This window comes from Eucyclogobius newberryi, unplaced genomic scaffold (genome assembly GCF_026437365.1).
Source record: "Eucyclogobius newberryi isolate DKJ021-1_F unplaced genomic scaffold, fEucNew1.0.hap1 SCAF_44, whole genome shotgun sequence".
Lineage (NCBI taxonomy): Eukaryota > Metazoa > Chordata > Actinopteri > Gobiiformes > Gobiidae > Eucyclogobius > Eucyclogobius newberryi.
In genome coordinates, this window is record NW_027316101.1 from 1 (window position 1) to 144179 (window position 144179).

A 144179-nucleotide genomic window follows, 5' to 3' on the forward strand; every position below is an offset into this window, starting at 1 on the left:
GGGCCGGCCCAAGCCTTCAGGGGGCCCTAAGCGAAAACATTTTTGGGGGCCCCTCACCACGTCATCAGAATCAGTTTTATTGCCATTGTCAGTAAACAATTCACATATGGGAACTTTCTTCAACGCAAACAAAGCGCACCCAAACTCCAGGGCATATGTTTGCCAGTTAATTTATTCTCAGCACCTCACAAGCTCAAACATTGATAACTTAAATCCCACAATGCAACATCACCCCTACTCCCTGTACAAATAACACACGTTCCAGATACGTTTTTGGGCATATTTGTGGGCGTTAAGGGTCTACAGCCACATTAGCAGTTTAAATTAATGAACAGGGGGGGTCTGGGGGAGATTTTCAGACCTCTTTGGGTCTTCTGGTGCATTTTAATGTGGTCCATAATGCTATAAAATGATGATGTGATGAAACTGTGCCAGGAGAAAAATGATTAAAGCCAGTTATTAATACATTAGTGTACTAAATTACTCAATACAATAATGGCTATGAAAAATAATTATGATCAAATTGATTCATTTTAACTGAAAATGTAAAATTAATAGTTATCCTTACAAATTTATCTTTTACTGCTCCCAACTGTTATTTCTTGCTAAAGTGACAAAACAAGTTATATTAAATTAAACAAATGGCATAAGCATTGCTTGATAACACTCATAAAGCTACACAGTGCAAACATGTTATTCCCAGAGAATGAACAGAACGAGAAGTGAAGGTCCAAACCTCGCTATTGTGAAGAGACTGCGTTTCTGCAACTTTGCCACTTATCTAAAAATATATAGTATTATTCTATAACAGACGTAATCATAATATGTCTGGTTATTTTTCACTATCAATTTATTATAATTTATAACAAATAGTCTAATGATGCTTTTTAAATCAATTTAAATGTTTTATTGCTCTATTAAAAGTTAATTACAATATAAATGTTTGTTCTGATCAGAACATCACACACTGGACTCCTGCGTGAAACAATGCTGCGATGTGATTGGCTGATGGACCTTACACGCATAAACCTTTACGTTCCTCTCATTCCACTTTAAGAAGTCAAAGTAAAACAGACATCACGAGTCACGATTGATCGCACACATGGTGATGTGAGAGAGAGGGACGCAAACTCAAACCCGCTCATCTCTGACTGAGGCTGCACAGGGGCCCTGCTCAGGGGCCCGGGACAGGGGCCGCACACTGTTCACTCCAAAGTCTCACGTCAGAGGTTCCGGACGAGACGGTGCTCGTCCGGACCGGATCTCCGTCCTATTAGTGACCGGGGCATAGACGCCCCTCACCGGCCTCACCTGCAGCTGACACTCCCGGGCTGGTGTAAATGTTAAGCTTATTATCTTTCATTCAGACACATATTATGCGCGGGGCAGAGCTCTCGTCGCCTCCAGCCTGAGCGAACTAACGTGACAGAATCGTGTTGTTTCAAACAGCAGCATTAACCGTCTCTTTGTAAGATAATTTCAATACCTGGAGAGTGTTGTTGAGTTTGCAGTTTCTTTACATTGTCAAGAAGTTTCTTCTTTCGTTTTTCGGCATCGGGGGGATATATTCCTCTGGACATGAGGACCACGTTATGTTGTGTTTATGTTTTGCTCTCGTTCTGCTCGCGCACAATGAAGTTGCCCAATCAGCGCAGGTTTGATGTCTTGGTTGCCAGATTGTCATTACAAATAAATGCGGTTTGTGCGTTATGTTACCGCTGTGTGCGCTGCCGCGCCAGCAGCACTACTACACTAGTGGCGCACGCTGCGCTTGCACTTCGTATAAGACGGGTTGCCAGATTGGGGGCCCTATTAACGCATCGGGGCCCTACGCGGCTGCTTAGTTCGCTTATAGGCTGGGCCGGCCCTGTGTCTATGTGTTGGCCCTGCGACGAGTTGGCCACTGTCCAGGGTGTACCTCTAAGGCCCAAAGTCACTGGGATAGGCTCCAGTCACCCGCAACCCCGAAAGGGAACAAGCAGTAGAAAATGGATGGATTGATGGATGTTTTTTCCACCATTAAATGCTAGTTTGGCCATTGGATGGTGTTTAGTAGTACCTACATTGGAAATTTGAAGACTGGGCGTCCACATCATCTGTTGCCCAAGAGACAATGTTCATGTCCTTTCAGAAATGCAGAAATCAACAGCATTTTTTTTCAAATATACATTTTTATTAATTTTCAGTTCTCTTCATATAGATATAGTGACATAACATTGATGAATATTTTTAGTTTATAAGTTTAAAATTAACAGTTAACATATTAACAATTTATGCACTATTTAAACAGTTTTGATAGATTTAGAATGTTTAAAGGAATTGGAAACATATCAAATTATTACATCTAAAATCACTTTTTGAAAAGTGACATACACAAAGTGCAACACGTTACAAGCAAGGTCTACAAAATTAACTTTTATTGTTCACTCGGTATGCTTCTATTTCTTACGATCCACCTTGCTCATCATGGCTTTGACGTCAATTGGAGCGTTGGCAGCAGCAGCCTTGGCCTTTTCAGCCTCCTCCTGTTGCCAGAGTAATATGGGATGGATTCCAGGGCTGCGGTTCTGAGCATTCTGTTCAAGCTGCGCTGAGCTGTAGGCACAAACAGACAACTTATTTTGACAACAGAGGCATGACCTACTGCAGGGATGCCCAATACGTCGATCGCCAAGACGTGCCGGTCGATCACACGGGTCTCAAAATAGTAAATCGCACGGCATCAAAAGAAGGTGATGAATGATGGGCTGTCATCCAATTACATCCACCTGTTTGTGTTTGACATACCAGCCAATTGGATGTCTCATCACCTATTAGCGCTCAGCCAATTTGACGCTTATCACCTTCGGGTGGTAACAAGCACAAAAAGAGCTGATGACACTGACCGAGGCATATAAATTAGCCAAAGACCATTCAGTCATAATTTACACTGACTCACGGTATGCTTTTGTAGTAGTTCATGATTTTGGCGCCCTTTGGAAACACAGATATTTTCTTAAATCTGATGGCAAACCTATTTTACACCACAGAAAAGTTGCTGCTTTGTTGGAAGCCATTCTTCTCCCCTCAAACATTGCCATTTGCAAATGTGCTGCACACACTTCCTCTTCTGTGTCATGAGATAATGCAAGAGCGGACACAGCAGCCAAAGCAGCACCCAGCCTACCCCTCTCTTTCTCTTCTCCCTGACTACCTCCCAGATCTCTCCCAGATCTCTGCTCTCTCTCCACTCCAGAGGAGCGTGCCTTGTGTTTTCGTGCCAGTTTTTTCAGGGCGTTTTGTATGGCCCTGATAGTAAGCCTTGCCTACCAAAACGCCTCTTCCATTGCTATGCTAAATTGACCCATGGGTTAGACCAGGGGTGCCCACACGTTTTCGGCTCACGAGCTACTTTAACAAAGCCCGAAGATTTACCTATAGATCTAAATGATTGTATAATTTTGTGAAACACAATGTAGGCTTTCATTAAATTCAACTGTTTTTGACTTTTTTCGGCTGGATTTGAGCGTTTTTCATTGTGTTGTTGTGATGTGAGCTAGCTCCGAGCGAGCCCACCAGCCCCCCCTCCGCTAAAGTACGGTACACGTTTATATACGAATGATCGGGACACGCACTGGAATCGATTTAAATTAACTTGTTTTGACTTTATTCGGCTGGATTGAGTGTTTTCGTCATGTCGTTGCGATGTGTCTTGGCTCTGAGTCCCCCGGGTCCGGCCCCGCCCCCAGGCGGCGCCGTACCGCGTTTACACAAAGGAGGAACTCATGAAACTGCGGAGAACAGTCGTCTTACCCGGAGATCGTCACATTATCCCGGCGGACATCCTAAGGAAAACGCAACGAGGCAGACGGGCTGGACGTAAACTCCGAGAGAAGAGAGGGACAAACAGGAAGTCGGTTCCCGCCGTAGTCATGGGTAACGTGAGGTCCCTTCAAAATAAAATGACGGAAATAGCGAGCCTCATGCGGTCCCAGAGGATGCATAGGGACAGCAGCGTCTTGATTTTCACAGAGACCTGGTTAACAGCAGAAATGCCAGACTCTATTGTAGGTTTGGACAATTTTCATCTGCTGCGGGCGGACAGAACGAGAGAATGCTTGAAGAAAAGAGGTGGAGCGATGGCGGTGTATGTGAACATGAGCTGGTCCAAACCCGAACACTGCACAGTGAGGGAGCAGCTATGTAACAAGGATATTGAACTATTGGCTATTGGCATGAGGCCATATTATCTGCCCCGGGAGTTCTCACATGTGATTTTGATCGCAGTCTATGTGGCCCCGTCTGCCAATGCTGAAAATGCTTGTGAAGCACTGCTCTCCTGCACTTGTAGGCTGCAAACACAGCATCCACAGGCTCTCTTCCTCATCTCTGGTGACTTTAACCACGCTTCTCCCTCTTCTGTTCTACCAACATACACCCAGTATGTTACCTGCCCCACCAGAGAGAATAGAACATTGGACTTGTTTTTTGCCAACACCAAGGAGGCTTATTCTTCTTCCCCCCTCCCTCCCCTGGGCAGCTCGGACCACAACCTTGTACATCTGAGGCCTGTGTATGAACCCATCGTGCGCAGGCAGCCTGTGGTGTCCCGTGAGGTGAGGATGTGGTCTGCTGAGAGCGAGGAGGCTCTGAGGGACTGCTTCAGCACCACTGTCTGGACTGAGCTTTATGACCCACATGGGGAGGACATCAACACCATCACAGAGTGCATCACGGACTACATCAACTTCTGTTTTGAGAACATTGTTCCCTCCCGGACGGTGCGGTGTTTTCCAAACAATAAGCCATGGATTAACCGTGAACTCAAGGCTCTGCTGCAGGAGAAGAAGAGAGCCTTCAGGTCAGGGAACAAGGAGGAGCTGAGGACTGTGCAGAAGGAGCTGAGGAGGAAGATCAGGCAGGCTGAGGCCGGCTACAAGAGGAGGATGGAGGAGCAGCTGCAGCAAAAGAACATTCAGGGAGTGTGGAGGAGCCTGAAAACCATCTCGGGCTTCAAAATCCCCCCTGCCCAGACAGAGGGGGATCTACAGTGGGTAAATGATTTAAATGCTCACTTCTTGAGGTTTGATCTTCCACGGCTGGACAATGCCCTGCATCTGTTCCTCTTCGCTTATCTGCCCCGGACCATCAGCTCCCCACTTCGCCTGGACTCACCCATCCCCCCAGCACACGGTCCCCCTGCCAACCACTGACTGTCACAGCAGCACAGGTGAGGAGTGAGCTGAAGAGGATTAAAGTGAGGAAGGCAGCAAGACCTGATGGCATCAGCCCCAGGCTCCTTAAGTCCTGCGCAGATGAACGGTGTGGAGTTATGGAGCATGTCTTCAACATGAGCCTGAAGCTGAGGGTGGTACCACAGGTCTGGAAGACCTCCTGTCTGGTACCTGTGCCTAAGACACCGCGCCCCAAAGACCTCAATAGCTTCAGGCCAGTGGCTCTCACGTCCCACCTGATGAAGACACTGGAGCGGCTAGTCCTGGACCACCTCCGCTCCACCGTGAGCTCAGCCATGGACCCGCTGCAGTTTGCATATCGGTCTGGCATCGGAGTGGAAGACGCCGTCATCTCCCTGCTGCACCGCTCTCTCTCTCACCTGGAAAAGCCTGGCAGCTCTGTGAGGATTCTGTTCTTCGATCTTTCCAGCGCCTTCAACACCATCCAGCCGCTGCTCCTGAGGGACAAGCTGGAGACGGCTGGTGTGGAGTATGACCTGGCAGATTGGATCCTGGACTACCTCACAGACCGACCCCAGTTTGTGAGAGCCCGGAACTGTGTGTCTGACACTCGGACCTGCAGTGTGGGGGCGCCCCAGGGCACTGTCCTCGCGCCCTTTCTCTTCACCCTTTACACTGCAGACTTCAGACATGACACGGACAGCTGTGTCCTGCAGAAGTTCTCTGACGACTCTGCCATCATCGGACTCATCACGGATGACGATGACGCGGAGTACAGGGGACTGGCGCAGGACTTTGTGGACTGGTGTCAGCGGAACCACCTCCTCATCAATGCGGGGAAGACCAAGGAGATGGTGGTGGATTTCCGCAGACGCCACCCCACTGCCTCCTCCCAGTGAACATCCAGGGACGGGACATTGAGAGAGTGGACTCATACAAGTACCTGGGTGTTCATCTGAACCACAAACTGGACTGGACTCATAACACAGACGCACTGTACAGGAAGAGCCAGAGTCGGCTCTACCTCCTGAGGAGACTCAGGTCTTTTGGAGTGACAGGGCCACTCCTGAAGACCTTCTACGACTCTGTGGTGGCATCAGCCCTCCTGTATGGTGTGGCCTGCTGGAGCAGCAGCATCACTGAGAGGGAGAGGAAGAGGCTGGACAGAGTCATCAAGAAGTCCAGCTCCGTCCTGGGTTGTGCTCTGGACTCGGTTCAGGAGGTGGGGGACAGGAGGGTCCTGGCTAGATTCACATCTATGCTGGACCATGAGTGTCACCCCCTGCAGGACACTCTCTCCGCTCTGGAGAGCAGCTTCAGTGAGAGACTGATCCACCCTCGCTGTGTGAAGGAAAGGTTCCGTAGGTCTTTCCTTCCTGCTGCTGTCAGACTTTATAACAAAAACTGTTAGTACTGAACACTCGCAATACTGACCTAACCTAATACTGACGTGCAATTCTGTCATATGTGCAATTGCTGTTGGAATTCATGTACAATTCATGTGCAATTACTGTGAAATTCATGTGCAATCTATGTGCTGTCGTGACACATATTCATGTGCAATTACTGTCGTGATCGCATGCAATGGTATTTATTTATTTGTCTAGAGTTTTTATTTATTTATAGGAGATCTTCTACTGAAAGTGTTTTTCAGACTTCCTATGGGTGATCTGTTCTTCTGTATCTACCTCTGTATCTACCTGTGTTGCACCAATGAAATTTCCCCATGTGGGACAATAAAGGAATATCTTATCTTATCTTTATCACATACAAATGCGCAATATAGAAGGAGAAAATCTGCTATTTAACCATACTATTTAATACAACAGTAATTTGAAAATAAAATATACTGGCCACAACTAAGCTAAATGATAGAAGGTTGAGCTTAACCAGCACTTCCTCTCCCCTCCTCCTGCTTCTTGCCTTGACTCTCTCTCCTCTCTCCTCCTCCTGCTTCTTGCCATGACTCTCTCTCCTCCTCGTGCTTCTTGCCTTGACTCTCTCTCCTCCTCCTGCTTCTTGCCTCGACTCTCTCTCCTTTGACAGCGTGCATTACACAGCTCGCACAGCGGCGCGGGCCCTGGAGCGCTTCAGGCTATAAACTAAAAACAGACAGGTCTTTGGGATCGACCCTCGCTACCTCCATCCTCTCATCATCCTAACATTGTTATCTTTGTTAAGCCTCCACAGTCTGTATTTTAGCTGCTCTGGGCATTAACCATGGCATTAGTGTCACAGTCTGTTCATCTCCTGTCTGCTGGTGTCACACCTGTGACAGCTCTAGCTGCATTTAAGCCTGCTCCTTGTCTGCACCAGTGCCAGATTGTTCTTGTGTCATGCCTGACTCTCCAGCGTTTTCACCCGGACTTATTCCCTGTTGCCGACCTCGCCTGTCCCTGACCTGCCTGCCTTGTCTCTGTCCTGGATATTACCTCAGCCTTCTGTCTTCGACCACGATTTTCGCCTGTTGCCTCTCGGTAAGACGCCTGCTTGGCTCTGTGGCTAAACCACCTTCCACTGGACCTGCCTGCCAGTTCAAATATCTCCGGACTTTGTAAAAACTGTTAAAATCTACTGTTGTAAATAGAAGTCATTACCAAGTTATATTCCATCTGCCTGTGCTGCTTTTGGACTCTCACCATACAGACAATTAGCCACATGGATACCTTTTTTTTTTAGGGAGTGTCTGCAGTGCCGCGGCGCGCGGCCGAAAAAGCCACGCCGCGGCTCCTGAAACTGCGCCGCTATTTGACCGCGGTTTAGCGCTGTTTTAGATCGCGCCGGGTTAAGGTTAGGGTTAAGGTTAGGATTAGGGTTAAGGTTAAGGTTAGGGTTAGCCATGAGGCTATAAGGGAAATGCCGCGGTCCCTGAAACTGCGCGGCAATTTGACCGCGCCGCAGCTCTCCAGCCACAACCTTTTTTTTTATCCTCTAAGGTGGACGCACAAGAAGAGAAGCACTGACCTTGACATAAGCTTATCATCATCTCCCTGTCCCTTCACCCCTTCATCCATCCCCATCATTCCAGTTCATCATCAAGCCCCATCACCCCAACATTTTGCCACGTCACCCCATCATTCTTTCCCATCAATCCAATCTATTATCCTACACCATCACCCGATCTTCTCACGCTATCATTTTGCCAAATCACCCCATCATCCTCCCCCATCACTCCAGGGTGCACAATGATGGGATGATGAGGTGATGGGAAGCCATCTCTCCATCACCCCAGCATGCTGCCCGATCACCCAATCATTCAGCCACATCACCCTACTCCATCATCCTGCTCCATCACCCTATCATCCTGCCCTATCATCCTACTCCATCCTCCCATCATCCAAACTTTGTTTGACTGGCAGAACTCACTTGAAGTTATGCGCATCTGGGCTCATTGCTTTCTTCTGGATGTCCTTGTAGGTCGGCGACTTGAGGTAACGGAAGAACGTGTCCTACAAACAAACAATATAAATACTTAGGTTAGTCTTTTAGAAAGCTGCACTAGCATTGGTCTCAATATTGATTCAGGTTTAGGCTCTATCTTAAAAACATCTACAATGAAAGTAAACTTAAATTTGCTGCTGTGGTGCTGCAGCAGTGGCACCTCTACATGGTGGGCATCACTGAGCATGGGAGATGATGAAAAATTCAATAATTTCAAGATCACAAGATCGTCTGATGCGACCCGACTCAACAAGGCCTTCTAGAAAAAACCCATAGGAAATTAGACATGAAAATTTTGGCCTACGCTCATGAAATTCGGAACTGCAATAGAAATCAATGACACAAGTAAAATATATTGTTGGAGCATTGTCCTATGACAGAGAGAATCACATTTTATTTTCAAAAAGAACTTGTCCTAGGTTTTGATTTCAAATTAACACTTTCCACATCCACAGACATTGGAAATTTAATAATCAGACAATTTTTGGGGGGATATTCTGTTCAGTTTTCGTGTAGTGCCCCATCAACAACGCTTTTTAAAATACTTTTTCAAACCCTCATGCATCAGGCTAAAAAGCAGAAAAAATGAATGAGCAAATGGCCACTCACAACTATAGGGCCCCCTACAGTTCACTTAAAAGTTCCAAAAATGTCCAATGATACAACATTTTGTGAGATTATTGTACACATAAAAAGAAGCAAAAACCACGATTGGACCAGAGATATTTCCTATACAAATCCTATCAGATATATCTGTCTGATAGGACAGGGGTGCCCAATACGTCGATCGCGATCTACCGGTCGATCTCAGAGGCAGTGAGGGTCGATCCCGCCGAAGCGCGAGACCCGAAGTGCAGGCCCCGAAGCGCCAGCGCTTCACGGCAAAGCGCAAGCCCTGAAGCGCCAGCTGTGTAACGCACGCTGTCAAATGAAGGAGGAGAGAGAGGAAGTGGGAGTGAGAGTCAAGGTAAGAAGCAGGAGGAGGAGAGAGGAAGTGCTGGTTAAACCTCTACCTTCTTTTCATTTAGCGTAGTTGTGGCCAGTATGTTTTATTTTCAAAATACTCAGCTGTATTAAATGGTCCAGTTAAATAGTAGATTTTCTCTCCTTTTTATATTGCACATTTGTATATGTAAACAATAGTAGGCTATTTATGAAAGCCTACATTGTGTTTCTATAGTTTAATTATGGTTAAACAAAAATAAGAAAAACTGTTTAATACTGACAATAAAAATAATGCTAAATTATACATCGGTGTAATCCCTCATTCGTCCAGGCGTGTTCCATAGTAGAAAAGCTTCAGTTGTAGTCATCTGGACTCAGTTAGAAAAAATAGACGTTTCGACTCTCATCCAAGAGTCATTGTCAATAAAATAATTTAGATCGAGAACTCCGATATTAAGGAAAGGTAGAGGACCAGGACCAGGACATTTAGATGCTAATCAGGTACTCAGGGTGGTTGAGCCAGGGTCTCACAAAGACAAAGAGGATTCTAATAGCCCATTAAAATTCTGAATAGGCTAGCTCGGTAGATACAAGGGGGGAGTTTCTGTTGAAACAAACAACTCTTTCTACTTCAGGAAGGCTCCGCCCAATGGGTGGGTCTTACCACAGAACAGTATTAATATCGGAGTTCTCGATCTAAATTCTTTTATTGACAATGACTCTTGGATGAGAGTCGAAACGTCTATTTTTTCTAACTGAGTACAGATGACTACAACTGAAGCTTTTTCTGCTAAATTATACAATAATTCAGATCTAAAGGTAGATCTTCGCGCTTTGTTGAATATAAAAGTAGCTCTTGAGCCGAAAATGTGTGGGCACCCCTGTGATAGGATATATCTATCTATATAGAAAGTCCAAAATTATTTTGTGCAAAGTCAGTGAAAATTGGCACACACATTGGTCATCTTATCTGTATACGGGTTGTCGGTTCAAAGCCATGGTTCTCAAGACCTGAAATTTCTCTGCTATTTGTGAAAAGGGCGCTAACAGCAACCAAAATCTTCTTGTGACACTTACAAAATTAAGGCTTCTGTGTTTTATAGATACAGGCTGAAATTCCTCTGCTATTTGTGAAAGTTCCGCAAACAGCAAATAAACACTTCCTGTGACACTTAAAAAAAAGGCCTCTGTATTTTACAAATATAGAAGCAGTTTTTTTTTGACATGGCCAGACAGTAATGGCTGATTTAACGCTGACAAACAGACCGACAAACATAGGTATAGTCACAAATATGTTTGGTTTTTCATCTGTTTGTTTACACACTTTGATATGTCTTATCTAAATTTGGCATTAAACAGATTTATAGCATAACTCCTTTGGATAATTTACACTATTAAACTAGAGAATCTATCCAATCCAACTTTATTTGAATAGCACATTTTACCAACACAAAATATTCAAAGTGCTGCACAGAGTACAGTACAGGTAAAAAAAAAAAAAAAAAAAATACATACATACATACAAACCAAATAAAATTAAAATTAAAAATATATCAAAAATTATAAAAGATGGTCAGAGGACCACACAATTCTCATGCTGGGTTAAATGTTGAATAAATGTGCATTTTTAAACAAGAATTAAAAGCATTAACTGAAGGCGCAGTGGGAGGAAGAGCGTTCCAAAGTTTAGGGCCGACTAATTCATTCCGAAATTCGGAACAGTGATAGAAATGAATCAGACAAGTAAAATATATTATTGGAGCGTTGCCCTATGGTCAGCACTAGATCTCATAACTCACGGAAGTCCGAATTCGGTCCTGCTGATACAGCTCTGGCAATAATTTTCTCTCTAAAAAGCTTTTTTTCATTGCATTACAGTCTGTTCCACTTCACACGTAGTATATTTTGTTTTGTGCTTGAATGTTGAGCGCTTTTTGTTTTTGACCAAACCACAATGAATAAAAAAAATAGGGTTAACCCCTAACCCTTAACCCCTAACCCTTAACCCTACGTTTTTGTAGTAGTTAGGAGACGAGGGGGGGAAATGTAACAAAAGTAAAAAAATGTAAACACGAAAAAAATTAATGGTCGGAGCCGGAGTGGAACCCAAAATCTACAGCATGGCATGCCGTGATTCAAATTAATGCCGTGATTCAAATTAATCTGAATACTTTCTGCTGCAAGACAGAAAATATACCTCGTATGTGATCTGCCCGCCACGAGGGCCGCCATAATATTGGATTCTGTCACTTCCAAATTCGTTGCTTCTGGGACCGAGTTCGTCACTTCCGTGAGTTATGAGTGTATGATCTAGTGCTGACCATTGCCCTATGACAGATAGGAAATCTGCCATTTTGAATCGCAAAGATTTTTTGTCCCATTGAGCTCAAAACAACACTTTCTGCATCTAGAGACATTGAAATTTAATAATCAGCCACTTTTCTCCTTGCGGTCTCTGCATGGCACGCCGTCAAACAACGCCTTAATTTCCTGTTTTTTCCATGACACGTCACGGCAAGATATTGACCTGAGTTTTCAAATGTACTCTATAGCGCCCCCTACCCATTATGTGAAAACTCAACATTTTCTGATTTGTTTGAAATTCAGGGGTTATATTCTCTAAAAAAAAGTGCGGGAAGGCAGTCGACTTTGTTGTCGTGTCGTCAGACCTCCGGCCGCGTGTCTTGGACACTCGGGTGAAGAGAGGGGCAGAGTTGTCAACCGATCACCACCTGGTGGTGAGTTGGATCCGCTGGCGGAGGAGGAAGCCGGACAGACTTGGCAGACCCAAGCGCATTGTGAGGGTCTGTTGAGAACGTCTAGTGGAGCCCTCTGTCAGTAGGGTATTCAACTCGCACCTCCGGGAGAGCTTCTCCCATGTCCCGGGGGAGGTTGGGGACATTAAGTCCGAGTGGACCATGTTCTCCGCCTCCATTGTTGATGCGGCTGCTCGGAGCTGTGGTCGCAAGGTCTCGCCTGTCGTGGCGGCAACCCCCGAACCCGGTTGTGGACACGGGAAGTAAGAGATGCCGTCAGACTGAAGAAGGAGGCCTATCAGACCACTCTGGCTTGTAGGTCTCCTGAGGTCATCGACAGGTATCGGCAGGCCAAGCGAGCCGCTGCTCGTGCTGTCGGAGAGGCAAAAACCCGGGCCTGGGAGAAGTTCGGGGAGGCCATGGAGGAGGACTATCAGTCGGCCCCAAAGAATTTCTGGCAAACCGTCCGGCGCCTCAGGAGGGGGAAGCAGTGCCTCACCAACACCGTTTACGGTGCGGGTGGAGGCCTGCTGACCTCGACTGGGGATGTCGTCGGACGGTGGAAGGAATACTTTGAGGATCTCCTTAATCCCTCAGTCACGTCTTCCGAAGAGGAAGTAGAGACCGGGGACTCGGAGGCTGGCTCATCCATCACCCAAGCTGAAATCACTCAGGTTGTTCGCAAACTCCTCGGTGGCAGGGCTCCGGGGGTGGATGAGATCCGCCCTGAGTACCTAAAGTATCTGGATGTTGTAGGACTGTCTTGGTTGACACGTCTCTGCAACATTGCGTGGCGTTCGGGGACCGTGCCTCTGGACTGGCAGACCGGGGTGGTGGTCCCTCTGTTCAAGAAGGGGGACCGGAGGGTGTGTTCCAACTACAGAGGGATCGCACTCCTTAGCCTCCCGGGTAAAGTCTATTCCAAGGTACTAGAGAGGAGAATCCGACCGATAGTCGAACCTCGGATTCAGGAGGAGCAGAGTGGTTTCCGTCCCGGCCGTGGAACACTGGACCAGCTCTATACCCTCCATCGGGTGCTCGAGGGTTCGTGGGAGTTTGCCCAACCAGTCCACATGTGCTTTGTGGATCTGGAGAAGGCTTTCGATCGTGTCCCTCGGGGTGTCCTTTGGGGGGTGCTCCGGGAGTACGGGGTCCGGAGCCCTTAGCTCAGGGCTGTCCTGTCACTGTATGACCGGAGCAGGAGCTGTGTTCGCATTGCTGGCAGTAAGTCAGACCTGTTCCCAGTGCATGTTGGACTCCGCCAGGGCTGCCCTTTGTCACCGGTTCTGTTCATAATTTTTATGGACAGAATTTCTAGGCGCAGTCAGGGGTCGGACAGTGTCCGGTTTGGAGACCACAGGATTCCATCTCTGCTGTTTGCAGACGATGTTGTCCTGATGGCTCCATCAAACCCGGACCTGCAACATGCACTGGGACGGTTTGCCCTCTTCAGGTGGGTGGGGAGTCCTTGCCCCAAGTGGAGGAGTTCAAGTATCTCGGGGTCTTGTTCACGAGTGAGGGAAGGATGGAGCGTGAGATCGACAGGCGGATTGGTGCAGCGGCTGCAGTGATGCAGTTGCTGCATCGGACCGTTGTGGTAAAGAGGGAGCTGAGTCGAAAGGCAAAGCTCTCGATTTACCGGTCGGTCTACGTTCCTACCCTCACCTATGGTCATGAGCTTTGGGTAATGACCGAAAGAACAAGATCGCGGATACAAGCGGTTGAAATGAGTTTCCTCCGCCGTGTGGCTGGGCGCTCCCTTAGAGATAAGGTGAGGAGCTCAGCCACACGGGGGGAGCTCGGAGTAGAGCCGCTGCTCCTCCACGTCGAGAGAAGCCAGCTGAAGTGGCTCGGGCATCTTTTCCGGATGCCTCCTGGGCGCCTCCCTCTGGAGGTGTTTCAGGCATGTCCCACCGGGAAGAGGCCCCGGGGAAGACCCAGGACACGCTGGAGAGACTATGTCTCTCGGCTGGCCTGGGAACGCCTCGGGATCCCCCCGGAGGAGTTGGAGAAAGTGTCTGGGGAAAAGGAAGTCTGGGAGTCCCTGCTCAGACTGCTGCCCCCGCGACCCGGCCCCTGATAAAGCGGAAGAAGATGGATAGATGGATGAATGGATGATTAAATAATTTGATTGATTTTTTTTAATATTAAGCTTTAAATGTTTCTTTAAATTATTTATTGACACATTTAATTAATTGATTTACCCTTAAATTAATTGATTTACCCTTAAATTAATTCATTGTACATACAATTAATTCACTGTACTGTTTCTATGAAACAACAGTAATGGATTTTGCTGTTCGAATGCATTATTAACAATTCAGCGTACTGAAACCATGACTATATTTTGGGGCAGATATGTAGTATGCTTTTTCAATTCAATTCAATTTAGTTTTGTATTTTGCTTGTCTGTGCAGCCTAATCCTTCCATACAAAAGTTACAGGCTACTTCTCTCCAACGTTCAAATGGGGCCATTGTTTATTATAAGAACAATTGTGTCACAAATGTGTGTGTAAGTGTTTCTCGGTGGAGCGTCAGCCTCTGCTGTCTCTCTGTTCTCCAGCGCTCCTCTGTGAGCTGCACTAGACTGTGTGTAGTAAAACTAATGCCCGAAACTTTTGTACATACATAAATATTTATATTGTGCATTAGAATACAGGGAATGGGAGTTTCTGAGTACAAGAGGATACGATTACAAATACAATTGGGTATGTGTGTTTGTTTTCCTTTCTCTGTTCTCACACAAGAACAGAGAAAGGAAAACAAATGCATGAGGAGGCGGAACATGCGGCAGATAAACTTGCGGTGCCAATGTGTGTGTCTGCAGTACAGTGGAGAGCAGTGTTGTGCCTGAACGTTCATAATTTTGGTGAACGTGAACTGAACGAACGATATTACTGCTGACGAACAATAATGTGAACGTGTTCATTCTGGTGTCTGTGAACGGCACCTTCGTTCTTTTTAATTTCGTTCAATAAGGTGTCAGATTTCTAGAGACTTCCAGGCGAAAAACACACCGTTATGTTGCCCAACCAGAGCCTATGCCTGGCAAGTGTGAGAGCTCCGAAGTTGTAGAGGCCGATAGATAGCGCAGACAGAGATTTTGCGTGTCGCTGGTACTTAGGGTTGCCAACTATCTCAACCCCAAATGAGGGACATTTTCTTCCAGGTGCGCGCCCAGGCTCGCGCCAACAGCTGACAACAACAACAACAATAATGGAAATTGCAAGGTTTCATTAGCCATACCATAAACCTACTAATTTCAGTGTAATTTTGGCAAACCACTACTGCACTTGCTTGGATGTATTGTTCATGGGAATAGTGAAGACAATTATTACAAGTTTCTCTCAAATTTCATGTTAGCATTAGAATACAACCATATGCTGCAGACACTGAAAAGCTTTAGACCTAAACCAACCAATGTCAAAATAATTTATCCCAGTTCTGGGAGGCCTACATGGGAGGCCATATCATATTGAAGGGGAAAAAAGACAGACATTTATGCAAGTTAGATATTACATTTTTATTATAACTCTGACATTTAAGCTTTTAAAACATGTCATTTAACAGGTGTAGAACTTTTTGTTATTATCCATCTGTCTTCAGTTTTTCTCTCCTACATAAATTGTATTGGTGTTGCTCTCCTGACCTGTTTCTGTTGTTTCTTACAACTGTATTGTCTTAATGTAAATGACAGAAACAAATCATTCTTAGTTTGAGAAATACTGCCCCTAATCTATGAGGTTATGTGTGGGGCATAAATAAGAATTTTAAATTAACAAAGTTAAAAGAAGACTCACCATCTAAGTTACATCTTCCATGGATATTTCTTGCTACTCCTACTCAACCCTACTCTCAGCACACATCAGCATCATCCACAACAATGATGCCTGTTCAACATCAGCTCACGTTCTCCTTACCTGTCAGTGCACCTGTCTGTGTATCTGTCCGTGCACCTGTCTGTGCGCAGCAGCAGCTGGGTTTTTCTCCTCACGCCAAACTCAAAAATCCGTGCGCCTCGGTTTAAACGCGCTTTACCTTCTGTTTCCCTCTCTGGATATGAATAATACTTAATCTTGAGCTGGTGGTGGCATCAGAGAGGGAGGACAGGCCAGGTATTTAAATTCAATCTAACCTCGGATCAGTGCACAGCAGCCGCTGTTCAGTTGCTGCGCGCTGATTGGCTGAGACGCGTGTCTGTCACAGTAATTCCAGGAAGTGGAGCTTTGAGAGGCGCGTGGTAAATGTATGCGTAGCACGTTTGCAGTAGCCAATTATTGGCCTGCAAGGCTGTGATTGGAATACGGGACTGTCACCCATAATCACCCATAATTCGGGACGTCCCGGGCAATCCGGGACGGTTGGCAACCCTACTGGTACCACACTGCGCATGCGCATCAAAACAAATAGCAGCATGGACACGCAACGTGTAGTCAACAGAGCAGCAACGATTCGTCCTGCTACAACCATTTATGTGAGTTTTATGATAAGGTCAGTGAGGATGGGAACAATCTAACATTTCTGTGCAAACTTTGCCCAGCAAGTTTTCCCTTATGTTTTTGAGAATATACTGTGGGGTTGAAAGCTGCAACTGCTACTGGTGTGGTCTGAATGGACAGCAACAAATGGGGGAAGGCTGTCCCTTCAATGTGAATGTAAATCCTGGTTGTGTAAGGATTCAAAATTGGTTATGAAGATGAAATCTGACATAGTTTCAGCATTAAACTAATAAAATAATTGCTGCCTGTGGTTGTATATGGGCTGTGGAAATAATTTAGAACAATTATTGCATAATATTCAGAGTTCAGAATAAGCGGTATCGCAAAATGCGACACAATTTCTCTCAAATGCGTGCATTCGTCAGAAAAAAGTATTTTTGTATTGCAGCTTTTGCGATACAAAAAATCGTGTTCAATCGTATAACCAAAGCACCTAAAAAAGCACTGATCACTCGTCAATTGATCGTCAACAACAGCATGACACACTTGACGGGTCCCGCGGCTGTCACAGATCGCGCGCATATGAAAACTGCTGAGCGGGAGGAGCCACCGGGAGGGCGCGGAGGCGACGAGGGATTTTGACGAGCGCCACGTCCCACTGATCTCACATAGTTATGTGTTATACATAGTTATTGTGTAACATGTAGTTATTGTCGTGAGATCAGCGAGACACGGCGCTCGTCAAAACCCCTTATCGCCTCCGTGCGCGCTCCCGTTTTCACCCCGAGAACCCCGAGGATGTGGAATTCAAAGGGGTCAAACTCACTCATGTCCAGGACAAAACCAAGACATGTTGTGTGCAGGGCCGGCCCAAGCCTTCAGGGGGCCCTAAGCGAAAACATTTTTGGGGGCCCCTCACCACGTCATCACAATCAGTTTTATTCCCATTGTCAGTAAACAATTCACATAAGGGAACTTTCTTCAACGCAAACAAAGCGCACCCAAACTCCAGGGCATATGTTTGCTTACTCTCAGCACCTCACAAACTCAAATATTGATAACTTAAATCCCACAATGCAACTTGGTATTCCGCTGACATCACCTCTACTCCCTGTACAAATAACACACGTCCCAGATACGTTTTTGGGCGTATTTGTGGGCGTTAAGGGTCGACAGCCACATTAGCAGTTTAAATTAATGAACAGGGGGGGTCTGGGGGCTCTCCCAGAGATTTTCAAACCTTTTTGGGTCTTCTGGTGCATTTTAATGTGGTCCAGCCGGCTAAAATAAGAGTAAAATGTTGAGGTTGTAATGCTATAAAATGATGATGTGATGAAACTGTGCCAGGAGAAAATGACTAAAGCCAGTTATTAATACATTAGTACTAAATTACTCAATACAATAATGGCTATGAAAAATAATTATGATCAAATTGATTAATTTTAACTGAAAATGTAAAATTAATAGTTATCCTTACAAATTTATCTTTTACTGCTCCCAACTGTTACTTCTTGCTAAAGTGACAAAACTAGTTATATTAAATTAAACAAATGGCATAAGCATTGCTTGATAACACTCATAAAGCTACACAGTGCAAACATGTTATTCCCAGAGAATGAACAGAACGAGAAGTGAAGGTCCAAACCTCGCTATTGTGAAGAGACTGCGTTTCTGCAACTTTGCCACTTTTATATAAAAATATATAGTATTATTCTATAACAGACGTAATCATAATATGTCTGGTTATTTTTCACTATCAATTTATTATAATTTATAACAAATAGTCTAATGATGCTTTTTAAATGAATTTAAATGTTTTATTGCTCTATTAAAAGTTAATTACAATATAAATGTTTGTTCTGATCAGAACATCACACACTGGACTCCTGCGTGAAACAATGCTGCGATGTGATTGGCTGATGGACCTGACGTGCATAAACCTTTACGTTCCTCTTATTGCACTTTAAGAAGTCAAAGTCAAACAGACATCACGAGTCACGATTGATCTCACACATGGTGATGTGAGAGAGAGGGACGCAAACTCAAACCCGCTCATCTCTGACTGAGGCTGCACAGGGGCCCTGCTCAGGGGCCCGGGACAGGGGCCGCACACTGTTCACTCCAAAGTCTCACGTCAGAGGTTCTGGACGAGACGGCGCTCGTCCGGACCGGATCTCCGTCCTATTAGTGACCCGGGGCATAGACGCCCCTCACCGGCCTCACCTGCAGCTGACACTCCCGGGCTGGTGTAAATGTTAAGCTTATTATCTTTCATTCACACATATTATGCGCGGGGCAGAGCTCTCCTCGCCTCCAGCCTGAGCGAACTAACGTGACAGAATCGTGTTGTTTCAAACAGCAGCATTAACCGTCTCTTTGTAAGATAAGTTCAATACCTGGAGAGTGTTGTTGAGTTTGCAGTTTCTTTACATTGTCAAGAAGTTTCTTCTTTCGTTTTCGGCATCGGGGGGATATATTCTTCTGGACATGAGGACCACGTTGTGTTGTGTTTATGATTTGCTCTCGTTCTGCTCGCGCACAATGAAGTTTCCCAATCAGCGCAGGTTTGGTGTCTTGGTTGCCAGATTGTCATTACAAATAAATGCGGTTTGTGCGTTATGTTACCGCTGTGTGCGCTGCCGCGCCAGCAGCGCTACTACACTAGTGGCGCACGCTGCGCTTGCACTTCGCATAAGACGGGTTGCCAGATTGGGGGCCCTATTAACGCATCGGGGCCCTACGCGGCTGCTTAGTTCGCTTATAGGCTGGGCCGGCCCCGGTTGTGTGTGTAAGTGAAGTTATACTGATACAAACAGCTCATCGTCATGACGACTCTGGTGGTGATATGTAACTTGTGAGTGTAAAGACAATTAATATGTAAATGAGACTCATGCAAATAGTCATCTGATGATGATTATGATGATGATGATGATGATGATATGGAAGAAAATTGTAAATAAGGCTCTGACTTGGTGTTAATTAATTTGTTCAACAACTAATTTTATTAGCAAGTTTTCTCTTTTTTTAATGTTTACAAATACATTTGAAATAAATAATCTTGTTATATCAATGGAAAATATTGATTGTTAGTCACTTTTGTGTTTTGCTATGCAATTATCAAATTGCTATGCAAATTTGAAAAAAATTACCGATTGTTTAGCAGCGCCGCTATACAAGTGAAAATCCTTAATCTGAGCCCTGATATTGAAAAAAATAACTGAACTAGTTCATTTTTTGGATCTATGAACTAAGTTCAAAATGTTGAATGATGAACTATGAACTGAACTAGTTCATGTAGAAAGTGAACTTTCCCAACACTGGTGGAGAGGCAGACGACAAAAAATTATATTTTTTTCAACAGGGGAGATGGTTTCCATTGCCTACTGGTTGTTCTTATCAAATACTATTCCAGAGCTGATCACCTTCTTCATGAGCAAGAAGACATGAGTCTGTGCAGCCTCCAGGACATAGCGGTGTGGGTGCTCCAGTCCCTTCACTGTCAGGCCCATGGTCCTGCCATCAATGTTGATCCAGCGGGGGGCGCCAGGTGCCAGGAAGGTCCTGTGCAAGACACAAGAGACACATGAGCCAATGCACTTTTGTAACTATTCACTTTTCTTTGTAGAGATGTTGATTATTATACAGGGCACTTTGTAACAAAAAATTTTCTGGTGATCCATTTTTAAAAAATAATATGGACCAGTGGATTCACTCTGTCACTGCATCCAACAGATCAGTGTGTGGATGCAAATCAACCTTCTCCAGCTGAACTCAACAGAAACAAAGAGTCTCGCTCTAAAACGGGTGTCAAACTCATTTGGGCCGTGGGCCGAATTTCGACGCTCAGGCTGGGTCGCGGGCCGAACATAACATAAAACTATTAAAAATATAAGAAATAAGATAAGATAAGATAATCCTTTATTGTCCCACAATAGCTTTATATAGCCTATGCTGTTTTGAAGCAATTACTGGATCAATAAAAAAAACTTTTGTTCTCAGAAACTGAAATGTATTTTGAAAAACAAGTGTAATTTCACCAATATTGTGCTTCAGTTTATGTGCATCACAACTTCAGAGTTGATCTACAGTTCTACACAGAGATAAACATTTGACTTCATAACAAAATAAACTTCTCAAGATCTAAAAAAACTTTGAAATGTACTAACTAACATTTCCACGTCTGTGTAGTTATCTGTACACCTGAACTGACACACCACTAAACTTCTGCTCAAAAGTGCTTAAAGTGCACTTCTCCCTCGGCAGCTCACACAGCAGTGCAGCAGAGCCCCGTGGGGGAGGGGCGGCCACCGGCGGCATTGTGGGACGCATAGTTTTAGCGATAAAAAGCATAGGTGTCAAACTCTGGCGGGCCAGAGTTTGACACCTATGCTCTAAAACCTACAAATCAAGTTAGAAATCTGGGGGCAATAATGGACTCAGACTGACTTGAATTTTAACAATCACAACAAATCAATAACATCAGCAGCTTTTTACCATCTAAAAACATTGCCAAAATCAAAAGCCAAAAGTACAGTGTCTAGACCAAATTTGTAGAGACTTATCCATGCATTGTTTTATCCATTATTGTATAGCAAAAGAGGGAATCTAACCCATGACGTTCTTGCCGCCCATATACATATTACACTTTTAATTTGTGAATATTACACATTTAATTCAGTGAACACCCAGGGAAGGGACATTGAGAGAATGGTCTTTTGGAGTGACCGGGCCACTCCTAAGGACCTTCTACAACTCTGTGGTAGCATCAGCCCTCCTGTAGGTGTGGTCTGCTGGAGCAGCAACAGCACAGAGAGGGAGAGGAAGAAGCTGGACAAAGTCATCAAGAAGTCCAGCTCCGTCCTGGGTTGTGCTCTGGACTCTGTGCCTTAGGTGGGGGATAGAGGGGCCCTGGCTAAACTAACGTCTATGCTGGACCATAAGTGTCGCCCCCTGCAGGACACTCTGACCACTCTGGAGAGCAGCTTCAGTGAGAGACTGATCCACCCTCGCTGTGTGAAGGAGAGGTTTCGAAGGTCTTTCCTTCCTGCAGCTGTCAGACTTTATAACAAACACTGTTAGCCCTGAACATGTGTGATTCATTTTCATAATCATGTGCAATACTGTGACATAATGTCAATCATCCTGGCGCAATATTCTCAACATTTAAATTTGTATTAAGAATAGAAGAGCTTTTTTAAAAGAGTTTTTCTACAAGAGTTATTTGTTTTTATTATTATACTTCTGTACCTACTCTGCATTGCAACACTGGAATTTCCCCATTGTGGGACTAATAAAGGTTATCTTATCTTAGGTAAAGCGCTGCGATTTCCATAGTGATAAGCAGAAATAACAGGAAGTTAAGGTTTTCTAATGATGGCAACAGTAGTTTCTACACTATCTGAAATAAAGATGAATGATAAAAGCAGAACAAAACCCTGAGTAGAAATATAAGAGGCCATGGGTGGGTACTGTGCATTGGTGTCTTGGGGCTCACTTGAAGATGGACTCTGCCTTGGTGGACATGGAGGATGCTGTACCCCACTTGAGCTCCTCAGCTGCCTCCCAGAAGGCCAGGTTCTCCCCTGAACATAAACAAACACATGCAGCTCATGAAATGCGCCTACACATATATGCTGCTGCTCATGTGAGTAACCAACCGCTGAACTCTTTCTTTAGGAAGATCTTGAAGTCATCACGTCCCCTAAGGTCCACCAGCAGCTCATATAGGCTGAAGGACCAGCGCTCCACACGCATTTTAGTGGGAACCTCCACACTGAAGAAAAATGGTGTGTTATATCTGGGACCTAACTTGATACCAGGTTTTTTTAATATGTTATCATTGTTGTTATTAAGATGTTTAGATCTGATTGTCACCCTCAGAGGCAGTTGTTGTTGGGAGTTTGGGCGGTTACGAAAATAAATTAAATTGAATCATGTTACTTGATATCTATAGCAAAATGTCAGTGATCTAACCTGGTACCATGAGCTTGTGATATGCTGTTGTATATAATGTCACATAATTGAAGGAGACAGTGGCGCTGAGGGCTGACCTGCGCATGTTTAGGGTCCAGTAGCTGTCGTTGTCCGTTTCCCAGGGGTTGCTAGGCTGACAAAGTGCCAGGAAGGGATCGTGGTTTTTGTAGGTGGTCACATATTTGACCAGTCTAAAGTGACACAAATCAGGTAAGGAACATGCAACAAGAAATGTCACCAACAGTTCTGTTGTACTTTTTTCCAAATAAAAAACAGCACTAACAAGTCTTTGCCTTTGGACCCAGAGCCAGGCCCTGAGTATGAAAACTCCATTCGCCATAGCCAACCAGTCTGCGAGATCAGGGCCAGTTGAAATGTCGTTTAAGGGTGTGTTTATGCTTGTCGTTATTTGATATTCAATCAAATGAATTTCAGTTTACGACTTGGTTTGGTCCTCTTTTAGGCCTTTAATCCTCCTGATCTTGTCTAGGTTTTGGATTTAGTCCTAGCTTGGTTGTAATTTTGATAAGGTGACTGAAAGTGTGAACGCAGCCAAAAAGTTAGTGAGCAGAGACTTACGCTCCCAGTGACACACTGGACTTGACTCTGGACCTCATGATGGTCTGCTGATAGAAGATGTTCTATAGAAGAGAACTCGGTCAGTGCTCATTCACTATTTGAGATATCAAAATATTCATGTGTCTTACCATGCGCCTGTACTGGTCAAAGGTGATTTTCTGTGGTGGGAGAAAAGTCCAAAGTCACTAACAACACCAAGATCATAATACTAATATTAAGGCTACAGTATGTATTCTAATTACTTTATATGGTATAATGTTAGTAGTTTACGATCCAGCTAGTTCATAAACAAGAATATTTAATCTGGACGAGTTACAAACAGGTCATGAGAAGACAGATGAGGAAAATTCTCTCAGACACCGCAGATGTGCTGCACCTTGAATATCAATTATTGAGGTCAGGTTCAAGGTAAGTACAGTGTATTCATTAATTCATGCTTGTAAAACTTTTAAACAATGACAAAGAAAACTTTTAAACAATGACAAAGTGTGAGAATGTTTAAATGGGGAAAGGAAGCAAATGTACTTTACTTGGCTTCTTCTGTCTTTATCCCTTTATATTTGACTTTTTAATTTGAGTGTATTGGTCCAACCAAAATTTTCCCTAGGGAGATGAATAAATAAACCTTGCCCTTGAACTAAAAATATTTTCAAAACTGAATATAAATTCAACGAGAGGTAATCAGTAAATTTCATTGAGAATTCAGATTGTTACATTAGAATTTAAATATTAATCCCCTTGAAAGATCTGATTTATAGGGCTATGATGGCATCATGCCTTTTAATTTCTTGATTATAACAACTCCTTATTTGTAAATCCCTATAAAAGTCCTGCTTGTCCAAGCCAAAGGATTCTTTCAACTCCTTAAAGCTCTTCAGATGATTCTCCTATAATATCTGCTAAAAGACCTTTATACCTGTTGTTATCCAGACTTTAAATCTTGAGTCTGTGCTGTTAGGTGTGAAGCTTTGATCATAAGCCAACCAATTTAAGATTTTAATCTGTAATTTAGTTTGTATGTCTTGATCAGCTCCCTCCATGTTGTAAGAACATATTTCACCCAAGGGTTCTCCACCTCCCCCAAATAACTCAACTGTTTGTCATCTGCCAGTAAGGCCTGTACAGGAACCCCGGCACAACAGCACTCTTAATATAGCTTCATATTCTGGATCACACCAGCACAGCAAGGTTCTGATCTGAGCTGTAAACCCCAGCATCCTTTTTCTTTTGTGTATAACAATTTGAATCGGATACAAGTTTTTTTTCCTTGCCATATTAATCTTGAGATTGCTTTATTCCACTCATCAAACACCCGGTTGGGGCTGGAGATCGGAAGAGACTGGAAAAGATAGAGAAACCCGGGCAAAACATTCATCTTTATAGTTTCAATCCTTTGACTTAGACTTAAGTATGGCGTAAGATCATGTCCATGACATCAGCATAGAAAGTGATATCACTCTCTGGTGGAGCATACACATTTAATAGAGTGAAAACCTTTCCATTAATATTTCCTTTAACCAATACATATCTGCCTTCTTTAACCTTCATTCAAAACTCTGTTCAAAAACTATTTGGTTTGAGATCAATCTAGCAACTCCTCTCTTATGTTTGCCTCTGTATGATGAATAATTTTATTTATACATTATTTTCTTTGACAGCATTTTTGTTAGTTCAGTGTCATTCAAGGGTCTCTCTTGTAAATATACAATGAAACAGAGCTCCTCCTCATTGGCACCAAATCCACTCTCAATAAAACTGGTCCCTTTTCACTCAGCATCGACACCTCGACCATCACCCCCTCTACCCTGGTACGCAATCTCGGTGTCATCATGGACCCCACCCTCTCCTTCACTCCCCATGTCAGCCACATCGTCAAGACCTCATACTTCCACCTCCGCCGCATCGCCAAAATCCGACACTGCCTCACCCTCCCCGCTGCTGAATCCCTCATCCATGCCTTCATCTCCTCCCGCCTTGACTACTGCAACTCCCTCCTCACTGGCATCTCCTCCCATTCCCTCCATAGACTCCAAATGGTCCAAAACTCTGCTGCCCGCCTCCTCACCCACACCCGGTCCAGTGATCACATCACTCCCGTTCTCCGCTCTCTCCATTGGCTCCCCATCAAGCAGCGCATGAACTTTAAAATACTCCTCCTCACCTTCAAAGCTCTTCACCACCTTGCCCCCCCCTACCTGTCTGACCTCCTCATCCCCCACCGCCCCTCCCGAGCTCTCCGATCCTCCTCCTCTCTCACCCTGACTGCACCAACATCCCGACTCAAAACTTTTGGCGACAGAGCATTCTCCCGAACAGCACCCCGACTCTGGAACTCCCTCCCCCAACCTGTCCGCCACTCTCCCTCACTCACAACATTCAAATCCCGCCTAAAAACATACCTCTTCACCCAAGCCTATGACCTCCCCTACCCCTAGCCTCCTCTACCCCATTGCCTACTCTTCTACCCCCTGTTACATCCCCATCTTTTTCTCTCTACTTCTTCTGTCTTGTTCATTTAATCTGTATATTAATGTGTATTGTACGTGTTGTCCCCCCCTGTCTGCAAATACCCCCCCTTTTTTATATATGTTCAGCGTCTTTGGGTCACTGAAAAGCGCTATATAAATAAAAGTTATTATTATTATTATTATAATGTATATTCTTTATATTTTCATTTTTGAAAAGTTTGATTGGGTTCAGTGCCATTCACATTGAAGGATGCTATTTATAACACTTCTGATGCCATTGGGTTGATTGTATTGATCCCACCGTTGACAACTTTCGGATATTTTTGATCTCTCTTAAAATGCATAAAGGTCTCCTGGTTCTATTATTAAACTGTTATACAATTGGCTCAGTGTGGTTATATGATTTTTTTATTAGTATGCAGTCTGTCGTGGGGTGTGTGGCGTGGAGCTGGAGAGGGTGCTCACCTCCTCTGCGCTGGGATCAAGGAGGCGTTCTGGCCCCATGTCCAGGGCGCTGTGAGTGCGCCTCTGCAGCAAAAACAAAGTACAACATGATGAGATGCTGACGATGTCTTTACTAGGGTCAATACTTCAAATCTGAAATAAACACTTTTATTTTACTTTCTATTGCTAAAAAACCTTAACATATTTATGAATTAAAACAAGCTAAGTAACATAATTTAATCAATTCAATTTGCAAATCGACAAATAAATGTAATCTAGTGCTATTCAGAACAAGATAAATACAATATTCTGCCCTCTTATCAGGCTAGTGTTTATTTGTTTGTTTGTTTGGACAACAAAGACAGAAAATCCAGAAACATGCCTATAGTACAATAAACCGAGAAGAGGGGGCTTTCTCATACTTGGAATACTATTCCAAACAGGTTGGACTGCAGAGTGAGCTGTCGTCCTTCTTCTTCCCAAGACTGTGTAAATCAGCCGCAAGACGCATGTTAAGGTCTGACAACTTACAAACAAACATTGGTCTAAGTTCGAAGAAGACCAAATTCATATTTTGGGATTCATGTGGGTTTTACGTTTGTGTTTCTCCTGTGACCATAAAATCGAAAACGCTTTGATCCACTGACCGGAGGCCTATTGATCACCCAGTAAGCACGCTCCTGACAGTCCAGCACCACGCGGTCAGCCTTCTGACGCTCCTTCCCAGCCCTGCACACACACACATAGTCAGGTTGGGAGACGGATGAGGGCACAGCCACGTGGCTCATCATACTTTTCTCTCATTGTTTCTTTTTAATTATTATTATTATTATTTCCCTTACAGTTTTACATGTATAAACATGGACATAAAACAAGAATGCAATGAAACAAAACAGGACCAGAGAGAGCGGAAGACAAAAATCCAAATAAGCAGACATCCATTAAGTGAGAAACGTAAACCCAAGCAAACGTCCCACATAGTCCATAGTCCTTCAAATTAGTCAATATTCAGTTCAAGGCCGAATTTGAGTTTTTCCATTTTACGAATTTTCAAAGTAAGGATTGTTGGTGTAATTTGTGTCATCCATTTTTTGTGATGACCTTTTTTGCTGTGAGTATGTTCCAGAGGTAACTGTTTATTGTGTCCATGGCAAGAGTCCTCAGGCCCAAGTGCATAGTTCCAAAATCAAGAGGAATGGCATCAGAAATGATCTGCAGTGCATCCTTAATTTCAATCCCAAATGTTGGAACAGCAGGACAGTAGTTTACCTCCTTGTAGCCACAATTTATCCAACAGATTGTATATCCCTGTGAATAACGGGCACTTTTACATGGTATTATGAAAAAAAATGATTCTTCTAACAAAATGTCTCCACAGTACAAACATCTTCCCACTCTTTGTCTGTCAAAACAAGACCAATCTCTCCTTCCCACTTGTTTTTAATATATGTAGTAGAGTAGCTGTCCAGTTTAAAAATGCATTTATATATTTTAGCTATAATTCCCATTGAAAGTTATGATTTATAAGCCTCTCAGTCAGAGGGCTACAATGGCCTGTGGTTCCTTAAAGGTGTTGTTTGAGGCAGTTGGGTAGCAGAGGAAGAACCAGCTTGACACTGTAATTTAAAGGATGTTTATTCAAAGAAACAGCATCAATACAACAGACAAGTCTGGGTGCTCCAGTGTGGTCAGATAGGGAGTGCTCCTCGATTTGAGGGTTACAGTAGACTTCATACTTCATCCTTCACAAAGGCAGAAACCCCCCTTAGATTGCACTTTGACCTCTCTACGCTTACCAGATGTTGGAAGAGTGCCACGTACATAGCCTTTCCTATGAGAGGCCCCATCATGCCTCTACATGGACATCTCCTTAGTGCCTTTTCAAAGTTTATCATAAATAGAGAGGCCCCTAAGTGGCAGAATACTAGTACAGAAAACACATTCCTTTGGGCCAGATACCTTAGGTCATTACTTTGTTTAATTTCTAGGTTATAGAACTCCTTATTTGTAAAAACCTATAAAGGTCCTGTTTCTCCAAGGCAATGGATTCCTTCAACATATCAAAACGTGATTATCTTTTATAGTCTGGTGAAAAACTGTTATAACTTTTGTAATCCAGACCTTGAATCTCAGGTCAGTTTGATTTTAACATCATGTTACATATTTAGTTTGTATGTTTTGATTAGTTCCTTAGCTCAACTTCCTCCAACAGACTCAACCGTCTGTCATCTGCCAGCAAGGCATGTACAGGAACCCCCCGGCATAACATTAATCTCAATATTTTTCAATTGAGCTTCATATTCTGGGTCACACCAGTACAGGAACGCTCTGATTTGAAACAAAGTAATTTTTCAAAAAAGGTAATCCCCAATCTCCTTTTGATAATTGTAGCGTTTAAATTGAATTCAGGATTTCCTGCCTTGCCATACAAATCTTGAGATTGTTTTATTCCACTCATCAAACAGCCGGTTGGGGATGGAAAATCGGAAGAGTCTGAAATTGATAGAGAAATCTGGGCAAAACATTGATTATTATAGTTCCATTCATACACATTCAGCAGTGTAAAAACCTTACTATTAATGGAAAGGTACATATCTGCCACCTTTGTCTTTACATTCAAAACTGTGTTCAAAAGCCATTGGGTTTGAAATCGGTATTACAACCCCCCTCTTATGTTGGCCTCAGTATGATGAAAAGTAAGATTTTTATAACAAAGTTTGGTTAGTTTTTGATGTTCAATGTCGTTTCACTAGCAAGAAACACAACCCCAGCTACGTTGCAACGTGTTTGTACAGAAATGGATGCAGTTTTGGCGCTTCTGGCGATGAGGGCTGTAGGCTCCCGGACCTCAATACCCCCATCTAGGAGATACATTTGAATAATTATATTATTATGATTATGATTGGGATTATTATTCACCCTCCGAGACAACTATTGTTGTGATTTTGGGCGTTACAAAAATAAATTGAATTGAATTGAGTTGAATTATTGGCAGACTGGAGATTGCGGAGGTTATGGTGAGTGTAGACCATTAAGGCCATGGAGAACCTGTGTTCCATGATATAATGAGGCGGTCAATGACTCCTTGACTGGAGGTAGATGTGGCAGTGTGTGTGGGGACCAGGTGAGAATCTAACTTAAGTAAGGGAAGAACCAGAACATGATGCGATCTGGCTTTGATCGGTAGTGAGGATCGAGTCCTGAGGGGAGGCGCAACTTGACAACAAGTACGAAAAATCCTGGAAGATTGCAAGAGAGAAAGAAGAGGAAGAGAAAGGAGAGGAGGGGGGAAGAGAAGGGAGAGGAGGGGGAAGAGAAAGGAGAGGAGGGGGGAGAGAAAGGAGCGGATGCGGGAGATAAAGTAGAGGAAGAAAAAGGGGAGGGTAAGAGGTGTTTTACATTTTTTTTTTTTTTATTTCTATATATTTTTGTAATTATTTTTATTATATATAAATATCCATTGCATGTATTTATTTATTTATTTATTACATTTGAGAGATGCCAGCTTCTACCTTGGAAGCCTGAGGGGCTAGCAAAAAAATGAATTAATTGCTTGAAAGGGGTGATCAAGTCTGGCAACTCTGCGCCTAAGAGAGAAGCTTACAAGACATCTGGTGCTCTGGAGACGTGCTTTGGGGAGAGCCCGGAGCCCGGTGCGGGATAAACAAGACAACGGTGGAGGAAAACTTTCTCTTCTGGAGAAGCACTCCGCTTCCTGGGAGCGAAGAAAGGCAGGAGGAACGACACTGAACGGGCAAATTTGGCTAGCCAAAGACAAGTTTGAACAAAGTGATTTTGCTGAAGGCACCGTGGAAACTAATGCCTTCTTATGCACGGTCTGGAAATCTGCCGCCGTTCACGCGGCTGGTCAATGTAGAGCGCAGAGGGCACTTAACAAGCGAGGCCGCGGCGAGCACGAGGGGTTCTCAATCCAAAACTAGCAGAGGGTGATCCAAAGCAGGACGCTGGTCTTCTGACGGGAGCCTGGCCTTGGAGCGTGGACGGAGCCAGGAGAGTGAGTTACCAGACTGGTGTGAGTGAGACAAATCGGAACGTAAGCGAGAGCTGCGCCTGTGAGAATAGCTGAAATGATGGGATTGGGAGCAGCAGGATTCCAGGGGAGGATGGCCCGGTATGGCTCCCCTGTGTTGGGCGAAGTGAGGCCTAGGTTGGGCCGATGCATCGGAAGGAACGAGGTCGAGCTGATCCATTGAAAGATAAGGAACGAGTATGTATTCGAGCGAGGGCTTCCGCCACCATGGAGCGTGTGCAAAATGTCATGAACACAAGTGTATGTGACCTGGATCCTTAAATAGTATAAGATAAGATAAGATATTCCTTTATTGTCCCACATGGGGAAATTTCATTGGTGCAACGCAGGTAGATACAGAGGTAGATACAGAAGAACAGATCACTTATAGGAAGTCTGAAAAACACTTTCAGTAGAAGATCTCCTATAAATAAATAAAAACTCCCATAGACAAATAAATAAATAAATACATAAATACCATTGCATGTGATCACGACAGTAATTGCACATGAATATGTGTCACGACAGCACATAGACTGCACATGAATTTCACAGTAATTGCACATGAATTGCACATGAATTCCAACAGCAATTGCACATATGACAGAATTGCACATCAGTATTAGGTTAGGTCAGTATTGCGAGTGTTCAGTACTAACAGTTTTTGTTATAAAGTCTGACAGCAGCAGGAAGGAAAGACCTACGGAACCTTTCCTTCACACAGCGAGGGTGGATCAGTCTCTCACTGAAGCTGCTCTCCAGAGCGGAGAGAGTGTCCTGCAGGGGGTGGCACTCATGGTCCAGCATAGATGTGAATCTAGCCAGGACCCTCCTGTCCCCCACCTCCTGCACCAAGTCCAGAGCACAGCCCAGGACGGAGCTGGACTTCTTGATGACTCTGTCCAGCCTCTTCCTCTCCCTCTCTGTGATGCTGCTGCTCCAGCAGGCCACACCGCACAGGAGGGCTGATGCCACCACAGAGTCGTAGAAGGTCTCCAGGAGTGGCCCTGTCACTCCAAAAGACCCGAGTCTCCTCAGGAGGTAGAGCAGACTCTGGCTCTTCCTGTACAGTGCGTCTGTGTTATGAGTCCAGTCCAGTTTGTGGTTCAGATGAACACCCAGGTACTTGTATGAGTTCACTCTCAATGTCCCGTCCCTGGATGGTCACTGGTGAGGGGGCAGTGGGGTGGCGTCTGCGGAAATCCACCACCATCTCCTTGGTCTTCCCCGCGTTGATGAGGAGGTGGTTCCGCTGACACCAGTCCACAAAGTCCTGCGCCAGTCCTCTGTACTCCCCGTCATCGTCGTCCGTGATGAGTCCGATGATGGCAGAGTCGTCAGAGAACTTCTGCAGGACACAGCTGTCCGTGTCATGTCTGAAGTCTGCAGTGTAAAGGGTGAAGAGAAAGGGCGCGAGGACAGTGCCCTGGGGCGCCCCCACACTGCAGGTCCGAATGTCAGACACACAGTTCCGGGCTCTCACAAACTGGGGTCGGTCTGTGAGGTAGTCCAGGATCCACTCTGCCAGGTCATACTCCACACCAGCCGTCTCCAGCTTGTCCCTCAGGAGCAGCGGCTGGATGGTGTTGAAGGCGCTGGAAAGATCGAAGAACAGAATCCTCACAGAGCTGCCAGGCTTTTCCAGGTGAGAGAGAGAGCGGTGCAGCAGGGAGATGACGGCGTCCTCCACTCCGATGCCAGACCGATATGCAAACTGCAGCGGGTCCATGGCTGAGCTCACGGTGGAGCGGAGGTGGTCCAGGACCAGCCGCTCCAGTGTCTTCATCAGGTGGGACGTGAGAGCCACTGGCCTGAAGCTGTTGAGGTCTTTGGCGCGCGGTGTCTTGGGCACAGGTACCAGACAGGAGGTCTTCCAGACCTGTGGTACCACCCTCAGCTTCAGGCTCATGTTGAAGACATGCTCCACAACTCCACACAGTTCATCTGCGCAGGACTTAAGGAGCCTGGGGCTGATGCCATCAGGTCCTGCTGCCTTCCTCACTTTAATCCTCTTCAGCTCACTCCTCACCTGTGCTGCTGTGACAGTCAGTGGTTGGCAGGGGGACCGTGTGCTGGGGGGATGGGTGAGTCCAGGCGAAGTGGGGAGCTGATGTTCCGGGGCAGATAAGCGAAGAGGAACAGATGCAGGGCATTGTCCAGCTGTGGAAGAGGGAGCATGCAGCTGTGCAGGGGGAGGGACGGGTGATCGATCAAACCTCAAGAAGTGAGCATTTAAATCATTCACCCACTGTAGATCCCCCTCTGTCTGGGCAGGGGGGATTTTGAAGCCCGAGATGGTTTTCCGGCTCCTCCACACTCCCTGAATGTTCTTTTGCTGCAGCTGCTCCTCCATCCTCCTCTTGTAGCCGGCCTCAGCCTGCCTGATCTTCCTCCTCAGCTCCTTCTGCACAGTCCTCAGCTCCTCCTTGTTCCCTGACCTGAAGGCTCTCTTCTTCTCCTTCAGCAGAGCCTTCAGTTCACGGTTAATCCATGGCTTATTGTTTGGAAAACACCGCACCGTCCGGGAGGGAACAATGTTCTCAAAACAGAAGTTGATGTAGTCCGTGATGCACTCTGTGATGGTGTTGATGTCCTCCCCATGTGGGTCATAAACCTCAGTCCAGACAGTGGTGCTGAAGCAGTCCCTCAGAGCCTCCTCGCTCTCAGCAGACCACATCCTCACCTCACGGGACACCACAGGCTGCCTGCGCACGATGGGTTCATACACAGGCCTCAGATGTACAAGGTTGTGGTCCGAGCTGCCCAGGGGAGGGAGGGGGGAAGAAGAATAAGCCTCCTTGGTGTTGGCAAAAAACAAGTCCAATGTTCTATTCTCTCTGGTGGGGCAGGTAACATACTGGGTGTATGTTGGTAGAACAGAAGAGGGAGAAGCGTGGTTAAAGTCACCAGAGATGAGGAAGAGAGCCTGTGGATGCTGTGTTTGCAGCCTACAAGTGCAGGAGAGCAGTGCTTCACAAGCATTTTCAGCATTGGCAGACGGGCCACATAGACTGCGATCAAAATCACATGTGAGAACTCCCGGGGCAGATAATATGGCCTCATGCCAATAGCCAATATTTCAATATCCTTGTTACATAGCTGCTCCCTCACTGTGCAGTGTGAGGAAGGTCCATGAAAGGGGTGTGGTCCTGCTCCCAAACTTAAGATAACAAACTTAACTTCATTCAATTTGGTCTCTTGTAATAATATGATCTATTTTCTTTTTTTTCTAATTTTTGTTAAAACATTTTATCGTTTGAATGTGTTCAATATGCCATTAATGTTAAAGAATGCTCCTTGTAAAAATTCTGTTGCCATTGGATTGATCATATTGATTTCACTATTAATAATGTTTGAACACAACAAATACACATAAGAACCACAGAAACAGGAATCAGATTAAAAGATGACAAAAAAGGGTTCATGAAAACATGCACCGAACACAAAACCTGAGTCCATACAAAGAACACCACCTCCCCAGTCCACCTCACTCCCCCAATGCCCACTACGTGTCAAATCTTCCACATTTGGCACTCTGATGAATGTATAAAACTGGGCACAGAGTCTATGTCCCAAAGCAGACAGCCAACATGGAACATAAAGTCTGATGTCAAAAACATTTACCGTATTTTCCGGACTATAAGTTGCACCAGCCAAAAAATGCATAATAGAGAAGAAAAAAACATATATAAGTTGCACTTGCAATTGCAAGTGTGAAAATAACAATTAACATCACATATAAGTCACACCAGAGTATAAGTATATAAGTATAAATATAAGTATAAGTTGCACCCCGGCCAAAACTATCAAAAAAGGTGCGACTTATGGTCCGGAAAATATGGTAAATCACATCACTATCATCAGTCCCTTCAAATCAATAGTAATAGTAACCCTAACCCATGTGACTACAATCTGAACTCTATACTCCACGCTGGTGGCTCCATCTCTTGACACCGTTCAGTTCTCTGTGTTTTGCATCTTCCTGAGGTGCACCTCTGTTTCTCCTGGTGTTCAGAGCCTGTATGTGTCACCAGAGGAGTCGCCGGGAATGAGAAACCATGTCTCCGTTTTCTCCTCCCTAGCTCCTGACAGATGTGGTGGAACTTTCGTCATTGTTGAGGAAAATCATATGGGCTATCTAGGGCAAAGAAGACGCACTTGCCTTTGTAGTGAAGGTCTCCTTTAACATTTGCAGCCTTCATCACATGTTCCTTCACACGATTGTTAAGAAACCTCATCATCAGACCTCCTCAGAAGCTGGTCTTGGTTTGCCCAGCTGGTCTTGGTTTTTCCCAGGCGATGTACTCTTTCTATTGTGATGGGAAAGACTTCAACTTCTGAGCTGGATGATCTCCAAAAATGTTCTGTATCTTCTCCCTCCTCTCCCTCCGAGACCCCCACGAGCCTGAGATTAGGTCTTCGCGCTCTGGACTCCAAATCCAGGATCTTCTTTTTCATATTATTGTTCTCCGCCATTACCTTGGCCTGCATAACTCTATCTTTGCCCTCATAGTCTACGGCTTGTCCGTATTGTCTGAATTATGTTGTTCAGCTTCATTCATATGTGCTCCAACCACTCCTGCCTCTTTTATCTCCTTTATCTCAGAGACAATTTTCTTCAAATTGGGCCATACCAAGCGCTGATCTCATTTCCGCCCTGAGTGCCGTCAGGTTATGCTACATTTAAGATAAGATGAGATAAGATAAGCCTTTATTTGTCCCACAAAGGGGATATTCTGGTGTTGCAACACAAAGAAAACACAGAAGTAAATAATAAAAAAACAGGTAACTTATAAAAAACACTCTTAAAAAGCTCTTATAAAACTCCTATTAAAGAAAACTCTTATTTACAGCTGTTACATGGACAGAGAATATTGCACCAGGATGATTGACATTATGTCACTTCCTGCTTCCGAAGAGTGCAGACGGTTTCTCGCTCGCTCCAGCTTGCTTTCGCTGCTTTCCTTATTTATTTTGCTTTTTATTCAGTTTTTGTCTTCCAAACATTTTTGCTTGTGACTTTTTTAAGTAAACCAAAGATTTTAAGATATTTTTTTACAGTTTTAACAACATATCTGACGAGGCGACTGAACGCTGTCGGAAAAATCTACAAGAAATTCAAGAGCTGAAAACACGATCATTGGTGTGAAAAAAAAAATCCCAAAAATTAAATGTCAAATAAAATCACTTTTCTGTCAAATATAGGCTATTGAATCTATTATTTAATTCATTTCACGTCATATTTATTAAGGATACAAGTGCAGACAGATGCCTGAGGACAAAATTATTATTATTATTATTTTTTTTTAATATTACTTGAACAAGCTTGGCGGGCCGGATTGAAAGGGCCGTAGTTTGCCCACCCCTGTGATAGGGGATGGCGCGATAAGATACGTGACACATGAAAAGATCAACACACATTCTTTTCCCAGCGCCACTATTTCTGAGATAATGTCACTCCTTCCAAATGTTTTGACTAAACATCGAGGAGTTAAACAGCTGATTGTGCACGTGGGTGCAGTGGACATGCGGGGAGGACAGACTGAAGTTTTGAAAAGAGACTTCTTGAAGTTATTCGACGTTCTTGATGAAATGGAAATAAAAAAATTCATAAGTGGACTTCTTCCAAACATCGACAGGAAGATAAACAAGTTTAGCCGGCTGCTTCAGCTGAACACATGGCTGTCCAAAGAGTGTGGACCTAGAGGACTACACAACATTGAGAACTTCTATCTATTCTGGAAACGAGAGGAACTGTTTAAGAGAAATGGCCCCCCACCTATGGTGGTGTGAGGGTGCTGACAGAGAACCTGCTCCATGCTCTGAGGCAGGACTGGGTAGGGTCCTGAGCAGATAGTTAGAGAGAGGAATGAGACCTTGGCCAAAGTCTTTCCTGACTCCACGAAAATGTGGCCTTTTTGGTGTCTCCTGTGAAGGGATGCAGAAGCAGGTCAATTTCCTGATTGATGAAGGCATGTCGTCAAGTAAGAGAAGCAATGAAGTCATAAACTACCTGCATAATTTCTTCAACAACTTCGGGGGTTGGAGAAAAATACGTGGATCTTCATTGTGACAACGGCAGTGTCCAAAACAAAAACAATTTCATGTTGTGGTATGCTGCCTGGTGTGTTGGACACAAGCTTCACCACACAATGGACATCCACTTCCTCATTGCTGGCCATACGAAATTCTCCCCTGATTGTGGCTTTGGACTTATCAAGCAAGCATACATGAAGACCAGGGTTGACACTTTGGAAGATATCGCTGAGGTTAGTTTATATTATTTGACTACTGTAATGTGTAAACATTAGCCTGGAAAAACTTCAGTGCAGATATTTTTCTTCTGTTCTAATTTTTTTTTACATTGTCGCCCTTGTCATCAGGTAGTGGAAAACAGCTCTCCTGAGAGTCACCTCAATGAAAAAAAAGTTACTGTGGAGCAGAACCAGTGGAATTTCAGCTACTACGCAATTCAGCTGTTCTGCCTCCGGTTGACAATCTCCATGTCCTGGTCCCACCTGGACTGAACATTGACAGGTAGACCTACCTGCAGCGTCGTGCCCAGCGCCGAGAGTCACAGTACAGAAGACGAATGCGCAAAAGAGGCTGCGGACGTAATTGGACTCTGATGGTGTACCTATTATGATCTATTATCTCATATCTCATATATTCAAAGCCATGGACCCGTTGCAGTTCGTATACCTGGCCCATGGCAGAGTTCCTCTATTAAGACTGTTTTTTAAACTTACTATAAGTTATCTGTCCTTTCCCCATGTGTGTTTGTGTTGCACTGAATCACCTGTGAATTCGGTTTATCGACAAATGGCAATAAACCCTATTCTGATTCTTTGATCCAAGTATTTTCCATTTCAATAACAAAACTCCTCTTGAGTCTTTAGTGACAGCTGTAGGGGGAAGGTGCTGTCAGTGTGACAGGGGGGAGGGCTTATCTCAATGAGATGCAAATGAGCCCCCCTGTGACTCTGGGCTCACTCAGGCGTGAAACTTCAGAGGCCGTTTTCTCAGTGAATGGGTTTGAGAGTTGTATACATTCAAATGACCACAACTTACTCAAATATGATCAGATGTGTATGGGCATCATTGGATAGCTTCCAGAATCTGTGAATAACTCAAAGTGTCTCCGAGGTGACTTGTTTCTGCTTTTCCCACGGTCGGTCAGAGAGAAGAATTCCTGTTCCACTAGCCAAAGACTGAGCCAATGTTTCAGAATCAACAGCACCACAACCACAGCCTCCACCAAAGGATTCATGAGCAGAAAAGGATTCAGCTCCAGCTGCTCCACAATCACCTCCACCGCCTCCAGCGAAGGCCTCATCAGCAACAGCACCACAACAATCTTCAAAGGCCTTGGACCCATGTGTGACAGGCCCAACAACATCTCTGTCATCGCCCCTGCCTTCAGAGCAGCCCTGGGTTCCCCCTGCATCTACTCCCACTAAAGATTCTTCACTCTCCTTCCCATCTCCACTCTCACCCAGGGGCTTTCCCAGTCATCTTGAATGTCTGATCAAATCAGGCCTTAAGATGGCTCCACTTACGCCCATCATAGCAAGATCAAGAGTTATGTCAATACTTATCAACTCTTCCCCGCACAAGCCGACTACACCAACAAAAGCCCCACCACCTATCCCCCCTCGCCTTTCACCTGGTTCCAAACTCTCCCCGGCTACAAAAGCCGCACCACCCATCCCCCCTCGCATTTCACCTGGTATCGCCCATAGATAGGATGCACTGGGTCTCAGCATTGACTTATTGTTATTAAAAATCAAACCAACCCGGGGCCCAGTGTAAGCATAGCCCCCCCTAGTGCTATTTCTGTAGGCCGTGGCTGCAGAGCCAGAGTCAAATGGCCCAGCAGTTTCAGGAACCGCGGCACTGCCATATAGCCTCATGGCTAACCCTAACCCTAACCCTAATCTTAACCCTAACCCTGACCCTAACCTTAACCCTAACCTTAACCCGGCGCGGTCTAAAATGGCGCGGTCAAATAGCGCAGCAGTTTCAGGAGCCGCGGCACAAAATAACATGGCAGTTTCGGCCGTGCGCCGCGGCTCTGTAGACACTCCAATTTCTGTAGTCACATCATACAGATGGGAAAACAAAATGCGAGTCAGGCTGCCCAATCTGAGAAATTTGATTCATATTCCCTGTGAAAAGATAAGGCCCAGTCCCACTGAAACTAGTCTGAAACTTGCTGTGCTAAATGCCAGATCCTTATGTAACAAATCACTCTTATTTGAATGTCTGCTTATGTCATAAAGCAGACACTATATGTTCTTGTATTTTAGGATTGTAGGATTTTTGACGCGTTTCAACTCCTTGACACTTTCACTGATTTCAACAAGCTATACCTCTTTATGATCGCTTTCACCGTCTTAGGGGTGCTATTGCTTTGACATTTTTACATACAGTACTTTTTTTCAGCATTTGGAAAAGTAAATTGCTAATGCTAATGCTAACACTAATGCTAACGCTAATGCTACTAAGCTCTACAGGGAGGAGGGGGTGCAGCCGGGTCACCGAGTCTCTCTCTCCCTTTCTCCCTGCTCAGGTCTGCGTTCAGCACGATCTTGCAATTTGAGTCACAAACTACGCAATCATCAACTGTGAATTACTGAGCGTCATTGGTATGCTGCAAAATGCAGCAGAAAACATTGACGGGCGGGAAGGTGGCCGCGCGGGAAGGCTGAATATTTTTCAACAAATATTGAACATTTTCAACACATGTAGTACTCTGAGACACATGTGTCACACACATGCAGTACTTTCACACAAATGCATTACCTTTTCCGCACATTTTGCACATCACACTTCTTTACACAACTAAACTAAATGTTGTTGTTGTTTTATGGCAGCTGGTATCCAAATGTTACATTGTTGTTGTTGTTGTTGTTTTATGGCGGTTGGCATCCGAGTGTTGCGCCGCCAGACTTTATTCTTGTTGTTGTTGTTGTTTTATGGCGGTTGGCATCCAATTGTTGCATTACCGCCAGACTTTATTCCTCAGACTTTTCGTAGTCCTCAGACTCTGTCGTAGTCCGTAAAAGTACTCCTTCCATTGCTTTGCGAGCCATCTCTAAGGACACTCGCACTCTTGATCACTCCCACAGCTACAGTTAGGCTCTTTGACAATGCCACTGAATTCCACTCCTTAAAGGATGCACTATCCTGTGGAAGCTTTATGATCACCTTACAGTCTCTGGTGTTGTTGTTGTTGTTGCTTTATGGCGGTTGGCATCCGAGTGTTGCATTACCGCCAGACTTTATTCCCCAGACTTTGTCGTAGTCCTAAAAGTTCTTCTTCCAGTGCTTTGACTTCCACACACATAGTTCTGCTCTGTGCTGACACTTCTTCCCCTTGTTTGGTGTTTTATAGTTGTTGTTTTTGTTGTTGTTGTTGTTGTTGTTTTATGGCGGTTGGCATCCAAGTTGTTGTTGTTGTTGTTGTTGTTTTATGGCGGTTGGCATCCAATTGTTGCATTACCGCCAGACTTTATTCCTCAGACTTTTCGTAGTCCTCAGACTGTCGTAGTCCGTAAAAGTACTCCTTCCATTGCTTTGGTGTTACAAAGCCCATGAGGTCATGATATGTCTTTGTGACTAGAATAGTTGTTGTTGTTTCAGAGACCAACCCAGCCAGGGCGAAATGAGAAAGGCCAGCGTGGCTCCCAAGAAGTGTGAAGGTTTCAAGAGTGGAGGTCCCAAGTGTGCAGGTTCCAGAATTAATGAGAATACCCTGGTTGTGGATAGAGAGGATTTTGTACTCTTTATGGTGGATGTTGTAAACTGTGCTGCTCAGACTCAAAGCAGAACTGAAAGGATCAGGATCATTGCTAAAGCTGCAGGGAGATTCCTTGGAACAAAGGAGCTTGATTGGGCAGATATAGAAAACAGGCTAAAGGCGCTAAATGGGAGTCGGAGTGATGGGGGTCTGCTTTGGGGGAGTCAGAGTGATCAGAGTGACGAGATGGGGGTGGGGGTGGTCTCCTGTCCTCGTCCAGTCTCGTAGACGCACGGCTACCAAGCAGCGACATCAGTGGAAATATTAAAGCCTGTAGAATGAAGCCTAAAGAATAAAGCTGTACGGTGGAAGCACCGAACGTCAAAGAAGGAGAGGAAGATGAAGAAGAGTCTCCCTGGAATAAAGCCGGTTGTTGTCTGAAACAACAACAACTATTCTAGTCACAAAGACATATCATGACCTCATGGGCTTTGTAACACCAAAGCAATGGAAGGAGTACTTTTACGGACTACGACAGAGTCTGAGGACTACGACAAAGTCTGAGGAATAAAGTCTGGCGGTAATGCAACACTTGGATGCCAACCGCCATAAAACAACAACAACAACAACAACAACAACAACAACCGGCTTTATTCCAGGGAGACGCGCTGGCCTTTCTCATTTCGCCCTGGCTGGGAGCAGCGCTGGCTCCTCTCTCTGTATTTACTCTAAACTCGTTACTTGAAACTTTCTTGACTGCATCTGCATAGGATATACCTTGAGATACCTTTATTTTATGCACCTCAGCAGCTCTTTTGCTAAACCTGCATCCCCCGTAGGCAGAGCTATGTTCTTCCCCACAGTTACTTCAGTTTTGCTCCCACGTCACACTTCCCATACTCGTGATCTCCTGCACATTTACCACATCTTTACCTCCCTCTACAGACCGCTGCAATATGCCCAAAGCGCTGGCACTTAAAGCAACGCAGGGGCGGTGGAACATATGGCCTACCGTCATGGCACATGAACCCAATGAACACCTTACTAGGCAGGCACCTCCCTTCAAGTGTTACCATTACCGACAAGCTGTCACATCTTACCCCAGACCGGGTCACCTTCAACCGCCTAGCGTCCACCACCGTAGCTCCAGTCAAATTCTCCTTAACTTCATCCACAGACGTCGCCGTAGGGACACCTACGATAACTCCTCTGACCGTGTTTCTTTCAGCATCAGACACAAGAATGTCCTTTCCACCCAGACGTTTAGTTCCAATCGCCTTCCGTTGCTGAGCCGCGTCCTTGCACACGACCAGCAGCGAGCCATCTCTAAGGACACTCGCACTCTTGATCACTCCCACAGCTACAGTTAGGCTCTTTGACAATGCCACTGAATTCCACTCCTTAAAGGATGCACTATCCTGTGCAAGCTTTATGATCACCTTACAGTATCTGCTCTCACTCTGGATATCAATAGCTTCAGCCTCATCCTGCTGCTCATTCCCAGAACCCTCGGACGAGCTAAGGGACTTTTTACGTTTCCGGGCACGTGCAGCCAGAAAAGGCTGCTCCTCCACGCCGTCCAGAACGTCTTCGACCACCGATCCACTCTCCTCCGCCATCTCCCGCATTCCCATAACTTTAAAAGTTATTATTCTATTACTTTGGCGTTTCAAAGCCCATGAGTTCAAAGCATGTTAGAACATCCTCTTCCTTCTCATCCTCGGCACATTTTTCAACACACCCCAACTCTATAACTAACTAACGTTACACAACTTCATCTTAAACAAACTAGTACTGGAGCTAAAGAGACTGTAAAGATTAAAGTCTAAAGAATAAAGAATATTCTTTAGACTTTATTCTAAAGAATAAAGTATTTTCAGCTGAAGCCATTGCGAGTGTCTGCATTCTTGCGTAAAAGTACTACATGTGTGTAGTAAAGACTTTATTTTTGTTAGGCTCGAGCAATGGAATGGAATGTTCATTCCATGGAATGCTCAAGTCTATTGTTTTCCCCCTGGTTTCTTATTCCTATTCTTCATGTTCATACTCGGGCATTTTTGACCCCCTGAACATCGATGAAAGTCACACATGGGGACATAGACGCGATCGGCTCGGCCCGAACTCGAATAAAATGGAGCTTGCCGTGTAGATCCACATGGCCCGGCGCCGCGCCCCCAGGGCAAGAACAATAGACTCGAGCATTCCATGGAATGAACATTCCATTCCATGGCTCGAGCCTAAAAAGGGAGAAAAGTCTTTACTACACACATGTAGTACTTTTACGCAAGAATGTAGACACTCGCAAGAATGCAGACGCTCGATAATGTGCCATTGCACATTATTTAGTTCAGTCCTGTTCTCTTCTGCACAACAGACACAACAAAAATGTTGGGTTCACACAGGGAAGTTGAGTTGAGTAACATTTTATTTGTAGTGTAAGACTCATAAAAACAAAAACAAAAAAGTGTGTGAATGTTAGTTTAGATTTGGCAGATGGAGATTCACTGACTTGTACTGCTGCGTGGCCTGCATCACGATGAAGTCCCACTTGTGGTTGAGCCATTTGTGCAAATGGTTGTAGTGAGCCTGGGAATAACACATTCACATCAGACCACGCATGAATTACACTGCATACTACAGAAAAAAAGGGGCATATGCTTGTGGGGCATACGTCTTTAGCTTTGATTACAGCACAGATTTGAGTTGGCATAGTTTCATTGATGTCCTCGCAATGTTGCAGAGACGTGTCAGCCAAGACAATCCTACAACGTCCAGAGACTTAAGGTACACAGGACGGATCTCATTCACCACTGGAGTTTGCCAACAACCCCAGTGACCTCGGCTTGGGTGATAGATGAGTCAGCCTACGAGACCTCAGTCACTGCTTCCTCTTCGGAAGACGTGACAGCTGGATTAAGAAGGTCCTCAAAGTATTCCTGCCAAGGTCCGACGACAACCGCAGTCGAGGTCAACAAGCCTCCACCTGCACCATAAATGGTGTTGGTAAAGCACTGCTTCTCCCCCCTGAGGCATTGGACGGTTTGCCAGTATTTCTCTGAGGCAAATTGATAGTCCTCCTCCATGGCCTCTCTGAACTCCTCCCAGCCCCGGGTTTTCCCTTCTGTGACAGCACAAGCTGTGCTGCGCTTAGCTTTCAGATACCTGTCAACTGCCTCAGGAGTCCTCCCAAAGAGGCCTGATAAGCCTTCACCTTGACAGCATCCCTTACTTCCGGTGTCCAAAACCGGTTTCAGGGGTTGCCACCGCAACAGGCACCTGCGAGCTTACGACCACAGCTCCGAGCAGCCGCATTGACAATGGAAGTCGAGAACATGGTCCACTCAGACTCAATTTCCCCAGCCCCGCTGGATCTGGGAGAAGCTCCCCCGGAGGTGTGAGTTGAAGATCCTGCTGACAAAGAGCTCGGCCAACAAACCCTCACAATGCGCTTGGGCCTGCCAAGTCTGTCCGGTTTCCTCCTCCACCACCAGCGGATCCAACTCACCTCAGGTGTTGATCGGTTGACAGCTTTGACCCGAGTGTCCAAAACACGCGGCCGAAGGTCGGACGACACAAAAACAAATTTGATCATTCCGGCCTAGGGTGCCCTGGTGCCACCTGCACTGATGGACAGCCTTCTGCTTGAATATGGTGTTCGTTATGGACAGTCCGTGGCTAGCACAGAAGTCCAATAACTGAACACTGCTCGCGGTAATATCAGGGAAGGCGTTCTTCCAGATTACCCCTCTCCAGGTGTCACTGTCATTGCCAATGTGGAAGTTGAAGTCCCTCAGTAGAACAATGGTGTCCCCCAGTGGGTGCACTGTCCAGTACCCCAGGGACTCCAAGAAGGCTGGGTACTCTGCACTGCTGTTCGGCCTGTAGGCCGACACAACAGTGAGATACATGCCCAAAACTCATAAGCATAAGGACATGACCCTCTCGTCCACCGGGAGAAGTCCAACTTGTGGCGGATGAGCTGTGGGGCTATAAGCAAGCCCACACCAGCCCTACGCCTCTCCCCGTGGGCAACACAGGAGAACTTGATGTCCAGCCCCTCTCGAGGAGATGGGTTCCAGAGCCCAAACTGTGCATGGAGGTGAGGCCTTTATCGCTTGTGTACTGTTGTCCTCCTGCAGATTTCTTTACACGTTTACCCCAGTAATCTGTTTTTACATGGACTCATAATATTTTATATTTTTCTACTAATCCTGATTGTACTGTACATAATTTAAATGTGAGTTTTGAATATTGCTTGCATTTTACCCCCTGTCTGGGAATACAGTTGGAAACTAACTAAACTACTGCTAATACTGGCACATTTACAGAAATGTTGATTAATGTGCATTGTCCCAGTTCCTATAAACTAATAATAAATAAATACATAGTTTTATTAATGTTGCAGTTTGGATTAAACATTTTTATTACACATCCAGCCACCTACATGTTTATAACAAGATCTAAAGTATTCTATGTTAACACTTTCACTCTGCTGTGAATGAATCATGGCGCTAGCCGTCGCTGCTAAATATTAGCTTAAAATTATGATTAATGTTGACTGTCATATATGTTTGGAATTTTCAATATAGCTATACATTATCAACCAAAACTGTATATATAGTGTATGTGAAAAGCACTGACACATACACAGACCTCAGAGCAAGTCAGATACAAATCTAACCAAGGTACACGGCATCACACACAAATCCGATGGAAACTATGCAGTTGAATTCAATCTCAAAGCGGTACCTGCTCGTGGGGCTCCAGCATGCCTTTCTTCCGGATGTTCCTCTTGGCCAGGTAAATGGCTGCAGAAAAACACTGAATGAACTACGTCTAAATCTTGGACAATCAGTGCCTCAATGTTTCTTTCTTTATGTTAACTACTGTCTTCATTATACATAAATACTGACATCAATTGAATCATGCAAGGTGTATGGAACGATGTACCAAAGAAAAGAAAAAGTTACATGCCACTATAAATATGTTTTATGTTTATATTGTGATTCCGTAGTTTGCTTTGTTGACAACACAGCATACCCTTAGCCTCCTGAAATGGTTTTCAATGCTAAGCCTCATCAGGTTCATTAAGTGATTAATTCAAGTGCATTGATCAGAGCACAGAATCTCAAGTACAAAACCTGTTTTATTTCACACTCGAAGGCGAGCGGGGGGAACATGCGGGGGACACGGGCGCCGCCATGTTTGTTGTGATGATGCTGCTGGGCGTGTTTCAATCCCAGAATGCATTGCGTTAAAGTCAAATTTCCTACCGTGATATAGCGTGAAATGTACTATAGAAACTTCAGTAGCGCCGACAGAGGCAAACCAACTTGTAAAAGGCAATATGTTTTGTCACAGACGCATGTGGAGGACTGGATGTGAAGACGCACATATGTTGCGCAAATGCGTCATCAAGTCCTTTGGGATGAAAGATAGGTTTACCAACGTGATAAAAATATTCGACACGGCGGTTTAGGAAAGACCGGTCGGTGAGTCGGCAAAATAATTGAAAAATAAAAGATTTTGACGTATTTTCAGTTTTTTCGTTTTTTTTCTGTCGGCTAGTTTCATACCGGGTCGGTCGAGTTACGGCAAACAGACATATTATTTTGCTCAGCCTTATTAGTAACTCAAGTTTATTTTGAGACCCCCCACAGTACCTAAATTTCCTTGCTCCGCCTTTGCCTCACCCAGTGCCCTTCTCCTGCTCTTCTGCAGAACAGATCAAGGCTCTAGAAAACACTACAGGCAGCAAACTAGTCATGCTTTCTGTTTTATTAATGAAAAACATGATTTAGACATTTGTAAGAATTTAACCACTTTGGGCTCCACGGAGCTGCAACGCATCACAAATCTTGTTTATTCTCACTTTTTTGTGGTTTTTAATTGAATATGAGGTCAATATATTTGGCTCCTTGTGTTCGGTAGAATGTGTGTTCCCAGCTTTGGCCCTGATATCTCTGTCTGTTGCTTGTAGCTGCCAGTGCATCTCAAGAGAGAGAGAGCGGTTACACTTGATCCCTAGTTAGTTTTAAACTGATAAAGAACTAAAGACAGAGTAGGCCTATTTTAGCCCCCCAGTTTCACTGCAAAAGGAATTGTGTAGCTGTTGCACATAAAACTCTATTCTGTCATTGAATCCAAACTGCTTGGTCAAGCTGGTGGTGCCCCTCGGCGCAATTGATATCCTATGCACTGTTATGTGCTTAATGAGAGTGTTGGCACTGGGTTGTTGGTGTTGTTTCGTCTTTTTTAACTGTATTTTAAAAATTACCAGGGCCATTTTATTTTATGGATTACCTGCACACTGTTAACCTGCTGTCACTTTGCCTCTGCACATGAAAATAAGCGTGTAACTATCTCTGGTATGTGCAATATCTACTGAAACTGACTACTTAACAAATGAAGGATTACACCAACTTGTTTCCGATGTACTGAATGTACTATACTTTCTCTTAGTCGGGTGTTCCTTCATCAGGGTTTGTATTAGGACCCCATCTACTTACAGCAGAGGGAATTGCCATTGGGAAATAAACAAATGCTAGCTTTCCTCGACATGGTAATGTATGCATGCAGTTTTAATTTTAATGCTCTGAACGAGCATGGTGATGATTCATAGCCTAAAAACATGAGAACACCAGAGCTCTACTTTTGACGTCACAAATGTGTGCAAGTCTGTTTTTGTGAGGCTCAGAGAAGGAACAGAGAAGAGGAGCTCATAAATACAATTAATGAAACAAGCATGAATTTAACTAAATACAACTCCAGGTATGTTTTGATCAGAGAACAAGGTTAGATGCTCAAAAAAGTCTATGTTGTCCAATATGTGTCCTTTAAAGATGTTTGGTTGAAAAATAAATTATCTTATAAGTTAAAAAATATTTGATTTATCATTGTGGTATCAAAATCATTTCTGGAGCTTTTTCCTTGGATTTATTTTTGTTTGTAAATCAGAACAGACAGACTTTTAAACACATCAATATTACAACCATAAATATGTGTTTATAAGATGAAACATATGATACAAACTCCACGTACCATAATCAGAGTCCTCTGCCACCCATTTCTGTGTGGGCCAGAAGTAGGGAGTCTGCAGGCAAAAGACAGGGCTTTGGTTAATAATGCAGATCTTTACAATATCTTTTATTCTGGAATAATGTGGCTAATCCAAATATAAATGCAGCATCACATGTAAAAATTAATGGTTGACATCAGAAGGCCTCCAGTGGAGACTATAATCATCCAAGGACAAGGAGTGCGAGCAATGCGCCTTGGAGTACACGAACAACAGACAGGGCTGGAGGAACAATAGTAATGCTGTGTACAAGAAGGGCATGGGTATAATTTACATCCTGAGAAGCCTCAGGTCTTTTAATTTGTGCAACAAGTTACTGGAAATCTTCTACCAGCCCTGTACTTTGTTGACCTTCTCAAACTGTATGACAAACGAGTCAGAGGTGTTTTTACAGGGCTGTGGACCAGTAGCATGCAGTGACTGTTATGGATGGGCAGGCAGACTTGGGGTGGTGATCAATATTTAATGGATAGCATTTCACTAGCAGGGACCATGCCACAATGGAGTATGAAAGAATATTTATTGATAATAACGACGATGGAGCTCGACGATGGAGCTCGACGATGGAGCTCGACGATGGAGCTCGGCGATGGAGCTCGGCGATGGAGCTCGGCGATGAAGGTCGGCGATGAAGTTCGGCGATGTAGGTCGACAATGGAGATCGAAGATGGAGATCGACAGTGAAGCGACGATCGAGCCACGATCGAGCTACGATATTGCGACGATGCAGTGACGATCAAGCACGAGAGTTGGCTGGGTAGAGACTCAGGATGGGGGCTCTAAAAGCGGTCTGTCCGTTACTGAAGACGAAAACAAGTACTGGTGCGAGTACGTGGGTGCGAAAAGGTGCGAGTGCGATAGATTTAACGATTGCACGTCCGAACTTCAAACTGGATTACATGGTGGAGTCGCCTTGCTCCAGAGCGGAGAAGGTTGGGGAGAGCGATTGCATGTATGTAGAGTTGACGAGCTTGGGATAGTAGTAAGGTCAATGTGAGTGATGACTGAAGGAACTTAATCCGAGCTGAATGAGATTGTTTGGAATGAGTGAAACAAGAGATGAAAGGGTAGTGCGATTTTAAAGTGTTTCCTGAAGATCGAAGAGGAATTGGCAATCATTGAAGTTTGGTGCGGACCGTCGAATTTTGAACGATGAATCGTGAGTAGGTGTTGTCGTTTATGGTTTTGAGTATAAGCAATGCAAGTGACGGATTGATAGAGGGGAGTAGACAGTTTAGAGACTTATTGAGGTGAGGCGTAATAGAATATCCCTTACAAAGACTTGTTGTCAAATGAGTGCCTTCTGACTGGTCGAACCCCCAAAAAATGTCCTGAACGATAGTGAGGTATAATCCGAACAGGCGTGGAGGAAACGAGCTGCATTCCTTTGGGTCTTGAGGAGAAGAGTCATCCTAGTGCGGAGTCCGATGGTCACCTGAACGGAACGGGAAGCGGGTCCTTGGTCTGGATTTAAGGGCTTGTCCTGTAGGATGATGGAGTGCACGGAGCGGTCTTCGATGCCTCGAGATGCACGATGGGTTGAGGTGCGTGCCGAGATATGCCTCTTCTGAGAAAGAGGGAATGTGAAATGATTGAGCATCCCAGTGCCCGGTGACTGCTCCGGGGAGAGACGGCGACCCTGTGTCCGCTGAGACCCTGGTGAGGACGTGGAAGAGGCGTCAAATGGATGAATGGGTGATTGAGGGAGGGATGGGAGGGATGAGAGGTTGAGGAGGGATGGGAGGGAGGGCTGGGAGGGAGGGATGGGAAGGGGGGGTGGGAGGGATGGGAGGGGGGGATGGGATTGGATGAGGGAGGGAGCGGGCGTGAGGCTGCTGCCGAGCGGCTGCTGCAAAGTGAGTGGCCGAGTGAGTGGCCGAGTAGCCGAGGCGAGCTTGTGGCCGGCTGCTGTGGTTCGGTGCGAGCGTGTGGCCGAGGTGATTGAGGGAGGGGATGATTGGGATGAGTGATAGAGGGAGGGATGAGTGGTTTAGAGAGGGAGCGGGCGTGTGGCTGTTGCCGTGTGGCCGAGGCGAGCGGCCGAGGCGAGCTTGCAGCCGGCTGCTGTGGTTCGGTGCGAGCGTGTGGCCTAGGTGATTGAGAGAGGGGATGATTGGGATGAGTGATAGAGGGAGGGATGAGTGGGATGAGTGTTTGAGGGAGGGAGCGGGCGTGTGGCTGTTGCCGTGTGGCCGCTGCCGTGGGTCAGGGCGAGCGTGTGCCCGGCTGCCGTGAGTCGGGATGAGCGTGTGGCCGGCTGCCGTGAGTCGGGACGAGCTTTAGGCCGGGGTGGTTGAGCGAGGGGATGAGTGATAGGAGGGATGAGTGGTTGAGAAAGGGACCCGGCGTGTGGCTGCTGCCGTGTTGAGCATGTGGCCGGCTGCCGTGGGTCGGGGCGAGCGAGGCTGCTGGCGAGGTTCGTGCTCAGAGCTAGCGTGGCTGGCGCCGTGGTTTGGAGTTTGTGTGGTTGCCGTGAGCGTAGCTGCCGGCGGGGCTCGGTGAGCGTGGCTGTAGTTGTAGCTGTAAGCTGTGAGTTGAACTGTGAGCTGTAAGCTGTGAGTTGAGCTGTCGCTGTGAGTTGAGCTGTGAGCTGTCGCTGTGAGTTGAGCTGTAGCTGAGCTGAGCTGTGAGCTGCAGCTGAGTAACTGAGTAGTAGTTGTGAGGCGGAGCCAGACATTCTAAACATCCGGGGCTTAGCCTAAAAAGAAAGGGAGGGGGTTCATTCTGGCCAATATGATGTGGTTTTAGTGCAGTTACATACAGTAACCCTCCAAAGGCAAAGACAGCCTTCGGAGAGAGCTCCTCCCTCCAAAAAACGTTGAACAGAACAAAAGAGGTGACATTTAGTCATTCAAGAAATTGTACATCTTGGTGTTCTTTAAAGGTCCCATAACATGCAAAATCGACTTTTCAGAGCTGTTAACCTTCTTACATTGCTATTTGTGCTTCATATATGTACCCGGAGTGTTTTTTTGATTGATTCCAGCAGTTTTTAGCTATATTACAGACTATCTCCTTTCCGCGAATCTCCAAACTGACGAGGGGTGGGTGCAAGACCGCCTCATGACCCCAGGTACGCGTCACCATCCCCCCTCCCCCCTCCCAATCCCCCTCCCGCCTCACGCCTGCGCCTCCCGCCCCCCGGCTCTGCGCTGGCTCCTCCAGGCTAACCCGTGTCTCCCCATACAAGGCCATTCTATACCAGTGTTTTTCTGCTTCGATTTACGACAAAACACGGCTCAAAGAGGCCCAAAACTTCATTAATGATATTGCACTCTTTACTATTATCACAATGGTGAAGGTTTATGTGGCAGTTGATGCAGCTTATAGATGCATCTATAGATATATCTGTTCTGTGCACGCTGTAGAATTAACACCAGTTTTATTTAGGCTCAAAGTAGTGTTGATCTCAAGTTCTATCGTTTGTCACTCACTCGCGCGGCGTGAGCGGCGCACGGCGGAGCTGACAGCTATGGGGGACACACGCGCTCTCTGAGACTACGTTACGGGTGGGCGGGGGACACACGCTCTTGCTGAGACTACGTCACGGGTTGGGCGGGGGAGCCAGATCGCTCTTCGCAAGGGTGGGGCCAATATCAAACCAAGCCGTTTGCATTTCCGGGTTGGTGAGCGGGGTCCAAGGTATGGATGATATTTCTTAACTATTATGTTAAGGGTGTTGCACAACCCTTATTATTATCAATTATACACTTAGGATAGACTACGAAACGTGAAAAAAGCATGTTATGGTACCTTTAAAACAATCAGTGACAAAACAAATATGAAAAACATGCCCCTGACAGTGCTCGAACTCACAACACTAATATCCACAGACTGATGCTCTGCTGTCTAGGCTAGTCGGCGTTGAAAAATAAGGCTAATCTTACCTTTACCAAACACCTTCCTCAGTGAGCTGTTTGTCCTGTAGTTTCTCTGCTTTAGCTTTGTAGATGAATAAAACCTCTGAGCCACTGCTTCACCGACAACCACAATGAATTCATGGTTTGAACGATCATGTGCTGTTGTTGTCTATAAACTTTGTTTTTCAGCACATGTTCTGAATGTCTCTTTTTTCCAGTCGATCTGCTCTTGTGTCCTTCACTTTTTGCAAAACCTCAGTTAAATGATGTAGAAAAGGCCAAACTGGTCAGATTGCATGACGTGCTGTAAACACCGCGCACTTTCTACGCTAGCGCCCACTTTCTACATGGAGACAATTATACATCAGTTCAACAAAAATAAACAAACGGGGTTATGAAATGGGTAAGGAGAATTGAAGCCACTGCTGGATATTAACCCTGGTCCCCTGCATCCCAACCCAAAGCTCTACCTGTTACGCTATCCACTTAGTGACATCATACTGCATTTTTAAAAAATTAAAAGATCCGGGGCTTTTGGACAAAGATCCGGGGCTCAAGCCCCAAAGCCAGGGCCTGGCTCCGCCCATGGTTGTGAGCTGAGCTGTGAGCTGTCGCTGTGAGTTGAGCTGTGGGCTGTCGCTGTGAGTTGAGCTGTGGGCTGTCGCTGTGAGTTGAGCTGTGAGCTGTCGCTGTGAGTTGAGCTGAGCTGTGAGCTGCAGCTGAGTAACTGAGTAGTAGTTGTGAGGTGAGCTGTGAGCTGTAACTGAGTAACTGTGAGTTGAGCGGTGAACTATAGCTGTGAGTTGAGCGGTGAGCTGTAGCTGTGAGTTGAGCGGTGAGCTGTAGCAGTGAGTTGAGCGGTGAGCTGTAAGCTGTGAGCTGACTGTTGTAACCGAGTAACTGAGTTGTAACCGAGTAGCTGAGTTGTAACCGAGTAGCTGAGTTGTAACCGAGTAACTGTGAATTGTAACCAAGTAACTGAGTTGTAACCGAGTAACTGTGAGTTGTAACCAAGTAACTGTGAGTTGTAACCGAGTAACTGAGTTGTAACCGAGTAACTGTGAGTTGTAACCGAGTAACTGTGAGTTGTAACCGAGTAACGGAGTTGAAGGTGTGAGTTATAGATGTAGTGATTGAATGGCAGTAGAATGTGGCAGTAGTAGTGGAGAGATAGAAAAATACGTGTGGAGGAAGTTGAGTGCAGCTGGCTCCCACCACCAGGGGGAGCTGAGAGGTTGAGCTGCGGCCATGGGCTGATGGTGACGTCGTCAGCTGCGTGCTGGATCCAGGAAGTGCGGACGCTGGCGAAAAGTTTAGCGCACGTGCACGGGAGCGCGCGCACGGTGCGACGCGCGCGAGGCGGCGCGCATGAGGCGGTGCACGGAACTTGTAGGGCGCTAGGCGCCGGAGCTTGCGGCATACGGGGGCGCACCTGATGAGAGCTGAGGCCAAGAAGTAAGAGGCGGATCCATTGGGTCCCGTTGGGTCGTTGGGTCCCGTTGCTGGAGTAGAGGTCGGTGTGCGTGTGGACGTCTCGGAGGTAGGGTCCGTGGGAGAGCGCGTGCAGAGGAAGTGGTGTTGGAGGCATGGATCACGCCTACCGAGAGTGTGCCCCGCGGAGAGTGGACCTGCGTTGGCGGGTCCTCTGGATAACGTACGACTGGAGACACAACCGACTGAAGTTCGATTGGGAACAGGTCAGAATCTGATGATTTGATCAAGCGAACGCACTGGCTGACTGTCTCTCTGTCGAGAGAGCTGAGACGACAAGATATGCGGTGAATAGGCCTTATAAATAGGGCTTCTGGGTAATTAGAGGTGTGGTTAGAGAGTGGGGGCGTGTTTTACTAATGGAGTGTAGGTTGAGGCGTGGTCCCGCTCCTGAACACCAGTTAGCAATTAACATCTCCAACTCCATTAACATGCAAAAGTGAAAATAAAAAAAACAAGAAAGAGATGTTCTCAAACCCAGGTCCCTCTTGTGAAAAATTAGTGAATACCTTACTAAACTAAACAACAATGGTCAAAATTAGTGAGTGAATGAATTAGTGTCACTTCACTGCTAGATCCACTGTGATAAATGACATTTTCTAACTAACATCTAAGCATTAGATATGTGACCAGAGCCTTAGCCATAAACAAAAACATATCTAAAAGCTGGTTTTAAGTCATTTGTTGATACTTGATGCTGTTATTGATTTGCGTCTCCTTTGCACATGCACACTTCAACTAAAATGGCTCACTCTGAATTGAATTCTACACATGAATCAATCTGGAAAGTCTCTTGCCAAAAGCCGTTGGGACGTTACAAATTATACTTAACATCGATTGGTTAAAGCGTCACATCAGGGGAAGAAGCATAAAAATATAAACTGTGTTAAATCAGTGGAGAGAAAAGCACAGTCATCTTTCCAATCCACAAATGCACAAAGCGCCATTATGTGCACATTTTTGAAAAACAAAATATTTAATATTTCACCTAAAAAGGAGGAAGGTGCCGCTGAGTTTGTTATTGTTTGGTTGTTTAGACTCCAGGTGCCACGTGAGTCACGGGCAACATGCACGTATATGTATGTGTATTGGATGGAGGCCAGCATGTCAAGCTAGAGAGCGGGGCCTGCTGAGTGGGAGGTAGTCTGTAGAGGCCACTAAAGGATACCGTGACATGCAGTCATGGTCATTAGGCTAAATATATATTTTGCTATATTTCGCAACAATTTAAATATAGACACACTGTATGTCCCTCTGTCTTCTCATACAGCACATTCAAACTCCCAAAACATCATAGATGGAAACGGTTATCAAACCTTAGCACTGCTTTCTTTTTAGTCCGAAAGTTTTGCCACAAATATTTTTGGGGTTTTATGAGTGCTGCGGTTTGTTCTGAAGATGTGTCGGACATGCTTCTTGTCCCAGTTCACAAGAAGCATGTGAACTGGAGCCAGCCAACTGGAATGGTGTTTACGGCTGTCTGCAGTTTGCATGTTTGAAATCACTGCAACCATACAAACAGCAGAATTATGGTAATCACAGCTAGTGTTCACCTGTACACTCCACCACACACAGTGTCTAAATTTTGTGTCAAAATTGGATAGTGAAAGCTCAGCTTTAATCATTTTGTGTTGTGTATCACTGTAGTATAAAAAAATATTTGGAGAATGAGAGTGACTGTGAGGGGAGAATACCTGAAGAATTTGAGTGTCTGTGTGATAATATAGGTATTTGTATGAAGTAGAGTACCTGGAAGCGATAGAGGCTAGTGTCATTGCACAGGATCAGCTTCTTGTGGTTCTGGATGGGGTAGATGTATCCATAGGCCACCAGCAGGGTCCCCACTACCTGGGCCTCTGCAGGGGGAGTAGCTTACTGTCAAACTCAAGTCACACAGGCACTGACAGGATTTAAACAGACAGGAGAAGGAAGACAGCGAGGAGTACCTCACAGTCACAGTACCCACCTTCTGTGCTGTTCTTCATCTTGTTGGTGATCCAAGCCACAATGTCTTTACCTGCACACACGCCCGCCATGTAACAGATTATTTCAATTAATACCTTTTTTACAGGATGTGTCTTGCTTTTGTAGCCAAAAATCAATATTTGCCTATATGGATGACACAATTTCAACAAGGTTCATTCCTTCTTTATGGGGAACAAAAATAAATCATTAAGTAATTAACACAAAGCAGAGAGCAAATTATAGATAGACTACAACAGGCAGCATGTTAAGACCTTTACGTACCATGTAAATACTTGGTACGTACTAGCTGGGAATTGTTTTTTTTTTCAAAGCTAAATGTTAACATTAACTTAAATAAAAACGGACAGACTTGCATAATATGCAAATCGTTGCGTTCAGCTTAGAAATCTTCACAAATGCTTCTGTAAAATAAAAAAATAATTAATGTAGATTTTTGACTTCCTGTAGGATTTAAGGCGGGGTTATCAAATCATTTTTTACATGATCTCACATGAACTTTATTTTTGGAGTGAGCGTCATATTTTTACTGCGACTTTTTTTTGCGTCGAACTCCCATTGAGCTTATGTTAATTGACTTTTGAGGTGGCGCTACTAAGCCGCCCCAGGCCGTCTTTCAATATTTTTTCATAATATTAATTTAAAATTGGAACAATATTTTTGATACCACTCACTAGTTTTCCGTCCTTGTTTACTCCCCGGATACAATTTTAATAAGTACCTTGCCAATTATGACAATGACAATTATCGGGCCCTAATAATTTCAAATGAGATGACATAGAAAAATAGCCAGCATAGGATCATGCTGTTTTTTTTTATACTAACATAGTTAGCCTTCATTGTTTTTGTTAAGGTGATAATATTTTGTCTTTCATACAGTCTATGATTGAACAGAACCTTGTGCAACACCTTGTCCGACTTGCGCAGTCCCGCTCTCTTCGAGAGAGCTTATGGAACCTCTGACTTTTGACCTTTGACGGACTTAAATGTGCTTAGCCTCTAATCCTATTGCTGCCTATGTGCCAAGCACATGTAGACTGGTTGGGAGAACTCCCATGAACCCTCGAGCACCTGATGGAGGCACACTGCTCTTCCTGAATCTGAGGATCAACTATTGGTTGATTCTCCTCTCCAGTACCCACAAATAGAACTTACTGGGGAGGCTGAGGAGTGTGATCCCTTTGTAGTTAGAACACACCCTCCAGTCTCCCTTCTTGAACAGAGGCACTTTCCCTGACTGCAATGTTGCAGAGATGTGTCAACCCAGACAATTTCACAACATCCAGAGAGAATATGAGTCATTGTTGTTCTTGAGTTTTCTCTGTGTCTGGTTCTGCTCCTGTGTGCAGGAGGAAATGAAGAACTTCCAAGTCCCTTTTAAAGGATTATTAGTCGAGATGATTAATTTGTTAAAATGCATAATTGCTCAGGTGCAGACACTACATGTTGTCACCAGTTAAGAGCGTTTAGTTACTTTTTCAGACTGAATGAATACTGTAGTCCATATTACACTGCATTTCAATACACAACCTTTTTAAAGGATGCAACTTGCTCAAACCCATTACCTTTCCTCTCTTTACTCAGCCTCGCACTCCTTCTCTTATTTTGCTGGTGATAAACAGTAAAAACACTTGTTCAATCCCCTGTCCGCTGATGTTAAAACAAATTAAAAAGCAGAGATGTGAAAATGACAGTCAGTCTATAGCCGAGAGTTGAAGTATTGGCGCTGTAGCTGGAGCAGAAAATGTACTGCACATTTGGACTGAACCCAAATAACAAAAGGTTATTGTTTAAATGTGGAAACATAAAACATCTACATTTTACAAAATACATTGCAAGGAAGAGATTTAATCTACTATTTCAATACATGAAAATTACTTAATTTTATGATCGAGTTAGTGAGAAAATCAGCGGGGGAAATTGTCAGAAAGACAGGGACACTATTAGATGAGGGGGGGTAATGTCTCTCCTTCCCCCCTGTAATGTATGCCTATAGTGGTGTTAAAATTTCTTGGATGGAACATAAACTTTCTTGTTATGCAGATGATTTGGTATAATTTTTGACCAGAATCCAAACCAGAATCTTCCATACCTAATGTGACGCATTTTCTTCATATTATTGGTCAAATATCTGGATACAAGCTTAATATAAAAACAATTGAAATTCTTTCTTACTGGTAATCTGAATATCTGTCAAATGTCCAACCGACATCACCACGGTAGAGGAGAGACAGTAATCCAGCGGTGGCAGAGCTGTCTGATGGGCTGATTCCACATTATACTGCTCCATGCACACTGTACTGTACTTACGCAGCAGTTGAAGTGAAGTGACTGAAGGCAGCTCCAGAAGGGGTGTTCGCGAATAATTTACTGACAATTATAACTCCAAAAATAAAAATATAAATCATAAGCCTCGATGCCTGGGCTCATCTTAGTTAAAGGAAACTTGAGCTTTTATTGAAAAGTAAGTTTTGATCAATTCTCAAATAATCTAACTTCTCTTAGTTTTTAATGTCACTCTGCAGGTTTTGGCAACTCTTTTAATCAGTCTTATTTGAATCGGTCTTGTGTGTCTTATGAGAAGGCTCAGATGTGGATCAATGTCTCCTCTGAGCTCTTTGGGACCTTAGCACTGTTAGCAGTATGCTGATCTTTCAAAGATGTTGACGAGTTGGTTCGAAGCAGCCTGGTCCTGAAGTGTTTTCAGCAGCACATTTTGAGATCGAGGTCCTTTGTCCCAGTGTAGGAGCTGCAGGCCGAAGCATGAGGCAAAGGGGGGGCTTGCACCCTTAAAGGTCTTTTGGGATGTCTATGTGCAGCGCATCTGCAAAATTGTTTACAAAATTTGGAAATTTTGTAAACATAAAAATTGCTCCAATTTGCGCAAAAATGTAGTTGCTGATTGTTAATCATTGACTGAGGTTCAGAAGCAGGACCACGCCTCAACCTCCTACTCCTCCAGCAACCACACCTCCACTCTTTAACCACACTTTGACCAGTCATAGGTGCGCCTGGTCTTAAATTGAGCTGGTGCACTTGGTCTTAACTCCAGTCTTTACGTCGGGCGTAGCTAAGCCCTTGTAGTACGTTCAGACCGCGCGGCGTCCAAATTTGCGTTGGACGCTGGTAAAATTGGAAAAAATTATCTTACCAGCAGAGGCGTCCAGCGCAAATGCGCGGTGAAGGAGTTGTTGTGTTCCTCGTTGTTGCTGTCCTCTCCATCCGATGGTAGACCAGTTTGAGAGAGTGACTTAACAACGTCCAAAAACGGCTCCGGGGCTTGTCTGGGTCCACCAGATGCTTCAGAGGTGAGCAGAGTTTGTGAATATCACCATTTGCTTCAAGAGCTGCGTCTGGATGATTATTTATCGGAGCTTGGTTTGTTTGGTCCTTCTTCCAGGTGGTGAAATCTCTGATTGGTTGCTTCGCCACGTCTGCCGCAAAAAAATTCTCTGGCCGCACGTCCAAGGCTCATCTAAGTTATCACATTTTTTATTTCTAAGTGCTATGTTCTCTGTTAATTTTGATAATTAATTAGTTAATTTGTTGTTATTGTTATTAGTTCATTTGCACTGGTTATGCACAGCATTGGCCATGTCCAATGTGTTGCCATCTGTTTAGTTTTTGGTGACAAAGCTCAAAAACACTACCAAGTCCAGATAACAGACACAATGTGGGCGCAACAGCGCAATCTTTATCAAGTCTGAAGTGAGGGCTGCTTGCGGCTTTATTTACTATTATTTTTTCTTCTGCTATTTGGGCTGCTAAACATGCTCAAAAATATACAACATTTGGCCTAAAATTCAGAATCTGCGAAAAAGTTAGTTTTTTAGGCAGAGCAAAATAATATGTCTGTTTGCCGTAACCCGACCGAGCCGTCAAAATTATAGCCGACTGAAAAAAAATATCAGCATTTTGTCAAAATTATGCCAAATTCGTTTATTTTTCTTATATTTCGCAGACTCACCGACCATTTTTTCAAAAAAGCGCTGTGTTGAATAATTTTGTATCACTGGAACTCGCTAAAAATATTACGAAGCCGAAAAATAAATGAAAATGAAACTTAACACGAGCGGAGAACGTTCAAGTCATTGTCTGTTGAAGCCTGACCCCTGGCGGTCACTGCGTGTCACTGGCAGAAAAGAAAAAACGGGATTTGACAGTGGGCTGAAATATGCAGAATTTGTCATATATGATGACCAAGACGTCGACGATTCTACGACATGAAAATGGCCAAAAAATAAAATAATTTGTCCTATACAAAAATAGTTTATTGGGTGGACTTATTAATTTTTTAGTTTTTTACATTTACGGTAGCATCTCTTTTGATAAATGATAATATTAACTTAATTTCATAGGCAAATTATCATTAAATTCTATATACAAATTTGGAATTTTTTATGCTTTAAAGTAAAAAAAAAAAAAAAGAATTTGCCTTCCTACCTACCCACTTGAAAAAATTTGGTAGGGTTACACCAAACTTACAATTCATTTTGGATATTCTTTTTCGCTTCAAAGTTAAAAAAAATAAATAAAAATTACCTACCTACCCACTTGAAAAATGGTGGGTCAGGTTACAGCAAACAGACAATTTATTTGGGGCAGCCTTATATGCAAATGTTTTGGTGAGAAAAAAAAAACGGCTTGATAGTGCCACCCACAAAAGTCAAAATATGTAGTTTGTCGTAGATCTACAAAATTCGAGACACACATTCCTGTCCTGAGGGCTAAAAATATATATTATTGTGGCCACACCCCCTGACTAACCATATGTCCCTCGTGTCCCTCGTACAAATAATGCCAAAAAGTCACATCTCAGAAAAACTATTTCAGGCGTCACCAAATAACTTAAGGAAAATAATGATCACAAATTACACAAATATACAAATGAATAAACACGTAAAATGTGGACTGCTAAACATTAGAGCAATTTCCTCCAAATCTCTTAGTTAATTAATTAAGTAAGTAAGTAAGTAAGTAAGTAAGTAAATTTTATTTGTATAGCACCTTTCACAGACAGAAGTCACAAAACACAGAATAAAACGATAAAAACACAAAAAATTTACAGTGAGCAACATATATACAACAATATACAGTAAAATCAGCCGCTAAAACAAATGCAAATAAAAGGCTTGACTAAATAAAAAGGTTTTAAGCTGACCCTTAAAAGCAATAACTGAGTCCTGTGACCGCAGGGATAACGGAAGATTGTTCCAGAGTCTGGCGGCCGAAAACGGGGGCGAGGAACCAACAACAGTTTCTGATCCAAGGACCTTAGTGAGCGAGAGGGAGTGTACGGTTTTATCAGATCGCTGATGTACGATGGGACCTGACCATTTAAAGCTCTAAAAGTCAGAATTAGAATTTTAAACTGTATCTGGTACGAGACCGGCAGCCAGTGAAGGGCTTTTAGAATGGGTGAAATGTGGGCCCTTCTGTTTGTGCGAGTTAAGATCCTCGCTGCAGAGTTCTGGACCAGCTGCAGACGAGAGAGCTCCTTGTTAATCCTGTTTTTTTCTTTCTCATTTCAGTCCATATTTACTCCTTATTTAAAGCTGATAAATATCTGGGTTTAAATAACAAGCTATTACAATAGTCTAAACGTGAAGACACAAATGCATGAATTATAAGTTCCAGATCATTTTGAGACACCATTTTCCTGAGCTTAGAGATTTTCCTCAACTGAAAGAAGCAGTTCCTCGTCAACAGCTTGGAGTGGTGCTCTAAAGCACGTTTCTAGGACTTGGTTTTACAGTCTGGCCTAAATCACCCAAGTACTGGTTTATCCCTGGAATGGCATCATCAGGGGCAATAATCAAGAGTTTCTGTTTTGTCAGCATTTAGGTGCAAGGAGTTTTTGCTCAGCCATTGTTTTATTTGCACTAAACAACTGACCAAGGATTTCAGCTTCTGGATCTCAGAAGGTTTAAAAAAGCAATAGAGCTGAATATCGTCAGCGAACAGGTGGTAGGACACATCACTAAACTCTTTAATGATCATTCCCAGAGGGATTATATAAAGCAGAAATAGGACGGGACCCAAAACGGAGCCCTGAGGAACTCCACACAACAGATCAGCTGAATCAGACATTATTTGGTTTGCAGCAACACTAAAGCTCCGACTGGTTAAATATGAGGAAAACGAATGAAGAACTGACCCCGATAGTTCAATCAGGTCCCTCAGTCTGTTTAACAGGATATGATGGTCGACAGTGTCAAAGGCAGCAGACAGATCCAACATAACTAAAACCGTGCATTTTCCAGAATCAGCAGACATCATAATGTCACTGGACACTTTTAGCAATGCGGTTTCCGTAGAATGATGTTTGCGGAAACCAGATTGAAAAGAGTCGTGAATGTTTGACTGATCAAGGAAATCTGACAATTGTTCAGAGCCCACCTTCTCTAGGATTTTGGACATGAAAGGGAGCTTTGAAATAGGTCTGAAACTTTTTGGGTCTGTCAGGTCCAAGTTTGTCTTTTTCAGTAATGGCTCTACTATGGCATGTTTAAATGGACCAGGAAACACACCGGTAGAAAGAGAGAGATTTACCATTTTGGTAACCCAGGGGCCAATTACATCAAACACTTTGAGCAAGGAAGGGCATCTGATGAACAAGAGGAGGGTTTCATCTTGGTCACCAGAGCTGAGATGTCTTCTAGAATGACAGGCTTAAAAGAAGACCAGTTTTGGGGAACAGGCTCCACAGAAACAGGTTTATCACACAAAAGGAGTGGGATTTGGTCTTTGATCATCTTGATCTTATCGATAAAGAACCTGAGGAATTCATTGCTGTCAGCTTTGCAGAAAACAGGAGTAACTGCAGCGGTAGGACAAACAATAGAATTTATAGTGTCAAACAACACTTTGGGGTTTTTCTTGCTGGCGGAAGTAATCAGATCTGGAACTTTTCATCATTTCATTGTAAGATGATACAAGATCTCTGAGGTGTGACCTATGGATCTCAAGACTGGAGGTTTTCCACAGACGCTCAGTTTTCCGACATAGTCCCTTTAGATTTAATTAGTGACTATAACAGATATTCTAGTTCTAACTGAAACGTGGCTTCAACAAGACGATTACGTCAGACTAAATGAGTCCATCCCACCCACCCATGTTAATTTTCAGACCGCCAGGAGCACAGGCCGAGGTGGTGGTGTGGCAGTGATCTCACACTCAAGCCTACTTATGAGCCCTAAAATTAACAATGCATTTCACTCATTTGAAAGCCTCATGCTGTCAATCACATGTCCAAATATGAAAAACCAAAAAGGAGTTTTGTTCATAGTTATCTACAGACCTCCTGGTCCCTACTCAGAGTTTTTAACAGAGTTTTCTGACTTTATATCAAACTTAGTGCTAGCCTGGGATAAAATAGTTATAGCTGGAGATTTTAATATCCACGTGAACATGAGTGATGACACTCTCAGTAATGCCTTCAGCGCCTTGTTAGACAGCATTGGTTTCACTCAAAATGTAAATAAACCGACTCACACCCATAAGCACACTCTGGAGCTTGTCCTAACGTATGGACTAGAGATTAGTGACCTCATTGTGTTCCCTCAAAACCCTATATTGTCAGATCATTTCCTAATTACCTTTCAATTTATTCTTAAAGATCATCCAGCCCCACAGAATAAAGTTACAATGAAAAGGACAATATCTGAAAAATCAATCTCAAAATTCAAAGAAATAATAGAGCCAATATTCAGTGACATGTCATGTGATCCTGCTGAGAACAGTTTTAGTCCCAGTATAAGTGATCAATTTGTCGACTTGACCATGAATTCTCTGAAGTCTGCTCTTGACGTTGTCGCGCCGTTAAAACAGAAGGTCATTAGGCCAAAGCGCGCCTCCCCATGGTACAACGAAGAACTGCGTTCACATAAACAAAGAGTTAGAAAGCTAGAGGGATTATTTCGCCGCACCTACACAGAAGAACCTCTAAAAGCATGGAAAAGTTGCCTGCTGTCCTATAAGCAGGCTCTGCGTAAGGCCCAAACCAGATACTACTCAAATCTAATAGAAGTCAACAAAAGTAACACTACATTTCTTTTCAGCACTATAGCTAGGCTAACAAACTGTCACAGCACAGTAGAGCCCTCAACCCCAGCTTCTCTCAGCACTGATGATTTCCTCCTATTTTTAACAATAAAATAAAAACAAGATAAAGAGATAAATTAGATGAAATTACCCCCGCTATTAGCCCTGAGCTAGCCCAAGCTGTAAATCTAACGTCCCATATAAATCCACCTGTAAATTTAGAAAGGTTCACAGCTGTTGATCAAGCAGAGATAACTTCAGCCATTGTGTCCTCTAAAAGCTCAACTTGTGTCCTAGACCCCATTCCAAGCAGACTCCTCAAAGACATTCTCCCCCTAATTATAGACCCTATCCTTACTATAATAAATACTTCACTCGAAAGTGGCTATGTTCCACAGTCCTTCAAACATGCAGTCATTAGACATCTTCTGAAAAAGCCTAACCTAGATCCCGACCTATTGGTAAACTACAGACCTATTACAAATCTTCCCTTCGTCTCTAACATCCTTGAAAAAGTTGTAGCAAAACAGCTTTGTCGCCACCTGCAGGACAATAACTTATTTGAAGTTTTCCAGTCAGGGTTCAGAGCCCACCACAGCACTGAAACTGCACTAGTTAAAGTCACAAACGATTTGTTATTAGCCGCTGACGATGGACTGGTCTCAATCCTGGTTCTGTTGGACCTCAGCGCAGCGTTTGACACCATCGACCACAACATTCTACTGCAGAGGTTAGAATGTGATGTAGGTGTTGGAGGAACAGCCCTCAGCTGGTTTAAATCCTATTTATCTGATAGGTACCAATTTGTTAATGTAAACCAGAGCTCCTCACCATGCTCTAAAGTAATTGACGGTGTGCCACAGGGTTCAGTACTCGGTCCAATTCTGTTTACTCTCTTTATATGCTGCCGTTAGGCAACATTATCAGAAAGCATGGCATTAACTTCCACTGCTATGCAGATGACACTCAGCTGTATTTATCAATGAAACCTGATCAGAGCGATCAAGTAGACAGACTTAGTACTTGTGTGAAGGATATAAAAACCTGGATGACACTTAACTACCTGCTTCTTAACCCTGAAAAAACCAAGGTCATTGTGCTTGGCCCTAAGCATCTACGAGACGCTATATCTGAGCTGATAGTCACACTGGACAATGTTAGTGTAGCCTCCAGTTCTACTGTAAGAAACCTTGGAGTCTTATTTGACCAGGAGCTCTCATTTAAAGCTCATATAAATCAAGCTTATAAAACAGCCTATTTCCATTTGCGGAACATAGCCAAATCAGAAGAATCCTGCCTAAAAGTGATGCTGAAAAACGTATCCATGCATTTGTAACGACTAGATTAGACTACTGTAACTCCTGCTCACAGCGTGTCCTAAAAGCTCCATAAAAAGCTTTCAACTGGTTCAAAATGCAGCAGCAAGATTACTAACAGGAACAAAAAGAAGAGAGCACGCCAGTGCTGAAGTCTCTTCACTGGCTCCCTGTCAAGTTTAGAAACAAATTTAAAATTCTACTCCTGACCTACAAAGCCATAAATATCATGGCCCCATCCTACCTCAAAGATGCTATAGAACCATATCATCCAAACAGAGCTCCTCGCTCTCAGAATGCTGGCCTTCTGGTGGTCCCAAGAGTCTCTAAAAGTACTGTAGGAGGTAGAGCGTTTAGCTACCAAGCGCCTGTGTTATGGAATCAGCTCCCGACCCATGTTAAATATGCTGACACAGTCTCTTCATTTAAGTCCAGGCTTAAAACGTTCCTCTTTGAAATCGCTTATGGTCAGACCAGTTAGGAACAGAAATATACACCCACAGCTTTAGCTACGTTGCCCTAGGAGCAACTGTGCTGGGGGAAGTATGACAGCTTGAGCATCATCCTCTTCTTCTGAGTACTTATTCTATCAAAAAATATATATGTTTTTTAATTCCACTTGCAAACTGTTCACCGCCTTCTTTTTCTTTTTCTCACTCCTGAGGACCTGTGGACCCAGATGCCCCTCTCCTGGTGAAGTGGTCCCTGCCCCGTGTGGACGGTCCCTCATCTGCCTGAAGAGTGGGTCCAGCTCGACTCAGACGGTTCCTCATCTGCCTGAAGAGTGGGTCCAGCTCCAGTCTCCCTTGCGTCTGTCTGTCCATCTGTGAGAGTCAGATCTCTCCTTCACTTTGGAACTCCTCCAGGTTTCTACTTTTTCCCAAGGAGGTTTTTTTGTAGTTTTTCCTGGCCGAGAAGGAGTGTCTAAGGACAGAGGACTCTGGGACGTCGTTCCTCGCCACCACAGACATTGTTTGACTCCATCGCCACCACAGACATTGTTGATTAATTTCTCACTGTGGCCCTCAGAGGCAACTGTTGTTGTGATTTTGGGCCTTACAAAAATACATTTTATTTAATTGAATTGAATAGCCGCCATTTTGAATTGAAAATTAAAACACGTCAGCTATTTTGCTCACGTCAAACTTTAACAAACTGTTCCTTGGTCGTTTCACCCACTGGCCTCAAAATCAGCCATATATATATATATGTATATATATATATATATATATATATATATATATATATATATATATATATATATATATATATATATATATATATATATATTTAAAGTTTGAAGTTTCCACATTTTTCCACTTCACACTTTTACAAACTCTTCCTTAGCCTGACCAATCACACATTTGGGGGATATCATCTTGAGGAGTGGGGCATAAAACGTTATCCACATTTTTAAAATATGTTTCATGGTGTATGTGCGGCAAAGCAACCCACCCGTGCCCTCTTGTGGACCTCGATTGTTGTTCATCCTGACTCTCTTTGGTCAAATCCCACAATCCCACTGTCTCTATGAACGTAGCCTAATCGCTGTTAGGGTACACAGAAAAATCAAGGCACACCTCATTGTCAATGGTGATTGTGACATCAGATTTGAAGACTAGCAAAGAATTCGCAAAGAGCAGCCAAACATCTCAGAGAGGAGATTGGCACAATTGGCACCCTCCTGAAGCCTGCAAATGCAGGTACTGCAGTCTTTGAAGCAGCCGTTTTTTGACCCAGCTTAATATCCAAATGAGAGCCTTTCACAAATGGCCCAAGTCTGCCCAGTTACCCTTATTCTCCAGACTGAGGAAGGCTTTTGCTCTTCATTAGGCCCGTAATTTGTCAAATGACGCTTCGAGTCAAAATGTCTTGTTTTCCTAAAAACTGTGTCCAGATGACCACAGCTGAATCTTTTTCTACTATAAAATAAAATGTTATTTTTTGTGGTACAACTTATGCTTTTAAGTTTTACATACTATAACCATCATTTTTTGTTGTTGTAAACATTCTACTAGTTGGATTTACAGTGTACGCACGTGTCGCACTGTCAGGAGTCCAGAAACGACCTTTTCCAATAGATACATTTGGGTGTTTTAATTGATGAATTAAGGTTGAACAGTTCTGATTCATTAATCAACAACTCCTAATGTATATCATACTGATGAAAGGACAGAGAGTGCTTGATGTTACAGTTTTGCAGGCTGACTTTTAAAGGTGTCCAGAGTTGGTCTTTAAACGAATTCAGTCACTTAAGAGAAAATCACAAAATCAGCATTTTCCCATTAAAAACCGGTATAGGCATTTAAAATAACACGGCATGACAACATTTAACTATAATTATTTTACCAGGTCCAGGTTCTGCTCATTGGGCAAATGTCTGATAAATGAACCACATACAGTGACCACAACGCCTTTAAGGCCCAGCAGAGTGTGCCCTGAGGCCACTGGTTTAGTTAAAGGATTCCGTCTCACCTGTGATAACAGAAGGGATGCTGGTGACATTCAGTTTCTGCACTGAACCTTTCAGTCCACTATTAGGGTTCTGCATCTCCACCACCAGGGCCTCCATCTGAAACACACACACATTTAACACAGGGCTTCAATCTTTTCATCTGAAACCTATACACATATAACAGAGGGCCTCAATCTGAAATACACACACACACATGCACATGTTTAACCTTGACACCAGCTGGAGACCAGTCCCTTAACTCCATGGGTATTCTTGACTTTGGCACTAGAGGCCGGTCCCTGAGGTCCTTAGAGTTCCAGATGGTTCATGGCTCTAACATGTCAGATATGTACTTTGGTGCTAGGCCATGGAAAAACAAAAACAGTGGCTTTAAAGTCTATTCTCTGAAGCCAGGATCACAGCCAGGATAAGATAAGATATTCCTTTATTGTCCCACATGGGGAAATTTCACTGGTGCAACGCAGGTAGATACAGAGGTAGATACAGAAGAACAGATCACTTATAGGAAGTCTGAAAAACACTTTCAGTAGAAGATCTCCTATAAATAAATAAAAACTCCCATAGACAAATAAATACATAAATACCATTGCATGTGATCACGACAGTAATTGCACATGAATATGTGTCACGACAGCACATAGATTGCACATGAATTTCACAGTAATTGCACATGAATTGCACATGAATTCCAACAGCAATTGCACATATGACAGAATTGCACATCAGTATTAGGTTAGGTCAGTATTGCGCCGGGATAACGTGACGATCTTCGGGTAAGACGACTGTTCTCCGCAGTTTCATGAGTTTCTCCTTTGTGGAAACGCGGTACGGCGCCGGCCGGGGGACGGGGCCGGAGCCGGGGGGCGGGGCCGGAGCCGGGGGACTCAGAGCCAAGACACATCGCAACGACACGACGAAAACACTCAATCCAGCCGAATAAAGTCAAAACAAGTTAATTTAAAGCGATTCCAGTGCGTGTCCCGATCGTTCGTGAAGTTCCTCTTTCATATAAACGTGTATATAAACGTGTACCGACGACACGCCGTACTTTAGCGCGGCCGGAGGGCGCGGGGGGGGGGGGGGCTGGTGGGCTCACGTCACAACAACACAACGACCGCAACGAAAAACGCTCAAATCCAGCCGAAAAAAGTCAAAAACAGTTGAATTAAAAAACTATTCCAGCGCGTGTCCCTATCGTACAGTAAAACAGAAAAAATATACTAACTATATTTACAAAATATAGGAGATAAAGCACAATAAGTGTGAGAAAGACGAGAGAGCGTTTACACCGGGCTGCCAGCTGTACCAGCGCCTTATGACGGATCACAACCAGACCAAGACGTCCAAGACAGATTCCAGCACAGAAGCCAATGGATCCTGAGGCATCATCCAGTTATAGACATTTATGGCAGATTTCAGTTTAAGTTTGAAGCTAGTGCAGAAACCTGAGCACTAATGTGAACGTACTTCCTGGTTCTAGTCAGGAGCAGAAGCACCGTTTTGGATGTACTGCAGCTTTCGCACAGTAAGCAGGCTGTTGCAATAATCTAACTCACAGCAGACAAATGCATGGACAAGTCTCTCCAAGATTAGATTAATTTTTTATTTGTTAAAAGGTGATTTTATTTACGCCGGGGTACACTGACTCTGGTCCCACCAGACTTAGAAAGTGCTTAAAATCAAGGCGCCTGTTACGCTGACCGCTGAGCACTGCGGTCACGGGTAAAGGAGCCGCATGGGTCTGTGGAAAGAATCCGCAAGAAATCTTTTTTTCCTTTCAGACTGCAGCGGTCTGGTGTGGCTTCCCAGACATTTGACGAATGTTGTCACGTAAAACTGCGTGGCGGTCATTAAAAGAGGACCGCAGTGGACCGAAGTTGGTGTGATAGGCAATCTGCAAGTGACCCACGCGGGTCCCAGACTGCACACAGTCAGTGTACACTCGGTATTTGGAAATACTTAAACTTTTTATAACATAATATAGTTAATAATTTTACTTTGAAAAGTTTGTGCAGTGGTTGGTAGTGTAGCTGAAACATGTTTGTTCTACGGTAAGAGTACTTTTACTTTGACATAAGTAAAAGTTACAGAGTAGTGACCCAATTAATTACTCAAGTAATCTTACGCACAAATTTGTACTTAAGGCTTTCTTCCCGAAGATTTATGTTTTGTTAATGGAAAATGTTCTATAAGTCTAATAAGAGCTGGGAAACTAAAGCTTGACCGTGCACATCACTCCCTGGCACCTAAGCTGGCTCCAAACCAGCATCCAAGCCCTATTATACAGAAGTTCCACAGCTGCAGTGATAAAAGTGGCATGGCTGACACGGCTAGATGCCTAAACGCGAGCCGACCTGGATCAAGAGAGCTCCACGTCTCTTTCTTCAACGACTGTGAGTTGTCAAGAAACGCAGAACTTTTGATCCAGTGAAATCTTGCCTGAGACAGAAGAAAGTGATTTACACTGCTGAGGATCAACATAACATGTATAACAAGGTATATCGTGCAAAATCGACTTTTCAGAGCTTTTAACTTTCTTACAGTGCTATTTGTGCCTCATATATGTTCCCAAAGTGTTTTTTTTGATTGATTCCCGCAGTTTTTAGCTACAGAACAGACTATATCCTTTCGTCGAATCTGCACATTGACAGGGGTAGCAAAAACCGCGCGTCATCGCCACAACCGCGCCTCACCATTCCCCCTTCTCCCTCCCTCCTCTCCCTTCCTTCACTCCCTTCCTCATCTCCCCTCCTCCTCTACCTGGCTGCGCCGAGGGGGAAAGGGGGAGGAAGGGTTTGTGCTGCCTCGAGTCTCTCTTGAATGAGGAAGAGAGCCACGCGGCTAGAATCACGTTGCTTTGCTGTGAATCTATAACTTACATCAAAGTTACATTTGAGTGTTGGCACAGACGATGGAGCGCGGGAGCTGTACATACACAATCTCCATGCTGAGACTAAGTCATGATGGGGTGAGCGGGGGTCACACGGGTTGGGCGGGGGAGCCAGATCACTCTTCGCAAGGGTGGGGGCGAATCCTGTTTGTGAGCGGTGTCCAAGGTATGGGTGATATTTCATAACTATTATGTTATGGGTGTTGCATAACCCTTATTATTATAATGATAATTATCATTATCAGCATGATATGGCACCTTTGATACTACTTGATAGCATATTTTAATGTTAATGGCATATTGGGTCAAATGACGGTGAGCGGTCAAAGATACAAACAAAGATGAGAAAAGAAAGATATTGATATTATTTACCTTTAAGAAACCAAATTAAACGACTTAAAACAGACTGGAATTGGCATACTCAGCTGAAATTAGATGTTTTAAATTCAGTACAAATTCAAGTACTGGTAAATATATAAATAATACATTTCTCAAATTAATACATAATATAGGCTTGATCGATATCTGGAGAGAGATGAATCCTAATGTCCGCAAATATGCAATCTTTTCCAACCCACATCAATAAAGATTACAGAGGTAAACATAGGTACCATAGATCTAAATGATCATGCCTCTATGTACATTGCTGTAGATCTGGAACAGAAACCAAAAGAAGACACTTTGGAGATTTAATGGTAGTCTACTAATGATCCTCAATTTATTAAAAAAAATATGTCCAAAGACATTGAGACGCAGGTAGAGGAAAACCAAATTTGTGAATTTTCTCCACCCATTCTCTCAAAGGCAGTTTTGAGGGCAGGGTAATTGTTTCCGCCTCGGCCAAAAAGAAACACAGGCAGGAAAAATGTAATGATTTACCAAAGTGTTTTTTTATTTCAAAAAAATAAAAAATGATAATCACCAAACATATATATAATGAAATTGGTTGAATCCTTCTATGAAAAAAAACTTTTCACCAAAATAACAATAATAAAACCAAGAAGAAGAAATACAATCTTTCCTGGACACAGGAAAGACTGTACAACCTGTCCCTGCTACAACCGAAGAGCAAAACAAAAAGGATTAGGAGATGAAATAACAACTACTGAAATTCAAAGTGCAATTAAAAGTTCTGTGGTATAAAGCTCTAAAAGACACAATTACTCCTCTGCTTTGATCAACTTTTAACTGGGCCCTTAAAAAAGCTCAGATCCCTTTGAGTCTGAAGGAAGCCGTCATATCCTTAATACCTAAAGAGGGGAAGGATCGACTAGACTGTGCCTCATACAGACCAATCTCAATTCTAAATGTGGACTATCGTATATACACCTCAATTATGTCCAAACGAATGGAACAAATAGTCCAAAATAGAATTCACAATGATCGGACTGGATTTATTAATAAATAACAAACACAAGATAATATAAGACAATCTTTACACATAATGAACACTATACAAAAACAAACTTTCAAGGGGAATAATATCTAAATATTTCTAAATTATATAAATTCATACGATACTAACTATATTAAAAACAAATGGGAAAGAGAAGGTAACCTTGTTTTGATGGACGAGGAGTGGAAAATATTTGCACATCTCAGCGGAGGACCATAAAATTATATGTCTGGAGGGATTTTTTCTTGAGAAATGTGTTATGTTTTTTCATAACACCATGTCAAAGTTCTCATCATTCACAGGGAAATGCTAACTGTGGGTGTAACTGTGGCAGCCAGGAGGCAAGATCACATGATTTGGGACTGTCCTGTTGCTCCGAAATATTGATCTGAAATTAACAATGATCTGCAAACTGTTTTTGACATTGCTATCCCACTCAGTTTTAGATCCATGCACTTGGGCCTTAAGACTCAATAAACGGATACCACTGGAACATATTATTGGCAGCAGGAAAAAAGCCCATCACATAGAATTGGCTGAAACAAACCTTACCTAAGGACTCGACTGACATTGTGATAGACATCAGACAAATGGAAAAAATGAAATTCAGACTTAATTTGGAAATGGACAAATTTGAACAACTTTAAACTAAATTTCGCTTTCATTTTGATTTGACTGTGTCATGATGTGTGTTTTTTAAATTGTCTAGTTGATATCTATTTTTATTGTCATTTAAAATTTCGCACTCTGGTCATGTTTAGAAAAAATAAAATATATATTCAAAACATTTATTTAAACTCCTCAAGTGCTAAAATATAAATAATGCATTTCAAAAACTTTCAAACGTTGTATTTGGAAAAAATGTAATGTTTGATGAAACAAAGGACTCTTTAAATTCTTCTTCTTCTTCTTCTTCTTCTTCTTCTTCTTCTTCTTCTTCTTCTTCTTCTTCTTCTTCTTCTTCTTCTTCTTCTTCTTCTTCTTCTTCTTCTTCTTCTTCTTCTTCTTCTTCTTCTTCTTCTTCTTCTTCTTCTTCTTCTTCTTCTTCTTCTTCTTCTTCTTCTTCTTCTTCTTCTTCTTCTTCTTCTTCTTCTTCTGAATAAATCTCATTCAAGAAGGAATTTGGCTTATTATTAGCACGTTGTGAAACTATCTGATGTAGAGTTCTCTCAGCATCTCATTTTCCAAGAAAAGATTCTTGATTGAGGCCCATTGTGCTAATACTGATAATATTTCCAAAATGATGCCCAAATAATGCCCACAGAAAATACCATAAAAAGTAAATACAAATCCCATCAGAAGGTCAGGTGAAAGAAACCAAATGTTCAAACTGTTAATATTACCAACATGAAGCTTATGTCATTTTTAGAAGTGTAATGCAGCTGAGTTACTGATTTATACATTTGTATAAAATACATTGTATAACACGTCCACCAACTAACAACTGTTCTCCATACTGTCTTGTGTTAGCAGGCTAAGTTTTCCCTATTCTTTCAATTTTAGTGTATTGAATATTACTAAGAATTCAAGTCAATAATTTGTCTTCCAGGTTTGACATGGGCATTCACCTAGCAGCCACAACGTACACATAGACCATGGCTTCTTACACAATAAGGGTGACCACTTGTATGGAGTATTTACCACACTCCAAGTGGCCTCAATGAAATGTCTGACTTTTTGGGTTGTTAAATGTTATGAACTACTGCTGTTCCAACCTTTCTTTGTGCGTTGTGGTTTATAAAAACTCAAATTTGTATGATGTAATAGAATGTATTACCTATAAACTTAAATTCATTATATTCACCCTATATGAAACAGCTACTCATTTCTCTCTCTTTTTTTTTTACGGTATAGCGTAAAATAAATACTTTGAATACATACAGTCACAGTAGGTGGCGGTAAATGCACATTTTCAGTTGGCTGCCAACCGCCATTAAAAGTAACACAATTTAATTACGATTTAATAGTCAGCATATTCAACTCAAAATAATATTTTTATATTCTAATTTATTCTTTTAAGTTTATAGTTAATTTATATATATATATATATATATATATATATATATATATATATATATATATATATATATATCTTATTTAATATGAAGCCCTTTCATGTACTATGAAGGTGAGGATGAGTGTGATTTCCCAGCGCAGTGGCAGAAGGTGAGCGTCTGAAGTGCATGGTGCAAATCGGCTTAAAGAGGGATTATGGTGATCTTTACGACACACAAGGGATCTGCCGAAACATACACTTACCCTAACTTCAAGGACGCAACTGTATTGTACATTCAAATAGGTTGGTTCAAATTGAAGCGGCTCAAAAAATAAACTTAATAAAATCTAGACTAGTTGTATTTACTCAAAGTTTATTGGATAGTTTAAAAGGACAATATGTCCCATTAGAACAATTAGGAGCATAGTTACAGCACGGAACTAAGGAAATTCCTTATCCTTGAAAAAAATATCCAAGCAATACATGTTGGACTGTATGATTTTTTTGAGAGGTATTAGATTCACAAATGTTCACCCTGTAGCTTCAAGTTCTAACAACTGACAACTCATTTCACTTTAATTAATTTGTGAAAACAGAGAAGAGAGCCAGTTTTTGCAGTGGAAAGGCTCTAATTACAGACATGAACCATTTACCCGAAAAAATATGTATGATATTGTATGATAATATGTATAATATTATATAATATGATAATATATATAATATAATATATGATATAATGATTATTTCACTATAGAATTCCCTTTAGAAAAGCACACTTCCAAAATAAAAATAATGCATTATGACTTCTTACAGAAGTGCACTAGGGCCTTGGACACCCACCTTTTTGAGGCAGTGGATACGGGACCTGAAGTGCTTCTCCCGGTTGGGTCGGACTGCGCGGATGGTCATGGCTGCTGGATTGTGCTCGTTCTGAGGAGTCAAAAGTAAAACCAAAATTCCACAGGGGAATATCCGTGTGGTGAGAGATGAGACAAGGATGCACAGCTCTGAGAGGATTGTGAAGGAACAAAGCTGACAATATCCCCTTATCACATGCTGCCTGAAGTACCAGTGGGTGGTCAGTAGAGCAACATTACATCAGTTCCAATCTTCTAATGAGAACCTTTGAAGAGCAGGCGTCAGATTTTGGGACCCTTACTTTGTGAGCACCATGTGGTAAATGTATTTTTAGATCATAAGATAGATAAGACAAGATAAGATAAGCTATGCCTTTATTTGTCCACATATGGGGACATTTTGGTGCTGCAACACAAGTAGATACAGAAGAAAGGAACAGATAACACTCTTAATAGAAAAAAACTCAAAAAACAAAACTCCTATGCACAGAACCTCTCATATTCTTAATAGGGAATATAATAATAAAATTGAAAAATAAAAATAAATCATAAAATAAAAATAAGCTAACACAGGAGAAAATAATACTAATCATAGTGTCATCTTATTTACAGCAGTTCTATGCACATGAATATGACATTATTGCGTCTGAGTATTGCACATGAGTGTGACATTATTGTGTAAAGTATGACAGTAATTGCACATGAATGTTACAGTATTGCACATGGTTAAAGTCAGTATTGCACATGGGTATGCCAGTTGAACATGTTCAGGGCTAGTGTTTGTTATAAAGTCTGACAGCAGCAGGAAGGAAAGACCTGCGAAACCTCTCCTTCACACAGCCAGGGTGGATCAGTCTCTCACTGAAGCTGCTATCCAGAGCGGACAGAGTGAGGGGGTGAGACCCATGGTCCAGCATAGATGTGAGTTTAGCCAGGACCCTTCTGTCCCCCACCTCCTGCACCGAGTCCAGAGCACAGCCCAGGACAGAGTTGGACTTCTTGATGACTCTGTCCAGCTTCTTCCTCTCCCTCTCTGTGACCACACCATACAGGAGGGCTGATGCCACCACAGAGTCGTAGAAGGTCTTCAGGAGTGGCCCTGTCACTCCAGAAGACCTGAGTCTCCTCAGGAGGTAGAGCCGACTCTGGCTCTTCATGTACAGTGCATCTGTGTTATGTGTCCAGTCCAGTTTGTGGTTCACATGAACACCCAAACACTTGTATGAACAGCACCATTTAAAGGTCAGATATGGGTAGAAATAGGTTAAGGCTTGGATTCAAGTTAGGCAAGAAGTGACTATGGTTAAGATCATTCCCCCAAAAGCATGTTGCTAAGGGGACTGTGGTGATGGTGCTGAGTGGTATTGCCCAGGGTGTTGATGGTGCTGGGTGGTACTGTCCACGGTGCTTGTGGTGCTGATTGGACAGTGTTGAGTGGTACTGTATGGCACAGTCCTTGGTGCTGAGTGGTACTGTCCATGTTACTGATGGTGCTGAGTGGTATTGTCCATGTTCCATCTGTCTGTAATGAAGGGCCCCTCAATAGCAAGAGCATCAAAACTTTTAAAACACTCGCAAAGCACAACTACAACTATCTTTTAGAAGATACACTGTCTGTCCGAAAAAAAATTGCCACAGAAAAATAGGGGCACATGCGCTAATATTTCATTGGACCGCCTTTAGCTTTGATCACAGCACACGTTCGCTGTGGCATAATTTGGAAAAGCTTCTTCAATATTAAAAGATTTGTATCCAACTTTTGTGTATGTCAAGCAGAGGTCGAACCCGTTTGATTTATCCGTCCATATTACGAGTTCACCTGGGGAGACTTGGTATTTCTACATGAGAACAACATATAATGAACTTGGACACTTATTTTGGGCTCCAAGAACCGAGCTAGCAATGCTACAACAAAGCCAGCTGCTCAGCCCCGAGCTGCTCAGCCCCCCTCTACAGCCTGCTGCAGCCTCGTTCTGGCTCGTCCCCAGGAGAGCAGCATGTTTCCCTGTGTCTAAGCGCATTGGTCTATTATTGGTCTATTATAATATAGTTCCCTCAGTGTACAAGAGAAAGAGACAGTTTGAGCTGGCTCAGAAGAGACGGAAATCTACGGAGACGCGATGCAATCCGTCGTGCTAATAAACAAACGCACATGCAGCTGCAAGGCTTATCTCTGCGTCCGCACGGGGGGAGTGCGCATGCTCACTTCCGCTTGAGTTCATTACGCCTTTAAATATTTCTTGTCCTTTTTCTGAACTCACTCAAAACTTTTCAAGGGCTGTAAAATGTTAATGACTCAATGCAATATGATAAATTCAAACTTTGAAATAGATATTTTGTAGATTTAGTAGTCCTACTTGCTCAGCAAATATGATTTAAGTATTTTTTGCACTTTTTTCAGAAGTCACAAAGACACCTTTCATGTGGTGTAAGTGCTAATCCTGCAGTAAAACCATAGCAAACGTGTATAACTCAACAATGCAATATGATATACTCAAATTATAAGAGGCATATTGTGTAGACTCACAAAAAATCCTACTCTCTCAGAAAATATGATTCAAATATCTGTTGTACTTTTTAGAGAACTCACAAACAACTTTTTGTTGTATGAAAAGGCTTTTCAAGCAATAAAACCAAAATAGTTATAACCTATATAAGCTAACTCTGGGGACATGGAATGTCACCTCGCTGGGAGGGGAAAGAGCCTGAGCTTGTGCAGGAGGTTGAGCGTTTTGACTAGATATAGTCGGCCTCACCTCCACACACAATATGGGCTCTGGAACCTATCTCCTCGAGAGGGGCTGAACGCTCCACTTCTCTGGTGTTGCCCGCGGGGAGAGACGGCGGGCTAGTGTGGGCTTGCTTATAGCCCCTCAGCTCAGCCGCCACATGTTGGAGATCACCCCGGTGGACGAGAGGGTCGCGTACCTATGCCTTCAGGTGGGGGACAGGTCTCTCACTGTTGTGTCGGCCTACGGACTGAACAGCAGTGCAGAGTACCCGGCCTTCTTTGAGTCCTTGGGAGGGGTACTGGACAATGCACCAACCGGGGAATCCGTTGTTCTACTGGGGGACTTCAACGCCCACGTGGGCAATGACAGTGACACCTGGAGAGGGGTGATTGGGAAGAATGGCTTCCCCGATGAACCTGAGCTGTGTTCAGTTATTGGACTTCTTTGCTAGCCACGGATTGTCCACAATGAACACCACGTTCAAGCACAAGGGTGTCCATCAGTGCATGTGGCACCAGGACACCCTAGGCCGGAGATCAATGATCGACTTTGTTGTTGTGTCATCTGACCTCCGGCCGCGTGTCTTGAAGACTTGGGCGAAGAGAGGGGCAGAGCTGTCAACTGATCACCACCTGGTGATGAGTTGGATCCGCTGGCGGAGGAGGAATCAAGACAGACTTGGCAGACCCAAGCGCATTGTGAGGGTGTTGGGATCGTCTTGCGGAGCCCTCTGTCAGTAGGGTATTCAACTCACACCTCTGGGAAAGCTTCTCCCATATCCCGGGGGAGGCTGGGGACATTGAGTCTCCCCCTGTTCAAGAAGGGGGACGTGAAGAGGGTGCGTTCCAACTACAGAGTGATCACACTGCCCTTTGTCACTGGTTCTGTTCATAGTTTTTTTGGACAGAATTCTAGGCGCAGTCAAGGGTCGGAAGGTGTCCGGTTTGGGGACCACAGGATCTCATCTCTGCTGTTTGCAGACAATGTTGTCCTGATGGCTCCATCAAACCTGGACCTGCAGCATGCACTGGGACGGTTTGCAGCCGAGTGTGAAGCGGCTGGGATGAGAATCAGCACCTCCAAATCCGAGCCCTTGGTTCTCAACCGGAAAAAGGTCTCTCCGGGTGGGTAGTCCTTGCCCCAAGTGGAGGAGTTCAAGTATCTCGGGGTCTTGTTCACAAGTAAGGGAAGGATGGAACGTGCGATTGACAGGCTGATTGGTGCAGCGGCTGCAGTGATGCGGACGCTGCATCGGACTGTTGTGGTGAAGGAGCTGAGTCGAAAGATAAAGCTCTCGATTTACCGTTCAATCTACGTTCCTGCCCTCACCTATGGTTATGAGCTTTGAGTAATGACTGAAAGGACAAGCTTGCGGATAGAAGCGGTCAAAATGAGTTTCCTCCCCCGGGTGGCTGGGCGCTCCCTTAGAGATAGGGTGAGGAGCTCAGTCACACGGGAGGAGCTCGGAGTAGAGCCGCTGCTCCTCCACGTCGAGAGGAGCCAACTGAGGTGGCTCGGGCATCTGTTACGGATGCCTTCTGGGCGCGTCCCTGGGGAGGTGTTTCGGGCATGTCCCACCCCGAGATTACCCGTGCAAGACCCAGGGCACGTTGGAGGGACTACGTCCCTGAACCGGGAACGCCTCGGGATCCCCCCGGAGGAGTTGGATGAAGTGTCTGGGGAGGAGGAAGTCTGGGAGTCCCTGGTTAGACTGTTGCCCCCGCGACCCGTCCCCGGTTAAGCAGAAGAAGATGCATGCATAGAGTTATAACCTAAAGAAACAATATGATCAATCACTCAAAAACTTTAAAACATATGTGTAGACTTTTTACAGAACTTACAAAGAACTTTTCACGGTCTGTAAAGGCTTTTAAGAAATACAAATCTAAAAAAACAACAATAAATCCAAAACTGAATAGGATAGAACGACACTATAACTCAACAATGCAATATGATTAGACTCAAACATTAAGATATGTATTGTTTTGTCTCACAAGTCCTACTCTCTCAGCAAATATGATTCAAATATCTCTTGTACTTTTTAGAGACTCACAAACAACTGTTCATCGCTTGAAAAGGAGTTTTTTTTTGTAGTTTTTCCTGGCCGAGAAGGAGAGTCTAAGGACAGAGGACCCTGGGACATCGTCCCTCGCCCCCACAGACATTGTCTGACTCCATCGCCACCACAGACATTGTCTGACTTCATCGCCACCACAGACATTGTTGATTCATTTCTCCCTGTGGCCCTTAGAGGCGACTGTTGTGATTTTGGGCCTTACAAAAATAAATTGATTTGATTTGATTTGATTTGAAAAGGCTTTTCCAGCAACAAAACCAAAAATGTTATATCCTAAAGAAACTATACTATAGACTCAAACTTTAAAACATATATTGTATTGGTTTACAAGTCCTACTTGCTCAGCAAATATGGTTCAAATATCTCATACACTTTTTACAGAACTGACACAGAGGAGGAAGTCTGGGAGTCCCTGCATGTGTAGATTTGACTTTTTACAGAACTGACAAAAAGTCAAATCTACACATGGTCTTAAAAGGCTTTTCCAGCGATAGAAAAAATAAAAACAGCTATAACTCAAAAAGGGAAAATGATAGATTAAAACTTTAAAGGATAAATTGTGTAGATTTATTAAGTCCTACTTTCTCAGCAAATATTGTTCATTCTATTCAGACAATGAACAGTTGTGTGTGAGTTTCATTAAAAGGTACACAAGATAATTGAACTAAATTTGCTGAGCAAGTAGGGATTGTAAATCTATACAATATATGTTTTAATGTTTGAGTCTATCATATTTTATTGTTGAGTTATAGACATTGTATCTGGGTTTTAATGCAGGAATAGAACCTACAGCCAGTGAAAGGTAATCTATGAGTTTTAATCTATCATATTGCTTTTTTAAATTACATCTGTTTTTAGTTTTTTTTTTGTTCAGAAAGCCTTTCCAGACCATGATACAGGCGGGGGACTTTTTGCCTGTTCTTTTTGGCCCTTTCGGAGCCAGGCAGGTCCCAAGACTTGGCCCAAAAAGGTAGGCTTTGATACAGGCTAGATTCTGGGGGCTCTGGCCTATTCCTTTTGGGCTTTTGGGGTCAAAAAATCCCAGAAAGAAGTTCTGACTCTGGGGGCTGTTCCCTCATCATTTTGGCCCTTTTGAGGCCAGGTTTGTGCCCAGTCTTAGCTCATAAAGGAGTGCTTTGATTCAGACTAGTCTCAAGGGCCTCTGGCCTTGTCCTTTTGGCTCTTTTGGGGAGTCCTTTGGTTCAGGCTGGACTCTGGGGACTCTGGCTTGGTCTTTCTGGCCATTTTGGGGCCAAGCTGTTGCCCAGTCTTAGCCCAAAAAGGAGGGCTTTGATTCAACCTAGACTCTGGGGCCGATTCTGGGGCCGGTTCCCTGGTCCTTTTGGCCCTATTGGAGTCAGGGTGGTTCCAACCCTTTGCCCCGAAAGGTTTAGATACAGGCTAGACTCTAGGGGCTCTAAATTGGTCCTTTTGGTACAAGGCTGGTGCCAAGACTTAGCCCATATGGAAGGGCGAGACCAAAAAGCCTCTGGCCCTTTTGGCCCTTTTGGACAGATGACAGGTGACAGGTAAGACAGGTCTTAGCCCAGAAAGGAGAGCTTCAATACAGGCAAAACCAAAAAGCCGCTGGCCTGGTCCTTTTGGCCCTTTTGGGGCCAGGCTGTTGCCAACCTGGCCCAGAACGGAGGACTGCAAGGGCTCTGGCTTAGTTCCTTGGTCCTTTTGGCCCTTTTCGGTCCAAGCTGGTTCCAAGACTTATCCCAGAAAGGAGGGATTTGATTCTGGGTAGACTCTGGGAGCTCTGGTCTTTTATGCCGTTTTGGGGAAAGGCATGTGCCAAGTCTTAGCCCAGAAAGAAGGGCTTTGATACAATCTAGAGCTGGCTCGACTCTGCTATGTCCTTTTGATCCTTTTAGGTTCAGGCTGTTGCCAACCTAGCCCAGAACGGAGGGCTTTGATTTTGGCTGGACTGCGGGGGAACTGGCCCGGTCCTTTTGACCCTTTTGGGGCCAGGCTGGGGCCAATTCTTAGTCCAGATAGGAGGGCTTTGATACAGACTGGAAAAGACTCAACCCTTTCTGGGCAAAGTCTTGGCACCAGCCTGACCCCGAAAGGGCCAAAAGGACCAAGGAACAGGCCCCAGAATCTAGCCTGTATCAAAGACCTCCTTTCTGTGCTAAGTCTTGGAGCCAGCCTGGAACCAAAAGGGCAAAAAGGACCAAGGAACAGGCCCAAGAATCTATCCTGCATCAAAGCCCTCCTTTTATGGCTAAGTCTTGGCACCAGCCAAAAAGACGGGGCCAGAGCTCCCAGTGTCTACCCTGAATTAAATCCCTCCTTTCTGGCTAAAGTCCTTGAATCATCGTTCCGTAAAAAGGGCAAAAAGGACCCGGCCTGAGCCCCCGCAGTCCAGCCTAAACCAAAGACCTCCGTTCTGGGCTAGGTATGCACCAGCCTGGCCCCAAAATGGCCAAAAGGACCAGGCCAGAGCCTTGATGGTTTAGCCTGTATTAAAAACCTCCTTTCTGGGCTAAGACTTGGCATCTGTCTATCCCCAAAGGGCCAAAAGGACCAAGCCCGAGCCAAAAGAGTCGAGCCAGTTCTAGCCTGTATCAAACGCCTCCTTTCTGGGCTAAGTCTTGGAACCAGCCTGGACCCAAAAGGGCCAAAAGGACCAAGGAAAAGGCCCAAGAATCTAGTCTGTATTAAAGCCCTCCTTTCTTGGCACAGCCTGGCCCCAAAAGGGCCAAAAAGACCATGTCGGAGCTCTCAGAGTCTACCCTGAATCGAATCCCTCCTTTCTGGGCTAAGTCCTGGAAAAAGCATTCCGCCAAAAAGGGCCAAAACGACCAAGGAACAGTCCCCAGAATCTAGCCTGTATCAAAGGCCTCATTTCTGGGCTAAGAATTGACACAAGACTTGCCCCAAAAGGAACAAAAGCAGAAGGCCACAGCCCCCGCAGTCAAGCCTAAATCAAAGCCATCCGTTCTGGGCTAAGTCCAAGAACCAGCATTCCGCCAAAAAGGGCCAAAAGAATAAAGGGACAGGCCCCTGAGTCTAGCCTGTATTAAAGCCACCCTTTCTGTGCTAAGCCTGGCCCCAAAAGGTCCAAAAGGACAAAGCCAGAGCTCCCAGAGTCTATTCTGAATATAATCCCTTCTTTCTCAACTAAGTCCTGGAACCAGCATTCCGCCAAAAAGAGCCAAAAGGACCCGGCCAGAGCCCCCTCAGTCCAGCCTAAATCACAGCCCTCCGTTCTGGGCTATGTTAGGAACTGCCTGGCCCCCAAAGGGTCAAAAGGACCAAGCCCTTGTCCCAAGGGTCGAGCCGTTTCAAGCCTGTATCAAAGGCTTCCTTTCTGGGCTAAGAATTGGCACCAGCCCGGCCCCAAAAAGGCCAAAAGGACGAAGGAACAGGCCTCCAAGACTAGCCTGTATTAAAGCCCCACTTTCTGGGGTAATCTTTACACCAGCCTTGCCCCAAAAGGGCCAAAATGACCAGGTCGGCGCTCCCTTATGTAACCCGCTCTTGTTAATTTGAGTTGTTGATTTAACCAAATAGACTTCAAAATGTTTCTTTGGACCAGAAGGTTCGGCTACTTACAGGAGCAGTGACGTGAATGAGACTTCAGACAAAAGTTTAAGTTTTAAATGCCAAAAAATAAATACTCTTTGGAAAAATTTACTCTTTGGTACCAACAGTTTTCTCAAAAATACTGTTAAATGAATATCACAGTTGTTCCAGTTCCTACCTGGGTGCACCCAATAAAATAATCACATATCAATGCAATTTCAACAATAAATCTCAATCAAATATATTACAACAAAGACTTCAATTGGAGTAATGACTCCCCAGCCCAAGTTCATTTCCTGTGTGAAGGTATGTATAGTCCGCAAAGTCCTTAAGAGTCAATAGTAAGTTCAAATGTTCCAGGGAAGTGTGTGTGTAAGGGGCAGTAAGTGGAAGGCGTAGAAGGAGTCCTTGTTGCAGTAGGCCTACCACACTGCACCGTGTAGCAGAGGATCCAATTGTTCAGTTCGTCCAGTGGGGTGGCTCGCCATCAACGACAGGTCCGCCCAACAAAAAAACCTGACCGATCTCACGTAAGGGGGGAAAAAGAAAAGAAAAGGCCGGAGCTCAAAATAGTGCCGCTTCGGTCTGGATTGTCTTATTTGAGGTTTTCTGCGTCCGTTTTCTCCAGTGCCTCGTGCGCTCAAGAGGAAGAATAGAGAGACTGACTGGGCGTGATGCTGTGCGCAGGTGCCATGAGGGGGCGGGACAATGCGCTGTTTAACAGAAGCTGATTGGCTGACAGCTAAATGTCAATCAACTTATGTTAACTCTCGAGTTGCTGGCGATTATTTTACAGACAATTGAAATAATTGGTTTTGGGGCTTATTTGAACATATTAATTGGGCCTCTTGTTAAATATGGGTTACACTTAGACTAGCCTAAATCAAAGCCCTCTGTTCTGGGTGAGGTATGCAACCACCTGGCCCCAAAAGGGCCAAAAGGAGTCAGAGCTCCCTGAGACTATTCTGAATCAAGCCCTCTTTTCTGATCTAAGTCTTGGAACCAGCCTGGACCCAAAATGGCCAAAAGGACCAAGGAACAGGCCCCAGAGTCTAGCCTGTATCAAAGGCCTCCTTTCTGGGCAAGACTTGGCACCTGCCTTTTCCCAAAAGAGCTAAAAAGACCGGGCCAGAGCTCTGAGTCTACCCTAAATCAAAACCCTCCTTTCTGGGCTAAGTCCAGGAACCAGCATTTTTGGCTTCTACTTGGCGTTTACTTGCCCAGCAAATATCTGACGGAGCACCGTTAAAACCTGTTGCCACCCACCTGCTCGCCGGCGAGCATTTTCTATATCTCAAATATATTCTCTTACATCATCACTTTTATTTCCGTGGTCAATACCAGCAAGCCATACATAATTTTAAAGCTTATTTTCTCAACAAAGCGAATACGTCATTGATTTACATTGAATAATATGCCCCAAGAAGCAATTGCCAATAGTTTGTGAGAAAGTCTCAACTTTTACAAACGCATGTCCTACCTGTTTGCTCTTTATGACGGACAAAACGGCTTTCAATCTGTACATCCTTGTGCTCAGTCTGTCCATAAGGAATCATTGAAAAACAATATCAACTTTTCCTGAAGTTATCCGATTTCGAGATATTGTCAAGTAAACAAAGTTTTCTTCATTGACGATGGTCAGGATTAAGACTCATTTCTCCGTCCATAACAAATGACCCGTTTGACCTATAAGATTATCCACGGGTTTGTTTGCTACAGCCTCCGCAAAAAAAAATGTGTGCCGCATGCGACGCACATGGTTCCTCTGTTTACATCTAAATAGTGCCGCATGCTAGTGACGTAGCAGACTTTGATTGACATATTATTCTAGCCAATAAGAATAGCTTTAGAATGGTGGGCGGGACAAAGGCCTTATTCAAACAGAATCTTCTGTATTATTGTGCGTAAGGCTCAGGTAAGGCTGTAAAGAGCCAGATTTCTCGGCAGAATTTTGCGCATGACGTTTTCTGATTTTATTAGCCTTTTGGACGTGCATTTTGTTAGACATATGTATTATTATACCAATACAAAAATAAAGTAAAAATATTATATACATATTTTTTTTAACCTCTATCTGGGAAATTTATGGGTATACTCATATTTACACATTTTCACATATATTGTTTTTAGCAGTTATAATAGGTATTAGTGGCCTACAAAACATCAAAATGTATGTTTTATGATCATAGAGGAGCTAAAATTGTAATAAAACAGTTTGGCACAGTTGGCACATTTTTGGATCACTTGTTCCGAATATACTTTTTGATACAAAAAGGTCAACAGCACCAAAATGCCTGTTCCTAGAGATCTGAAACTTTACACAGTTGTTGTCAACAAGATACACATCATGTACGGTGAACAGCATAAGCACACAATGAAGTATGTCATGCTCAGGACCATTACAAATTGACAATATTCAGGCGAGACTAAAAAAGGATGTTTTGTTTATGTTTGGGCTTCTGTAGTGTAAGTTATGAAGCCCTGACAGTGTTCATCTGCACATCTGCAGAAACTAGAAGGCCTAAGCTTTCTAATGATGCATCACACTTGCATGTGGAACATAAGATCCTCTTTTAATAAGCAATGCCATTTGGGTACATCCAACCATTGTGCACAGTGCGAAATAGGTGGATGGTAACATTAAAGCTGTGACAAGTCGGCCCGGACCAAACAGAGATAAGGCGAAAATAAGATTTTTTTTTTTAATGTGTGATTTTCGTTTTTTTGCAGAATGTGCAAGTTGAAGTTATGAAGGAGCCCCTGTGTGCTTCAGATAACACTATTGGTTGTCTTAAACGTATACATTAAGCTGTTAAAAATGGGTAGTTTTCGGGTCTTTTTCCAGCGTGCCTGGGGGGCGTCACCTTTTTCTAGCCAGCGCATTGTTTATTTTTTTCCACCAATCAGCTGCGAACCACATGGCTACTGATTCAGCAGCAGCTGCGTCCTCCTCAGAGACATTATTCATTTCACCAGACTGTCTTCAGAGCTTACGATTCCCTGGACTGCATTGCAACGGAACTGAGGTACTTTTACTCTAAAGTATTGCTTTAACGCTGTGTTTTAAGGTGGTTTTGTGATGTCACTTTAGCCTTGTCACTTTTGCCTCGGGCACCGGAGCATAGACGGAGCAATGCTAAGCTAACATGCTGCTTCAGTGCACTCTGCATAACAAATACGGGCTTGAATTTAATGTGACTACTTTCTGGATAATTGACATCACGTAGTCTCTTGAAACTAGCTGTTTTGGGATGGTATAATGTCTGTGTCTTCGTGTTTCTTATTGTTAGCCGCTTTAGCTCGCTACATTCCAAGCTAGCCGGCCGTGTTTTTCTGGACTAAACCAGGACTAAACCAGGACACCAGGTCTACACCGGGACTAAGTCAGGACTAAGCCAGGACACCAGGTCTACACCAGGACTAAGCCAGGACTAGGCCTAAGCCAGGACTAAACCCGGTCTACACTAGGACTAAACCAGGACTAAACCCGGTCTACACCAGGACTAAACCAGGACTAAACCCGGTCTACACCAGGACTAAACCAGGACTAAACCCGGTCTACACCAGGACAAAACCAGGACTAAACCCGGTCTACACCAGGACTAAACCAGGACACCAGGTCTACACCAGGACTAAGCCAGGACTAGCCCAGGACTAAACCAGGACTAAACCCGCTCTACACCAGCACTAAACCAGGACTAAACCCGGTCTACACTACACATAACCATGTTATCACAAGCTAGCTAGCCCCGCTAGCCAAGGGCCGATGCTCCATCATTTCTCCGCGTTTTAATCTTAAATATGACGTAAACGTCACAATGTGAATAATGCAGAATAATTGGCATCACAAACACGCTTGAAAGGGCCTGTTTTGGTGTGCTGTTCTGCTTGTGTTTGTGTTTGTGTGGTTACCTGCCTCAAGTTGCTCCCAACCCATGTGACTAAGGCCTCAGTTTGGCCTCTCTACGTGAAGTCTGCTAATGAGCTTGATAAGTGTATTACATTATTTTGGTGATTTTCATGTTTTAATGATTAGAGTATAATTAACCATTAGCAACATCTGTTTTTTTAGGTGAGCCTGCAGTTTGTAAATCAAGCTTCAGATCACTGTGGAAACAGCTTCTCCCACACATCAGAAGCTGCAGGCCACGCACAGATCTCTGTTGGCAGTGTCAGAGCAACAACAAGCAGCTGATACGAAGTGCAAACTTTCCAGGTGAAAGAAAATCTGAAGTGGTCCAGAAGCAATTGCATCATCTTGCCCTTGTGCAAAATGAAGGACTTTTTACAACACTTTGATTGCTGCCTGCAGACAGACAACTGAATCTAATGTGCTGTCTTTCGGACCCTCACCGTCAACAAGCAAAGACATCAGGATGCATTACAGCTTCGACTTTGCACAGCAGGTACTATTTTATCACACATAATTTACTTCACTTCACTTTATTTATAAAGTGCTTAGAGAATAAGTTGCCTAATAATAGTGCAAATGCAGAAAAGCAATTATTGACAGTTACTGTATGAATAGACATAAATGTCTTAATCAAATGTCATGTGTATTAATCTAATCTCCTTTCCCTCTCTCTCTGTCTACTACAGATACACTTTCCCTCAAACCCTCTGCAGCCGGTCAGCACGGAGGCGATGAGTGCGCTCTGTCAGCACGGACGCTGAAAGCGCGCGCGCGTCACCTCCGTGCCGCGCGCGCGCTTTCAGCACGGAGGCGACGAGCGTTCTGAGCTTAGTTTACATTATTTGATGTGTAAACATTAGCCTGGCAAAACTTCAGTGCTGCTCTCTGTTCTGCTTAAGATATGTTTCTTCTGTTCTCATTTTTTACATTGTCTCCCTTGTCATCAGGTAGTGGAAAACAGCTCTCCTGAGAGTCGCCTCAATATCCCACAGCATGTTGGAACGGCAGATGGAGTGTTTGTCAAGAACTTCGACTGGCAGAAGCATCTGAGTCCCTTCTTCAGACGGCTTCCAAAGATCAAGAGTTATCAGCACTTCAGGTATTTATATTGAAACTTCCACATTGTGTTTTATGTGAAATAGTAAGCCATTTCTTAAATGTTCTTTTATTTGCTTACAGCTTTGATGCCAAGAGACCAGGTGTGGTGCTTGCAAAAGGTCACTGTGAAGCAGAACCTGTGGAATTTCAGCTATTACGCAATTCAGCTGATTTGCCTCCGGTTGACAATCTCCATGTCCTGGTCCCACCTGGACTGAACATTGACAGGCAGACCTATCTGCCTGCCTCATATCTATTATCTCATATTTCATACATTCAAAGCCATTGACCCGTTGCAGTTCGCATACCGGCCTGGCATCTGTTTACTGAATCACCTGTGAATTCTGTTTATCGACAAATGGCAATAAACCCTATTCTGATTCTGATTCTTTGATGCTATTCAGGGCCTTTTGTAATCCAAGTATTTCCATTTTAAAATAGTAACTTCTAATTCTGATTCAAGTCCAGTTCACATCAATAACAACACTCCTCTTGAGTCTTTAGTGACAGCTGTAGAGGGAAGGTGCTGCCAGTGTAACATGAGATGCAAATGAGCCCCCCTGTGACTCTGGGCTCACTCAGGTGAGAATCTTCAGGGGCAGTTATCTCAGTGAAAGGTTTTGAGAGTTGTATACTTTCAAATGACCACAACTTACTCAAATATTATCACACTTTCAGAATCTGTGAATAACTCAAAATGTCTCCGGGTAGACTTGTAACTGGTTTAACCACGGTCAGTCACATATGGTTTAAGTATCTTTTTTTCAGAACTCACAAACAACTGTTCATGGTCTGAAAAGGATTTTAGAGCAAAAAAAAAAGAGTAAAAATGCAATTTGATATGTTCAAACGCCAAAATATATGTTGTGCAGATGTACAAGCCCTTCTTACTCAGAAAGTTTTGGTCAGATATTGAAGTATATTAAACGATGACCATGTAGAGGTTAGGCCTCGTCACCAGTCTGGTTTCGGGGAAAGGGTCTGTTTAAACAAAATGTTCTTTTCCATGGTGATAAGGGGCCCATATCTGAGGAATACACCTATATGTGGATATACATATCTATACATCTGTTCTGTTTCACAGGCTGTCCCCTTTTACCTTGAGAGGTTTCTGTGGTTTCAGTATAAATAAGACTGCAGGAGTTAGAAACGGGGTTGTTCTCTCGATCTTGGAGGACCCCAGACAATGTCTTTAATCTGACGCTGTTATCTTGTATTAAAAAGCATCTGTTGAAAGTACAGAGAACGGCCTCAGCGTTTCCTTTCCGAACACACGCCACTTCATGGAAACGTCACCTTTCTACACTACAATATCTCTTGAATTTTCTTCAGAACTCACAAATGGTCTGAAAATGCTTTTTAAGCAATAAAAACAAACAGCTATTACTCCAAAACCTAATATGATGGACTCAAACTTTAAACTATATATTGTGTAGCTGTACAGATCCTACTTGCCAAGAAAGGCGGGATTTGATTCAGGGAAGAACTGGCTCGACTCTGCAGGATCTGGCTTGGTCTTTTTTACACTTTTGGGGAAAGACAGATGCGAAGTCTTTGCCCAGAAAGGAGGACTTTTATACAGGCTAGACTGAAAAGGCTCTGGCATGGTCCTTTTGGCTGTTGTGGGGCCAGGTTGGTGTTAAGCCTTAGTCCAGAAAGGGGGGCTTTAATACAGGCTAGACTCGGGGACCTGCTCCTTCTTCTTTAGTGCCCTTTTGGGTGGAATGCTGGTTCCAGGATTTAGCCCAGAAAGGAGGGATTTGATTCAAGGAAGACTCTGGGAGCTCTGGCCTGGTCTTTTTGGCCCTTTTGGGGAAAGGCAGCTGCCAAGTCTTAGCCCAGAAAGGAGGGCTTTGATACAGGCTATATTCTGGAGCCTGTTCCTTGGTCCTTTTGGCCCTTTTTGGCGGAATGCTGGTTCCAGGACCTAACCCAGAAAGGAGGGATTTGATTCAGGGAAGACTCTGGGAGCTCAGGCCTGGTCTTTTTGGCCCTTTTGGGGAAAGGCAGCAGCCAAGTTTTAGCCCAGAAAGGAGGGCTTTGATACAGGCTATATTCTGGAGCCTGTTCCTTGGTCCTTTTGGCCCTTTTTGGCGGAATGCTGGTTCCAGGACCTAACCCAGAAAGGAGGGATTTGATTCAGGGAAGACTCTGGGAGCTCTCGTCTGTTTTTTTTTTTTGGCCCTTTTGGGGAAAGGCATGTGTCAAGGCTTAGCCCAGAAAGGAGGGCTTTGATACAAACTAGATTCTGGGTTCTGTTCTTTGTCGTTTTGGTCTTTTTGGGTTCTGGCTGGTTCAAAGACTTAGACCAGAAAAGAGGGTTGATTTAAACTACTCTCAGGGAGCTCAGGCCTGATCTGTTTCGCCCTTTTGGGGAAAGACAGATGCTAAATATTAACCCAGAAAGGATGGCGTTGATATAGGCTGGACCAAAAAGGCTCTGGCCTGGTCCTTTTGGGGCCAGGTTGGGGCCAATTCTTTTCCCAGAAAGGATTCCTTTGATACAGGCTAGAACAAGCGACACTCTTGGGACCCGGGCTTGGTCCTTTTGACCACTTTGGGGCCAGGCTGTTGCCAACCTATCCCAGAACGGAGGGCGTTATACTGCAGGGGCTCGGGCCTGGTCCTTTTGGCCCTTTTTGGCGGAATGCTGGTTCCAGGACTTAGCCCAGAAGGGAAGGATTCGATTAAGGGAATACTTTGGAAGCTCTGGTCTGGTCTTTTTGGCCCTTTTGGGGAAAGGCAGGTGTCAAGTCTTAGCCCAGAAAGGAGGGCTTTGATACAGGCTTGAACTGGCTGTGATAAAATGTGAATGTATGATTATATTTCTGTGATGTATTTTATCTGCATAATAGTGATATTTAATCTGCATCATTAGTGTCAGAAAAAAAATGGGTGTGTGACAGCATTTGTTTGTGAAGGTGTCGTAAAGAATGTTGCCCCAGGGGGGGGGTGTGACAGTCCAGAAGAGTTTGGGTAATGTATACCCAAGGCTTGATCTCTAGGAAAAATACCAGCTGTAAAACAAGTGCCTTTATGTGAAGCTGACCAATGAGAAATGTGACCCGCCTATTCCAGAATATCTAATAAAACCAACCAGCATGGGAAAAAACGGGGTGAGACCCAGGAGGGTCACGCCAGGCTGCTAACAACAGCCTGGCTGACGCAGTCCCGGCATTTTCTTCCAAGCTTGCCATACAAATGTCTGATATTTCTGTGTCGTTTCATATTCTAAGTTGAATTGTGTTCTCTGTGTGTTAAGGAATAGCATTGGTGTATGTCTCATTCCATGACACTGGCTCGACTCTGGGGGCTCTAGCGTGGTCCTTTTGACACTTTTGGGGCCAGGCTGTTGCCAACCTAGCCGAGAAAGAGGGCTTTGATTTTGGCTGGACTACAGGGGAACTGGCCTCTGTCCTTTTTGCCCTTTTGGCGCCAGGCTGGGGTCAATTCTTTGCCCAAAAAGGAGGCCTTTGATACAGGCTAGAACAGGCTCAACTCTTGGGTCTCCGGATTGTCCTTTTTAGCCTTTTGGGGCCAGGCCGTTGCCAACCTAGCCTAGAACTAAGGGCTTTGATTTAAGGTTGGCCCGATCCTTTTGGCTCTTTTGGGGAAAGACAGACGCCAAGTCTTAGCCCAGAAAGGAGGTATTTAATACAGACTAGACCTAAAAGGTTCTGGCCCTGTCCTTTTGGCCCTTTTGGGACAAAGCTTTTGCCAACCTTGCCCAGAACTGAGGACTTTGATTTAGGCTGGACTGCGGGGGCTCTGACCTTCGCCTTTCGGCCCTTATGGGGCCTCTGACCTTCGCCTTTCGGCCCTTATGGGGCCAAGCTGGTGCCAAGTCTTAGCCCAGAAAGGCGGACTAGATTCTGGGGCTTATTCCTTGTCCTTTTGGGTCCAGGCTGGTTCTAAGACTAAGGCTAGTCCCAGGGAGCTCTGGCCCTGTCCTTTTGGGTTGGTCCTTAGGCTGTTGCCAACCTAGCCAAGTACAGAGGGCTTTGAATTAGGCTGGACTGCTGGGGCTCTGGCCCGGTCCTTTTGGCCCTTTTGGGGCTTGGCTACTGCCAAGATTTCTATTCAATTCAATTAAAACGCCCAAAATCATAACAACAATTGCCTCTGAGGGCGACGGTGAAAAACGAATCAAGCAATGTCTGTGGTGGCGAAGGACGATGTTCCAGAGTCCTCTGTCCTTAGACCCTCCTTCTTGGCCAGGAAAAACTACAAAAATCCTCCTTGGGAAAAAGTAGAAACCTGGAAGAGTTCCAGAGTGAAGGAGAGATCTGACTCTCACAGACGGACAGACGGACGTGAGGGAGATTGGAGCTGGACCCACTCTTCAGGCAGATGAGGGACCGTCGGAGTCGAGCTGGACCCACTCTTCAGGCAGATGAGGGACCATCGGAGTCGAGCTGGACCCACTCTTCAGGCAGATGAGGGACCGTCGGAGTCGAGCTGGACCCACTCTTCAGGCAGATGAGGGACAGTCCATACAGGGCAGGGACCACTTTACCAGGAGAGGAGCATCTGGGTCCACAGGTCCTCAGGAGTGAGAAAAAGAAGGCTGTGAAGAGTTTGCAAGTGGAATTAAAAATTAAATATTGTTTGATGGAATAAGTACTCAGAAGAAGAGGACAGTGCTCAAGCTGCCATACTTCCCCCAGCACAGTTGCTCCTAGGGCAGCGTAGCTGAAGCTGTGGGTTTATATTTCCGTTCCTAACTGGCCTGACCATAAGTAATTTCAAAGAGGAACGTTTTAAGCCTGGTCTTAAATGAAGATACTGTGTTGGCATCTTTAACATGGACCGGGAGCTGATTCCATAACACAGGCACTTGGTAGCTAAACGCTCTACCTCCTACTGTGCTTTTAGAGACTCTTGGGACCACCAGAAGGCCAGCATTTTCAGAGCGAAGAGCTCTGTTTGGATAATATGGTACTATAGCATCTTTGAGGTAGGATGGGGCCATGTCATTTATGGCTTTGTAGGTCAGGAGTAGAATTTTAAATTTGATTCTAAACTTGATGGGGAGCCAGTGAAGGGACTCCAGCACCGGTGTAATGTGTTCTCTTCTTTTAGTTCCTGTTAGTAATCTTGCTGCTGCATTTTGAACCCGTTGAAAGCTTTTTATGGAGCTTTTAGGACACGCTGCGAGCAGGGAGTTACAGTAGTCTAATCTAGTCATTACATATGCATGGATACGTTTTTCTCCACTTCTCTGGTGTTGCCCGCGGGGAGAGGCGGCGGGCTGGTGTGGGCTTGCTGATAGCCCCTCAGCTCAGCCGCCACGTGTTGGAGTTTACCCCGGTGAACGAGAGGGTCGCGTCCCTCCGCCTTCGGGTGGGGGACAGGTCTCTCACTGTTGTGGCGGCCTACGGGCCGAACAGCAGTGCAGAGTACCCGGCCTTCTTGGAGTCCTTGGGAGGGGTACTGGACAGTGCACCGACCGGGGACTCTGTTGTTCTACTGGGGGACTTCAACGCCCATGTGGGCAATAACAGTGACACCTGGAGAGGGGTGATCGGGAAGAACGGCTTCCCCGATCTGAACCCGAGCGGTGTTCAGTTATTGGACTTCTGTGCTAGCCACGGATTGTCCATAACGAACACCATGTTCAAGCACAAGGGTGTTCATCAGTGAACATGGCACCAGGACACCCTAGGCCGAAGGTCAATGATCGACTTTGTTGTCGTGTCATCAGACCTCCGGCCGCGTGTCTTGGACACTCGGGTGAAGAGAGGGGCAGAGTTGTCAACCGATCACCACCTGCAAAAAGGGTTCGAATAGCTCTTGCACTTTTTTCGAAACTCACAAACAACTGTTCATGGGCTGAAAAGGCTTTTGGAGCAATAAAAACTTAAAAACTGCTATAACTCAAAAATGCAATAAGATAGGTTCAAACTTTAAAAGACATGTTGTGCAGATGTACAAGCCCCTCTTGCACAGAAAGTATGGCTTATATATCTCTTGTAGTTTCTTCAGAACACACAAATTATCTGAAAATGCTTTTGAAGCAATAGACACAAAAACAGCTATAAATCCAAAACCTAATATGATAGACTCAAACTTTAAACTATATATTGTGTAGATTTACAGGTCCTACTTGCCCAGCAAAAAGGGTTCGAATAGCTCTTGCACTTATTTCGAAACTCACAAACAACTGTTCATGGGCTGAAAAGGCTTTTGGAGCAATAAAAACAGTAAAAACTGCTATAACTCAAAAATGCAATAGGATAGGTTCAAACTTTAAAAGACATGTTGTGCAGATGTACAAGCCCCTCTTGCACAGAAAGTATGGCTTAGATATCTCTTGTAGTTTCTTCAGAACACACAAATTATCTGAAAATGCTTTTGAAGCAATAGACACAAAAACAGCTATAAATCCAAAACCTAATATGATAGACTCAAACTTTAAACTATATATTGTGTAGATTTACAGGTCCTACTTGCCCAGCAAAAAGGGTTCGAATAGCTCTTGCACTTTTTTCGAAACTCACAAACAACTTTTCATGGGCTGAAAAGGCTTTTGGAGCAATAAAACAGTAAAAACTGCTATAAATCAAAAATGCAATAAGATAGGTTCAAACTTTAAAAGACATGTTGTGCAGATGTACAAGCCCCTCTTGCACAGAAAGTATGGCTTAGATATCTCTTGTAGTTTCTTCAGAACACACAAATTATCTGAAAATGCTTTTGAAGCAATAGACACAAAAACAGCTATAAATCCAAAACCTAATATGATAGACTCAAACTTTAAACTATATATTGTGTAGATTTACAGGTCCTACTTGCCCAGCAAAAAGGGTTCGAATAGCTCTTGCACTTTTTTCGAAACTCACAAACAACTGATCATGGGCTGAAAAGGCTTTTGGAGCAATAAAAACGTAAAAACTGCTATAACTCAAAAATGCAATAAGATAGGTTCAAACTTTAAAAGACATGTTGTGCAGATGTACGAGCCCCTCTTGCACAGAAAGTATGGCTTAGATATCTCTTGTAGTTTCTTCAGATCACACAAATTATCTGAAAATGCTTTTGAAGCAATAGACACAAAAACAGCTATAAATCCAAAACCTAATATGATAGACTCAAACTTTAAACTATATATTGTGTAGATTTACAGGTCCTACTTGCCCAGCAAAAAGAGTTCGAATAGCTCTTGCACTTTTTTCGAAACTCACAAACAACTTTTCATGGGCTGAAAAGGCTTTTGGAGCAATAAAACAGTAAAAACTGCTATAACTCAAAAATGCAATAAGATAGGTTCAAACTTTAAAAGACATGTTGTGCAGATGTACAAGCCCTTCTTGCACAGAAAGTATGGCTTAGATATCTCTTGTAGTTTCTTCAGAACACACAAATTATCTGAAAATGCTTTGAAAGCAATAGACACAAAAACAGCTATAAATCCAAAACCTAATATGATAGACTCAAACTTTAAACTATATATTGTGTAGATTTACAGGTCCTACTTGCCCAGCAAAAATGGTTCGAATAGCTCTTGCACTTTTTTCGAAACTCACAAACAACTGTTCATGGGCTGAAAAGGCTTTTGGAGCAATAAAAACGTAAAAACTGCTATAACTCAAAAAAGCAATAAGATAGGTTCAAACTTTAAAAGACATGTTGTGCAGATGTACAAGCCCCTCTTGCACAGAAAGTATGGCTTAGATATCTCTTGTAGTTTCTTCAGAACACACAAATTATCTGAAAATGCTTTGAAAGCAATAGACACAAAAACAGCTATAAATCCAAAACCTAATATGATAGACTCAAACTTTAAACTATATATTGTGTAGATTTACAGGTCCTACTTGCCCAGCAAAAATGGTTCGAATAGCTCTTGCACTTTTTTCGAAACTCACAAACAACTGTTCATGGGCTGAAAAGGCTTTTGGAGCAATAAAACAGTAAAAACTGCTATAACTCAAAAATGCAATAAGATAGGTTCAAACTTTAAAAGACATGTTGTGCAGATGTACAAGCCCCTCTTGCACAGAAAGTATGGCTTAGATATCTCTTGTAGTTTCTTCAGAACACACAAATTATCTGAAAATGCTTTTGAAGCAATAGACACAAAAACAGCTATAAATCCAAAACCTAATATGATAGACTCAAACATTAAACTATATATTGTGTAGATTTACAGGTCCTACTTGCCCAGCAAAAAGGGTTCGAATAGCTCTTGCACTTTTTTCGAAACTCACAAACAACTGTTCATGGGCTGAAAAGGCTTTTGGAGCAATAAAAACGTAAAAACTGCTATAACTTTAAAATGCAATAAGATAGGTTCAAACTTTAAAAGACATGTTGTGCAGATGTACAAGCCCCTCTTGCACAGAAAGTATGGCTTAGATATCTCTTGTAGTTTCTTCAGAACACACAAATTATCTGAAAATGCTTTTGAAGCAATAGACACAAAAACAGCTATAAATCCAAAACCTAATATGATAGACTCAAACATTAAACTATATATTGTGTAGATTTACAGGTCCTACTTGCCCAGCAAAAAGGGTTCGAATAGCTCTTGCACTTTTTTCGAAACTCACAAACAACTATTCATGGGCTGAAAAGGCTTTTGGAGCAATAAAAACGTAAAAACTGCTATAACTCAAAAATGCAATAGGATAGGTTCAAACTTTAAAAGACATGTTGTGCAGATGTACAAGCCCCTCTTGCACAGAAAGTATGGCTTAGATATCTCTTGTAGTTTCTTCAGAACACACAAATTATCTGAAAATGCTTTTGAAGCAATAGACACAAAAACAGCTATAAATCCAAAACCTAATATGATAGACTCAAACATTAAACTATATATTGTGTAGATTTACAGGTCCTACTTGCCCAGCAAAAAGGGTTCGAATAGCTTCTGCACTTTTTTCGAAACTCACAAACAACTGTTCATGGGCTGAAAAGGCTTTTGGAGCAATAAAAACGTAAAAACTGCTATAACTCAAAAATGCAATAAGATAGGTTCAAACTTTAAAAGACATGTTGTGCAGATGTACAAGCCCCTCTTGCACAGAAAGTATGGCTTAGATATCTCTTGTAGTTTCTTCAGAACACACAAATTATCTGAAAATGCTTTTGAAGCAATAGACACAAAAACAGCTATAAATCCAAAACCTAATATGATAGTTTCAAACTTTAAACTATATATTGTGTAGATTTACAGGTCCTACTTGCCCAGCAAAAAGGGTTCGAATAGCTCTTGCACTTTTTTCGAAACTCACAAACAACTGTTCATGGGCTGAAAAGGCTTTTGGAGCAATAAAAACGTAAAAACTGCTATAACTCAAAAATGCAATAGGATAGGTTCAAACTTTAAAAGACATGTTGTGCAGATGTACAAGCCCCTCTTGCACAGAAAGTATGGCTTAGATATCTCTTGTAGTTTCTTCAGAACACACAAATTATCTGAAAATGCTTTTGAAGCAATAGACACAAAAACAGCTATAAATCCAAAACCTAATATGATAGACTCAAACATTAAACTATATATTGTGTAGATTTACAGGTCCTACTTGCCCAGCAAAAAGGGTTCGAATAGCTCTTGCACTTTTTTCGAAACTCACAAACAACTATTCATGGGCTGAAAAGGCTTTTGGAGCAATAAAAACGTAAAAACTGCTATAACTCAAAAATGCAATAGGATAGGTTCAAACTTTAAAAGACATGTTGTGCAGATGTACAAGCCCCTCTTGCACAGAAAGTATGGCTTAGATATCTCTTGTAGTTTCTTCAGAACACACAAATTATCTGAAAATGCTTTTGAAGCAATAGACACAAAAACAGCTATAAATCCAAAACCTAATATGATAGACTCAAACTTTAAACTATATATTGTGTAGATTTACAGGTCCTACTTGCCCAGCAAAAAGGGTTCGAATAGCTTCTGCACTTTTTTCGAAACTCACAAACAACTGTTCATGGGCTGAAAAGGCTTTTGGAGCAATAAAAACGTAAAAACTGCTATAACTCAAAAATGCAATAAGATAGGTTCAAACTTTAAAAGACATGTTGTGCAGATGTACAAGCCCCTCTTGCACAGAAAGTATGGCTTAGATATCTCTTGTAGTTTCTTCAGAACACACAAATTATCTGAAAATGCTTTTGAAGCAATAGACACAAAAACAGCTATAAATCCAAAACCTAATATGATAGTTTCAAACTTTAAACTATATATTGTGTAGATTTACAGGTCCTACTTGCCCAGCAAAAAGGGTTCGAATAGCTCTTGCACTTTTTTCGAAACTCACAAACAACTGTTCATGGGCTGAAAAGGCTTTTGGAGCAATAAAAACGTAAAAACTGCTATAACTCAAAAATGCAATAGGATAGGTTCAAACTTTAAAAGACATGTTGTGCAGATGTACAAGCCCCTCTTGCACAGAAAGTATGGCTTAGATATCTCTTGTAGTTTCTTCAGAACACACAAATTATCTGAAAATGCTTTTGAAGCAATAGACACAAAAACAGCTATAAATCCAAAACCTAATATGATAGACTCAAACATTAAACTATATATTGTGTAGATTTACAGGTCCTACTTGCCCAGCAAAAAGGGTTCGAATAGCTCTTGCACTTTTTTCGAAACTCACAAACAACTATTCATGGGCTGAAAAGGCTTTTGGAGCAATAAAAACGTAAAAACTGCTATAACTCAAAAATGCAATAAGATAGGTTCAAACTTTAAAAGACATGTTGTGCAGATGTACAAGCCCCTCTTGCACAGAAAGTATGGCTTAGATATCTCTTGTAGTTTCTTCAGAACACACAAATTATCTGAAAATGCTTTTGAAGCAATAGACACAAAAACAGCTATAAATCCAAAACCTAATATGATAGACTCAAACTTTAAACTATATATTGTGTAGATTTACAGGTCCTACTTGCCCAGCAAAAAGGGTTCGAATAGCTTCTGCACTTTTTTCGAAACTCACAAACAACTGTTCATGGGCTGAAAAGGCTTTTGGAGCAATAAAAACGTAAAAACTGCTATAACTCAAAAATGCAATAAGATAGGTTCAAACTTTAAAAGACATGTTGTGCAGATGTACAAGCCCCTCTTGCACAGAAAGTATGGCTTAGATATCTCTTGTAGTTTCTTCAGTTCACACAAATTATCTGAAAATGCTTTTGAAGCAATAGACACAAAAACAGCTATAAATCCAAAACCTAATATGATAGTTTCAAACTTTAAACTATATATTGTGTAGATTTACAGGTCCTACTTGCCCAGCAAAAAGGGTTCGAATAGCTCTTGCACTTTTTTCGAAACTCACAAACAACTGTTCATGGGCTGAAAAGGCTTTTGGAGCAATAAAAACGTAAAAACTGCTATAACTCAAAAATGCAATAAGATAGGTTCAAACTTTAAAAGACATGTTGTGCAGATGTACGAGCCCCTCTTGCACAGAAAGTATGGCTTAGATATCTCTTGTAGTTTCTTCAGAACACACAAATTATCTGAAAATGCTTTTGAAGCAATAGACACAAAAACAGCTATAAATCCAAAACCTAATATTATAGTTTCAAACTTTAAACTATATATTGTGTAGATTTACAGGTCCTACTTGCCCAGCAAAAAGGGTTCGAATAGCTCTTGCACTTTTTTCGAAACTCACAAACAACTGTTCATGGGCTGAAAAGGCTTTTGGAGCAATAAAAACGTAAAAACTGCTATAACTCAAAAATGCAATAAGATAGGTTCAAACTTTAAAAGACATGTTGCGCAGATGTACGAGCCCCTCTTGCACAGAAAGTATGGCTTAGATATCTCTTGTAGTTTCTTCAGAACACACAAATTATCTGAAAATGCTTTTGAAGCAATAGACACAAAAACAGCTATAAATCCAAAACCTAATATGATAGACTCAAACTTTAAACTATATATTGTGTAGATTTACAGGTCCTACTTGCCCAGCAAAAAGGGTTCGAATAGCTCTTGCACTTTTTTCGAAACTCACAAACAACTGATCATGGGCTGAAAAGGCTTTTGGAGCAATAAAAACGTAAAAACTGCTATAACTCAAAAATGCAATAAGATAGGTTCAAACTTTAAAAGACATGTTGTGCAGATGTACAAGCCCCTCTTGCACAGAAAGTATGGCTTAGATATCTCTTGTAGTTTCTTCAGAACACACAAATTATCTGAAAAGGCTTTTGAAGCAATTGACACAAAAACAGCTATAAATCCAAAACCTAATATGATAGACTCAAACTTTAAACTATATATTGTGTAGATTTACAGGTCCTACTTGCCCAGCAAAAAGGGTTCGAATAGCTCTTGCACTTTTTTCGAAACTCACAAACAACTGTTCATGGGCTGAAAAGGCTTTTGGAGCAATAAAAACGTAAAAACTGCTATAACTCAAAAAAGCAATAAGATAGGTTCAAACTTTAAAAGACATGTTGTGCAGATGTACGAGCCCCTCTTGCACAGAAAGTATGGCTTAGATATCTCTTGTAGTTTCTTCAGAACACACAAATTATCTGAAAATGCTTTGAAAGCAATAGACACAAAAACAGCTATAAATCCAAAACCTAATATGATAGACTCAAACTTTAAACTATATATTGTGTAGATTTACAGGTCCTACTTGCCCAGCAAAAAGGGTTCGAATAGCTCTTGCACTTTTTTCGAAACTCACAAACAACTGTTCATGGGCTGAAAAGGCTTTTGGAGCAATAAAACAGTAAAAACTGCTATAACTCAAAAATCCAATAAGATAGGTTCAAACTTTAAAAGACATGTTGTGCAGATGTACAAGCCCCTCTTGCACAGAAAGTATGGCTTAGATATCTCTTGTAGTTTCTTCAGAACACACAAATTATCTGAAAATGCTTTGAAAGCAATAGACACAAAAACAGCTATAAATCCAAAACCTAATATGATAGACTCAAACTTTAAACTATATATTGTGTAGATTTACAGGTCCTACTTGCCCAGCAAAAATGGTTCGAATAGCTCTTGCACTTTTTTCGAAACTCACAAACAACTGTTCATGGGCTGAAAAGGCTTTTGGAGCAATAAAACAGTAAAAACTGCTATAACTCAAAAATGCAATAAGATAGGTTCAAACTTTAAAAGACATGTTGTGCAGATGTACAAGCCCCTCTTGCACAGAAAGTATGGCTTAGATATCTCTTGTAGTTTCTTCAGAACACACAAATTATCTGAAAAGGCTTTTGAAGCAATTGACACAAAAACAGCTATAAATCCAAAACCTAATATGATAGACTCAAACTTTAAACTATATATTGTGTAGATTTACAGGTCCTACTTGCCCAGCAAAAAGGGTTCGAATAGCTCTTGCACTTTTTTCGAAACTCACAAACAACTGTTCATGGGCTGAAAAGGCTTTTGGAGCAATAAAAACGTAAAAACTGCTATAACTCAAAAAAGCAATAAGATAGGTTCAAACTTTAAAAGACATGTTGTGCAGATGTACGAGCCCCTCTTGCACAGAAAGTATGGCTTAGATATCTCTTGTAGTTTCTTCAGAACACACAAATTATCTGAAAATGCTTTGAAAGCAATAGACACAAAAACAGCTATAAATCCAAAACCTAATATGATAGACTCAAACTTTAAACTATATATTGTGTAGATTTACAGGTCCTACTTGCCCAGCAAAAAGGGTTCGAATAGCTCTTGCACTTTTTTCGAAACTCACAAACAACTGTTCATGGGCTGAAAAGGCTTTTGGAGCAATAAAACAGTAAAAACTGCTATAACTCAAAAATGCAATAAGATAGGTTCAAACTTTAAAAGACATGTTGTGCAGATGTACAAGCCCCTCTTGCACAGAAAGTATGGCTTAGATATCTCTTGTAGTTTCTTCAGAACACACAAATTATCTGAAAATGCTTTGAAAGCAATAGACACAAAAACAGCTATAAATCCAAAACCTAATATGATAGACTCAAACTTTAAACTATATATTGTGTAGATTTACAGGTCCTACTTGCCCAGCAAAAATGGTTCGAATAGCTCTTGCACTTTTTTCGAAACTCACAAACAACTGTTCATGGGCTGAAAAGGCTTTTGGAGCAATAAAACAGTAAAAACTGCTATAACTCAAAAATGCAATAAGATAGGTTCAAACTTTAAAAGACATGTTGTGCAGATGTACAAGCCCCTCTTGCACAGAAAGTATGGCTTAGATATCTCTTGTAGTTTCTTCAGAACACACAAATTATCTGAAAATGCTTTTGAAGCAATAGACACAAAAACAGCTATAAATCCAAAACCTAATATGATAGAGTCAAACTTTAAACTATATATTGTGTAGATTTACAGGTCCTACTTGCCCAGCAAAAAGGGTTCGAATAGCTCTTGCACTTTTTTTCGAAACTCACAAACAACTGTTCATGGGCTGAAAAGGCTTTTGGAGCAATTAAAACGTAAAAACTGCTATAACTCAAAAATGCAATAAGATAGGTTCAAACTTTAAAAGACATGTTGTGCAGATGTACGAGCCCCTCTTGCACAGAAAGAATGGCTTAGATATCTCTTGTAGTTTCTTCAGAACACACAAATTATCTGAAAATGCTTTTGAAGCAATAGACACAAAAACAGCTATAAATCCAAAACCTAATATGATAGACTCAAACTTTAAACTATATATTGTGTAGATTTACAGGTCCTACTTGCCCAGCAAAAAGGGTTCGAATAGCTCTTGCACTTTTTTCGAAACTCACAAACAACTATTCATGGGCTGAAAAGGCTTTTGGAGCAATAAAAACGTAAAAACTGCTATAACTCAAAAATGCAATAGGATAGGTTCAAACTTTAAAAGACATGTTGTGCAGATGTACAAGCCCCTCTTGCACAGAAAGTATGGCTTAGATATCTCTTGTAGTTTCTTCAGAACACACAAATTATCTGAAAAGGCTTTTGAAGCAATTGACACAAAAACAGCTATAAATCCAAAACCTAATATGATAGACTCAAACTTTAAACTATATATTGTGTAGATTTACAGGTCCTACTTGCCCAGCAAAAAGGGTTCGAATAGCTCTTGCACTTTTTTTCGAAACTCACAAACAACTGTTCATGGGCTGAAAAGGCTTTTGGAGCAATTAAAACAGTAAAAACTGCTATAACTCAAAAATGCAATAAGATAGGTTCAAACTTTAAAAGACATGTTGTGCAGATGTACGAGCCCCTCTTGCACAGAAAGAATGGCTTAGATATCTCTTGTAGTTTCTTCAGAACACACAAATTATCTGAAAATGCTTTTGAAGCAATAGACACAAAAACAGCTATAAATCCAAAACCTAATATGATAGACTCAAACTTTAAACTATATATTGTGTAGATTTACAGGTCCTACTTGCCCAGCAAAAAGGGTTCGAATAGCTCTTGCACTTTTTTCGAAACTCACAAACAACTATTCATGGGCTGAAAAGGCTTTTGGAGCAATAAAAACGTAAAAACTGCTATAACTCAAAAATGCAATAGGATAGGTTCAAACTTTAAAAGACATGTTGTGCAGATGTACAAGCCCCTCTTGCACAGAAAGTATGGCTTAGATATCTCTTGTAGTTTCTTCAGAACACACAAATTATCTGAAAAGGCTTTTGAAGCAATTGACACAAAAACAGCTATAAATCCAAAACCTAATATGATAGACTCAAACTTTAAACTATATATTGTGTAGATTTACAGGTCCTACTTGCCCAGCAAAAAGGGTTCGAATAGCTCTTGCACTTTTTTCGAAACTCACAAACAACTGTTCATGGGCTGAAAAGGCTTTTGGAGCAATAAAACAGTAAAAACTGCTATAACTCAAAAATGCAATAAGATAGGTTCAAACTTTAAAAGACATGTTGTGCAGATGTACAAGCCCCTCTTGCACAGAAAGTATGGCTTAGATATCTCTTGTAGTTTCTTCAGAACACACAAATTATCTGAAAATGCTTTGAAAGCAATAGACACAAAAACAGCTATAAATCCAAAACCTAATATGATAGACTCAAACTTTAAACTATATATTGTGTAGATTTACAGGTCCTACTTGCCCAGCAAAAATGGTTCGAATAGCTCTTGCACTTTTTTCGAAACTCACAAACAACTGTTCATGGGCTGAAAAGGCTTTTGGAGCAATAAAACAGTAAAAACTGCTATAACTCAAAAATGCAATAAGATAGGTTCAAACTTTAAAAGACATGTTGTGCAGATGTACAAGCCCCTCTTGCACAGAAAGTATGGCTTAGATATCTCTTGTAGTTTCTTCAGAACACACAAATTATCTGAAAATGCTTTTGAAGCAATAGACACAAAAACAGCTATAAATCCAAAACCTAATATGATAGAGTCAAACTTTAAACTATATATTGTGTAGATTTACAGGTCCTACTTGCCCAGCAAAAAGGGTTCGAATAGCTCTTGCACTTTTTTTCGAAACTCACAAACAACTGTTCATGGGCTGAAAAGGCTTTTGGAGCAATTAAAACGTAAAAACTGCTATAACTCAAAAATGCAATAAGATAGGTTCAAACTTTAAAAGACATGTTGTGCAGATGTACGAGCCCCTCTTGCACAGAAAGAATGGCTTAGATATCTCTTGTAGTTTCTTCAGAACACACAAATTATCTGAAAATGCTTTTGAAGCAATAGACACAAAAACAGCTATAAATCCAAAACCTAATATGATAGACTCAAACTTTAAACTATATATTGTGTAGATTTACAGGTCCTACTTGCCCAGCAAAAAGGGTTCGAATAGCTCTTGCACTTTTTTCGAAACTCACAAACAACTATTCATGGGCTGAAAAGGCTTTTGGAGCAATAAAAACGTAAAAACTGCTATAACTCAAAAATGCAATAGGATAGGTTCAAACTTTAAAAGACATGTTGTGCAGATGTACAAGCCCCTCTTGCACAGAAAGTATGGCTTAGATATCTCTTGTAGTTTCTTCAGAACACACAAATTATCTGAAAATGCTTTTGAAGCAATAGACACAAAAACAGCTATAAATTCAAAACCTAATATGATAGACTCAAACTTTAAACTATATATTGTGTAGATTTACAGGTCCTACTTGCCCAGCAAAAAGGGTTCGAATAGCTCTTGCACTTTTTTCGAAACTCACAAACAACTGTTCATGGGCTGAAAAGGCTTTTGGAGCAATAAAAACGTAAAAACTGCTATAACTCAAAAATGCAATAAGATAGGTTCAAACTTTAAAAGACATGTTGTGCAGATGTACAAGCCCCTCTTGCACAGAAAGTATGGCTTAGATATCTCTTGTAGTTTCTTCAGAACACACAAATTATCTGAAAATGCTTTTGAAGCAATAGACACAAAAACAGCTATAAATCCAAAACCTAATATGATAGTTTCAAACTTTAAACTATATATTGTGTAGATTTACAGGTCCTACTTGCCCAGCAAAAAGGGTTCGAATAGCTCTTGCACTTTTTTCGAAACTCACAAACAACTGTTCATGGGCTGAAAAGGCTTTTGGAGCAATAAAACAGTAAAAACTGCTATAACTCAAAAATGCAATAAGATAGGTTCAAACTTTAAAAGACATGTTGTGCAGATGTACGAGCCCCTCTTGCACAGAAAGTATGGCTTAGATATCTCTTGTAGTTTCTTCAGAACACACAAATTATCTGAAAATGCTTTTGAAGCAATAGACACAAAAACAGCTATAAATCCAAAACCTAATATTATAGTTTCAAACTTTAAACTATATATTGTGTAGATTTACAGGTCCTACTTGCCCAGCAAAAAGGGTTCGAATAGCTCTTGCACTTTTTTCGAAACTCACAAACAACTGTTCATGGGCTGAAAAGGCTTTTGGAGCAATAAAAACGTAAAAACTGCTATAACTCAAAAATGCAATAAGATAGGTTCAAACTTTAAAAGACATGTTGTGCAGATGTACAAGCCCCTCTTGCACAGAAAGTATGGCTTAGATATCTCTTGTAGTTTCTTCAGAACACACAAATTATCTGAAAATGCTTTTGAAGCAATAGACACAAAAACAGCTATAAATCCAAAACCTAATATGATAGACTCAAACTTTAAAATATATATTGTGTAGATTTACAGGTCCTACTTGCCCAGCAAAAAGGGTTCGAATAGCTCTTGCACTTTTTTCGAAACTCACAAACAACTGTTCATGGGCTGAAAAGGCTTTTGGAGCAATAAAACAGTAAAAACTGCTATAACTCAAAAATGCAATAAGATAGGTTCAAACTTTAAAAGACATGTTGTGCAGATGTACGAGCCCCTCTTGCACAGAAAGTATGGCTTAGATATCTCTTGTAGTTTCTTCAGAACACACAAATTATCTGAAAATGCTTTTGAAGCAATAGACACAAAAACAGCTATAAATCCAAAACCTAATATGATAGACTCAAACTTTAAACTATATATTGTGTAGATTTACAGGTCCTACTTGCCCAGCAAAAAGGGTTCGAATAGCTCTTGCACTTTTTTCGAAACTCACAAACAACTGATCATGGGCTGAAAAGGCTTTTGGAGCAATAAAAACGTAAAAACTGCTATAACTCAAAAATGCAATAAGATAGGTTCAAACTTTAAAAGACATGTTGTGCAGATGTACAAGCCCCTCTTGCACAGAAAGTATGGCTTAGATATCTCTTGTAGTTTCTTCAGAACACACAAATTATCTGAAAAGGCTTTTGAAGCAATTGACACAAAAACAGCTATAAATCCAAAACCTAATATGATAGACTCAAACTTTAAACTATATATTGTGTAGATTTACAGGTCCTACTTGCCCAGCAAAAAGGGTTCGAATAGCTCTTGCACTTTTTTCGAAACTCACAAACAACTGTTCATGGGCTGAAAAGGCTTTTGGAGCAATAAAAACGTAAAAACTGCTATAACTCAAAAAAGCAATAAGATAGGTTCAAACTTTAAAAGACATGTTGTGCAGATGTACGAGCCCCTCTTGCACAGAAAGTATGGCTTAGATATCTCTTGTAGTTTCTTCAGAACACACAAATTATCTGAAAATGCTTTGAAAGCAATAGACACAAAAACAGCTATAAATCCAAAACCTAATATGATAGACTCAAACTTTAAACTATATATTGTGTAGATTTACAGGTCCTACTTGCCCAGCAAAAAGGGTTCGAATAGCTCTTGCACTTTTTTCGAAACTCACAAACAACTGTTCATGGGCTGAAAAGGCTTTTGGAGCAATAAAACAGTAAAAACTGCTATAACTCAAAAATGCAATAAGATAGGTTCAAACTTTAAAAGACATGTTGTGCAGATGTACAAGCCCCTCTTGCACAGAAAGTATGGCTTAGATATCTCTTGTAGTTTCTTCAGAACACACAAATTATCTGAAAATGCTTTTGAAGCAATAGACACAAAAACAGCTATAAATCCAAAACCTAATATGATAGAGTCAAACTTTAAACTATATATTGTGTAGATTTACAGGTCCTACTTGCCCAGCAAAAAGGGTTCGAATAGCTCTTGCACTTTTTTTCGAAACTCACAAACAACTGTTCATGGGCTGAAAAGGCTTTTGGAGCAATAAAACAGTAAAAACTGCTATAACTTTAAAATGCAATAAGATAGGTTCAAACTTTAAAAGACATGTTGTGCAGATGTACAAGCCCCTCTTGCACAGAAAGTATGGCTTAGATATCTCTTGTAGTTTCTTCAGAACACACAAATTATCTGAAAATGCTTTTGAAGCAATAGACACAAAAACAGCTATAAATCCAAAACCAAATATGATAGACTCAAACTTTAAACTATATATTGTGTAGATTTACAGGTCCTACTTGCCCAGCAAAAAGGGTTCGAATAGCTCTTGCACTTTTTTCGAAACTCACAAACAACTGTTCATGGGCTGAAAAGGCTTTTGGAGCAATAAAAACGTAAAAAACTGCTATAACTCAAAAATGCAATAAGATAGGTTCAAACTTTAAAAGACATGTTGTGCAGATGTACGAGCCCCTCTTGCACAGAAAGTATGGCTTAGATATCTCTTGTAGTTTCTTCAGAACGCACAAATTATCTGAAAATGCTTTTGAAGCAATAGACACAAAAACAGCTATAAATCCAAAACCTAATATGATAGACTCAAACTTTAAACTATATATTGTGTAGATTTACAGGTCCTACTTGCCCAGCAAAAAGGGTTCGAATAGCTCTTGCACTTTTTTTCGAAACTCACAAACAACTGTTCATGGGCTGAAAAGGCTTTTGGAGTAATAAAACAGTAAAAACTGCTATAACTTTAAAATGCAATAAGATAGGTTCAAACTTTAAAAGACATGTTGTGCAGATGTACAAGCCCCTCTTGCACAGAAAGTATGGCTTAGATATCTCTTGTAGTTTCTTCAGAACACACAAATTATCTGAAAATGCTTTTGAAGCAATAGACACAAAAACAGCTATAAATCCAAAACCTAATATGATAGTTTCAAACTTTAAACTATATATTGTGTAGATTTACAGGTCCTACTTGCCCAGCAAAAAGGGTTCGAATAGCTCTTGCACTTTTTTCGAAACTCACAAACAACTGTTCATGGGCTGAAAAGGCTTTTGGAGCAATAAAACAGTAAAAACTGCTATAACTCAAACATGCAATAAGATAGGTTCAAACTTTAAAAGACATGTTGTGCAGATGTACAAGCCCCTCTTGCACAGAAAGTATGGCTTAGATATCTCTTGTAGTTTCTTCAGAACACACAAATTATCTGAAAATGCTTTTGAAGCAATAGACACAAAAACAGCTATAAATCCAAAACCTAATATGATAGACTCAAAATTTAAACTATATATTGTGTAGATTTACAGGTCCTACTTGCCCAGCAAAAAGGGTTCGAATAGCTCTTGCACTTATTTCGAAACTCACAAACAACTGTTCATGGGCTGAAAAGGCTTTTGGAGCAATAAAACAGTAAAAACTGCTATAACTCAAAAATGCAATAAGATAGGTTCAAACTTTAAAAGACATGTTGTGCAGATGTACGAGCCTCTCTTGCACAGAAAGTATGGCTTAGATATCTCTTGTAGTTTCTTCAGAACACACAAATTATCTGAAAATGCTTTTGAAGCAATAGACACAAAAACAGCTATAAATCCAAAACCTAATATGATAGACTCAAACTTTAAACTATATATTGTGTAGATTTACAGGTCCTACTTGCCCAGCAAAAAGGGTTCGAATAGCTCTTGCACTTTTTTTCAAAACTCACAAACAACTGTTCATGGGCTGAAAAGGCTTTTGGAGCAATAAAACAGTAAACACTGCTATAACTCAAAAATGCAATAAGATAGGTTCAAACTTTAAAAGACATGTTGTGCAGGTGTACAAGCCCCTCTTGCACAGAAAGTATGGCTTAGATATCTCTTGTAGTTTCTTCAGAACACACAAATTATCTGAAAATGCTTTTGAAGCAATAGACACAAAAACAGCTATAAATCCAAAACCTAATATGATAGACTCAAACTTTAAACTATATATTGTGTAGATTTACAGGTCCTACTTGCCCAGCAAAAAGGGTTCGAATAGCTCTTGCACTTTTTTCGAAACTCACAAACAACTGTTCATGGGCTGAAAAGGCTTTTGGAGCAATAAAAACGTAAAAACTGCTATAACTCAAAAATGCAATAAGATAGGTTCAAACTTTAAAAGACATGTTGCGCAGATGTACGAGCCCCTCTTGCACAGAAAGTATGGCTTAGATATCTCTTGTAGTTTCTTCAGAACACACAAATTATCTGAAAATGCTTTTGAAGCAATAGACACAAAAACAGCTATAAATCCAAAACCTAATATGATAGACTCAAACTTTAAACTATATATTGTGTAGATTTACAGGTCCTACTTGCCCAGCAAAAATGGTTCGAATAGCTCTTGCACTTTTTTCGAAACTCACAAACAACTGTTCATGGGCTGAAAAGGCTTTTGGAGCAATAAAACAGTAAAAACTGCTATAACTCAAAAATGCAATAAGATAGGTTCAAACTTTAAAAGACATGTTGTGCAGATGTACGAGCCCCTCTTGCACAGAAAGAATGGCTTAGATATCTCTTGTAGTTTCTTCAGAACACACAAATTATCTGAAAATGCTTTTGAAGCAATAGACAAAAAAACAGCTATAAATCCAAAACCTAATATGATAGACTCAAACTTTAAACTATATATTGTGTAGATTTACAGGTCCTACTTGCCCAGCAAAAAGGGTTCGAATAGCTCTTGCACTTTTTTCGAAACTCACAAACAAGTCTTCATGGGCTGAAAAGGCTTTTGGAGCAATAAAACAGTAAAAACTGCTATAACTCAAAAATGCAATAAGATAGGTTCAAACTTTAAAAGACATGTTGTGCAGATGTACAAGCCCCTCTTGCATGGAAAGTATGGCTTAGATATCTCTTGTAGTTTCTTCAGAACACACAAATTATCTGAAAATGCTTTTGAAGCAATAGACACAAAAACAGCTATAAATCCAAAACCTAATATGATAGACTCAAACTTTAAACTATATATTGTCTAGATTTACAGGTCCTACTTGCCCAGCAAAAAGGGTTCGAATAGCTCTTGCACTTTTTTCGAAACTCACAAACAACTGTTCATGGGCTGAAAAGGCTTTTGGAGCAATAAAAACGTAAAAACTGCTATAACTCAAAAATGCAATAAGATAGGTTCAAACTTTAAAAGACATGTTGTGCAGATGTACAAGCCCCTCTTGCACAGAAAGTATGGCTTAGATATCTCTTGTAGTTTCTTCAGAACACACAAATTATCTGAAAATGCTTTTGAAGCAATAGACACAAAAACAGCTATAAATCCAAAACCTAATATGATAGTTTCAAACTTTAAACTATATATTGTGTATATTTACAGGTCCTACTTGCCCAGCAAAAAGGGTTCGAATAGCTCTTGCACTTTTTTCGAAACTCACAAACAACTGTTCATGGGCTGAAAAGGCTTTTGGAGCAATTAAAACGTAAAAACTGCTATAACTCAAAAATGCAATAAGATAGGTTCAAACTTTAAAAGACATGTTGCGCAGATGTACGAGCCCCTCTTGCACAGAAAGTATGGCTTAGATATCTCTTGTAGTTTCTTCAGAACACACAAATTATCTGAAAATGCTTTTGAAGCAATAGACACAAAAACAGCTATAAATCCAAAACCTAATATGATAGACTCAAACTTTAAACTATGTATTGTGTAGATTTACAGGTCCTACTTGCCCAGCAAAAAGGGTTCGAATAGCTCTTGCACTTTTTTTCGAAACTCACAAACAACTGTTCATGGGCTGAAAAGGCTTTTGGAGCAATAAAAACGTAAAAACTGCTATAACTCAAAAATGCAATAAGATAGGTTCAAACTTTAAAAGACATGTTGTGCAGATGTACAAGCCCCTCTTGCACAGAAAGTATGGCTTAGATATCTCTTGTAGTTTCTTCAGAACACACAAATTATCTGAAAATGCTTTTGAAGCAATAGACACAAAAACAGCTATAAATCCAAAACCTAATATGATAGACTCAAACTTTAAACTATATATTGTGTAGATTTACAGGTCCTACTTGCCCAGCAAAAAGGGTTCGAATAGCTCTTGCACTTTTTTTCGAAACTCACAAACAACTGTTCATGGGCTGAAAAGGCTTTTGGAGCAATAAAACAGTAAAAACTGCTATAACTCAAAAATGCAATAAGATAGGTTCAAACTTTAAAAGACATGTTGTGCAGATGTACAAGCCCCTCTTGCACAGAAAGTATGGCTTAGATATCTCTTGTAGTTTCTTCAGAACACACAAATTATCTGAAAATGCTTTTGAAGCAATAGACACAAAAACAGCTATAAATCCAAAACCTAATATGATAGACTCAAACTTTAAACTATATATTGTGTAGATTTACAGGTCCTACTTGCCCAGCAAAAAGGGTTCGAATAGCTCTTGCACTTTTTTTCGAAACTCACAAACAACTGTTCATGGGCTGAAAAGGCTTTTGGAGCAATAAAACAGTAAAAACTGCTATAACTCAAAAATGCAATAAGATAGGTTCAAACTTTAAAAGACATGTTGTGCAGATGTACAAGCCCCTCTTGCACAGAAAGTATGGCTTAGATATCTCTTGTAGTTTCTTCAGAACACACAAATTATCTGAAAATGCTTTTGAAGCAATAGACACAAAAACAGCTATAAATCCAAAACCTAATATGATAGACTCAAACTTTAAACTATATATTGTGTAGATTTACAGGTCCTACTTGCCCAGCAAAAAGGGTTCGAATAGCTCTTGCACTTTTTTTCGAAACTCACAAACAACTGTTCATGGGCTGAAAAGGCTTTTGGAGCAATAAAAACGTAAAAACTGCTATAACTCAAAAATGCAATAAGATAGGTTCAAACTTTAAAAGACATGTTGTGCAGATGTACAAGCCCCTCTTGCACAGAAAGTATGGCTTAGATATCTCTTGTAGTTTCTTCAGAACACACAAATTATCTGAAAATGCTTTTGAAGCAATAGACACAAAAACAGCTATAAATCCAAAACCTAATATGATAGACTCAAACTTTAAACTATATATTGTGTAGATTTACAGGTCCTACTTGCCCAGCAAAAAGGGTTCGAATAGCTCTTGCACTTTTTTTCGAAACTCACAAACAACTGTTCATGGGCTGAAAAGGCTTTTGGAGCAATAAAAACGTAAAAACTGCTATAACTCAAAAATGCAATAAGATAGGTTCAAACTTTAAAAGACATGTTGTGCAGATGTACAAGCCCCTCTTGCACGGAAAGTATGGCTTAGATATCTCTTGTAGTTTCTTCAGAACACACAAATTATCTGAAAATGCTTTTGAAGCAATAGACACAAAAACAGCTATAAATCCAAAACCTAATATGATAGACTCAAACTTTAAACTATATATTGTGTAGATTTACAGGTCCTACTTGCCCAGCAAAAAGGGTTCGAATAGCTCTTGCACTTTTTTTCGAAACTCACAAACAACTGTTCATGGGCTGAAAAGGCTTTTGGAGCAATAAAACAGTAAAAACTGCTATAACTCAAAAATGCAATAAGATAGGTTCAAACTTTAAAAGACATGTTGTGCAGATGTACAAGCCCCTCTTGCACAGAAAGTATGGCTTAGATATCTCTTGTAGTTTCTTCAGAACACACAAATTATCTGAAAATGCTTTTGAAGCAATAGACACAAAAACAGCTATAAATCCAAAACCTAATATGATAGACTCAAACTTTAAACTATATATTGTGTAGATTTACAGGTCCTACTTGCCCAGCAAAAAGGGTTCGAATAGCTCTTGCACTTTTTTTCGAAACTCACAAACAACTGTTCATGGGCTGAAAAGGCTTTTGGAGCAATAAAAACGTAAAAACTGCTATAACTCAAAAATGCAATAAGATAGGTTCAAACTTTAAAAGACATGTTGTGCAAATGTACAAGCCCCTCTTGCACAGAAAGTATGGCTTAGATATCTCTTATAGTTTCTTCAGAACACACAAATTATCTGAAAATGCTTTTGAAGCAATAGACACAAAAACAGCTATAAATCCAAAACCTAATATGATAGACTCAAACTTTAAACTATATATTGTGTAGATTTACAGGTCCTACTTGCCCAGCAAAAAGGGTTCGAATAGCTCTTGCACTTTTTTTCGAAACTCACAAACAACTGTTCATGGGCTGAAAAGGCTTTTGGAGCAATAAAACAGTAAAAACTGCTATAACTCAAAAATGCAAAGAGATAGGTTCAAACTTTAAAAGACATGTTGTGCAGATGTACAAGCCCCTCTTGCACAGAAAGTATGGCTTAGATATCTCTTGTAGTTTCTTCAGAACACAAAAATTATCTGAAAATGCTTTTGAAGCAATAGACACAAAAACAGCTATAAATCCAAAACCTAATATGATAGACTCAAACTTTAAACTATATATTGTGTAGATTTACAGGTCCTACTTGCCCAGCAAAAAGGGTTTGAATAGCTCTTGCACTTTTTTCGAAACTCACAAACAACTGTTCATGGGCTGAAAAGGCTTTTGGAGCAATAAAAACGTAAAAACTGCTATAACTCAAAAATGCAATAAGATAGGTTCAAACTTTAAAAGACATGTTGTGCAGATGTACGAGCCCCTCTTGCACAGAAAGAATGGCTTAGATATCTCTTGTAGTTTCTTCAGAACACACAAATTATCTGAAAATGCTTTTGAAACAATAGACACAAAAACAGCTATAAATCCAAAACCTAATATGATAGTTTCAAACTTTAAACTATATATTGTGTAGATTTAAAGGTCCTACTTGCCCAGCAAAAAGGGTTCGAATAGCTCTTGCACTTTTTTCGAAACTCACAAACAACTGTTCATGGGCTGAAAAGGCTTTTGGAGCAATTAAAACGTAAAAACTGCTATAACTCAAAAATGCAATAAGATAGGTTCAAACTTTAAAAGACATGTTGTGCAGATGTACGAGCCCCTCTTGCACAGAAAGTATGGCTTAGATATCTCTTGTAGTTTCTTCAGAACACACAAATTATCTGAAAATGCTTTTGAAGCAATAGACACAAAAACAGCTATAAATCCAAAACCTAATATGATAGACTCAAACTTTAAACTATATATTGTGTAGATTTACAGGTCCTACTTGCCCAGCAAAAAGGGTTCGAATAGCTCTTGCACTTTTTTCGAAACTCACAAACAAGTCTTCATGGGCTGAAAAGGCTTTTGGAGCAATAAAACAGTAAAAACTGCTATAACTCAAAAATGCAATAAGATAGGTTCAAACTTTAAAAGACATGTTGTGCAGATGTACGAGCCCCTCTTGCACAGAAAGTAAGGCTTAGATATCTCTTGTAGTTTCTTCAGAACACACAAATTATCTGAAAATGCTTTTGAAGCAATAGACACAAAAACAGCTATAAATCCAAAACCTAATATGATAGTTTCAAACTTTAAACTATATATTGTGTAGATTTACAGGTCCTACTTGCCCAGCAAAAAGGGTTCGAATAGCTCTTGCACTTTTTTCGAAACTCACAAACAACTGTTCATGGGCTGAAAAGGCTTTTGGAGCAATAAAACAGTAAAAACTGCTATAACTCAAAAATGCAATAAGATAGGTTCAAACTTTAAAAGACATGTTGTGCAGATGTACAAGCCCCTCTTGCATGGAAAGTATGGCTTAGATATCTCTTGTAGTTTCTTCAGAACACACAAATTATCTGAAAATGCTTTTGAAGCAATAGACACAAAAACAGCTATAAATCCAAAACCTAATATGATAGACTCAAACTTTAAACTATATATTGTCTAGATTTACAGGTCCTACTTGCCCAGCAAAAAGGGTTCGAATAGCTCTTGCACTTTTTTCGAAACTCACAAACAACTGTTCATGGGCTGAAAAGGCTTTTGGAGCAATAAAAACGTAAAAACTGCTATAACTCAAAAATGCAATAAGATAGGTTCAAACTTTAAAAGACATGTTGTGCAGATGTACAAGCCCCTCTTGCACAGAAAGTATGGCTTAGATATCTCTTGTAGTTTCTTCAGAACACACAAATTATCTGAAAATGCTTTTGAAGCAATAGACACAAAAACAGCTATAAATCCAAAACCTAATATGATAGTTTCAAACTTTAAACTATATATTGTGTATATTTACAGGTCCTACTTGCCCAGCAAAAAGGGTTCGAATAGCTCTTGCACTTTTTTCGAAACTCACAAACAACTGTTCATGGGCTGAAAAGGCTTTTGGAGCAATTAAAACGTAAAAACTGCTATAACTCAAAAATGCAATAAGATAGGTTCAAACTTTAAAAGACATGTTGCGCAGATGTACGAGCCCCTCTTGCACAGAAAGTATGGCTTAGATATCTCTTGTAGTTTCTTCAGAACACACAAATTATCTGAAAATGCTTTTGAAGCAATAGACACAAAAACAGCTATAAATCCAAAACCTAATATGATAGACTCAAACTTTAAACTATATATTGTGTAGATTTACAGGTCCTACTTGCCCAGCAAAAAGGGTTCGAATAGCTCTTGCACTTTTTTTCGAAACTCACAAACAACTGTTCATGGGCTGAAAAGGCTTTTGGAGCAATAAAAACGTAAAAACTGCTATAACTCAAAAATGCAATAAGATAGGTTCAAACTTTAAAAGACATGTTGTGCAGATGTACAAGCCCCTCTTGCACAGAAAGTATGGCTTAGATATCTCTTGTAGTTTCTTCAGAACACACAAATTATCTGAAAATGCTTTTGAAGCAATAGACACAAAAACAGCTATAAATCCAAAACCTAATATGATAGACTCAAACTTTAAACTATATATTGTGTAGATTTACAGGTCCTACTTGCCCAGCAAAAAGGGTTCGAATAGCTCTTAGACTTTTTTTCGAAACTCACAAACAACTGTTCATGGGCTGAAAAGGCTTTTGGAGCAATAAAACAGTAAAAACTGCTATAACTCAAAAATGCAATAAGATAGGTTCAAACTTTAAAAGACATGTTGTGCAGATGTACAAGCCCCTCTTGCACAGAAAGTATGGCTTAGATATCTCTTGTAGTTTCTTCAGAACACACAAATTATCTGAAAATGCTTTTGAAGCAATAGACACAAAAACAGCTATAAATCCAAAACCTAATATGATAGACTCAAACTTTAAACTATATATTGTGTAGATTTACAGGTCCTACTTGCCCAGCAAAAAGGGTTCGAATAGCTCTTGCACTTTTTTTCGAAACTCACAAACAACTGTTCATGGGCTGAAAAGGCTTTTGGAGCAATAAAAACGTAAAAACTGCTATAACTCAAAAATGCAATAAGATAGGTTCAAACTTTAAAAGACATGTTGTGCAAATGTACAAGCCCCTCTTGCACAGAAAGTATGGCTTAGATATCTCTTATAGTTTCTTCAGAACACACAAATTATCTGAAAATGCTTTTGAAGCAATAGACACAAAAACAGCTATAAATCCAAAACCTAATATGATAGACTCAAACTTTAAACTATATATTGTGTAGATTTACAGGTCCTACTTGCCCAGCAAAAAGGGTTCGAATAGCTCTTGCACTTTTTTTCGAAACTCACAAACAACTGTTCATGGGCTGAAAAGGCTTTTGGAGCAATAAAACAGTAAAAACTGCTATAACTCAAAAATGCAATAAGATAGGTTCAAACTTTAAAAGACATGTTGTGCAGATGTACAAGCCCCTCTTGCACAGAAAGTATGGCTTAGATATCTCTTGTAGTTTCTTCAGAACACAAAAATTATCTGAAAATGCTTTTGAAGCAATAGACACAAAAACAGCTATAAATCCAAAACCTAATATGATAGACTCAAACTTTAAACTATATATTGTGTAGATTTACAGGTCCTACTTGCCCAGCAAAAAGGGTTTGAATAGCTCTTGCACTTTTTTCGAAACTCACAAACAACTGTTCATGGGCTGAAAAGGCTTTTGGAGCAATAAAAACGTAAAAACTGCTATAACTCAAAAATGCAATAAGATAGGTTCAAACTTTAAAAGACATGTTGTGCAGATGTACGAGCCCCTCTTGCACAGAAAGAATGGCTTAGATATCTCTTGTAGTTTCTTCAGAACACACAAATTATCTGAAAATGCTTTTGAAACAATAGACACAAAAACAGCTATAAATCCAAAACCTAATATGATAGTTTCAAACTTTAAACTATATATTGTGTAGATTTAAAGGTCCTACTTGCCCAGCAAAAAGGGTTCGAATAGCTCTTGCACTTTTTTCGAAACTCACAAACAACTGTTCATGGGCTGAAAAGGCTTTTGGAGCAATTAAAACGTAAAAACTGCTATAACTCAAAAATGCAATAAGATAGGTTCAAACTTTAAAAGACATGTTGTGCAGATGTACGAGCCCCTCTTGCACAGAAAGTATGGCTTAGATATCTCTTGTAGTTTCTTCAGAACACACAAATTATCTGAAAATGCTTTTGAAGCAATAGACACAAAAACAGCTATAAATCCAAAACCTAATATGATAGACTCAAACTTTAAACTATATATTGTGTAGATTTACAGGTCCTACTTTGCCCAGCAAAAAGGGTTCGAATAGCTCTTGCACTTTTTTCGAAACTCACAAACAACTGTTCATGGGCTGAAAAGGCTTTTGGAGCAATAAAACAGTAAAAACTGCTATAACTCAAAAATGCAATAAGATAGGTTCAAACTTTAAAAGACATGTTGTGCAGATGTACAAGCCCCTCTTGCACAGAAAGTATGGCTTAGATATCTCTTGTAGTTTCTTCAGAACACACAAATTATCTGAAAATGCTTTTGAAGCAATAGACACAAAAACAGCTATAAATCCAAAACCTAATATGATAGACTCAAACTTTAAACTATATATTGTGTAGATTTACAGGTCCTACTTGCCCAGCAAAAAGGGTTCGAATAGCTCTTGCACTTTTTTTCGAAACTCACAAACAACTGTTCATGGGCTGAAAAGGCTTTTGGAGCAATAAAACAGTAAAAACTGCTATAACTTTAAAATGCAATAAGATAGGTTCAAACTTTAAAAGACATGTTGTGCAGATGTACAAGCCCCTCTTGCACAGAAAGTATGGCTTAGATATCTCTTGTAGTTTCTTCAGAACACACAAATTATCTGAAAATGCTTTTGAAGCAATAGACACAAAAACAGCTATAAATCCAAAACCTAATATGATAGACTCAAAATTTAAACTATATATTGTGTAGATTTACAGGTCCTACTTGCCCAGCAAAAAGGGTTCGAATAGCTCTTGCACTTATTTCGAAACTCACAAACAACTGTTCATGGGCTGAAAAGGCTTTTGGAGCAATAAAAACGTAAAAACTGCTATAACTCAAAAATGCAATAAGATAGGTTCAAACTTTAAAAGACATGTTGTGCAGATGTACGAGCCCCTCTTGCACAGAAAGTATGGCTTAGATATCTCTTGTAGTTTCTTCAGAACACACAAATTATCTGAAAATGCTTTTGAAGCAATAGACACAAAAACAGCTATAAATCCAAAACCTAATATGATAGAGTCAAACTTTAAACTATATATTGTGTAGATTTACAGGTCCTACTTGCCCAGCAAAAAGGATTCGAATAGCTCTTGCACTTATTTCGAAACTCACAAACAACTGTTCATGGGCTGAAAAGGCTTTTGGAGCAATAAAACAGTAAAAACTGCTATAACTCAAAAATGCAATAAGATAGGTTCAAACTTTAAAAGACATGTTGTGCAGATGTACGAGCCTCTCTTGCACAGAAAGTATGGCTTAGATATCTCTTGTAGTTTCTTCAGAACACACAAATTATCTGAAAATGCTTTTGAAGCAATAGACACAAAAACAGCTATAAATCCAAAACCTAATATGATAGACTCAAACTTTAAACTATATATTGTGTAGATTTACAGGTCCTACTTGCCCAGCAAAAAGGGTTCGAATAGCTCTTGCACTTTTTTTCAAAACTCACAAACAACTGTTCATGGGCTGAAAAGGCTTTTGGAGCAATAAAACAGTAAACACTGCTATAACTCAAAAATGCAATAAGATAGGTTCAAACTTTAAAAGACATGTTGTGCAGGTGTACAAGCCCCTCTTGCACAGAAAGTATGGCTTAGATATCTCTTGTAGTTTCTTCAGAACACACAAATTATCTGAAAATGCTTTTGAAGCAATAGACACAAAAACAGCTATAAATCCAAAACCTAATATGATAGACTCAAACTTTAAACTATATATTGTGTAGATTTACAGGTCCTACTTGCCCAGCAAAAAGGGTTCGAATAGCTCTTGCACTTTTTTCGAAACTCACAAACAACTGTTCATGGGCTGAAAAGGCTTTTGGAGCAATAAAAACGTAAAAACTGCTATAACTCAAAAATGCAATAAGATAGGTTCAAACTTTAAAAGACATGTTGCGCAGATGTACGAGCCCCTCTTGCACAGAAAGTATGGCTTAGATATCTCTTGTAGTTTCTTCAGAACACACAAATTATCTGAAAATGCTTTTGAAGCAATAGACACAAAAACAGCTATAAATCCAAAACCTAATATGATAGACTCAAACTTTAAACTATATATTGTGTAGATTTACAGGTCCTACTTGCCCAGCAAAAAGGGTTCGAATAGCTCTTGCACTTTTTTCGAAACTCACAAACAACTGTTCATGGGCTGAAAAGGCTTTTGGAGCAATAAAACAGTAAAAACTGCTATAACTCAAAAATGCAATAAGATAGGTTCAAACTTTAAAAGACATGTTGTGCAGATGTACGAGCCCCTCTTGCACAGAAAGAATGGCTTAGATATCTCTTGTAGTTTCTTCAGAACACACAAATTATCTGAAAATGCTTTTGAAGCAATAGACAAAAAAACAGCTATAAATCCAAAACCTAATATGATAGACTCAAACTTTAAACTATATATTGTGTAGATTTACAGGTCCTACTTGCCCAGCAAAAAGGGTTCGAATAGCTCTTGCACTTTTTTCGAAACTCACAAACAAGTCTTCATGGGCTGAAAAGGCTTTTGGAGCAATAAAACAGTAAAAACTGCTATAACTCAAAAATGCAATAAGATAGGTTCAAACTTTAAAAGACATGTTGTGCAGATGTACGAGCCCCTCTTGCACAGAAAGTAAGGCTTAGATATCTCTTGTAGTTTCTTCAGAACACACAAATTATCTGAAAATGCTTTTGAAGCAATAGACACAAAAACAGCTATAAATCCAAAACCTAATATGATAGTTTCAAACTTTAAACTATATATTGTGTAGATTTACAGGTCCTACTTGCCCAGCAAAAAGGGTTCGAATAGCTCTTGCACTTTTTTCGAAACTCACAAACAACTGTTCATGGGCTGAAAAGGCTTTTGGAGCAATAAAAACGTAAAAACTGCTATAACTCAAAAATGCAATAAGATAGGTTCAAACTTTAAAAGACATGTTGTGCAGATGTACAAGCCCCTCTTGCACAGAAAGTATGGCTTAGATATCTCTTATAGTTTCTTCAGAACACACAAATTATCTGAAAATGCTTTTGAAGCAATAGACACAAAAACAGCTATAAATCCAAAACCTAATATGATAGACTCAAACTTTAAACTATATATTGTGTAGATTTACAGGTCCTACTTGCCCAGCAAAAAGGGTTCGAATAGCTCTTGCACTTTTTTTCGAAACTCACAAACAACTGTTCATGGGCTGAAAAGGCTTTTGGAGCAATAAAACAGTAAAAACTGCTATAACTCAAAAATGCAATAAGATAGGTTCAAACTTTAAAAGACATGTTGTGCAGATGTACAAGCCCCTCTTGCACAGAAAGTATGGCTTAGATATCTCTTGTAGTTTCTTCAGAACACAAAAATTATCTGAAAATGCTTTTGAAGCAATAGACACAAAAACAGCTATAAATCCAAAACCTAATATGATAGACTCAAACTTTAAACTATATATTGTGTAGATTTACAGGTCCTACTTGCCCAGCAAAAAGGGTTCGAATAGCTCTTGCACTTTTTTCGAAACTCACAAACAACTGTTCATGGGCTGAAAAGGCTTTTGGAGCAATAAAAACGTAAAAACTGCTATAACTCAAAAATGCAATAAGATAGGTTCAAACTTTAAAAGACATGTTGTGCAGATGTACGAGCCCCTCTTGCACAGAAAGAATGGCTTAGATATCTCTTGTAGTTTCTTCAGAACACACAAATTATCTGAAAATGCTTTTGAAACAATAGACACAAAAACAGCTATAAATCCAAAACCTAATATGATAGTTTCAAACTTTAAACTATATATTGTGTAGATTTAAAGGTCCTACTTGCCCAGCAAAAAGGGTTCGAATAGCTCTTGCACTTTTTTCGAAACTCACAAACAACTGTTCATGGGCTGAAAAGGCTTTTGGAGCAATTAAAACGTAAAAACTGCTATAACTGAAAAATGCAATAAGATAGGTTCAAACTTTAAAAGACATGTTGTGCAGATGTACAAGCCCCTCTTGCACAGAAAGTATGGCTTAGATATCTCTTGTAGTTTCTTCAGAACACACAAATTATCTGAAAATGCTTTTGAAGCAATAGACACAAAAACAGCTATAAATCCAAAACCTAATATGATAGACTCAAACTTTAAACTATATATTGTGTAGATTTACAGGTCCTACTTGCCCAGCAAAAAGGGTTCGAATAGCTCTTGCACTTTTTTTCGAAACTCACAAACAACTGTTCATGGGCTGAAAAGGCTTTTGGAGCAATAAAACAGTAAAAACTGCTATAACTTTAAAATGCAATAAGATAGGTTCAAACTTTAAAAGACATGTTGTGCAGATGTACAAGCCCCTCTTGCACAGAAAGTATGGCTTAGATATCTCTTGTAGTTTCTTCAGAACACACAAATTATCTGAAAATGCTTTTGAAGCAATAGACACAAAAACAGCTATAAATCCAAAACCAAATATGATAGACTCAAACTTTAAACTATATATTGTGTAGATTTACAGGTCCTACTTGCCCAGCAAAAAGGGTTCGAATAGCTCTTGCACTTTTTTCGAAACTCACAAACAACTGTTCATGGGCTGAAAAGGCTTTTGGAGCAATAAAAACGTAAAAAACTGCTATAACTCAAACATGCAATAAGATAGGTTCAAACTTTAAAAGACATGTTGTGCAGATGTACAAGCCCCTCTTGCACAGAAAGTATGGCTTAGATATCTCTTGTAGTTTCTTCAGAACACACAAATTATCTGAAAATGCTTTTGAAGCAATAGACACAAAAACAGCTATAAATCCAAAACCTAATATGATAGACTCAAAATTTAAACTATATACTGTGTAGATTTACAGGTCCTACTTGCCCAGCAAAAAGGGTTCGAATAGCTCTTGCACTTATTTCGAAACTCACAAACAACTGTTCATGGGCTGAAAAGGCTTTTGGAGCAATAAAAACGTAAAAACTGCTATAACTCAAAAATGCAATAAGATAGGTTCAAACTTTAAAAGACATGTTGTGCAGATGTACGAGCCCCTCTTGCACAGAAAGTATGGCTTAGATATCTCTTGTAGTTTCTTCAGAACACACAAATTATCTGAAAATGCTTTTGAAGCAATAGACACAAAAACAGCTATAAATCCAAAACCTAATATGATAGACTCAAACTTTAAACTATATATTGTGTAGATTTACAGGTCCTACTTGCCCAGCAAAAAGGGTTCGAATAGCTCTTGCACTTTTTTTCAAAACTCACAAACAACTGTTCATGGGCTGAAAAGGCTTTTGGAGCAATAAAACAGTAAACACTGCTATAACTCAAAAATGCAATAAGATAGGTTCAAACTTTAAAAGACATGTTGTGCAGATGTACAAGCCCCTCTTGCACAGAAAGTATGGCTTAGATATCTCTTGTAGTTTCTTCAGAACACACAAATTATCTGAAAATGCTTTTGAAGCAATAGACACAAAAACAGCTATAAATCCAAAACCTAATATGATAGACTCAAACTTTAAACTATATATTGTGTAGATTTACAGGTCCTACTTGCCCAGCAAAAAGGGTTCGAATAGCTCTTGCACTTTTTTCGAAACTCACAAACAACTGTTCATGGGCTGAAAAGGCTTTTGGAGCAATAAAAACGTAAAAACTGCTATAACTCAAAAATGCAATAAGATAGGTTCAAACTTTAAAAGACATGTTGCGCAGATGTACGAGCCCCTCTTGCACAGAAAGTATGGCTTAGATATCTCTTGTAGTTTCTTCAGAACACACAAATTATCTGAAAATGCTTTTGAAGCAATAGACAAAAAAACAGCTATAAATCCAAAACCTAATATGATAGACTCAAACTTTAAACTATATATTGTGTAGATTTACAGGTCCTACTTGCCCAGCAAAAAGGGTTCGAATAGCTCTTGCACTTTTTTCGAAACTCACAAACAAGTCTTCATGGGCTGAAAAGGCTTTTGGAGCAATAAAACAGTAAAAACTGCTATAACTCAAAAATGCAATAAGATAGGTTCAAACTTTAAAAGACATGTTGTGCAGATGTACGAGCCCCTCTTGCACAGAAAGTAAGGCTTAGATATCTCTTGTAGTTTCTTCAGAACACACAAATTATCTGAAAATGCTTTTGAAGCAATAGACACAAAAACAGCTATAAATCCAAAACCTAATATGATAGTTTCAAACTTTAAACTATATATTGTGTAGATTTACAGGTCCTACTTGCCCAGCAAAAAGGGTTCGAATAGCTCTTGCACTTTTTTCGAAACTCACAAACAACTGTTCATGGGCTGAAAAGGCTTTTGGAGCAATAAAACAGTAAAAACTGCTATAACTCAAAAATGCAATAAGATAGGTTCAAACTTTAAAAGACATGTTGTGCAGATGTACAAGCCCCTCTTGCACAGAAAGTATGGCTTAGATATCTCTTGTAGTTTCTTCAGAACACACAAATTATCTGAAAATGCTTTTGAAGCAATAGACACAAAAACAGCTATAAATCCAAAACCTAATATGATAGTTTCAAACTTTAAACTATATATTGTGTATATTTACAGGTCCTACTTGCCCAGCAAAAAGGGTTCGAATAGCTCTTGCACTTTTTTCGAAACTCACAAACAACTGTTCATGGGCTGAAAAGGCTTTTGGAGCAATTAAAACGTAAAAACTGCTATAACTCAAAAATGCAATAAGATAGGTTCAAACTTTAAAAGACATGTTGCGCAGATGTACGAGCCCCTCTTGCACAGAAAGTATGGCTTAGATATCTCTTGTAGTTTCTTCAGAACACACAAATTATCTGAAAATGCTTTTGAAGCAATAGACACAAAAACAGCTATAAATCCAAAACCTAATATGATAGACTCAAACTTTAAACTATATATTGTGTAGATTTACAGGTCCTACTTGCCCAGCAAAAAGGGTTCGAATAGCTCTTGCACTTTTTTCGAAACTCACAAACAAGTCTTCATGGGCTGAAAAGGCTTTTGGAGCAATAAAACAGTAAAAACTGCTATAACTCAAAAATGCAATAAGATAGGTTCAAACTTTAAAAGACATGTTGTGCAGATGTACGAGCCCCTCTTGCACAGAAAGTAAGGCTTAGATATCTCTTGTAGTTTCTTCAGAACACACAAATTATCTGAAAATGCTTTTGAAGCAATAGACACAAAAACAGCTATAAATCCAAAACCTAATATGATAGTTTCAAACTTTAAACTATATATTGTGTAGATTTACAGGTCCTACTTGCCCAGCAAAAAGGGTTCGAATAGCTCTTGCACTTTTTTCGAAACTCACAAACAACTGTTCATGGGCTGAAAAGGCTTTTGGAGCAATTAAAACGTAAAAACTGCTATAACTCAAAAATGCAATAAGATAGGTTCAAACTTTAAAAGACATGTTGCGCAGATGTACGAGCCCCTCTTGCACAGAAAGTATGGCTTAGATATCTCTTGTAGTTTCTTCAGAACACACAAATTATCTGAAAATGCTTTTGAAGCAATAGACACAAAAACAGCTATAAATCCAAAACCTAATATGATAGACTCAAACTTTAAACTATATATTGTGTAGATTTACAGGTCCTACTTGCCCAGCAAAAAGGGTTCGAATAGCTCTTGCACTTTTTTCGAAACTCACAAACAACTGTTCATGGGCTGAAAAGGCTTTTGGAGCAATAAAACAGTAAAAACTGCTATAACTCAAAAATGCAATAAGATAGGTTCAAACTTTAAAAGACATGTTGTGCAGATGTACAAGCCCCTCTTGCACAGAAAGTATGGCTTAGATATCTCTTGTAGTTTCTTCAGAACACACAAATTATCTGAAAATGCTTTTGAAGCAATAGACACAAAAACAGCTATAAATCCAAAACCTAATATGATAGACTCAAACTTTAAACTATATATTGTCTAGATTTACAGGTCCTACTTGCCCAGCAAAAAGGGTTCGAATAGCTCTTGCACTTTTTTCGAAACTCACAAACAACTGTTCATGGGCTGAAAAGGCTTTTGGAGCAATAAAAACGTAAAAACTGCTATAACTCAAAAATGCAATAAGATAGGTTCAAACTTTAAAAGACATGTTGTGCAGATGTACAAGCCCCTCTTGCACAGAAAGTATGGCTTAGATATCTCTTGTAGTTTCTTCAGAACACACAAATTATCTGAAAATGCTTTTGAAGCAATAGACACAAAAACAGCTATAAATCCAAAACCTAATATGATAGTTTCAAACTTTAAACTATATATTGTGTATATTTACAGGTCCTACTTGCCCAGCAAAAAGGGTTCGAATAGCTCTTGCACTTTTTTCGAAACTCACAAACAACTGTTCATGGGCTGAAAAGGCTTTTGGAGCAATTAAAACGTAAAAACTGCTATAACTCAAAAATGCAATAAGATAGGTTCAAACTTTAAAAGACATGTTGCGCAGATGTACGAGCCCCTCTTGCACAGAAAGTATGGCTTAGATATCTCTTGTAGTTTCTTCAGAACACACAAATTATCTGAAAATGCTTTTGAAGCAATAGACACAAAAACAGCTATAAATCCAAAACCTAATATGATAGACTCAAACTTTAAACTATATATTGTGTAGATTTACAGGTCCTACTTGCCCAGCAAAAAGGGTTCGAATAGCTCATGCACTTTTTTCGAAACTCACAAACAACTGTTCATGGGCTGAAAAGGCTTTTGGAGCAATAAAAACTTAAAAACTGCTATAACTCAAAAATGCAATAAGATAGGTTCAAACTTTAAAAGACATGTTGTGCAGATGTACGAGCCCCTCTTGCACAGAAAGTATGGCTTAGATATCTCTTGTAGTTTCTTCAGAACACACAAATTATCTGAAAATGCTTTTGAAGCAATAGACACAAAAATAGCTATAAATCCAAAACCTAATATGATAGTTTCAAACTTTAAACTATATATTGTGTAGATTTACAGGTCCTACTTGCCCAGCAAAAAGGGTTCGAATAGCTCTTGCACTTTTTTCGAAACTCACAAACAACTGTTCATGGGCTGAAAAGGCTTTTGGAGCAATAAAAACGTAAAAACTGCTATAACTCAAAAATGCAATAAGATAGGTTCAAATTTTAAAAGACATGTTGTGCAAATGTACGAGCCCCTCTTGCACAGAAAGTATGGCTTAGATATCTCTAGTAGTTTCTTCAGAACACACAAATTATCTGAAAATGCTTTTGAAGCAATAGACACAAAAACAGCTATAAATCCAAAACCTAATATGATAGTTTCAAACTTTAAACTATATATTGTGTATATTTACAGGTCCTACTTGCCCAGCAAAAAGGGTTCATATAGCTCTTGCACTTTTTTCGAAACTCACAAACAACTGTTCATGGGCTGAAAAGGCTTTTGGAGCAATAAAAACGTAAAAACTGCTATAACTCAAAAATGCAATAAGATAGGTTCAAACTTTAAAAGACATGTTGCGCAGATGTACGAGCCCCTCTTGCACAGAAAGTATGGCTTAGATATCTCTTGTAGTTTCTTCAGAACACACAAATTATCTGAAAATGCTTTTGAAGCAATAGACACAAAAACAGCTATAAATCCAAAACCTAATATGATAGACTCAAACTTTAAACTATATATTGTGTAGATTTACAGGTCCTACTTGCCCAGCAAAAAGGGTTCGAATAGCTCTTGCACTTATTTCGAAACTCACAAACAACTGTTCATGGGCTGAAAAGGCTTTTGGAGCAATAAAACAGTAAAAACTGCTATAACTCAAAAATGCAATAAGATAGGTTCAAACTTTAAAAGACATGTTGTGCAGATGTACGAGCCCCTCTTGCACAGAAAGTATGGCTTAGATATCTCTTGTAGTTTCTTCAGAACACACAAATTATCTGAAAATGCTTTTGAAGCAGTAGACACAAAAACAGCTATAAATCCAAAACCTAATATGATAGACTCAAACTTTAAACTATATATTGTGTAGATTTACAGGTCCTACTTGCCCAGCAAAAATGGTTCGAATAGCTCTTGCACTTTTTTTCGAAACTCACAAACAACTGTTCATGGGCTGAAAAGGCTTTTGGAGCAATAAAAACGTAAAAACTGCTATAACTCAAAAATGCAATAAGATAGGTTCAAACTTTAAAAGACATGTTGTGCAGATGTACAAGCCCCTCTTGCACAGAAAGTATGGCTTAGATATCTCTTGTAGTTTCTTCAGAACACACAAATTATCTGAAAATGCTTTTGAAGCAATAGACACAAAAACAGCTATAAATCCAAAACCTAATATGATAGACTCAAACTTTAAACTATATATTGTGTAGATTTACAGGTCCTACTTGCCCAGCAAAAAGGGTTCGAATAGCTCTTGCACTTTTTTTCGAAACTCACAAACAACTGTTCATGGGCTGAAAAGGCTTTTGGAGCAATAAAACAGTAAAAACTGCTATAACTCAAAAATGCAATAAGATAGGTTCAAACTTTAAAAGACATGTTGCGCATATGTACGAGCCCCTCTTGCACAGAAAGTATGGCTTAGATATCTCTTGTAGTTTCTTCAGAACACACAAATTATCTGAAAATGCTTTTGAAGCAATAGACACAAAAACAGCTATAAATCCAAAACCTAATATGATAGACTCAAACTTTAAACTATATATTGTGTAGATTTACAGGTCCTACTTGCCCAGCAAAAAGGGTTCGAATAGCTCTTGCACTTATTTCGAAACTCACAAACAACTGTTCATGGGCTGAAAAGGCTTTTGGAGCAACAAAACAGTAAAAACTGCTATAACTCAAAAATGCAATAAGATAGGTTCAAACTTTAAAAGACATGTTGTGCAGATGTACAAGCCCCTCTTGCACAGAAAGTATGGCTTAGATATCTCTTGTAGTTTCTTCAGAACACACAAATTATCTGAAAATGCTTTTGAAGCAATAGACACAAAAACAGCTATAAATCCAAAACCTAATATGATAGACTCAAACTTTAAACTATATATTGTGTAGATTTACAGGTCCTACTTGCCCAGCAAAAAGGGTTCGAATAGCTCTTGCACTTATTTCGAAACTCACAAACAACTGTTCATGGGCTGAAAAGGCTTTTGGAGCAATAAAACAGTAAAAACTGCTATAACTCAAAAATGCAATAAGATAGGTTCAAACTTTAAAAGAAATGTTGTGCAGATGTACGAGCCCCTCTTGCACAGAAAGTATGGCTTAGATATCTCTTGTAGTTTCTTCAGAACACACAAATTATCTGAAAATGCTTTTGAAGCAATAGACACAAAAACAGCTATAAATCCAAAACCTAATATGATAGTTTCAAACTTTAAACTATATATTGTGTAGATTTACAGGTCCTACTTGCCCAGCAAAAAGGGTTTGAATAGCTCCTGCACTTATTTCGAAACTCACAAACAACTGTTCATGGGCTGAAAAGGCTTTTGGAGCAATAAAAACGTAAAAACTGCTATAACTCAAAAATGCAATAAGATAGATTCAAACTTTAAAAGACATGTTGTGCAGATGTACAAGCCCCTCTTGCACAGAAAGTATGGCTTAGATATCTCTTGTAGTTTCTTCAGAACCTTCAAATTATCTGAAAATGCTTTTGAAGCAATAGACACAAAAACAGCTATAAATCCAAAACCTAATATGATAGACTCAAACTTTAAACTATATATTGTGTAGATTTACAGGTCCTACTTGCCCAGCAAAAAGGGTTCGAATAGCTCTTGCACTTTTTTCGAAACTCACAAACAACTGTTCATGGGCTGAAAAGGCTTTTGGAGCAATAAAACAGTAAAAACTGCTATAACTGAAAAATGCAATAAGATAGGTTCAAACTTTAAAAGACATGTTGTGCAAATGTACAAGCCCCTCTTGCACAGAAAGTATGGCTTAGATATCTCTTGTAGTTTCTTCAGAACACACAAATTATCTGAAAATGCTTTTGAAGCAATAGACACAAAAACAGCTATAAATCCAAAACCTAATATGATAGACTCAAACTTTAAACTATATATTGTGTAGATTTACAGGTCCTACTTGCCCAGCAAAAAGGGTTCGAATAGCTCCTGCACTTATTTCGAAACTCACAAACAACTGTTCATGGGCTGAAAAGGCTTTTGGAGCAATAAAAACGTAAAAACTGCTATAACTCAAAAATGCAATAAGATAGGTTCAAACTTTAAAAGACATGTTGTGCAGATGTACAAGCCCCTCTTGCACAGAAAGTATGGCTTAGATATCTCTTGTAGTTTCTTCAGAACACACAAATTATCTGAAAATGCTTTTGAAGCAATAGACACAAAAACAGCTATAAATCCAAAACCTAATATGATAGACTCAAACTTTAAACTATATATTGTGTAGATTTACAGGTCCTACTTGCCCAGCAAAAAGGGTTCGAATAGCTCTTGCACTTATTTCGAAACTCACAAACAACTGTTCATGGGCTGAAAAGGCTTTTGGAGCAATAAAACAGTAAAAACTGCTATAACTCAAAAATGCAATAAGATAGGTTCAAACTTTAAAAGAAATGTTGTGCAGATGTACGAGCCCCTCTTTCACAGAAAGTATGGCTTAGATATCTCTTGTAGTTTCTTCAGAACACACAAATTATCTGAAAATGCTTTTGAAGCAATAGACACAAAAACAGCTATAAATCCAAAACCTAATATGATAGTTTCAAACTTTAAACTATATATTGTGTAGATTTACAGGTCCTACTTGCCCAGCAAAAAGGGTTTGAATAGCTCCTGCACTTATTTCGAAACTCACAAACAACTGTTCATGGGCTGAAAAGGCTTTTGGAGCAATAAAAACGTAAAAACTGCTATAACTCAAAAATGCAATAAGATAGGTTCAAACTTTAAAAGACATGTTGTGCAGATGTACAAGCCCCTCTTGCACAGAAAGTATGGCTTAGATATCTCTTGTAGTTTCTTCAGAACACACAAATTATCTGAAAATGCTTTTGAAGCAATAGACACAAAAACAGCTATAAATCCAAAACCTAATATGATAGACTCAAACTTTAAACTATATATTGTGTAGATTTACAGGTCCTACTTGCCCAGCAAAAAGGGTTCGAATAGCTCTTGCACTTTTTTCGAAACTCACAAACAACTGTTCATGGGCTGAAAAGGCTTTTGGAGCAATAAAAACTTAAAAACTGCTATAACTCAAAAATGCAATAAGATAGGTTCAAACTTTAAAAGACATGTTGTGCAGATGTACAAGCCACTCTTGCACAGAAAGTATGGCTTAGATATCTCTTGTAGTTTCTTCAGAACACACAAATTATCTGAAAATGCTTTTGAAGCAATAGACACAAAAACAGCTATAAATCCAAAACCTAATATGATAGACTCAAACTTTAAACTATATATTGTGTAGATTTACAGGTCCTACTTGCCCAGCAAAAAGGGTTTGAATACCTCCCGCACTTATTTCGAAACTCACAAACAACTGTTCATGGGCTGAAAAGGCTTTTGGAGCAATAAAAACTTAAAAACTGCTATAACTCAAAAATGCAATAAGATAGGTTCAAACTTTAAAAGACATGTTGTGCAGATGTACAAGCCACTCTTGCACAGAAAGTATGGCTTAGATATCTCTTGTAGTTTCTTCAGAACACACAAATTATCTGAAAATGCTTTTGAAGCAATAGACACAAAAACAGCTATAAATCCAAAACCTAATATGATAGACTCAAACTTTAAACTATATATTGTGTAGATTTACAGGTCCTACTTGCCCAGCAAAAAGGGTTCGAATAGCTCTTGCACTTATTTCGAAACTCACAAACAACTGTTCATGGGCTGAAAAGGCTTTTGGAGCAATAAAACAGTAAAAACTGCTATAACTGAAAAATGCAATAAGATAGGTTCAAACTTTAAAAGACATGTTGTGCAGATGTACAAGCCCCTCTTGCACAGAAAGTATGGCTTAGATATCTCTTGTAGTTTCTTCAGAACACACAAATTATCTGAAAATGCTTTTGAAGCAATAGACACAAAAACAGCTATAAATCCAAAACCTAATATGATAGTTTCAAACTTTAAACTATATATTGTGTAGATTTACAGGTCCTACTTGCCCAGCAAAAAGGGTTTGAATAGCTCTTGCACTTTTTTTCGAAACTCACAAACAACTGTTCATGGGCTGAAAAGGCTTTTGGAGCAATAAAAACGTAAAAACTGCTATAACTCAAAAATGCAATAAAATAGGTTCAAACTTTAAAAGACATGTTGTGCAGATGCACAAGCCCCTCTTGCACAGAAAGTATGGCTTAGATATCTCTTGTAGTTTCTTCAGAACACACAAATGATCTGAAAATGCTTTTGAAGCAATAGACACAAAAACAGCTATAAATCCAAAACCTAATATGATAGACTCAAACTTTAAACAATATATTGTGTAGATTTACAGGTCCTACTTGCCCAGCAAAAAGGGTTCGAATAGCTCTTGCACTTTTTTTCGAAACTCACAAACAACTGTTCATGGGCTGAAAAGGCTTTTGGAGCAATAAAAACGTAAAAACTGCTATAACTCAAAAATGCAATAAGATAGGTTCAAACTTTAAAAGACATGTTGTGCAGATGTACGAGCCCCTCTTGCACAGAAAGTATGGCTTAGATATCTCTTGTAGTTTCTTCAGAACACACAAATTATCTGAAAATGCTTTTGAAGCAGTAGACACAAAAACAGCTATAAATCCAAAACCTAATATGATAGTTTCAAACTTTAAACTATATATTGTGTAGATTTACAGGTCCTACTTGCCCAGCAAAAAGGGTTCGAATAGCTCTTGCACTTTTTTCGAAACTCACAAACAACTGTTCATGGGCTGAAAAGGCTTTTGGAGCAATAAAAAAGTAAAAACTGCTATAACTCAAAAATGCAATAAGATAGGTTCAAACTTTAAAAGACATGTTGTGCAGATGTACAAGCCCCTCTTGCACAGAAAGTATGGCTTAGATATCTCTTGTAGTTTCTTCAGAACACACACATTATCTGAAAATGCTTTTGAAGCAATAGACACAAAAACAGATATAAATCCAAAACCTAATATGATAGACTCAAACTTTAAACTATATATTGTGTAGATTTACAGGTCCTACTTGCCCAGCAAAAAGGGTTCGAATAGCTCTTGCACTTTTTTTCGAAACTCACAAACAACTGTTCATGGGCTGAAAAGGCTTTTGGAGCAATAAAACAGTAAAAACTGCTATAACTCAAAAATGCAATAAGATAGGTTCAAACTTTAAAAGACATGTTGTGCAGATGTACAAGCCACTCTTGCACAGAAAGTATGGCTTAGATATCTCTTGTAGTTTCTTCAGAACACACAAATTATCTGAAAATGCTTTTGAAGCAATAGACACAAAAACAGCTATAAATCCAAAACCTAATATGATAGTTTCAAACTTTAAACTATATATTGTGTAGATTTACAGGTCCTACTTGCCCAGCAAAAAGGGTTTGAATAGCTCCCGCACTTATTTCGAAACTCACAAACAACTGTTCATGGGCTGAAAAGGCTTTTGGAGCAATAAAAACGTAAAAACTGCTATAACTCAAAAATGCAATAAGATAGGTTCAAACTTTAAAAGACATGTTGTGCAGATGTACGAGCCCCTCTTGCACAGAAAGTATGGCTTAGATATCTCTTGTAGTTTGTTCAGAACACACAAATTATCTGAAAATGCTTTTGAAGCAATAGACACAAAAACAGCTATAAATCCAAAACCTAATATGATAGACTCAAACTTTAAACTATATATTGTGTAGATTTACAGGTCCTACTTGCCCAGCAAAAAGGGTTCGAATAGCTCTTGCACTTATTTCGAAACTCACAAACAACTGTTCATGGGCTGAAAAGGCTTTTGGAGCAATGAAACAGTAAAAACTGCTATAACTGAAAAATGCAATAAGATAGGTTCAAACTTTAAAAGAAATGTTGTGCAGATGTACGAGCCCCTCTTGCACAGAAAGAATGGCTTAGATATCTCTTGTAGTTTCTTCAGAACACACAAATTATCTGAAAATGCTTTTGAAGCAATAGACACAAAAACAGCTATAAATCCAAAACCTAATATGATAGTTTCAAACTTTAAACTATATATTGTGTAGATTTACAGGTCCTACTTGCCCAGCAAAAAGGGTTCGAATAGCTCTTGCACTTTTTTCGAAACTCACAAACAACTGTTCATGGGCTGAAAAGGCTTTTGGAGCAATAAAAACTTAAAAACTGCTATAACTCAAAAATGCAATAAGATAGGTTCAAACTTTAAAAGACATGTTGTGCAGATGTACAAGCCCCTCTTGCACAGAAAGTATGGCTTAGATATCTCTTGTAGTTTCTTCAGAACACACAAATTATCTGAAAATGCTTTTGAAGCAATAGACACAAAAACAGCTATAAATCCAAAACCTAATATGATAGACTCAAACTTTAAACTATATATTGTGTAGATTTACAGGTCCTACTTGCCCAGCAAAAAGGGTTCGAATAGCTCTTGCACTTATTTCGAAACTCACAAACAACTGTTCATGGGCTGAAAAGGCTTTTGGAGCAATAAAAACGTAAAAACTGCTATAACTCAAAAATGCAATAAGATAGGTTCAAACTTTAAAAGACATCTTGTGCAGATGTACAAGCCCCTCTTGCATGGAAAGTATGGCTTAGATATCTCTTGTAGTTTCTTCAGAACACACAAATTATCTGAAAATGCTTTTGAAGCAATAGACACAAAAACAGCTATAAATCCAAAACCTAATATGATAGACTCAAACTTTAAACTATATATTGTGTAGATTTACAGGTCCTACTTGCCCAGCAAAAAGGGTTCGAATAGCTCCTGCACTTATTTCGAAACTCACAAACAACTGTTCATGGGCTGAAAAGGCTTTTAGAGCAATAAAAACGTAAAAACTGCTATAACTCAAAAATGCAATAAGATAGGTTCAAACTTTAAAAGACATGTTGTGCAGATGTACAAGCCCCTCTTGCACAGAAAGTATGGCTTAGATATCTCTTGTAGTTTCTTCAGAACACACAAATTATCTGAAAATGCTTTTGAAGCAATAGACACAAAAACAGCTATAAATCCAAAACCTAATATGATAGACTCAAACTTTAAACTATATATTGTGTAGATTTACAGGTCCTACTTGCCCAGCAAAAAGGGTTCGAATAGCTCTTGCACTTATTTCGAAACTCACAAACAACTGTTCATGGGCTGAAAAGGCTTTTGGAGCAATAAAAACGTAAAAACTGCTATAACTCAAAAATGCAATAAGATAGATTCAAACTTTAAAAGACATGTTGTGCAGATGTACGAGCCCCTCTTGCACAGAAAGTATGGCTTAGATATCTCTTGTAGTTTCTTCAGAACACACAAATTATCTGAAAATGCTTTTGAAGCAATAGACACAAAAACAGCTATAAATCCAAAACCTAATATGATAGACTCAAACTTTAAACTATATATTGTGTAGATTTACAGGTCCTACTTGCCCAGCAAAAAGGGTTCGAATAGCTCCTGCACTTATTTCGAAACTCACAAACAACTGTTCATGGGCTGAAAAGGCTTTTGGAGCAATAAAACAGTAAAAACTGCTATAACTCAAAAATGCAATAAGATAGGTTCAAACTTTAAAAGACATGTTGTGCAGATGTACGAGCCCCTCTTGCACAGAAAGTATGGCTTAGATATCTCTTGTAGTTTCTTCAGAACACACAAATTATGTGAAAATGCTTTTGAAGCAATAGACACAAAAACAGCTATAAATCCAAAACCTAATATGATAGACTCAAACTTTAAACTATATATTGTGTAGATTTACAGGTCCTACTTGCCCAGCAAAAAGGGTTCGAATAGCTCTTGCACTTATTTCGAAACTCACAAACAACTGTTCATGGGCTGAAAAGGCTTTTGGAGCAATAAAAACGTAAAAACTGCTATAACTCAAAAATGCAATAAGATAGGTTCAAACTTTAAAAGACATGTTGTGCAGATGTACGAGCCCCTCTTGCACAGAAAGAATGGCTTAGATATCTCTTGTAGTTTCTTCAGAACACACAAATTATCTGAAAATGCTTTTGAAGCAATAGACACAAAAACAGCTATAAATCCAAAACCTAATATGATAGACTCAAACTTTAAACTATATATTGTGTAGATTTACAGGTCCTACTTGCCCAGCAAAAAGGGTTCGAATAGCTCTTGCACTTATTTCGAAACTCACAAACAACTGTTCATGGGCTGAAAAGGCTTTTGGAGCAATAAAAACTTAAAAACTACTATAACTCAAAAATGCAATAAGATAGGTTCAAACTTTAAAAGACATCTTGTGCAGATGTACAAGCCCCTCTTGCACAGAAAGTATGGCTTAGATATCTCTTGTAGTTTCTTCAGAACACACAAATTATCTGAAAATGCTTTTGAAGCAATAGACACAAAAACAGCTATAAATTCAAACTTTAAACTATATATTGTGTAGATTTACAGGTCCTACTTGCCCCGCAAAAAGGGTTCGAATAGCTCTTGCACTTTTTTCGAAACTCACAAACAACTGTTCATGGGCTGAAAAGGCTTTTGGAGCAATAAAAACGTAAAAACTGCTATAACTCAAAAATGCAATAAGATAGGTTCAAACTTTAAAAGACATGTTGTGCAGATGTACAAGCCCCTCTTGCATGGAAAGTATGGCTTAGATATCTCTTGTAGTTTCTTCAGAACACACAAATTATCTGAAAATGCTTTTGAAGCAATAGACACAAAAACAGCTATAAATCCAAAACCTAATATGATAGACTCAAACTTTAAACTATATATTGTGTAGATTTACAGGTCCTACTTGCCCAGCAAAAAGGGTTCGAATAGCTCTTGCACTTTTTTCGAAACTCACAAACAACTGTTCATGGGCTGAAAAGGCTTTTGGAGCAATAAAACAGTAAAAACTGCTATAACTCAAAAATGCAATAAGATAGGTTCAAACTTTAAAAGACATGTTGTGCAGATGTACAAGCCCCTCTTGCACAGAAAGTATGGCTTAGATATCTCTTGTAGTTTCTTCAGAACACACAAATTATCTGAAAATGCTTTTGAAGCAATAGACACAAAAACAGCTATAAATCCAAAACCTAATATGATAGACTCAAACTTTAGACTATATATTGTGTAGATTTACAGGTCCTACTTGCCCAGCAAAAAGGGTTCGAATAGCTCTTGCACTTTTTTCGAAACTCACAAACAACTGTTCATGGGCTGAAAAGGCTTTTGGAGCAATAAAAACGTAAAAACTGCTATAACTCAAAAATGCAATAAGATAGGTTCAAACTTTAAAAGACATGTTGTGCAGATGTACAAGCCCCTCTTGCACAGAAAGTATGGCTTAGATATCTCTTGTAGTTTCTTCAGAACACACAAATTATCTGAAAATGCTTTTGAAGCAATAGACACAAAAACAGCTATAAATCCAAAACCTAATATGATAGTTTCAAACTTTAAACTATATATTGTGTAGATTTACAGGTCCTACTTGCCCAGCAAAAAGGGTTCGAATAGCTCTTGCACTTATTTCGAAACTCACAAACAATGGGCTGAAAAGGCTTTTGGAGCAATAAAACAGTAAAAACTGCTATAACTGAAAAATGCAATAAGATAGGTTCAAACTTTAAAAGACATGTTGTGCAGATGTACAAGCCCCTCTTGCACAGAAAGTATGGCTTAGATATCTCTTGTAGTTTCTTCAGAAAACACAAATTATCTGAAAATGCTTTTGAAGCAATAGACACAAAAACAGCTATAAATCCAAAACCTAATATGATAGACTCAAACTTTAAACTATATATTGTGTAGATTTACAGGTCCTACTTGCCCAACAAAAAGGGTTCGAATAGCTCTTGCACTTTTTTCGAAACTCACAAACAACTGTTCATGGGCTGAAAAGGCTTTTGGAGCAATAAAAACTTAAAAACTGCTATAACTCAAAAATGCAATAAGATAGGTTCAAACTTTAAAAGACATGTTGTGCAGATGTACAAGCCCCTCTTGCATGGAAAGTATGGCTTAGATATCTCTTGTAGTTTCTTCAGAACACACAAATTATCTGAAAATGCTTTTGAAGCAATAGACACAAAAACAGCTATAAATCCAAAACCTAATATGATAGACTCAAACTTTAAACTATATATTGTGTAGATTTACAGGTCCCACTTGCCCAGCAAAAAGGGTTCGAATAGCTCTTGCACTTATTTCGAAACTCACAAACAACTGTTCATGGGCTGAAAAGGCTTTTGGAGCAATAAAACAGTAAAAACTGCTATAACTGAAAAATGCAATAAGATAGATTCAAACTTTAAAAGACATGTTGTGCAGATGTACAAGCCCCTCTTGCACAGAAAGTATGGCTTAGATATCTCTTGTAGTTTCTTCAGAACACACAAATTATGTGAAAATGCTTTTGAAGCAATAGACACAAAAACAGCTATAAATCCAAAACCTAATATGATAGACTCAAACTTTAAACTATATATTGTGTAGATTTACAGGTCCTACTTGCCCAGCAAAAAGGGTTCAAATAGCTCTTGCACTTATTTCGAAACTCACAAACAACTGTTCATGGGCTGAAAAGGCTTTTGGAGCAATAAAAACTTAAAAACTGCTATAACTAAAAAATGCAATAAGATAGATTCAAACTTTAAAAGACATGTTGTGCAGATGTACGAGCCCCTCTTGCATGGAAAGTATGGCTTAGATATCTCTTGTAGTTTCTTCAGAACACACAAATTATCTGAAAATGCTTTTGAAGCAATAGACACAAAAACAGCTATAAATCCAAAACCTAATATGATAGACTCAAACTTTAAACTATATATTGTGTAGATTTACAGGTCCCACTTGCCCAGCAAAAAGGGTTCGAATAGCTCTTGCACTTATTTCGAAACTCACAAACAACTGTTCATGGGCTGAAAAGGCTTTTGGAGCAATAAAACAGTAAAAACTGCTATAACTGAAAAATGCAATAAGATAGATTCAAACTTTAAAAGACATGTTGTGCAGATGTACAAGCCCCTCTTGCACAGAAAGTATGGCATAGATATCTCTTGTAGTTTCTTCAGAACACACAAATTATGTGAAAATGCTTTTGAAGCAATAGACACAAAAACAGCTATAAATCCAAAACCTAATATGATAGACTCAAACTTTAAACTATATATTGTGTAGATTTACAGGTCCTACTTGCCCAGCAAAAAGGGTTCAAATAGCTCTTGCACTTATTTCGAAACTCACAAACAACTGTTCATGGGCTGAAAAGGCTTTTGGAGCAATAAAAACTTAAAAACTGCTATAACTAAAAAATGCAATAAGATAGATTCAAACTTTAAAAGACATGTTGTGCAGATGTACGAGCCCCTCTTGCACAGAAAGTATGGCTTAGATATCTCTTGTAGTTTCTTCAGAACACACAAATTATCTGAAAATGCTTTTGAAGCAATAGACACAAAAACAGCTATAAATTCAAAACCTAATATGATAGACTCAAACTTTAAACTATATATTGTGTAGATTTACAGGTCCTACTTGCCCAGCAAAAAGGGTTCGAATAGCTCTTGCACTTATTTCGAAACTCACAAACAACTGTTCATGGGCTGAAAAGGCTTTTGGAGCAATAAAACAGTAAAAACTGCTATAACTCAAAAATGCAATAAGATAGATTCAAACTTTAAAAGACATGTTGTGCAGATGTACAAGCCCCTCTTGCACAGAAAGTATGGCTTAGATATCTCTTGTAGTTTCTTCAGAACACACAAATTATCTGAAAATGCTTTTGAAGCAATAGACACAAAAACAGCTATAAATCCAAAACCTAATATGATAGACTCAAACTTTAAACTATATATTGTGTAGATTTACAGGTCCTACTTGCCCAGCAAAAAGGGTTCGAATAGCTCTTGCACTTTTTTCGAAACTCACAAACAACTGTTCATGGGCTGAAAAGGCTTTTGGAGCAATAAAACAGTAAAAACTGCTATAACTCAAAAATGCAATAAGATAGGTTCAAACTTTAAAAGACATGTTGTGCAGATGTACAAGCCCCTCTTGCACAGAAAGTATGGCTTAGATATGTCTTGTAGTTTCTTCAGAACACACAAATTATCTGAAAATGCTTTTGAAGCAATAGACACAAAAACAGCTATAAATCCAAAACCTAATATGATAGACTCAAACTTTAAACTATATATTGTGTAGATTTACAGGTCCTACTTGCCCAGCAAAAAGGGTTCGAATAGCTCTTGCACTTATTTCGAAACTCACAAACAACTGTTCATGGGCTGAAAAGGCTTTTGGAGCAATAAAACAGTAAAAACTGCTATAACTGAAAAATTCAATAAGATAGGTTCAAACTTTAAAAGACATGTTGTGCAGATGTACGAGCCCCTCTTGCACAGAAAGTATGGCTTAGATATCTCTTGTAGTTTCTTCAGAACACACAAATTATCTGAAAATGCTTTTGAAGCAATAGACACAAAAACAGCTATAAATCCAAAACCTAATATGATAGACTCAAACTTTAAACTATATATTGTGTAGATTTACAGGTCCTACTTGCCCAGCAAAAAGGGTTCGAATAGCTCTTGCACTTTTTTCGAAACTCACAAACAACTGTTCATGGGCTGAAAAGGCTTTTGGAGCAATAAAAACGTAAAAACTGCTATAACTCAAAAATGCAATAAGATAGATTCAAACTTTAAAAGACATGTTGTGCAGATGTACGAGCCCCTCTTGCACAGAAAGTATGGCTTAGATATCTCTTGTAGTTTCTTCAGAACACACAAATTATCTGAAAATGCTTTTGAAGCAATAGACACAAAAACAGCTATAAATCCAAAACCTAATATGATAGACTCAAACTTTAAACTATATATTGTGTAGATTTACAGGTCCTACTTGCCCAGCAAAAAGGGTTCGAATAGCTCCTGCACTTATTTCGAAACTCACAAACAACTGTTCATGGGCTGAAAAGGCTTTTGGAGCAATAAAAACGTAAAAACTGCTATAACTCAAAAATGCAATAAGATAGATTCAAACTTTAAAAGACATGTTGTGCAGATGTACAAGCCCCTCTTGCATGGAAAGTATGGCTTAGATATCTCTTGTAGTTTCTTCAGAACACACAAATTATCTGAAAATGCTTTTGAAGCAATAGACACAAAAACAGCTATAAATCCAAAACCTAATATGATAGACTCAAACTTTAAACTATATATTGTGTAGATTTACAGGTCCTACTTGCCCAGCAAAAAGGGTTCGAATAGCTCTTGCACTTTTTAAGAAACTCACAAACAACTGTTCATGGGCTGAAAAGGCTTTTGGAGCAATAAAACAGTAAAAACTGCTATAACTCAAAAATGCAATAAGATAGGTTCAAACTTTAAAAGACATGTTGTGCAAATGTACAAGCCCCTCTTGCACAGAAAGTATGGCTTAGATATCTCTTGTAGTTTCTTCAGAACACACAAATTATCTGAAAATGCTTTTGAAGCAATAGACACAAAAACAGCTATAAATCCAAAACCTAATATGATAGACTCAAACTTTAAACTATATATTGTGTAGATTTACAGGTCCTACTTGCCCAGCAAAAAGGGTTCGAATAGCTCTTGCACTTTTTTCGAAACTCACAAACAACTGTTCATGGGCTGAAAAGGCTTTTGGAGCAATAAAAACGTAAAAACTGCTATAACTCAAAAATGCAATAAGATAGATTCAAACTTTAAAAGACATGTTGTGCAGATGTACGAGCCCCTCTTGCACAGAAAGTATGGCTTAGATATCTCTTGTAGTTTCTTCAGAACACACAAATTATCTGAAAATGCTTTTGAAGCAATAGACACAAAAACAGCTATAAATCCAAAACCTAATATGATAGACTCAAACTTTAAACTATATATTGTGTAGATTTACAGGTCCTACTTGCCCAGCAAAAAGGGTTCGAATAGCTCCTGCACTTATTCCGAAACTCACAAACAACTGTTCATGGGCTGAAAAGGCTTTTGGAGCAATAAAAACGTAAAAACTGCTATAACTCAAAAATGCAATAAGATAGATTCAAACTTTAAAAGACATGTTGTGCAGATGTACAAGCCCCTCTTGCATGGAAAGTATGGCTTAGATATCTCTTGTAGTTTCTTCAGAACACACAAATTATCTGAAAATGCTTTTGAAGCAATAGACACAAAAACAGCTATAAATCCAAAACCTAATATGATAGACTCAAACTTTAAACTATATATTGTGTAGATTTACAGGTCCTACTTGCCCAGCAAAAAGGGTTCGAATAGCTCTTGCACTTTTTAAGAAACTCACAAACAACTGTTCATGGGCTGAAAAGGCTTTTGGAGCAATAAAACAGTAAAAACTGCTATAACTCAAAAATGCAATAAGATAGGTTCAAACTTTAAAAGACATGTTGTGCAAATGTACAAGCCCCTCTTGCACAGAAAGTATGGCTTAGATATCTCTTGTAGTTTCTTCAGAACACACAAATTATCTGAAAATGCTTTTGAAGCAATAGACACAAAAACAGCTATAAATCCAAAACCTAATATGATAGACTCAAACTTTAAACTATATATTGTGTAGATTTACAGGTCCTACTTGCCCAGCAAAAAGGGTTCGAATAGCTCTTGCACTTATTTCGAAACTCACAAACAACTGTTCATGGGCTGAAAAGGCTTTTGGAGCAATAAAAACGTAAAAACTGCTATAACTCAAAAATGCAATAAGATAGATTCAAACTTTAAAAGACATGTTGTGCAGATGTACGAGCCCCTCTTGCACAGAAAGTATGGCTTAGATATCTTGTAGTTTCTTCAGAACACACAAATTATCTGAAAATGCTTTTGAAGCAATAGACACAAAAACAGCTATAAATCCAAAACCTAATATGATAGACTCAAACTTTAAACTATATATTGTGTAGATTTACAGGTCCTACTTGCCCAGCAAAAAGGGTTCGAATAGCTCTTGCACTTATTTCAAAACTCACAAACAACTGTTCATGGGCTGAAAAGGCTTTTGGAGCAATAAAAACGTAAAAACTGCTATAACTCAAAAATGCAATAAGATAGATTCAAACTTTAAAAGACATGTTTTGCAGATGTACAAGCCCCTCTTGCACAGAAAGTATGGCTTAGATATCTCTTGTAGTTTCTTCAGAACACACAAATTATCTGAAAATGCTTTTGAAGCAATAGACACAAAAACAGCTATAAATCCAAAACCTAATATGATAGACTCAAACTTTAAACTATATATTGTGTAGATTTACAGGTCCTACTTGCCCAGCAAAAAGGGTTCGAATAGCTCCTGCACTTATTTCGAAACTCACAAACAACTGTTCATGGGCTGAAAAGGCTTTTGGAGCAATAAAACAGTAAAAACTGCTATAACTCAAAAATGCAATAAGATAGGTTCAAACTTTAAAAGACATGTTGTGCAAATGTACAAGCCCCTCTTGCACAGAAAGTATGGCTTAGATATCTCTTGTAGTTTCTTCAGAACACACAAATTATCTGAAAATGCTTTTGAAGCAATAGACACAAAAACAGCTATAAATCCAAAACCTAATATGATAGACTAAAACTTTAAACTATATATTGTGTAGATTTACAGGTCCTACTTGCCCAGCAAAAAGGGTTCGAATAGCTCCTGCACTTATTTCGAAACTCACAAACAACTGTTCATGCTTTTGGAGCAATAAAAACGTAAAAACTGCTATAACTCAAAAATGCAATAAGATAGATTCAAACTTTAAAAGACATGTTGTGCAGATGTACGAGCCCCTCTTGCACAGAAAGTATGGCTTAGATATCTCTTGTAGTTTCTTCAGAACACACAAATTATCTGAAAATGCTTTTGAAGCAATAGACACAAAAACAGCTATAAATCCAAAACCTAATATGATAGACTCAAACTTTAAACTATATATTGTGTAGATTTACAGGTCCTACTTGCCCAGCAAAAAGGGTTCGAATAGCTCCTGCACTTATTTCGAAACTCACAAACAACTGTTCATGGGCTGAAAAGGCTTTTGGAGCAATAAAAACGTAAAAACTGCTATAACTCAAAAATGCAATAAGATAGATTCAAACTTTAAAAGACATGTTGTGCAGATGTACAAGCCCCTCTTGCACAGAAAGTATGGCTTAGATATCTCTTGTAGTTTCTTCAGAACACACAAATTATCTGAAAATGCTTTTGAAGCAATAGACACAAAAACAGCTATAAATCCAAAACCTAATATGATAGACTCAAACTTTAAACTATATATTGTGTAGATTTACAGGTCCTACTTGCCCAGCAAAAAGGGTTCGAATAGCTCTTGCACTTTTTTCGAAACTCACAAACAACTGTTCATGGGCTGAAAAGGCTTTTGGAGCAATAAAAACTTAAAAACTGCTATAACTGAAAAATGCAATAAGATAGGTTCAAACTTTAAAAAGACATGTTGTGCAGATGTACAAGCCCCTCTTGCACGGAAAGTATGGCTTAGATATCTCTTGTAGTTTCTTCAGAACACACAAATTATCTGAAAATGCTTTTGAAGCAATAGACACAAAAACAGCTATAAATCCAAAACCTAATATGATAGACTCAAACTTTAAACTATATATTGTGTAGATTTACAGGTCCTACTTGCCCAGCAAAAAGGGTTCGAATAGCTCCTGCACTTATTTCGAAACTCACAAACAACTGTTCATGGGCTGAAAAGGCTTTTGGAGCAATAAAAACGTAAAAACTGCTATAACTCAAAAATGCAATAAGATAGGTTCAAACTTTAAAAGACATCTTGTGCAGATGTACAAGCCCCTCTTGCATGGAAAGTATGGCTTAGATATCTCTTGTAGTTTCTTCAGAACACACAAATTATCTGAAAATGCTTTTGAAGCAATAGACACAAAAACAGCTATAAATCCAAAACCTAATATGATAGACTCAAACTTTAAACTATATATTGTGTAGATTTACAGGTCCTACTTGCCCAGCAAAAAGGGTTCGAATAGCTCCTGCACTTATTTCGAAACTCACAAACAACTGTTCATGGGCTGAAAAGGCTTTTGGAGCAATAAAACAGTAAAAACTGCTATAACTGAAAAATGCAATAAGATAGGTTCAAACTTTAAAAGACATGTTGTGCAGATGTACAAGCCCCTCTTGCACAGAAAGTATGGCTTAGATATCTCTTGTAGTTTCTTCAGAACACACAAATTATGTGAAAATGCTTTTGAAGCAATAGACACAAAAACAGCTATAAATCCAAAACCTAATATGATAGACTCAAACTTTAAACTATATATTGTGTAGATTTACAGGTCCTACTTGCCCAGCAAAAAGGGTTCGAATAGCTCTTGCACTTATTTCGAAACT

At 40.7% G+C, this 144179-nt stretch overlaps 1 protein-coding gene across 1 annotated transcript; it reads right to left on the reverse strand.

Moving 5' to 3' along the window:
* Positions 1–2319: 2319 nt before the first annotated feature.
* Positions 2320–73526, reverse strand: rgs9a (regulator of G protein signaling 9a). The gene is made up of 17 exons (XM_072464331.1): positions 73362–73526; positions 66239–66335; positions 54388–54438; positions 54171–54277; positions 47034–47085; positions 44742–44800; positions 42502–42578; positions 26868–26949; positions 26242–26304; positions 23437–23466; positions 23309–23370; positions 22807–22920; positions 22414–22529; positions 22251–22338; positions 20179–20317; positions 8541–8623; positions 2320–2595 (listed from the first exon to the last, which is right to left on the reverse strand). The coding sequence occupies exons 1-17, from the start codon at positions 73428–73430 to the stop codon at positions 2439–2441; spliced, it is 1446 nt and encodes a 481-aa protein (XP_072320432.1). The 5' UTR covers positions 73431–73526; the 3' UTR covers positions 2320–2438.
* Between the last annotated feature and the right edge of the window lie 70653 nt (positions 73527–144179).

Bases quoted from the DNA above. Each gene is read 5' to 3' on its own strand.
- rgs9a (XM_072464331.1), bottom strand. From the start codon at position 73,430: ATGACCATCCGCGCAGTCCGACCCAACCGGGAGAAGCACTTCAGGTCC. The intron at 20,318-22,250 runs GTGAGCCCCAAG...TGTCTTGCACAG, and splicing joins AAGGCAGAGTCCATCTTCAA to GACCTTCCTGGCACCTGGCG. The intron at 2,596-8,540 runs GTGAGTTCTGCC...TTGTGCCTACAG, and splicing joins CCAGATGCGCATAACTTCAA to CTCAGCGCAGCTTGAACAGA.